Source organism: Lampetra fluviatilis, chromosome 18, assembly GCF_964198595.1.
Source record: "Lampetra fluviatilis chromosome 18, kcLamFluv1.1, whole genome shotgun sequence".
Lineage (NCBI taxonomy): Eukaryota > Metazoa > Chordata > Hyperoartia > Petromyzontiformes > Petromyzontidae > Lampetra > Lampetra fluviatilis.
The window spans coordinates 6760758-6904102 of NC_136292.1; the positions used below are offsets into that span (position 1 = coordinate 6760758).

General features: G+C 53.9%; 4 protein-coding genes across 9 annotated transcripts; 3 read left to right on the top strand and 1 right to left on the bottom strand.

Annotated features, from left to right (window-relative positions):
• The first annotated feature begins 956 nt into the window (after nucleotides 1-956).
• On the top strand, nucleotides 957-12456 carry WDR20 (WD repeat domain 20). 3 transcript variants are annotated; one of them, XM_078864452.1, is made up of 5 exons: nucleotides 957-1251; nucleotides 4301-4483; nucleotides 5416-6645; nucleotides 9063-9197; nucleotides 10229-12456. In XM_078864452.1, exons 1-5 carry the CDS (start codon nucleotides 1000-1002, stop codon nucleotides 10283-10285), a joined length of 1857 nt encoding a protein of 618 aa, XP_078720578.1. In that variant the 5' UTR covers nucleotides 957-999; the 3' UTR covers nucleotides 10286-12456. The 3 variants fall into 3 exon arrangements, with proteins under 3 accessions (XP_078720578.1, XP_078720579.1, XP_078720577.1); XM_078864453.1 differs by having other exon boundaries at nucleotides 10311-12456; XM_078864451.1 differs by lacking the exon at nucleotides 10229-12456 and having other exon boundaries at nucleotides 9063-10186.
• Nucleotides 12457-17703: 5247 nt separating this feature from the next.
• On the top strand, nucleotides 17704-90363 carry LOC144937151 (glucagon-like peptide 1 receptor). Of its 4 annotated transcripts, none has more exons than XM_078864454.1 (14): nucleotides 17704-17853; nucleotides 20650-20715; nucleotides 34901-35006; nucleotides 35902-36009; nucleotides 64092-64204; nucleotides 70233-70345; nucleotides 70947-71100; nucleotides 71654-71813; nucleotides 75237-75297; nucleotides 76197-76266; nucleotides 76673-76761; nucleotides 83612-83750; nucleotides 87544-87585; nucleotides 88081-90363. In XM_078864454.1, the coding sequence occupies exons 2-14, from the start codon at nucleotides 20710-20712 to the stop codon at nucleotides 88237-88239; spliced, it is 1320 nt and encodes a 439-aa protein (XP_078720580.1). In that variant the 5' UTR covers nucleotides 17704-17853; nucleotides 20650-20709; the 3' UTR covers nucleotides 88240-90363. The 4 variants fall into 4 exon arrangements, with proteins under 4 accessions (XP_078720580.1, XP_078720583.1, XP_078720581.1 ...); XM_078864457.1 differs by having other exon boundaries at nucleotides 71693-71813; XM_078864455.1 differs by having other exon boundaries at nucleotides 70239-70345.
• A 6943-nt stretch (nucleotides 90364-97306) lies between these two features.
• FRMD8 (FERM domain containing 8) lies at nucleotides 97307-117406 on the top strand. The gene is made up of 11 exons (XM_078864458.1): nucleotides 97307-97442; nucleotides 99938-100136; nucleotides 104321-104488; nucleotides 105534-105635; nucleotides 107162-107220; nucleotides 110284-110450; nucleotides 111011-111256; nucleotides 115323-115455; nucleotides 115859-116014; nucleotides 116131-116413; nucleotides 116688-117406. The coding sequence occupies exons 2-11, from the start codon at nucleotides 100064-100066 to the stop codon at nucleotides 116804-116806; spliced, it is 1506 nt and encodes a 501-aa protein (XP_078720584.1). The 5' UTR covers nucleotides 97307-97442; nucleotides 99938-100063; the 3' UTR covers nucleotides 116807-117406.
• Nucleotides 117407-119195: 1789 nt separating this feature from the next.
• MOK (MOK protein kinase) lies at nucleotides 119196-137628 on the bottom strand. Its single transcript, XM_078864264.1, is given in 13 exon segments — nucleotides 119196-119552; nucleotides 121860-122090; nucleotides 123274-123397; nucleotides 124996-125199; nucleotides 131123-131224; nucleotides 132112-132200; nucleotides 132202-132291; nucleotides 132779-132827; nucleotides 133240-133318; nucleotides 134025-134095; nucleotides 134644-134733; nucleotides 136013-136127; nucleotides 137508-137628. Coding segments are annotated over 13 exon segments (1335 nt in total). The 5' UTR covers nucleotides 137524-137628; the 3' UTR covers nucleotides 119196-119477.
• Nucleotides 137629-143345: the final 5717 nt, after the last annotated feature.

Here is a 143345-nt window from a genome sequence, read left to right on the forward strand (position 1 = left end):
CCCTGCAGCCATAGCTGGCTGCATGAGTCACTCCACCTTTAAGATCAGCACACTAAATCAAAACACAGGTCATACTTTGTAGCGATCATCCGGAGCGAAACATTTTATTTTAGGTCACTGAATAGCACTGGCAGCTAGGGGTGTACAACTCCTCTAGAGCAGTTTTGAGTGAAGATCTCATAGGTAGTGACTCAAGTTTCAATTTATTGGCAACAGCATTCCAGACCCTGGGGGCATCAATAGCAAAGGCCCTTCCTCCAGTATATGTACGGCAATAGGGAATATTAAGCTGGTAAATGAGTGTAGACCTTAGGCCAAATTTGTTCTTTGAAACAGAGATGAGATCCAGCAGGTAATCTGCAGATTCTTTTGCAAGTACATCATGAATAAATAAGATCTGGTGCACAAGCCGTCGAACATTCAGAGATGTTAAGTTTGACCCAATGTAGAGGTCACAGTGGTGAGTCCTATATGGGCAGTTCAATGCAAATCTTAAGGCCGAGTGATACATTGAGTCAAGCTTCTTCAGTACAGTACTTGGGGCTGATTTATAAACAAGTGAAAAGTTATTTTATTTGTGAATGCTGAATTTTATTTGTTGTTAGCCTTGTGAAATATACATTTTCTTTAACTTTGTTTTCCTTTTCAAAATATTCCTGGGGGCCTCACAGTACCTGGAGCCCAGGGGCCTACACAATCTTAACCGGGCCCTGGGTGACGTCACTGCGCCAAGCCGCAACGAGATGACGTCACCGTGTGAAGCCGTAACGAGGTGACGTCACTGCGCCAAGCAGTAACGAGGTGACGTCACCGCGCCAAGCCGTAACGAGGTGACATCACCGCGCCAAGCCGTAACGCGGCAACGTCACCGCGCCGAGCAGCAACGCGCTGACGTCCCCACGCCGATCCGTGACGCGGCGACGTCACCGCGCCGGGCCGTTTCGCGGTGACGTCACCGCGCCGGAAGGACGCGTGCGACGAACTTCCGGCGCGGACGACATGGCGACAGAGGGAGGAGGAGGGAAGGAGATGAGCGACATAAAGACTCAGTTCTCGACGCGCGAGGGCACCTACCGCCTGCTCTCCCTCTCCGAGTACAGCCGCCCCAACCGCGTGCCCTTCAGCGCGCAGGGCTCCAACCCCGTCAAGGTGTCGTTCGTCAACGTGAACGACCAGTCCGGCAGCGGCGACCGCATCTGCTTCAACGTGGGCCGCGAGCTCTACTTCTACATCTACAAGGGCGTGCGCAAGGTGCGGACTCGCTGCCGCCTCGTCCACTGCCCCCCCGCTCGCCCACAACCCGCGGCGGACGTGCCCTCCTCGCCCGCTCCGCCTCGCCACCACTGCCGGCCTTGCCCGCTTCACCACACACCTCCCTCCTTGCCCGTTCCGGCGTTTGGCCTTCCCTGTCAGCTATGCACCCCCCCCACACACACATCCATCTCGCTCCCGTCATGTGCTCTTATGTCTTCGTCAGCCATGCCCTTGCCCCTCAGCCTTGCCCTCCTGAGCCCTGCTCTGCCCTCTGCTTCGCCTTGCCCCCCCCCCCACCCACCGTGCCCTGCTTCCCGGCGCGTGCTGCTGCTGCTGTTCCGTGAGAACCCGGCAGGGGCAGCGGACGGGGTGGGGCCGCCCTCGTGGGAGTCGGGCCGTGCCCCCCCCCCGGGTACAGGGGCAGTGCCCTCAGAGCCCCGTTCACTGGATTGTCTCTTCATTACCAGGGCCATGCCACAATTATACAAGCGCCGTACCCTAATTGCCTGGAGCGTGACCCAATTTACGAGGGCCGTGCCTCCAGTGACAAGACCCTTGCCCTACCTCTCCTGGCAAAGGCTTCGCTAGGAGTGCCGTATCGAGGGCCTTTCACTAATTTACACGGGCGATTACATTACCGCCGGACGGTGGGGAAGCCCCCTGCTACGTGAAACTTGTAAAAGATGCTGCATTTCATCGCGTGGCGTAACCCGGAGTGAATTCCCACGCTTCCCCAAGCAGGGTCACGTGGACGGCAGGGGTGGTGGTGGTGGGGGGGGGAAATCATCTGGCAAAATCACGTGACAGCTGGCATGTGAATATCACGTGGTAGCTGGCGTTAAATTTCCCCATGGGCAAAGTAGCAAAAATACCTTGTGAAGCTCATCCGTTGATGTTACAGGTCTGCCAAGGTGGCATCGCGTCTCGCTTATGTCCAGGTTCTGCCTCCGATCGGCTCGTGCGCGTTAATTTGCACCCTTTTGTAATTTGCCTCCTTTCCCATTCGCCGGTGTGAAACGGATTGGCGTGCGGTGCCGACCTGTAAACCCTGACCTTGGCCTGCGCAGTGAGGTCCACGATGCTCTGCTTTGCTGCCCCCATTCCTTGCTGACATTGGCTGAGCCTCGGGTGCTTCCTCGGACCCAGCAGTGGCGTCGCATGATCAATTGAAACATTCTAAAGGGAGTTCTGGGGGAAATGTGGAGGAGACGTTTGGCAAAGTTACGGTCAGGGATAGGTACTGAGTGGAGGGGCTTGGTTTCTGCGAGTAGGGGCTCGTTCTTTGAAATCTCGAGTTTGCGAGAGTTCGTGCTAGGGTTAGGTTTTTCTTGTTAGGGTGAGGAATATAGTTATCTGTGTGTGGTTGAGTTGGCGGGCACAGTTGTCACATTCTTGCGGTCCAGCGCTTTTCCGACAAGGGTTAATGAATCGGGCATAATGGTGAAATGGCGAAACCAAACCATGTACAGGAAGTAAGTCCCTTTGTGTTACCTTTTCATTATTCTGCGATATGTGCGAGTTGTTTTTCTGAACACTCTGGTTTCCTACCACAAATCAAACATTCTTAGATCAAACATCTGAATGCAAACATTGTCGTCAAAGAGTCTTGAGACTTGGTGAGACTTCCTTGGGTAATTGTATAGTTCGTGGTACCGCCATAAGTACATGCCTACTCAAGCCTGCAGACTCACTCGCATGCTCATGCACTCGCATTCACTGACACAAGCGCATTAACGCTCGGATACATGCTACATGTACACTGACATGCAAATACCCACTGGCACGCACTATCATCCACTTGCACTCAAACGTGCACTCATGCACGAACTTTCCTACTCACAATCACATGCACATTTACGCTGTCACAGGCACACACGCACTCACAAAATACAAAGATCCCCTGTATAGCATTATCAGACTGTTGGGGCAAGTGCTGTTAGCGATCGCCTATGAAGGCCAGCACAGCATACGAGGGGGTGGGTGGCCAGTACCTTGGCCAGCCGCCTTTGTCTTGCTAGTGGCGATGTTTACACAGGGTACTAATTTGAGCCTGTGTCGGCCTATGTGAGGCCCCACACTGGTTCATATAATTGTCACTGGTGTTGGCCGTGGGCAGGAACCAAACTTGGGTCACCGTGTGCGTATCGCAGCACGCTATACTACTAACACACACACATACAATTAAACTGGCACCCACCAACACAGTCACAAACATACACTCTCGCTTTCAAATTCGTACACTATCACACAACACTTTGAGGCCGCGTGAAGTGTTGAAGGCTCTCTGGCAGGAGTACATGGGACACACCTCGGTGCTATAGGTGAATTGACTGGCAGCAACAATCCCGATCTCCTTGTAGTGTGTATTGTATGTATGCCTAATGGGGGAAAGGCTGATGTTTATCGGCTGAGTACCCTCATGGCGCACGGACATGTACCACAGTGGCAAAATGACGGGCACGGGACAGGTGCAATGGACTAGTATCCCTCCTCCATTGTAAATTTAACTACCAAAGAGCACGTAGGAAAAGCAAACAATAGCAACAGCAGTCATTCAAAACTAAGTAACGGTGACATCACCATAGGGCGTGTGCCAGACTAGGTGTACTTTGAGGCCACCTGAAAAACACAATCATAAGGAGCAACATTCAGAAAAAACGTGCACACACAAAGATCCTCCGTATAGACGTTTTACCTTTTTTCCAGCACTTGCTCTGTTGGAGAAAATGCTGTTGTGACCTATTCGGGCCAACAAGTCGAACTAGGGGGTGGTGTGGCCAGGACCACTCTTAGCTACCTTGGTCTCGGCAGTTCTCATATTTACACACCACTCCTGGTACTCGCTTAAGGCCGAGTCGACATAAGCGAAGCCCAGCACTCTTAAGATATTCACCTCTCGGGTACAAAACAGCAGCCCAACATTCGCCACGAAGTGACGGCGACGTCAGCACGGCGCTCGTGCAAGGCTGTGCGCGCCCACACGCACGTCGCCGCACTCGCTTGACCGCCCCGCCTGTGTCTCCCGCTATCGCTGCGACTGCTGCAGGCCGTGGACCTGAACAAGCCGATCGACAAGCGGATCTACAAGGGCACCCAGCCCACGTGCCACGACGTGAACACGCTGACCGCGCGGCCCGAGAGCGTGGCGCTGCTCGTGGGCTTCTCTGCCGGGCAGGTGCAGCTCATCGACCCCGTCAAGAAGGAGACGAGCAAGCTGTTCAACGAGGAGGTGTGTGCACGCGGGGGCACAGGAACATGTGCAGCAGTACGCGTGCGCGTGCGCACCTACACAGGAAATGCCAAGTCAAGTTTCGAGTGTTGTTTTGTTTAGAACACGGTGAGAACCCCAGAGACCAGAATGGTCTCATTTTGGGTTACCAAAATTATGAAGGTGGTCGTGGAAAAACAATTACAATGATGGCAATATAAATCGGAGCAAAAACAGACGAGTTTTAGAAGAATTTGAAAACCGTGTGCAAACAATCAGTATTCAATGAAATACATTTCCGGTGACAAAAGTTGATTTCAACAATTGATTTTTTAAAAACATTCAAAGTACAGGAATACACGAACAGAAATCAGAATTTTTATTTATCGAGCAAGCACGCTTACACACAGGAACGCACAATGGAATGCAGGAACACACAATGGAATGCATAAATACACACACACAGCAGCATATAGGACTACGCGACAGATTCGACAAGAACACGTACAAAACGTTCACACACAGGCACACGTAAATAAATTCGATCACGAAAATCGCACGCCCAGATAGGACCACACACAAATGAACACAAATACACAGGGTCACCCGAAGGGACACACACGAACACCCAGGGACAAATGCAGGTCACCAGTAAGTGAAAGCGTACAGCAACACACGAAGGTACTTGCACAGAATACTCAGAGTAACATGCATTATCAATTGGACACGCATGTGCATGTATAAACACACATTCACACAAACAAACCGGAGCCCACAGGTGTTACATAGATGTACTTACATACAGTAACGCCATCTCCCCGGTTTCGCGATGCCAGCGGTCTTGAGCATCGAGCACGATTCAATTCCACCCTGACAACACGGCCATGCAAGAGCTGCGCCTATGCGAGCGGCGAATGTCGTCCGCCTTGCCCTCTCTCCGCTCTGTCCCACAGAGGCTGATCGACAAGACGCGCGTGACGTGCCTCAAGTGGGTGCCCGGCAGCGAGAACCTGTTCGTGGTGTCGCACGCGAGCGGCAGCCTCTACCTGTACAACGAGGAACTGGGCTGCGGCACGAGCGCGCCCTCCTACTCCGCCATCAAGCAGGGCGACGGGTACTGCGTCTACGCCTGCAAGAGCAAGTCGAGCCGCAACCCGCTGCACCGCTGGGCCGTCGGCGATGGTGCCCTCAACGAGTTCGCCTTCTCGCCCGACGGCAAGCACCTGGCGTGCGTGGGGCAGGACGGCTTCCTGCGCGTCTTCTCCTTCGAGGCCATGGAGCTGCAGGGCGCCATGCGCTCCTACTTCGGCGGGTTGCTGTGTGTCTGCTGGAGCCCCGACGGCAAGTACCTGGTGACGGGCGGCGAGGACGACCTGGTGAGCGTGTGGTCCTTCCTGGACGGCCGCGTGATCGCGCGCGGCCACGGCCACAAGTCGTGGGTTAGCGTCGTGGCCTTCGACCCCTACACGACGAGCCTGGAGGACGGCGCCGACCCCACGGAGCTCAGCGGCAGCGACGAGGAGTTCCCCGAGCAGACGCCGCCCTTCGCCGCGTCGCAGGGCCGCTCGTGCGCCGCCGGGCGGGACCGCGCCAACAGCACGCTATCGCGGCTGTCCCAGAGGGCGGACGGGCGGCCCGTGTCGGTGACGTACCGCTTCGGCTCGGTGGGGCAGGACACGCAGCTGTGCCTGTGGGACCTCACGGAGGACGTCCTCTTCCCGCACCAACCGCTGTCGCGTGCGCGCACGCAGACCAACATCGTGACGGCGGCCAACTCGGGCGCCACGTCGCCCTCCGCCGCCGGTGCCACCGTGGTCGGCGGCGGCGGCTCGTGCCCCCTGCCGCGATCAAACTCCCTCCCGCACTCGGCCGTGGCCAACGCCAACAGCAAGGGCGGCGGCGGCGGCGGTGGCGGTGGTGGCGGCGGTGGGGGAGGGGGAGGAGGGGGCGCCGGGGGGTTGGTGGACGGCGCCATCGCGGCCGGGATCAGCAAGTTTGCGACACTAACGCTGCACGACCGCAGCGGCAATGACAAGCGCAGCCTGGACAAGGAGCACAAGCGCAACCACAGCATGGGGCACATCTCAAGCAAGAGCGCCGAGCGCCTGCACGTGCTCTCCAAGAGCCAGCGCCCGGACTCGTCGCGCCTCCTCGGCACCCCGCCCTGCCCACGCATGGACGAGGTGAGGGCCTCCCACTGGCGGCAGGGTGCACGGTGTGGTCGGCTCGGAGCTCGGAGACGCTGAGCCGGCATCCGCTAAGAATCCTGGGTTCGGAGTCTGGGTTTCGGCCGCCCGTGATGAAACCGGGTCGTTAGGTGTGAGGTGTAGTGAGTTGATGGTCTCATCCCGGTCACCAATGACTGCACAACAAACCTATCACGTTACATTTGGTTCTGCAAAATTGGGGGGATGGAAAAAATTGGATGATATTTTGGGAAAAAAGACAACCCCAGTGCTACACACGGCTACATTAAATGGTCAAACACTTGTTATAGTAGACACAGTACTTAGCGGTGTAGCGCCAGGTGTCATGCATTGTATCACGGTACAGCACACACAGTCCAACATGGTGCAGTGTATTACGCATCGTGTCATCATAATAATCAGCAGCTTTTTGTCATGCAACTGTTGGATTGAGGCCTCATGTCGTGCCAATCCACAGAGATTATTTAACCGTACCTCATCACGCACGCGGGAGAGAACATGTAAACTCGACACTGAAAGCCACTCAAGTCAGGAAGCGAACCCAGACTACCTTAAAGTAAAAAACAACAACAGGCAACGTTTCGGGCAATGACCCTCCTTCATAGCACATCAGGCCACCGCAATAGTACACAGGGTGTGTGGCGTGAGAGTGAACAAACCCAACGTTTGTTCACTCCGCTCTTGCCACATTTGCCGAGGCCTTATCTCCTTTATCATCGAAGAGTCCGCCCTCTCTCCCCACCCTCCCCACCTTTGCAAGCTTGTGGCCAAAGTCCCGTGGCATCCGTATCGATTTATTGGAGTGACGCTGCACTGGCACGCGCAGTGCCGCACTGTAAAACCACACACAACCCTCGGCACCGCCGCTCGCTGCTTCGGCCGAGGCGGGGATCTGTTGACCCTGAAAGGCAAACTAGGCGAGGCGCAGGCTCCGCCTTGCTGGTTGTTTAGGAACACCTTGGTTTTATTTGTTTCCTTACTGCCCAAGTAATGATGTGTGTGACACTCGAGCCAAAAGTTTTTTTTTTAAGTTCCCCGAATCCACCAGTGGTCCCAAATACCCTCTAGAAGGTCCCTCTAGGGCTCCCTCAAGCGGAGGCCCTTCCGTCAGAAGTGGTGTGAGCGAGTAGGTGCAAGTCTGCACCTCTACCTTTCACAGCAAACCCATTATGTACATATTGCGTGCGTGCGCCTGTGTGCGGAGCGTCGAGCCACTCGGGCATTTTAAATTTATGACTTCGCCGACAACCACAAACCGACGGTGACCGCCAACCGCTCTGTGACGGAGAGCGATCTCGGCATCAGCTGAGCGGCGCGATCGAGGTCATTTGAACATCGAGGTCATCGTCGCGTCCTGTGAGGTCACGGCACCAAAATAAGCCGGGGAAAGTGGCACGGTTGTTCCGACTTGCTGAATTTCATGCCAACCTCCTGAATCCGAGAAGTTGGCATAAAATTCTTGGCGCAGTGTCTGGTTGCTGCTCAATTAGGTGGTGAGAATCGTCCGTCTCTTCACCGTTCAGATGAAATAATAATAATTGCCGCGTCAAACGCTTGTACACGTTGCAGTTTAATTTGTTTGGCTGTGTCAGGTGGTGGTGTCTAACGACACAAACTTGCTTTAATCATTGCTTGGCCAAAGACAAAAATTATATTCGTTTACGTGACAACATCATGGTTGTTTTCACAGTTAAGGGTGGTGCAGCGGAAGGATGGCAGTAAAGTGGTAACACTTGTGCCCCATAGCAAGACGGGTCTGGGTTCGATTCCTGACTTAGGTGTGCCATCACGTGTGGACTTTGTATGTTCTCCCCCTGTCCTGCATGGGTTTCTTCTGGCTTCTCCAATTTCCCCCCGTTTACATGTAACTGGTATTGGCCAAAAAACATCCCAATGCTGAAAAAAATTACCAGCAAAATTACTCTTATTTGGGATTACACACAACAGTAATGTCGCCCGCTAGAGTAAAAACTTGGCAACACCCTCCTCAAAAATAGTCTTGAAACTCGGTGAGGCTTTCCTGGGTAAACAAGTGAAACAACAACAATAAATAACAACCACGGGCAATCTTCTTGGTTCTTTCGGTAAAGTCACGTAGAAGGGAAGTAATAAAATAATAAAAATAAAACATAATAAAATAATTCTCACGACGTTTCAGCCACAACGCAAGCAGCTTCTACGTGACTTTACCGAAAGAACCAATAAGATGAATCCCTGCAGTCACGAAAGCTTGAAATCGAAACCACGGGCAATGTCGCCCGGCTCTGGCAGCCACGCAACATTTGCCTGGCCTCTGCCAGGCTGCGGCCGGCTACACGACGGACTCCGTTGGCTTCCGCTCGGCTGATATGTCACGCCCCGGTGGCTTGTGCGGTGCGCTGCCGGGCGAGCAGGTGCCGCTGCTGGAGCCGCTGGTGTGCAAGAAGGTGGCGCACGAGAGGCTCACCGTGCTGGTCTTCCTGGAGGAGGCGGTGGTGAGCGCCTGCCAGGAGGGGTTCATCTGCACGTGGGCGCGCCCCGGAAAGACGGTACGGCTCTTGCCGGGGATCGCACGCGGCGCTGGCGCCGGCCCCTTCACGATACAGTACAACGTGGCCTTGTACGGTGTCTAAACGCGACCGCCCCGTCCCCCGAGACCCTGCGCACAAACGACGCGTGACGTGTTATCGGCGATTTGTACATTACGTGTATGATTCTAGAGGAGGATTGTTTAGTCGCAGGCAGAGCAGGTTTGGGGGGCAGGTCCTGACCGTGGGCTCAGTTGAACGGGGGGCAGGGAGCAGACAGCATGGATGGTTTGGGGAAGGGAGTTCCAGAATACGGCGAGAAGAATTTGTGGATGAGATTACTTAATGTTCATGAGATGTGATGACTTACAACCGAACAGAGGTTGGCTCAAGGATTTGACAGGAGACCTTGGCTGCTGGATCTGAGACTGGATGGAGAGGAGTAGAGTGAGATGAGAGGGGAGACGTAGGGAGTGTGCATGGATGAGAGTAAATTGCTATGAGAGCGGAGAGCCAGGAGAATGCATGGAGAGTAGAGTGAGATGAGAGGGGAGAGGAAGGAGAGTCCATGGAGGGGAGTAGAGTGAGTTTAGAGGGTCGATGTAGGACAGTGTGTTGCTGGGAGTAGAGTAACATTTTAATAAAGATTTTGGACAACATAAATGTTGACTCAATTATTGCTTTGAAACTCGGTCCGCTGTGAAAGTCATTTGCTTCCCGCTCCCACCAGTAGGGGTGGCGAATCTGAGTAGATGTGCAACTGTGTTGCAAATCAGAAGTGGCCCATTCATGGTGTTTAACGTGAGATTCTACACGACATCTGAAACGGGACAGCATCGTGCAGGAAAGGGCAACAAGATGTTGGCTAAGGGCAGCAACGTGGAGGCAAGTTGCCGTGCCGTGTAGCTTCAAGGCACGGCGGTGGGGAGAGCGAGGGTGGTTCGGTGGGGGGTTGACTGAGCTACGTGAACCACGCCGCTGCTGGCGGCAGGAGCCTCAGCCAGTGTGTGTGTGTGGGGCCGCTCCCTCCCCGTGCACTCTCTCCGTTATAGAACCGCGGCGGCGCGGAGCAGCTGCTGGGGAAACTGACGCCCAACGACGAGCGCTGACGATGGCTGCCGCCCGTGTTCACAGGGGCAGGCGGCGGCGCAGACGCAGGCCAACTCGCCCAGCGGGACGGTGGTATAGCGGCGGCGCCGCCGCTCGCTCGCTCCCCGGAGCCGCGTGGAGCGCCGCTTGGAGCCGTGCGGAGCGGCGACGCACGCCGCGGCTTCTCGGTGGAGCCACCGTGAGCACAGCGGCTCGCTCGCTCAATCGCTCGGTTGGCTGATCGATCGCCACCGCACAGGGGATCCCCCCCCCTCTCACCGGGTCGCCATCCCCACCCCCCCCACCCTGCTCCGGCACAGGCCCGGCTACCACCACCATCACCACCATACGCGAATGCTCCAGTTAGCGGCCGTGGCAAAGGGGGGGGGAGCCGCGGCACGGTGGTGGGGGGCTGCGGTACTGGGGAGGAGGGGGCCCCCTGGTGAAGGAAATGAAGTCCCCAGCTGCTGCTGGTGCTGCTGCCGCCATCGACTGAGACGTTTTTCCTGCGTTCAACCTTAACCCCCCCCGTCACCCCTTGAGCGACGTTTAAATCCTCGATCCCCTTGAACTGCGCGGGGACGCTGCTGGCGGCTGCTGGAGTCGGCCCTGGCGGCGAGGGCAGCACGGCCCCTGTGCAGCAGTCGCTGATCTTCGTGACTGCACGCTCAGCACGCCACTGCCGGCGTCTCCACCGCCGCTCCACAAGAACCTGTACCATACTGTACACTGTACCATACTGTACCTGTACCATACTGTACCCTGTACCATACTGTACATGTGTAGTGTTGTTATTTTTTGGCCTGGTCCCTCTGCCCCGCGCCGACGGCACACATATCACGGGGGGCGGCCTCCACGCGCCAGCTCGACCGGACGAGCGAGAGGAGAGAGTTTGTTCTTTTGTTTTGCGAGGTGGGAAGAAGGTATATAATATATATATTTTTATGTATTTTGTTCCGTGCGCGCGCTCGCACACGCGTCGAGGCTCTTGTTTCGACGACGAGAATGCGTTTGGGCCTGGAGGTCACGTTCGTAGCGATCTCTCTCTCTCGCGCGCGCTAGAGCGAGCACGAGCGCGACAGCGGTGGGCAAGCGGCGAGCGCGAGCGGTGGCCACTACCGCGAAAAAGGGGACTTTTCACCGTGGATCCTCGTTCCGGCGACGATCGGCGGAGTCGCGGGATCGCCGACACGTGGCGCACGGCCTCGCCGGAGGGGGGGGGGGGGAGGGACTTGATTTGCACAAACTGCTGCTGCCCCGGTGCCGATCGTGTTTTCGCGCGGGCGGCGCCCGGGGTTGGTGGCGCTCGGCCCCCGATGTTGCACACACCCCGCACAATGCGCTCGCGCCGCGGCGAATCGCGGCGGGAGGTGCCGGGGAAAAATCCGACCCCACCCTCCCAACATGGGCCTCACACACACACATTGCCTCACTCCCCCCAACCCTTCCCCTTCCCAGCACTGAACCCTGGGCCACCGAGTGCCCCCACCCACTCATCCAACCACCCACCCACTTCCCTGCTGCGCGCTCAGTTTCTGCAAAATAAAACTTTGTACTCGGCGTCAGCACGGGCCCTTGCTCCTTCTCGGACGATGCCTGCAACTCGCCCGCCCTCTCACCAGGTCGACCACTCCGCTCGTCTTCTGGTGTATCAGTCGGAGTCGTGGAGCCCCACACGGGGCGCTCCTGAGCAACGGTCGCCCCCTCCCTGAGAGCTCCCGTCTCCGCAGCGTGGCACAGACGCGTGCTTGGAGTCCTTTGATGGAGCTATCGATGTGGCCGGTGTCAGGACGGTGGTTGTGGCTTGCGCGGGAGAGAAGTGGGGAGGTTGCGGCACCAGCCAACATGATGGTGCGGTGATGTCTCAGTGAGGGGTGGGGGATCCCACTGTGCTCTCAATGAAGGAAGCTTCATCCGAGTGGATGTTGTGGATGCTGCCCGAGTGGTTTGTGGTTAATCGGTTGATATATCGAGTTATTGCCGAGTGGGTTGGGAAGTTGGTGCTAGGTAACTTTATTGAGTGGTTTGGTTTATTTTGACGTGGGTAAAACCTATTGGGCAATATATTTATATTTTTCGATGGGAAGGTAACTGGTTCCTCGATAGAAACGTGGTTAGAGCAAAATAACATGAACACAACGATCCAAAAGCGTTGCAGTCCATGTCAGGTGCCGAACGGCAAGGTCGTGAATCGACATCACGGTGCAACAAGTGTAGATAAAAAATATGTATATAAATAAAAAACCAAAAACTCAAAGCGTGAGTTTTTTGGTTTTTATTTCATTTTTATTCTTTATTATTTTCATGTTATTTTCTATCTACGTGACTTTACCGAAATAACCAAAGAATATGATTTCATGCAGTCACGAAAGTTTTCAGTCAAAATGTAAGCATAGAGAACACACCAAGGCTGGTAGAACGCAGTACAGACAAAGTATTTGGGTGCCAAACGGCACCGAGGTTAAATTGTCACAAACAACATGGAACTTAACATCTGCAGAGCAGCCAATTGCACGTGAAAGGAAATCTTGAGGGCCTAAAGTGAATTGATGTGGGACGAGGATAGTTAAGGATTTTATCCCAGAGATTTTCCCTCGGTTATTCCAGAGATTACGATTTAAATCCCTTCCGCTACACGGAAGGCCTTTAAACCGAGTTTGGGAGGGGGACTTATAAGGATTCAGGAACTACGTTTTTTTTTATTTTAGCAAGTAATGCGCACTGAGCTATACAGCTTGTTTGTAGAAGCGACCTGACTCCGCACAAATGATAGCTCAACGATGTGACTTATCATGTGGATATTTATAGCAGCGTAATACTCTAAACGCGTGTTTTTAAATGTGGAGGGCAAAGACGGAGAAAAATCCACGCGACCACGAGGAAAGAGACACGCAAACTCCAAATATACAGCAGCAGGCGTCTGGGTCAGGTCTCACCCACGACCTCCTGTATACCAGCGCGAGGTAGTTAACATATTCTAGCAACCGTTGCGCCATTTCCTGGGGAAATTAAATGATCCAGAAGCTCCTTGGCAGACTTATTTTGTCAGCGCTTTTGAGGGTGAAGATGGCCCAATGCCATTCCCTGCGCGGATCATTGGGGAGCTGATTCGAGTTGAAATAAAGTTTCGGGTGCTGTGGGTGGACATCAATGTCAAAGCGGAGTGGTGCAATTGAACCAGTTTTACCGCTTAGCAACACCAGGTCTGTACATAGCATTACGATGCAGTAGTCGTGTGACGGGGAGTTTAGTGCCTATAATATCAAATCGTAGTCGGGGTGAAATGCAAAGTTTGTACAGGAAGCCATTTTTTTTAAAACCTTTATTGTGATGGGTATGTGCAGCAAACGATGGCTTGTTGGTCGAGGATGACATCTTGGTGTTGTTTAAACCTGTCCACGTCGAGTTCAACTTGTTGACAGTCGAATGCCATCATTTTGGAAGTGGGGTGGGTGGCGGGAGTCAATTAACCGCTTTCCAGAGGGCATCATTTTCGTTTTGCTGGCATTCGCATCAAGTTCTAGATAGTCTCCGATGCATGTGGAGTGGTTAGGCGAGTTGGTTGGCCGAGTGAGCAGTTGTGGTTCGGTAAGTGGTTTATTTAGTTTGACTGACTGACCGCTTGCTTTGTTGTCCGAGCGTGGCTGCTGCATGTTTGTGAGCGGGTTTAAAAAAATATATATAAAATTTTTCTGCGTAGTTTATTTAGCCGTCAGTTTGTGAGAGCTCGTTTGAGTGAAATGCCTCTTCGCAGTCGACAAGGGCTCGGCACATCGGTCATCGACGTTCATGGGTCTTTGCCAACAAGTCACCATTGGTCGTGGGTCGTTCCGTGGATGGTAGGAAAACCTCGTCTCAGCCTTTGCTTCCAACCCCGTTGGTCTGTTGGCGACCTACGGCCTCCGTCATTCCTCCATCAAAGAGGAACAGCGAATGAGTCCGTCGCTCTTCAGGTCCGTTTCGTCGCCGCGTTAGAGTAGAAGAAAGCTAGAGGCACCATTCCACGGCCTAGTTATTTGACATCTTTGTTCACATTTTGTGAACAGGCCCAACTAATTTTATAACGACGGTTGGTGCCACTTATGTAGCTATTTGTGCGTGATATTGCGCCCTTCGCGGGCGCATGAAGAGCGCTTTATAACGAATCTCACCTCGACGCATTTAAAAGGGCACCCCCAGTAGCAACTGTCGATGTGGGTACAAGGTGGCTCGGCACCTGGCCTGCAAACAGATGTTAGTCTTCCGGTAGGGGGACGGTGATTGCTGCTCTGTGTGATTCCATGAGTAATTTAATGATGTCCACGGTTATACCATCTGATCCAGGTGAGATGTCCTCACTCACACTGCGAAGGGCACAGTTGACCTCCACAAGGGTGACATCAGGAGCTTCCACATCGTCATCTGAGAGACGGTCCGATTCTTGGGATTATTGTTTGCGCTAGAGATTAGTATACAATTACTCATTGTGTGGAATATCTCCCCCCCCCCCCAGACCATTTGCGAATCGAATTTACGATCATCGACCTTTGTTGCTGCGTTCCTGCTCCCATCGCTTGCTGTGTACCAACCTCAGTCGTCGTGTACGTCCACGTGATGACGCGATGACGTGTTTGACGTGAAAATACCAAAGCGCATCGGAGTCATCTGGTCCAACACCATGTGAGACTAGGCTCTAAGGAAAGCTGTCTCGGGTGTGGACCAATCAACTTCAAGGACAGTGCACATTATTAGAGTTATGTTTTTTGTTTGCATTATGACTGCAGGTATTGTGGTCTATGCAAACATGACTCCTTGTAAAAAAGGTGTCAGTTTTGTTGCCAGATGGAAGGGTAAAAAAACAATTATCGCATCGGAGATGTTTTCCGAAAACTGGATCGCAGAAAGTAAAGGGGCAGCCCTGCAATTTCTCGCTCACATCACTGCTGGTCGAAAGGCCTCCATTCGAGAGAGGCTCTGGAGAAAGAGATTGGAGGACCCACACTTTGCGGTTGCACGTGATTGGCCGACGGGCTCACCGTGGTTGTACCCTTGTTCGTCGAGAGGTGGACATGTGGGGGGCGATCGTTGGACACTCGCAGGCACCACACGCGTCATTGTTATTTATAAAGCCCCCGCCGCCCCTGCAAAGTTAGTCCGTGAATCGGTGGCTGGTTGGTTGGTTGGATGGTTGTGTAGTTGAGGTATGCGTGGATTTATGGTTGAGTGGTTTCTTCGGAGGTTGAGTTGTTTGGATGCGGTTGAGTAGTGTGTGGTTGGATGGATGCGTGGTTGGTTAGGTGAGTGGGTAGGTGAATGGTTGATTAGGTGGTTGATTTGGGGGGCTGGATGAATGGGTGGGTGAGTGGTTGATTAGGTGGGTGAGTGGTTGATTTGGGGGGCTAGATGAATTGGTGGGTGAGTGGTTGATTTGGGGGGCTAGATGAATTGGTGGGTGAGTGGTTGATTTGGGGGGCTGGATGAATTGGTGGGTGAGTGGTTGATTTGGGGGGCTGGATGAATAGGTGGGTGAGTGGTTGATTAGGTGGGTGAGTGGTTGATTTGGGGGGCTAGATGAATGGGTGGATGAAGTGGTTGAGTTGGAAGAATTGGTGAGTGGACCACTCCCTCGGATTGCCACGAGGCGGCGTTGTCTCCCCGAGCGCCACGTGGGGGGTACGCGGGGAGGGTAACCGCATTGAAAAAAAAACCGGTTACCGCATTGCCGCACGGACAGAAATGTCTGGCGATGAACGGATCTGGTTTTAATTTTTAACCGTGAAACGAAGGCAGTTGCCACAGGGGTGTGATGGTTCGCGCACCGGAGACTTACAAAACAGATGACGCCGGTTGGATTCTATCTCCCGGCGCGGCATTTGAAACGACCGTGCGAGTGAGAGCCACCCCCACCCCCGCCACGGGGCAGTGGCAATGCCTTCATCAACCACAGCCGCCACTGACGGCAGGTCGCGTGTGTTGGGGTAAAAGTGTGGGCTGGCCTCTTCCAAGACGTTGCTGTACTGGCCAGCGTGGAAGAGTAGACCAAGTACTCTCGAGAGCGCTAAATTAGTGGAGGCCCCTTCCCCTACCCCCCCCCCCCAGCAGTGGCGTGAGCGAGAAATTTCAGGGCTGCGCCTTAACCTCTTAACTGTACAGATGAACCACGCGGTCACTTAGACCGCCGTGCTGGCTGGCGCGTTCATTGCAACAATTCCGCTGGAAACGGTTACCGGTTCCTGAATTGGGGAACTGGAAAACGGTTACCGGTTTTAGCAACCCAAGTGCGGACGTGCCTGGGATAGGTGGGATAATATTATTACCGATAAGTGGTAGTCACTAGTTGTGGTTACGAATCGTGGTGATGGTGGTGATGGTGGTGATGGTGGTGATATCGTTGGTAGGTGGTGCACCTGGTGATGGCAGTGGTGGTTGATGTTGGTATTAGTGAAGATGATTATGGTGATGGTGGTCTTGTTGGCGATGTTGATAGTGATGGTTGTGATGGTGTTGGTAGTGATGGTAGTGATGGTGGTGATGTAAGACGTCAATGGATGTATGAACCCATGACAGCCTCCCCGAGTCTCCCGCCCTGCGAGGGAAACCGGGAGGCTACCCAGTGAGAACCCACGCTGACTCGGGAATAATTAAGACCCGAAAGCTTCACACACACAAACAGTGATTCACTAATATAATCCATTGCTGTTCTGCCGCATCCCCACCGCCTGCTGCCCAAGCTTGCTACCACCTGCAGGAGCTCCACTCAGCTCCTCCTCACTACCGCCTCCTTCCTTCTCCGCTCTCTCTCCCCTTCTCCCTCCTGCCTCCTCCCCGCTCTCGCCCCCTTCATCCCTTCGACCCGTTTTCACCTCCACCCACCCTCGTCACCTCTCCCCCCCCCTCTCCTCTGTCTCGTCACCGCCTCTCATCTCACCTCTCTCCCCTGTCGCCTCTCCTCACTGCTTCCTCTCCTCACCTCTGCTCTGTCTCCTCTCCTCTCTCACCTCTCCTCTCAATCGCTCCCCTCTCACATTACTCTTGCCACTCCCCAACCGCTCTCTGCTCCCTCCCTCTGCTCCCTCTCTCTCTCTCTCTGCCCCCCCTTCCTCTGCTCCCTCTCTCTCTCTCTGCTCCCTCCCTCTGCTCCCTCCCTCTGCTCCCTCTCTCTGCTCCCTCCCTCTGCTCCCTCTCTCTCTCTGCTCCCTCCCTCTGCTCCCTCTCTCTCTCTCTGCCCCCCCTTCCTCTGCTCCCTCCATCTGCTCCCTCCCTCTGGCTCCCTCTCTCTCTATCTGCCCCCCTCCCTCTGCTCCCTCCATCTGCTCCCTCTCTCTGCTCCCTCTCTCTGCTCCCTCCCTCTCTCTGCTCCCTCCCTCTGCTCTCTCCCTCCATCTCCTCCCTCCTTCAAGCTCCCCCCTCTCTCTGCTCCCTCCCTCCCTCTGCCCCCCCCCCGCTGATTCCGGGGTTCGCGATTGGAGGCCGCGCTGGGGCCCCGGGGTGGCGAGGGGGGCCCGGGGGACCCCGCGGTTGCCGCTACCCCTCGCATCTGATGGAGGAGCCGGGGGAGCTGCAGGATGAGTCTCCTGGCTGCGGGACTTAGCTTCAGCTCGGAACTCAGGTACTTGGTGTCCCCCTGTCCCAAAGGCATCACTTCCCTCAACCCTCGTTTCCCGTATTCCCCATATATCGGTGTCTACGTTGCCCCATGTTCCCAGAGTGTCTCCGTGTCCCCAAGTTCTCATTTCCCTCAGTCTTAGTGATCCCCGTGTCCCCGTGATCCGAAGTTCGCGTCCCCGTTTCCCACTATCCCCATGTCCCGTCTTTCCGTGTCCCCAAGTCCTCATTTCCCTCACTCTCAGAGGTACCGTGATCCTAAGTTCCCGCTACCCCAGAGTGTCTCCGTGTCCCAGTGATCCTAAATTCCCGTTCCCCGCTATCCCAGTGTCCCCGTGTCCCCAAGTCCTCATTTCCATCAGTCTCAGTGAACCTCGTGTCCCCACGTCCCCCGTGTCCCCAAGTCCTCATTTCCATCAGTCTCAGTGAACCTCGTGTCCCCACGTCCCCCGTGTCCCCGTCTCCCCCGTCTCCCCACGTCCCCCGTGTCCCCGTCTCCCCCGTCTCCCCACGTCCCCCCACGTCCCCCGTGTCCCCCACGTCCCCCGTGTCCCCCGTGTCCCCACGTCCCCCGTGTCCCCACGTCCCCCACGTCCCCCGTGTCCCCCACGTCCCCCGTGTCCCCACGTCCCCCGTGTCCCCCGTGTCCCCACGTCCCCCGTGTCCCCCGTGTCCTCACGTCCCCCGTGTCCCCCACGTCCCCCGTGTCCCCACGTCCCCCGTGTCCCCCACGTCCCCCGTGTCCCGTGTCCCCACGTCCCCCGTGTCCCCCGTGTCCCGTGTCCCGTGTCCCCACGTCCCCCGTGTCCCCCACGTCCCCCGTGTCCCCACGTCCCCCGTGTCCCCCACGTCCCCCGTGTCCCGTGTCCCGTGTCCCCACGTCCCCCGTGTCCCGTGTCCCGTGTCCCCACGTCCCCCGTGTCCCCCACGTCCCCCGTGTCCCCCACGTCCCCCGTGTCCCGTGTCCCCACGTCCCCCGTGTCCCCACGTCCCCCGTGTCCCCCGTGTCCCCACGTCCCCCGTGTCCCCCGTGTCCTCACGTCCCCCGTGTCCCCCACGTCCCCCGTGTCCCCCACGTCCCCCGTGTCCCCACGTCCCCCGTGTCCCCCACGTCCCCCGTGTCCCGTGTCCCCACGTCCCCCGTGTCCCCCGTGTCCCCCGTGTCCCGTGTCCCGTGTCCCCACGTCCCCCGTGTCCCCCACGTCCCCCGTGTCCCCACGTCCCCCGTGTCCCCCACGTCCCCCGTGTCCCGTGTCCCGTGTCCCCACGTCCCCCGTGTCCCGTGTCCCCACGTCCCCCGTGTCCCCCACGCCCCCCGTGTCCCCACGTCCCCCGTGTCCCCCGTGTCCCGTGTCCCGTGTCCCCACGTCCCCCGTGTCCCCCATTTCCCCCGTGTCCCGTGTCCCCACGTCCCCCGTGTCCCCCGTGTCCCCCACTTCCCCCGTGTCCCGTGTCCCCACGTCCCCCGTGTCCCCCGTGTCCCCCGTGTCCCGTGTCCCCCACGTCCCCCGTGTCCCCACGTCCCCCGTGTCCCCCGTGTCCCCCGTGTCCCGTGTCCCCACGTCCCCCGTGTCCCCCATTTCCCCCGTGTCCCGTGTCCCCACGTCCCCCGTGTCCCCCATTTCCCCCGTGTCCCGTGCCCCCACGTCCCCCGTGTCCCCCTTTCCCGTCCGGCTTCCTTCCACCCCGAGGCTTCGTGCCTGTGGCGGTGGCAATGGGCGACGTGGGGACATTTCTCGCCGCGGCTTTCGTCTCCCCGCCCGCGTCGCCGTTCTCTCGCTAATTGCGGCCACTCTGAAGCGGGGGAGGAGCCCGCGAGACAATGAGAGTCGCGGGGCGCGGCGGTTCGGCTCCCGTCTAGGTCAGCTCCGGCGAAACTCGCGCGCACTAAGTCCGCGCAGCTGCGCCTCTGCTACTCGTGTCTACCCGTGTGTGTGTGTCTACCCGTGTGTGTGTGTACTTGTGCCTGTGTGTGTCTCCCCGTGTGTGTGTACCTGTGTGTGTGTGTACTTGTGCCTGTGTGTGTGTACCTGTGTGTGTATACACGTGTGTGTGTGTCTGTCTACCCGTGTGTGTATGTGTGTCTCCCCGTGTGTGTGTGCCTGTGTGTCTACCCGTGTGTGTGTCTCCCCGTGTGTGTGTCTCCCCGTTTGTGTGTGTGTGTCTACCTGTGTGGGTGTGTCTCCCCGTGTGTGTGTGTCTACCCGTGTGTGTGTGTCTACCTGTGTGTGCGTCTACCTGTGTGTGTGTGTCCCCGTGTGTGTGTGTCTACCCGTGTGTGTGTGTCTACCCGTGTGTGTGTGTCTCCCCGTGTGTGTGTGTCTGCCCGTGTCTCTGCGTCTTCCTGTCTACCTGTGTGTCTCTGTTTTTACCTTTGTGTCTACCTGGTCGGGCGTGGTGCTGCCCCCCCCCCCCAGCCTTCGTGTGCCGTGCCGGCCTTCATAAGTGCTACTCGCTAACAGCACTTGCCCTACCAGTCAGGTAAGGCTATAGGGGGCATATTTGTCATTGTCTACCTGTGTCTACCTGTGTGCCTGCCTACTCGTGTCTCTGCATATGCGTGTGTCGACCCGTGTCCCATGTTGTTTATTATTGTATACCTGTGTTTTCGTCTATCTGTGTTTACCAGTGTCTTACCTGCGTCTGTCCTATCGCCTTATCCACCTTTGTCTCCCCGTGTCCCTCCCCCGTCTCTCCCGTGTCTCCCGTCTCTCTCCCTCTGTCTGTCTCCTGCCTCTCTGTGTGTTTCTCCCCTGTCTCTGTGTCTTTCTCCCACGTGTGCCTCTCCCTGCCCGTGAAGTCCTCGACTCCCGATTTTCGTATCCGCGCCGCGTGGGCTCAACGCGTGGATCTCAGCGTCATGGCGGTGAGTGGGTGAGTCGGTGGGTGAGTGAGTGGGTGAGTCGGTAAGTGAGTGAGTGGGTGAGTCAGTAAGTGAGTGGGTGAGTCGGTGGGTGGGTGAGTTGGTGAGTCGGTGGGTGAGTGAGTGGGTGAGTCGGTAAGTGAGTGGGTGAGTCGGTGGGTGAGTGAGTGGGTGACTGAGTGGGTGAGTCGGTGGGTGAGTGAGTGGGTGAGTGGGTGAGTCGGTGGGTGAGTCGGTGGGTGAGTGAGTGGGTGAGTCGGTGGGTGAGTGAGTGGGTGGATGCAGAGCGGGTGAGCGGGTGAGCTTTATACGAAGCTTCGGGTCGTCTCGGCCACTGTCACGCCCTCCCTTCCATGTCCGCGCAAAACGTGCGCCCCGTTACAATATGAAACTTTCCAGGCTGCGATGCCAACGATTCATCCTGGGTTTAACCAGGCTGGATTGAGTGAGGAGCTCACAGATAACCGAACGATCCACACACTGTCCGCATCAGTGAGCGCCTCTGGCAGACAGGGCTATGTTGGCTGGGTCCTGTAACCCGCATGCCCAAGTAGCTTCTGTTTGCCCGAATATAGCAGGGGGGGGGTACTAAACGGGCGCGGCACGGACTGGAGAAGAGATGGACTGATGCGGCACGGGAGGGCGTAGAGCTGAGTCGACTTGCCGAATACCGGTACCAGCGGTGTCAATATCGGCCTCTGTGGAGGAGGCTCGTGAAGGACGCTGCTGCTGAGCAGTTGGAGGCAGTCGCCCTCCAACAACAGCGGAGGGCAGAAGAGCGACGTTCACAACCCAATGAGCCGAGTGCTGGCTGGATAAAATTCAGCAAGTTGGCACAGTGGGGACCAGAGGTGGTGCATCTGCCAGTTAACCCAAGGCACCTGGGTCTGTACCGTGATCTCCTGCCAGTGATCCTCAAAGAGCGGGAATCGAACTCAGGTTAACTCACAGGCGATTGAAATCGACGAATATCTGAACCGGTGCTGAACCCTCCCCTAGTTCCACTCAGCCTTAAATGAGTGACTGGTGCGGTGTGTGTTAAACGTCAGCCATGGGGAGATGAAGGCAGCCGGACGTGGTGCTGGCCACCCACCCCCTCGTGTGCCGTGGCGGCTTTCATAGGTGCTCCTTGCGAACAGCACTTGCCTCAAAAAGTCTCCTCAAGGCTATACGGGGATCTTTGTCTGAGTCTTGTGCTGCTGTGCGCTATCTCTCTCTCTGTTGTCTCGCTCCTCTCGCCAAGTTGGCACGGGCACCGCTCATTTCGTAACCGAATGCGCGACCTCGCGTCTCACCGTGACAACGGCGTCTCAATTAACTCATTCCCGCACCCCCCCCCGTCTCCATTAACCCCCTTCCTACCCCTGTGTCCCAACGAACACATTACTTATGTAGGGACATTAACGGTGTCACTGTGGCGTTAGCGTCAGTTGCTGTCACGAGAGTGGAAACGCACGTCGGGGGGTCATCTCTGCCACCAGACCATGGGTTGACATTGAAGCTGGCCATGGGGGGGGGGGGGCATGGTTCTGGTGAGGGCCGGAGGAGAGCAAGTGAGGACGTGCTACTCCGCGTGAACCCGAGAGGGCACGTGACCCCGACAGGGTAGCAAGGGGGGGGGCGAAAGGGGGCTCGAGGGACACGTGACGTGGAGCCGAGAGCCTTCTGGCAAGATCCAGAAGGGGGCGTGGCCGAGGGCGGAGCGAGGCCGCGCTCCGGGGGTTCAAGGCGAAGCCCCGAGAGTGATCGGGGCTCGCCTGTGGAATCAACCTTTGGTGCTGCGTCCCTTCGGTCTTCGTGCTTCGCCCGGCATCGTGGGTCAGGCAGCGTGTAGGCTGACTGACCCGGTTGTGTAGTTAACCCGCTGCTCACATAGTTAACCGTGTAGCTATCACCTAGCAGTAGAACCAGAGTATACGTTTAGTGATTTACCCTGTTGGGGTGTTGGAATAAACGTGTTACCTCCACACTCCAGTGTGCGCCTCCGTACAACACACGACACCTACACTGGGTGCCAATTAGCACGTGAACACCCCCAAGTCCCTCCCCTCTACCCGCCCTTCGCTCTAGCCCCCCCTCCCCTCTAGCCTCCCCCCCTCTCATCTATCCCCCCTCTCCCCTCTAGCCCCCCTCCCCTCTAGCCCCCCCCCCCCATTCCCTCTAGCCCCCCTCCCTCCCTTCTAGCCCCCCTCCCCTCTAGCCCCCCTCCCCTCTAGCCCCCCCCCATTCCCTCTAGCCCCCCTCCCCTCTAGCCTCCCTCCCCTCTAGCCCCCCCCCATTCCCTCTAGCCCCCCTCCCTCCCCTCTAGCCCCCCTCCCCTCCATCCCCCCTCTCCTCTAGCCTCCCTCTCCTCTAGCCCCCCCCCCTCTCCTCTACCCCCCCCCCATTCCCTATAGCCCCCCCTCTCCTCTAGCCTCCCTCCCCTCCAGCCCCCCCTCCCCTCTAGTCCCCGCTCCCCTCTAGCCCCCCTCCCCTCTAGCCCCCCTCCCCTCTAGCCCCCCCTCCCCTCTAGCCCCCCCCATTCCCTCTAGCCCCTCCCCCCTCTCCTCGAGCCCCCCTCCCTTCTAGCCCCCCTCCCCTCTAGCCCCCCCCTCCCCTATAGCCCCCCGTACCCCCTCCCCTCTAGCCCCCCGTACCCCTCCCCTCTAGCCCCCCCTCCCCTCTAGCCCCCCGTACCCCCTCCACCCAACGCCCATTGCTGGCGCCTCACTGCTCTGGGCAGCACGTTTTGGCGAGAGTCCTGCCTCTGGATATTTGGCCAATTCCTTCAGAATGAGGCAGGGCTGAGCGCGTGGCGGTCTAGACACTAGAGGGTGTTTGTGTAGTGTGTGTAGTGTGTGTGTGTAGTGTGTGTAGGGTGTTTGTGTAGTGTGTGTGTGTAGTGTGTGTGTGTAGGGTGTGTAGGGTGTTTTATTGTGTGTGTGTAGTGTGTAGTGTGTGTGTGTAGTGTGTGTAGGGTGTTTTATTGTGTGTGTGTAGGGTGTTCTACGTGTGTCGTGTATGTGTCGTGTATTTTATGTATATTGTGTTCTCTAGTGTGTAGTTGTGTTTTATGTGTGTAGTGTATATGATGTGTTTGAGTGTAGTGTCTGTGTCTAGTGTGTGCAGTGTGTAGTGTAGTATGTGTATAGTTTGTGTAGTGTGTGTGTAGTGTAGTGTGGGTATAGTTTGTGTAGTGTGAGTGTGTAGTGTGAGTGTAGTTTGTGTGTGTATTGTGTGTGTAGTGTGAGTGTGTAGTGAGTGTGTGTCCGGCAAAAACAACCCCCTACCTCGTTAGACTGGCCATTCCCCTCATGGCGTCTGTAACCACCACAGCGGCCAAATGGGGGCTCTGGACGGGTGCGAGGGGCTGGTAACCCCTTCACCTTCAATTAATTACCACAAAACCACGTCTAAAATATCTAATTAAGCTTGTGCCAGAGGCCCCGGGGGGGGGGGGGGGGACAGGTGTCTATGACGTCTCCTGGCCAAACCCCTTTTGGCGGAGCCAGGAGACTGAATCCTTACCCTCGGGGCTCCTCCAGAAACAATAAAAAACCACTGCGGATGGCCACGTGGAATGTTCGAATGCTCACTGCGGAGGAGAGGTTGCCAATGCTCTGTCGTGAGCTGGACCGGTACCGCCTGGATCTCTGGTATTCAGGAGGTCCGGTGGACCGGCTCTGGCTCCTGCCACCATGAGGGGTGGACAGTCCTCTACTCGGGGAAGGAGACTGACAAACAACAGGGAGTGGCTCTTCTTCTGATCAAAATAATGAAGGGGGCGTGGGAGCGTGGCAGTGCAGTGTGGGAAGTTGTAAGCCCCAGGCTACTTTAAGCTCGCCTTCCCATCTACCTGAGGCGAGGAGTGGTGGTCGTGGTTACTTATGCCCCCACCAAAGACGAACATCCGTGGAGGGATGCAGGCAAGGCCGATGAGTCAGATTCCTTTCTATGACCTCCTGTCACAGGCGCTAGCTAAAGTGGCCCCTCGGGATAGAGTCATCTTGTTGGGCGACTTCAATGCCCGAGTTGGTCATGATGCTGGCACTTGTTCTGGAGTGATTGGAAGGCATTGGCCAGATCAGCTCAATAACAACGGTAGGAGGCTGCTATATTTTTGTGCAGCCCATGGGCTTGTAATTACCAACACGCTGTTCCGGCATCGGCTCATCCACACAACATCATGGATGAATGCCGGGTCCAAGCAAGAACATCTGCTGGACTACATAGTGACGGAACAGCGGATGCAGGCCCATGTCCTTGACACCAGGACCTACCATGGAGCTGATCTACCCACTGACCATCGACTTGTCATCTGTAAGATGCACCTGCCATTCTTCCACTCCGGTGGTAGGTGTACACCCAGGACCCCATTCAAACCCAAAGTGGCATGGTCTAAGCTAGCTGATGAAAGTTGCAAGCGAGAATTTAATCAACGCTTGCGGCTGGGGTTGGCATCATCCCCTACTCCTCCAGATGTCGAGGGGAAATGGGCGAGGTTTAGGACTGGCTCATGCAGCTGCAACGACTGCTTTGGGAACATGATCCAGACCTCCCCAGAGACCCTGGCTGACAGAGGAGGTGTTAAGGCTGGCTGAGAAAAAGCGACAGACCCACTCTCATCGTCTACAGCATCCCACGTCAGAGAATGAGGAGGCTTACCGTAGCCTTCGCTTGGAGGTTCGGACAGCCGTGAGGCGCTGCAAGGATGGGTGGTGGTCGCGGGTTGCTGAGGAGATGGAGTCTGCCTCAATGGCCCGCGATCACAAATCGCTATTTAACTCCTTCAAAAAAATAACCTGCAGCACCACACCTATTACCATCATTAGGGGAAAGAACGGTGATCCAATCTCCAACCCCCCGGAAGAGGTTTGCAGATTTGTTGAGCATTTATGTGAGGTCCTGGGGGAGGGGAAATCCCTCAGCCTCGAAAACATCATGGGACAAAGTGGGGATGACCCTGCTGAGGCTGCGGTGTCCCAAATATTGGAAGAAGAAGTCACCCCCTGTGAGTGGCTGGCTGAGGTGCCATCTGTTGAGGAAGTATTGAAGGTGCTCCAGAGTCTGAGACCAGGAGAAGGCACCGGGCAGAGATGATCTCCCAAGCGAAATGCTAAGGGAGAGTGGCGTTTGTGCACAGACTGCCCTACATGGCATAACAACAGTCTGGACCACTGGATGGGTTCCGCAGGATTGGAAGGATGCCCTGGTGGTCCCCCTCTTTAAGAAGGGGGACCGCACAGACTGTAACAACTACAGGGGCATCTCACTCCTCAGTGTGCCGGGAAAGATCCTGGCAAGGATTATTCAACATCGCCTTGCCAGGCACGCTGAGGAGAGGCTTGCGGAGCCCCAATGCGGTTTCAGAAAAGGGCGGTCCTGCACAGATGCCATATTTCCTGTCCGTCTGCTACAGCAGAGGTGTGGGGAATTCCAACAAAACCTACATCTCTGCTTTATTGAACTGGTCAAGGCCTATGCTACCATTAGTAGGCCTGGGCTCTGGATTATTCTTTGTGCTTTCAGAGTCCCTGACCCTCTGCTCACGACCATTATTATAGTGAGCGGGCCCAGGTAAAACTACGTGGCCGGGAGTCGGAGACATTCCTTGTTCACCTTGGGGTGCGACAGGGATGTCTTCTGGGTCCCACATTATTTAACATATTTTTCGACCACGTAGTTCGTGAAGCCTTCTGGTACAGATACAATGGGAGGTTGATTGATGCCCGAGTGCGGTCAAGGGATGGCTCCCTATTGGTCAACCACGTTATGTATGCCAATGATCTGGTAATTGCTGCTCATTCAGGGGAGGAGTTGGAGGCGCTGCTGCTGAACCTTGAGCTTGCCACTAAGAGGTGGGGCCTTACCATCAGCCCCACAAAAACCTGCCTGGGCATTTTGTACTATCGGACACTCCCCCCTCCACAACTCCCAATTGGTGATGGGGCAGATGTGGAGAGAGTGGAGAGTTTCCCATACCTGAGCAGTGTGCTCATGACTGGGTCCGGTCTGACAGCAGAGATCTCACTCCGAATCAGTCGAACGGCAATATCTTTTCATCGGTTGCGTAATGCTGTGTGGAAGCTACCTGGTCTGTCGCTTCGTACGAAGCTTCAGGTATTCTCGGCCACGATCATTCCCTCTTTTCTCTACGCTTGCGAAACGTGGACCCCCCTAATGGAACATCTTCGCAGGTTAGAAACATTTAGGCTGGCCTGTCTACAATCCATTCTGGGTTTAACCAGGCTGGATTGTGTGAGGAGCTCACAAATCATTGAAAGATCTGGACAAAGTCCCATCGGTGAGCTCCTCCGGCAGGCAAGGTTGCGTTGGCTGCGTCATGTGTAGGAGTCTCGTGAAGGACGCTACTGGGCAATTGGAGGTAGTTGCCCCCTCCAACAACAACGGAGGGCGGAGGAGCGACGCTCACAACAACGAGCGGAGTGCCGGGTGGCTATCACACAGCAAGTTGGCACAGTAGGGGGCACAGGTGATGCATCAGCCAGTCATCTCAGTCAGTCGACCCGTGGTTCCTGGGGCTGCCCCGTGACCTCCTGCCAGCGGGCATTCGATGCTTCACGTGGCATCAAAGTGCACATAGCCTGGCACAAGCGTCACCAGCACTTAGTGGCGAATGGCGGTTGTTGTGTGTGTCTAGTGAGTGTGTGTGTAGTTTGTGTGTCCCCACGACCCCTCTACCTCTCCAAGACCCCCCAACCCTTCCTCAGGACTCTCCCCTCACCTCTCTGGGCCCCCCCCCCCACTTGCCCCCCCCCCACTTGCCCCCCCCCACTTGCCCCCCCCCCCTTGCTGGCATCTTCCTGCCTCCCCAGGGTCCCAGTGCTCTCTGATGGAGATGATATATATTCCAGTGTGTGTCGTCAGTGTGCAGTGTGTGTATAGCGTGTGCAGTGTACTGAGTGTGTCGTGAGTGGAGTGAGTGTAGTAAATGTGTGTAGTGAGTGCATGTAGTGAGTGAAGTGTGAGTGTGTGTCGTGAGTAAAGTGTGTGTGGTGTATAGTGAGTGTAATGTGTGTAATGAGTGTGTAGTGTATAGTGTGTTTGTTGAGTGTGTGTAGTGTGTAATGAGTGTCGTGTGTGTAGTGAGTGTGTATAGTGAGTGTGTATGTTGTATAGTGTAATATACAAAGGAGCACACACTATAGTTGGAGGCAACACGTGTATTAACAACTTCTCAAACCACTTCCGGTTCTACAGTACAGCTAGGTGTGGCTATACTGTTCGCCACGTGCGTGCGCGTTAGCTATAACGAACGGGCCAGTCAGCACACACGCTGCCTGACCCACGATGCCGAGCTAAGACTCAACCCGAAGAACGAAGAGCAAAGAGACCGGGACACCAGGACGATCCCCACAAACGAGCCCCGATCCCCGTCGGGGCTCCTCCTTTTATTCCCTGGCCGCGGCCTCGCCCCGCCCTCGGCTACGCCCCGCCCTAGGCCACGCCCCGCCCTAGGCCACGCCCCCTCGTGGATCAAGTCAGGAGCTCCCGGCTCCCTGTCACGTGTCCCTCGAGCCCCCGAGGGAGGTTCTCGGCGCTCAGCAGCACTCCTATGATAGTGGCTGGCGCTAACACGGTAGTCACATCAATTACGTCACGACATATGTGTAGTGTCTAGTGTAGTGTGTGTAGTGAGTGTGTAGTGTATAATGAGTGTGTGTGTGTGTAGTGTATAGTGTGTGTTTAGTGTATAGTGAGTGTGTGTAGTGTATATTGAGTGTGTGTGTAGTGTATAGTGAGTGTGTGTGTAGTGAGTGTGTATAGTGTATAGTGAGTTTGTGTGTGTAGTGTATAGTGAATGTGTGTAATGAGTGTAGTGTGTGTAGGGAGTGTGTGTAGTAAGTGCGTGTAGTGTATAGTGAGTGTGTGTGTGTAGTGTATAGTGAGTGTGTGTAATAAGTGTGTGTAGTGTATAGTGAGTGTGTGTGTGTAGTGTATAGTGAGTGTGTGTGTAGTGAATAGTGAGTGTGTGTAGTAAGTGTGTGTAGTGTATAGTGTGTGTAGTGTATAGTGTGTGTAGTGTATAGTGTGTGTAGTGTATAGTGTGTGTGTGTAATGAGTGTAGTGTCTATAGTGTGTGTGTAGTGTCTAGTGAGTGTGTATGTGTTGTGTATAGTCAGTGTGTGTAGTGTATAGTGAGTGTGTGTAATGAGTGTAGTCACTGTAGTGTGTGCAGGGAGTTTGCCGGCCCTGATTAAATGTTTTCGTGAAGGGGTCACGGGGCGAGCCCTGCACGGAATAAACGTGACCCCCTCTCCAACACCGCGGTGCTCAACATGACCACCGCATTCGCCCGGGTCACGTGGTCATGCAGGGAGAGGGATGAGAGCCTTGATCCTGGGGGGGGGGAGGGGCCACGGGATCGGCGGGGTGCCCGGAGAAGGAGGAGGCGTTGATACCCAGAGCCCAACACGTGTGTGTACGTGTGTGCAATAATCAGCACTGGGGAGACAAAGGCGGCCGGGCGTGGTTCTGGCCACAACAAACGACGCTTGTGCGCCATCCCCGGCCTTCACAGGTGCTCGTGAACAGAATTGGCCCCAACAGTCAGCAAAGCCGGCTTTTCAAGTTCGCTTTCTGCTCACGGTCACAACATCGGTGGTGTTGGCCACACCACCAACAACTTCGTGCAAGCCTTTGCCGTAGTTTGCTACTCGCTGACAGCACTTGCCCCAACAGTCTGTCCAAGGCTATACGGGAGATTTTTTTAAATTGCCTTTGTGCACACGCGCACACGCGCGTGCGTGGTGTTTGATGCAGGCCGCGTGCGGGGATTAGTGCAGCGCGTAAAGGTCGCGGGTGTGAGTTGGGTCACGCTGCAAAGACAAAGATCCCCCGTATAGCCTCAACAGACTGTTGGCGAGCACCTATGAGGAGCACCGCCCCACTTACTCATTCAAGGCCGAGTCTCCCGCGGCACACACGCAGAGAGGCAAAGATCTCCCATGTAGCCCTAACCGAATTTTGGGGCAAGTGCTGCTGTTAGCGAGCACCTATGAAGGCACAGGCCGGGTGTGGGTGGCCAGCACCACGCCCAGGTACTCTTTTGAGGCTGAGTCAACTTAGGGGGAGGCCCAGGACTGCTTCAGAAAATAAAAGACAAATATCCCCCGTATAGCCTAAACAGACTGTAGGGGCAAGTGCTGTTAGCGAGCACCTATAAAGGCCGGCACGGCACACGAGGGGTGGGTGACCAGCACCACGCCCGACCACCTTTGTCTCCCGACACCGCACGAGGCTGAGTCGACCTAGGGGAGTTACAGGACCGGTTCGAATAATCGTCGCTGGTGCTGGCCGTGAGCGGGAATCGAACTCGGGTCGCCAGGTTCGTAGCGCAGCGTAGCGCTAACCGCTGCACCACCGCTCCCCCACTCGCCACTGATGTCACACAACACCGCACACGCGGCCGCCACGGGCGGCGACAAAGCAGAGGCGAGGTAGCCGTGTTTGCGGCTGTAGGGGTGATCGGGCGATGACATCGTTCCCCTCCCATCGCCCCCCCACCACCACCACCAGTGAAACCCGTGAAGGTGAGACGAGGTTAGAGGAGTGGGGGGGGGCTACACGTGGCAGGCGATAGACGACTGTGGAGACAACAGCGTGGGTGGGTGGGTGGGCGTCAAGAGGCGCCATAACCTCTGGCTCGCCAGGAGATGGCAGCAGAGCGAAGTGTGGACTGATCGCCATCTGTCTCCATATGTACGGGGATAGAGCGTTGTCCCCTCGCTCGCTCGCGTTGAGCTCCGGTTTTTCTCCCACGTGGATAATAATAATAATAATAAACACGACTCGTCATTGATTGGCTGAAAATTTATTCAATTAAAACCCCACAATTTAGCAGCAGCAGCACGACCCCTCCTGAAAAACAAACCCAGTGTAGCTCTCTCCTGGATAGATGCAAAGTAAAAGTGTCTACCCCCTCCAGCGTAAGCCCCCCATAGCCCCCTTCCCCCCACGTGTGCTGGGAAGTTAAAGGCGCAGCCCTGCAAACTGCTCGCTCACCCCACTGCTGGCGGAAGAGCCTCCGCTGGAGGGCGCTCTAAGGAGCCCCCTTAATAGGATATTTGGCCTACTCTTCCACACACTAGCTAGACGCGTTGCAAGAGGTGGGGGATACCCACACTCTACCCCACCTCACCACACGACGACTTGCCAATAGACTTAACTACGAAGTTACTGGTGGACAGAGGCGAGGCTGGGCTTCTGCTGGTGGCGGGTGGGGTGAGTTTAAGAAACTTTTGCAACGTTGTTGCAAATGCCGCACCGGGGAAATCGACACATCACAGGCACCATCGCCTTCACCTCCGGCAGCCCCCCCGCCTCCACCCCCCCCCCTCTACCCCCCCCACCTCGACCCCCCCCACCTCAACCCCCCACCTCCACCTCGACCCCCTACCTCCACCCCCTACCTCCACCCTCCCACCTCAACCCCCCCCCCCACCTAGACCCCCCCCCCACCTCCACCCCCCCAACTCAACCCCCAAACCCCCACCTCCACCCTCCCACCTCGGCCCCCCTACCTCGACCCCCCCCCCACCTCCACCCCCACCCCCTACCTCCACCCCCCACCTCAACCCCCCCCCACCTAGACCCCCCCACCTCCACCCCCCACCTCGGCCCCCCCACGCCCACCCCCTACCTCCACCCCCCGACCTCGACCCCTCCACCTCCCCCAACTACCGGGGAGGGGGGCGGGGCTGCAGGATTCGCCCCGCCCCTCGCGGTGGGGGGGGGGGCGCGCGCTGGCGGCTGATGCGCGGCACGCGCACAGAGACACGGAGACACGCGGGGAGACTCACTCCGATCCCGCAGAACCGGCGCTCATCACCGCTCCCACGTCCAGTGAGTGGCTCGTGTCTCTGTGCCCTGTGTGTCTCTGTGTCCCAGTGTGTCTTCGTCTGTGTGTCTCTGTGCCCCAGTGTGTCTCTGTGTCCCAGTGTGTCTTTGTCTCTATGTCCCGTGTCTCTGTGCTGCGTCCCCGTGTCTCTGTGTCCCAGTGTTCTTCGTCTGTATGTCCCGTGTCTCTGTGCCCTGTGTGTCTCTGTGTCCCAGCGTGTCTTCGTCTGTGTGTCTATGTGTCCCAGTGTGTCTTCGTCTCTATGTTCCGTGTCTCTGTGCTGCGATCTCCGTGTCTCTGTGTCCTAGTGTTCTTCGTTTGTATGTCCCGTGTCACTGTGTCCCAGTGTGTCTCCGTCTGTATGTCCCGTGTCTTTGTGTCCTGTGTCTCTGTGTCCCAGTGTGTCTTCGTCTGTCCGTCCCGTGTCTCTTTCGCAGTGTGTCTCCGTCTCTATGTCCCGTGTCTCTGTGTCCTGCGTCCCCGCGTCTCTGTGTCCCAGTGTGTCTTCGTCGCTATGCCCCGCGTCTCTGTGTCCCCATGTCATTGTTACCCCGTGTCTCTGTCAATCTTATTTTCCCGTGTCTCTGTATGCTGGTGTCTCTGTGTCCCCCGTTCTCTCCGTGTGTCCGTGTCCCCGTTTTCTCTGCTTGACTGTCCCATGTCAAGGGTCGTTCTGCCCCCGTGTCGCTGTGTCCCCGTGTATCAACGGCTCGTGTCTGCGCGTCTTGTATGCTCTGTCTATCGGTGTCCCGTGTCTCTGTGCCCTGAGTCCTCGTGTCTCTCGACTCCGTGTCCCGTCTTGCTTTGCCCTGTGTCTCGTGTCCAGCGAACACGGGACAAAGAGAGAGATACAACACACAACTCGCACATACACAGATAGACACTTGGACATACATACAAACACACGAAGAGACAGACATAGAATGTGCGTCTTTGTCTTTGTGTGGGCATGTTCGTGTGTGGGGAGCGGTGGTGCAGCGGTTAGGGTGCAGCACTACGAAACAGGTAGCTTCCCCTAGGCCGACTCAACCTCAAATCAGTTCTTGGTGCGGTCTGTAAACATCGCCACTGGGGCGTGATGTTGGCCACCCACCCTCTCGTGTGCCGTGCCGGCCTTCATAGGTGCTCGCTAACAGCACTCGCCCCAACAGTCTGTTGAGGCTATACGGGGGATCTTTGTCTTGTCTTTGTTAGCTTGTGTGTCGGTGTGTGTATGTAGAGGTGCTCGCTAAAAGCACTTGCCCCAAGAGTCCGGTAAAATAAAAAAGGCGAAACGGAGGATGTTTGTCTTTGTTAAGGGAGTGAGTTTAGCGAGTCGTGAAGAGCGCACTGCGATATGAATCCGGACAGCGGACGAGTTGGATTCCCGCTCTGGCGGTCCACATCAGTGGTCAAATACCAAAAACAATGTTAACACTCACATGGGACCATCGTTTTTAATGGGAAAAGAACGGATAATACTGCACAGTAAACATGATAACAAATGTGTACGTGAATAGCTTCAAAGAGTATCCACTAGTTCGCCATCATTGTGGCCTCCAGAGCCCGGATGCACATTTCTTGCGGTGTGTGTTGCATCAGGGGCCATCCATGTAGTATTGTAGTAGATACGCACAAATCTGTCAAAACTTGATACCTCCTCCCCTCCTCCCTGTACGCACGCGGACTTTTTACCCCCCCACCCCCACCTGCGTACGAACGCATGACGCACCCCCCCCCCCAAATCCAATAGATCGGCCGATATTTAATCCACGCAGGAACGATCAAGGATCAATAATATTAACGTGTTTACGCAAACAGATAGTCCACACCGCCGGACTATCTGACTCATTTGAAGGCCAATGTAGACAAATTATTATCGAGGCTTCACCACCTCTGCTACGCAAGCATACGCATTTGTGTTAACCCCCCTCCCCCCTCCATGCGTACGTACTCGATGGATGCCCCCCTATTCTCAGAAGTGTTAACATGTTTTGTGAAGCACCCTGGACTATGAAATCTGAAGCGTGTTCAGGGGCTTCTCACCTGAACGCGTCCCCCGCTGCGGTGCGTCAGCCCCATCGCTGCGGAGACGAAGGCGGCGACTGGGGCGTGGGTGCCGGCCACCCACTTCCTCGCGTGCCTTGCCGCCCTCGGTCGGTGCTCGCCAGCGGCGCTTGCCCCAACAGTCTGCCCAGAGGCTTGATCTGTTCGCCGCGTTGGTTAGTTCCTGCGTGTGACTTCGTGCGTGTGGGGAGCGGTGGTGCAGCGGTTAGCGCTACGCTGCGCTACGAACCCGACAACCCGGATTCGATTCCCGCTCACGGCCAACACCCGGTGAGGATTATCTGAACCCGTCCTGGGCCTCCCCTAGGTCGACTCGGCCTCAAATGAGTACCCGGTGCGACGTGTCAACATCGCCACGAGGGAGACAAAGGCGGCCGGGCGTGGTGCGTTGGCCACCCACCCCCTCGTGTGCCGTGCCCGCCTTTATAGGTGCTCGCTAACAGCACTTGCCCCTACAGTCTGTTAAGGCTACACGGGGGGGGGGTGGGGGGATCTTTGTCTTTGTGCCAGTGCAGCGCGTGCGTCATCGTGTCTCGGATAGTGACGAGGAGGAGGTGGTGGGCGGGGGGGTGAGCTGGTAGGGGGTGACGGGGGGAGGGAGGTCGTGAAAGCCGACGTGTGGCCACGTGAGCGTCGTGTTTGCGATCTTCCTCTCGCCCGCTCGGCCGCTGCCTCCCGTGCCGCTGGAGCTGCCGCGGGATGACGCGTGGAGGGAGCGGGGATTCGTTCGGAACGAGTCCCCGTGTCCCCGCGTCCTCACACCATACGCACGCGTTCTCACGTCTCCGTCTCCTTTGATTGTGTGTTGAACGTCTGTCTTGTCCCACGTGTCCCAGTGCCCACCTGCTTCTGTCCGCTAGTCCCCGCGAGGTCATGTTATGGTAATGAGTTGCTGTGATACGTGGAGAATGATTGGTATACTCACGTCCCCGTTTTCGTATGTCCCCCTCTTCCTGTGTCTCGTGTGTCCTAGCGTCCCCGCGGCCCCGTGTTCCCATATTCCTGTGTTGTATCTCTGTCTTCATACAGTGATAATAATTAGTTGTACTATATAATATGTTCCCGTATCCTGGCATCTCTGTGTCCCGTATCCCCGTGTCTCCATGTCTATGGGTCTCTGTGTCCCATTTCCCCGTGACTCTGCGCGTGTCTCCCGGATCTCTGCGTGTCCCCCGGATGTTCTCCGCGTCTCCCCCGGGTATCCCCCTCCCCCATGTCTCCCGGGTGTCCCCCGTGTCTCTGCGTGTCTCTGCGTGTCCCCCGTGTCTCTTGAGTCGCCGCGTGTCCGCGTGTCTCCCCCAGCAGTCCCCGCGCTCCATGCTGTCGCGCACGGTGGAGCGGTGGAAGGAGTACCGCACTCGCTGCCTCGACGAGATGGAGTCCACGCCGTACCCCTCACACGCAGGCGGTGCGCGGCACACGGCCCAGTCTCACAGACCTCCTCCTGATCCTCCACCTCATCCTCCACCTCATCTTCCTCCCTCCTCATTCTCTCTGATCGCCTGTGAATCATCGCTCTCGTTCCCCGTCTCCTCTTCCTCCTCCTCTGTCTCCTCTTCTCTGTCCATTATCACTTGTCATCCTCTGTCTCCACCTGTCCCCTCTCCCTCCTCCTCCGTCTCCTCCTCTGTCTCCACTTCCACCTGTCTCCTCACCCTCCTCACCCTCCTGCCTCTATCTTTTAGTCGAGCAGCAGTAGTAGCAACACCAGTTGCAGTGGAGCCTACACAGACTGCACGGGGGGACTGTTTGTCCACACACGCTGTTGGAGAAAGTGCCGTTAGCGATTGGCACATATGAAGGCCGGAACGACGCACGAGGGAGTGGTGTTGCCAGAACCACGCCCGGCCGTCTTTGTCTCCCCAGTGCTGATGTGTACACAATGCGCCCACGAACACACACATACACAAAGGTCGCCCCATGCTTCGGGTCGTTGTGCGTGACGAAGCAGCGCTCACTACGCAAGATTAAAATGAAAACACGTGCGGGTCCAGGGGGGCGGGGGGGAGCAGGGGGGGAGGCGATGGAAGTAGGGGTGCTGCAGTGTGTCCCTGCGTCTCAGCCGCTGTCCCCGTGTCTCCAGTTCTACGTTCTGTCCTCTTACCTTGACACTTGCCTCATCTACGTCCGTGTCCCCGTGTCTCCCCTCGTGTCCCTGTGTCTCACCCCGTGTCTCCCCCCATGTCTCATCCCGTGTCCCCGTGTCTCACCCTGCGTCTCACCTTGCGTCCCCGTGTTCACCCCGTGTCTCACCTCGTGTCTCATCTCGTGTCTCACCCCATGTCCCCGTGTGCGCCATGCAGGCCGCTACTGTAACCGCACGTTTGACAGCTACGTGTGCTGGCCGGACGGTCTCCCGGGGCAGAGCGTGAACGTGAGCTGCCCCCCCTACCTGCCCTGGTCCGACAGCGGTAGGGACCTGCCGTGACACCACCTGACCCCACTGACCCCATCCTAACCGCACTCGACCATTTTCTGACCCCTTCACGACCTCATCCTGACCCCACCCTGACCTCACTCGACCCCTTCCTGACCCCACACAGCCCCCACCTGACCTCTTCCCGACCGCCGTAGGGAGACCCCTTTCCTTATACCATGTTGACCCGACACGACCCCACCCGATCCCACCTTGACCTCGCGTGCGACGCGGCGTGACCTTTGCGCAGCATCTGGAGGCCACCGCGTCTCAAGATGCCGCGCGGCACCACGGTGTGTGACGTGCGTCACGTGGGATATCACGCGTACTTGGTGCGCAGTGCAGGCGCTCGTGGTTTACAAGAGGAAGGGGTTGGGATCGGCCTTGAAGAGCGGCGGGGAGTCGAGAGCACAGACGGCTGGGGGAAGGGGAGTTCCGTATTCACGGCAGCGGTGACGCGGAAACTCCAGCAGAAAATTGCACACTTCAGTTGACGGTCAACGTTCGTAGTGGACTGCTACCCTCAAAGGAACGGCGCCGCTCCCGTGATCCCTCACCACCCCCCCTCCCACCCCCGTGATTCATAGATCAAACAAATCGCTTGACACGCCGGTGTATAGCAGTAAGTTTGTGCGAATGCTGTCGCAAGAGGTCACACGTTTGGCGCGCCGGTCCTTCGCTCACTACGCGGTCGGTCACGGCTGACCTTTGGAGCGCTTGCGGAACCGAGTTCGATCTCTGGCCACCGTCGCCCACGCTCGAGTTGGCGACGGAGCATTGAGGCGACAGACCGGGCGGCTCGGAGGGCAGAGCGCCGAGCGGGTGCAGCCGAGAGCCTGGGCTCGAATCCAGGTCTTCGCCGCTGGGTTCTCAACTGTAAAACTGTAAACTGTTTTATTTGACCAGGTAAGGCCCACTGAGCTATGTAGCTCTTTTTCGAGAAGCGACCTGGCCACAAATAATAGCTCAATGAAGTGGCTTATCACGTGTAAATTTATAGCAGACAAATACTCTGAACGCACGTTGATTCTTAATGTGGTGGGGAAAACCGGAGGACCTGGAGGAAAATCCACACGACCGCATGGAGAACACGCAAACTCCCAATATACAGCAGGTGTCGGGGTCGGGATCGAACCCACGACCTGTATACCATGCGGGGTAGTTAATATCTCCTAGCCACCGTGATGATGATGAGAGATATGCAAACTCCAAATACACGGCAGGTGTCGGGGTCGGGATCGAACCCACGACGACCTCCTGTATACCAGGCGAGGTAGTTAACATCTCCTACCCACGTGGCGCCCATAGCGAGTGGAAGGTCTCAGGGTGGTCACCCATCGCTGCACACACACACACACAAAAACCTCCCGTGACATTCAATTTCGTTGGGCTAAATGCCAGCTCTTGAGAATTAACTATGGGTTGGCTGTAACATGCGGTGTGGATGTGAGGCCACCTTGAAGGGCTCACAGAGGTTGCTCTGTGATGTCCGCTTCCGCGGGCCGTTCCTCACCACCGAGTGTCGCACTGCTCTGCGAGAGACGAAATGGAATTCGTTGTCTCGGCACCCCGATGAGACGATCGCGATGGGGCGTGGTGGTGGTGGTGCAGCAGCGGCGTGAACCACCGATTGCACCTTCGCCTTTCACCTTTACACTCACTCAGAGTGGCGCCATCACCGCCCAGAATTCCCGGCTCCAGATCCCGCCCTGGTATCGGCGACATCTCCAGCTGCGACCAACCCAGTGTAGCCCCCGGGCATCTCCCGCCACGCCCCCACCCTAACTCCCCCCCCCCCATCCCCCCATTTACCCCACCCCCCCGGCCCGGCTTGTAAAGAACAGCTGATGACCCACGTCCAGGTCACAACGAGAACATTTTCTCTGACGCTACGGGGTGATTGGAGGGGGGCGGGGAGGGCGGGGGGGGGGGGTTAGGGTTATAGGCGCCCTCTGTTCGTCACGATCTCACCATCGGCATCACGATCTGCGTCATTGATATCAGCTCGCCATCATCATGATGATCGTGATCATCTTCACCTCACCATCATATTCATTACGGCAGCGTTGAGCCCGGTTCCTTCTTTGATGGGAGACGCCCTGGGAATGGGGCGCGTGCTGCAGGCGTGGGCTGCGAGGCGGGCCAGGAGATGGCAACGCAGCAATGTATTCGTGAATCCATCTGTGCGGGGCTTTCACTGATATCCGCTCGTACGGACGGCGGAGGGATTTCTCCGGGTTTTTTCGGTGTCGTCAATCGAATTGGCCAAAGCATCCCCGGTGTGGCAGAACCCTCCTGAAAAGGAGTTTTGAGACTCGTTTAAGCCTTTCCTGGGTAAATAAGCGCATCAGTAGCAACAACAACAACAATAAAAAAATAACCACACGCCGTATTTCAGGCCAAAGGTCCTCGCCATGCTCTGAGCAAATCCACGACTTCTTAGCGCAGTGGGTCAGCAACCCAAATGAGGAGAAGAGTCTCGAATTCGTTCGCAACAAAAAACACAACTCCGTAGTTCGAGAAGCCACGATGAACCCAATGACCGCGAGGAGGTTTTGGTCCTCAGTGGAGAACGTCACGAAGGGGCCCTTGGGGAGCCGCCGCAACCTGCGGGCTACGGAGCCGCAGGTTGCCGAGCCCTGGTCCAGCGAGCGTACGGAGCAGGTGCAGTCGTCAGCCTGGCACGCCGCTCACCGCCGGTCACCGCCGGTGCATTTGACGCCAGTGGCACCCGCGCCGAGGCCCGCATCTGCCCAGGGCTGAGTTTATTTAAAAAAAAGACGCTGAATCGGCAGGAGATGCTGCTGGTGGCGGCGGTCAACATGGGGAGCTCCGCGTCGCCGGCTCTGTCCGACCGAGCCAGAGGATGGTTTCCCCTCGTCTCCCCCACCTTCCTCCCTGGGACACCCCCTCTCCCTTCCTGCCATCCCTCTCCTTCCCTCTCTCCCTGAGATCCCCCCCTTCAATCCTTTCCCAGGCCCCCCCCCCTCTCTCTCTGGGGTACCTCTCCCCCCTCTCCCTCCCCAGAGTCTCCCATCCTCTTCCCTGGGCTCATCCCCCCTCTCTCTCCCTGAGCCCCCCACCTCTACCCCCTTCCTGGGGTCCCTCTCCCTCACTGCCCCCCTCCCCTCTCCGTCCCTGAGGTCCCCCTCCCTCCCTGGGGTCCCCCCACCCCACTCCTTTCCGGGGGCCCCCACCTCTACCCGACGCCGCTCCTGGCATCTCCCTCCCCAGGGTCCCAGCAGCGCTGTGCCTGATGGAGATGAATATATATTCCAGTGTGTGTAGTAGCGTGTATAGTCGTGTGATTAGTGTGTGTCTTGGGTGTGTTTGTGTGTGCGTGCGTGCGTCAGTATGTGTGAGAAGTGTGTGTGTTTGTGCATGCATGTTTGGAGATGTCAGTGTGTGTGTGTGCGCGAGTTGCTTTGATGTGTGTTGGTGAGGCTTTGCGTATGGTAAGGGTATTAGTTTGTGTTAGTGCCTTAAAGTGTATATGTTAGTGTGTATACGGATGAAATGTGGCTTACACATGCAAATGATATTTATATATTAGTATGTTTGTTTATACTGGTAGGAACCACCTGGTTCCACCAGCCCACAGGGGATTATTGTGTCCGTCTGTCATGCATCCAAAATGGGAGGGGCTGGGTGGGGAGGGGCTGGGTGGGGAGGGTGGGGAGTGGCTGGGTGGGGAGGGAGGGTGGGGCTGGGTGGGGGGTGGGAGGGGTGGGGCTGGGTGGGGAGGGGCTGGTCACCCTGTGGTGCCCTTATAAAACTCAAAGTTTAACCTGCTCACGCCGGCTTGTGCCCACCCTCACAGTCGGCCATATTTGCGGAATACACCACGCCACCGTTGACCCTGGCCATTGACCGAGCAACCCAACGTTCCTACCAGCTCCCTCCGCAGGAATGTGTTCTGTGTGGGGAGCGATAGTGTAGCGGTTAGCGCGCTGCGCTATGAACCCGACCACACGGGTTCGATTCCCGCTCACGGCCAACATGAGTGACGATTATCTGAACCGGTCCCGGGCCTCCCCTAGGTCGACTCAGCCTCAAATGATTACGTAGTGTGTAAACATAGCCACTGGGGAGACGAAGGCGGTCGGGCGTGGTGCTGGCCACCCAACCCCTCGTGTACCGTTCCGGCCTTCATAGGTGCTCGCTAACAGCACTTGCCCCTACAGTCTGTTAAGGCTACACGGGGGATCTTTGTGTATATATATTAAGATGTGCATGTTAGTCTGTGTGTCGGTAGTGTAGCGGTTAGCGCTCCAAGTTCGATTCCTGCTCACGACCAATAACAGTTGCGAATATTCGAACCGCCCTCTAGGTAGCCTGAACGAGTACCTTGTGTGATTTGTAAAACATCGGTAGTAGGGAGATAAAGGCGGCCGAGCGTGGTGTTGGCCACCCACCCACCCTCTCGTGTGCTGCGCCAGCCTGCATAGGTGCTCGTTAACAGCACTTGCTTCAACAGCCTGTTAAAGGCGACACGGTGGACCTTTGTCTTTAGCTGTGTGTGTGTTGTCGTGTCGCATAGAGATTAATGAGTGCCGCCTGGTTCCGTTCCACGCAACTCCGCTGACAACATTCCAGAGCCACACTCCTCCAACCACTCTCACTCCCCCAACCCCTCTCACTCCCCCAACCACTCTCCACCACCACCACCACCCTGGTAACTCCGCTGCTAACCTCAGCGTTAACTAAGCTGCTCACTCCAGTGTTAACTTTGCTGTTAACCTCAGTGTCAAGTTCACGTGTGTGAGTGTGTGGGGAGCGGTGGCGTCGCCGTTAGCGCACTGCACTACGAACCCGGCGACTATGGCTCAAGGTCGATACCAGTGACGATTATCTGAACCGGTCCCGGGCCTCCCGTAAGTCGACTCAGCCTAAAGTCAGTAGCTGTTGCAGTGTGTAAACATCGCCACGCCGGAGACAAAGGTGGCCGGACGTGGTGCTGGCCACCCACCCACTCGTGTGCCGTGCCAGCCTTCATAGCGGCACGCAAACAACAGTTGCCCCAACAGTCCGTTAAAGGCCATACGGGGGGGTCTTTGTCTTTGTTTGTGTTTCCCAGTGGCAACTATCTGACCCGGTCATGGCCGGGCGTGGCACTGGTCACCCCCCCCCCGCCCCCCCCGTGCGCCGTACCAGCGGCTTTTAGAGGTGTTCGCGAAAGACACTTGCTTCGACAGCCTGTGTCGAGGGGTGTGTATTTTGGTGTGTGTGAGTGTATAAGTGGGTGTGTGTGTGAGTGTATAAGTGTGTGTGTTTGTCTTAACGGGTGTGTGTGTGTGTTCTATGCCCCTGAGAATGAGTAAAGTGCCGGCCAAAGATGACCTTCCCATTGAACTCGTAGGGGAAAGGGGCGACGTTTGTGTGCAGGCTGCCTTGCACGCCATCATTATAACTGCCGAGACCTCTGGACGGGTTCCACATAATTGGACGAATGTCTTCCTTGTTGGTGAGCCTCCCCCCTCCCCCTTTTGTAGGAAAGTGGGACCGCACTGATTGTAATGCTCTCCCACTCGGCGTGCTGGGAAAGGTCCTGGCCCGGATGATTGAACGTCAAGGCTTGTGTGAATTATCATGCTAAGTTACATTGAGGGATTGTTCAACATCAAAGATAACCGAGGATTCATTAACGAGGTAGTCGAGGATTACTCGGTGCAGTCTTGGCAGGCCCGCGGAGGAGAAGTCCAGGGTGGCTGTGGCCGAGCGGTGGCACAGCGGTTAGCGCACTGTGTTATTATTAATGAACCCAAGCCACCTGAGTTCGATTCCCGACCGCAGTGCCGACTAAGTGATTTCTCGGAACCATTCCTACCCCTCCCCCTCTACCCCCCGACTCCACTCCTTCACCAACCGACCGGAATGGCGAAGTATGGACAAACAACCTCGGTGTCGTGTGTGGTGGGGGTGGGGAGAGGGCCTTCATCCAGCAGTGAACTGACAATGGGCTGAAAATTAAATGATGATTAAGGGTCATCTTAGCGAGCCAGAGTCAGGATAGAAGCCTAGGAAATCGTAGTGTGCGCCGCTCTGTGAGGTTGAAATGGCATTCATCCCATTTTGTGCCACCAATATCATTGGATATCGTGGGGATGTGAAGCGTTCTGTGCTGCTGTGTTTTGATTTTACGATGCCAGCAGAAGATGGACGGAGAGATTCAACAACTCCAAAATTGTCACAGTTAAAGCGATTTCGTGCTCGTGTCAGCATCGAAGCTTTGATTCCTCTTCTATTTACAGCCTTGCAGAGGCTGTGGTGGAAATTCCACAATCCTATGGTGGGGGGTGGAGGGTGATCCCATCCATAAGAAAAAACAGCTGTTGTTTTGGTCTCACACAGACAGAGTGGTACTCATTTTAACCACCGCAGAGGGATGATGGACTGAGAGGCTCAGTATTCCACAGACACATCCTCCGCAAAAGAATCCTGTTGAGCTCTGTTCACTTATCTGAAAAGAGTAGGGAGAACAGTCGTTCAATTTCAACCTATAAACTTGCTATGAAATATGTAGACTTTAGTTGATATTCGTGCATTACCTGTTTCCCTGTACAAGACCAATGAGTACGGAAAAAATTAACCCGTAAAAACAAAGTTTTTCACTATAAATACTTTATATGCGTGGCATCGGGGCGGCTAGAGTCCTCTTGTCTTCTGGCTTGAGATGGCTGCCACCTATGGGTCAGATGATTGTCTGCCACCATTAAGCAATTGGTAATTAAATATTTAAAAAAATTTCCCTAAACAGTGCAAAATTTTGGAAAAAAAAATTCACGAAAATTAATTGCCACGCACAACGAGTCTGTGTGCAAAATGTCAGCTCGATTGGATCACGGGAAGTGGGTTTAAAAACGACCGAAAGATTTGCACGGTCGTAAGCAAGCAATCAAGCAAGTGAACTTAATATAAAGGATTTAAAAATGTGTCCTCGCTGGTCAACATCGGGGCAATTCCCCAGCAGTGCTCTAAGCAAGCCTCACTCTGCATCATGAGAAAACGGAATGTTGAACGCGCTCCAGATGGAGTATGGCTCGTGTTGAGCCAGTGCAGCTGATGGAGACATACTCACAGAAGGCAGTGTGGTCGATGGGATATGCGAATTAAATACTTTTATAGATTTCTTTTAAAATCAGAATCGGAAGTTTATTTCCCACTGAATGAAGCCCATTGAGCTCAGGAGCTCTTTGTTCAAGGGCGACTCGGCGGGCAGACAATACATCAAAGCATTACTTGATTTTGTAGATAACCTACACAATGAGCCGTCCCCAGGGGTACGCGAAAAATCGGGGCGATCGCCCTGGGCCCCGCACTTTAGGGGGGGGGGCGCGCTTTGACGTCACGGTGTCAGATATGTAATGACGACTTGACACACTTCTCTTGAGATGGCATTTTATTGGAGACACGTTCACTTGACGTCAGGCGGAGACCCCCACTGCAACAGCCCCGTGTCTCCCGCGCATCTCCCCCTTATATACCGACACGAGGCCACGCCCCCCTTCTCGATTTTTCTCGCCGACTCCGGACGCTCGCTCCATCGGCAGACTCCACCGCCCTCTTCCGTCGCCTGACCACGCCCCCTTCTCGAACATTCCCGTAGCCACCGGTCCCGTCGCACTCACAACTGACTCCCCCTGTCATTACCTCCCGTGGCCACTCGTGCATTCGCACCGCATGCAGGCTCCATTGTCATTACAGAAGTAATACTTGAGGTTTACTCTGATGGCGTGGGGGGGGGGGCACGTGGTGTGATTTTCCCCCGGGCTCCACATCAGCCCTCTATAGACGGCCCTGCCTGCGCCGAAAGGAAACCGCCACGACTCCGCTGAACGATCTGTTAAACTCGTGATGTTAAACAAGAACAAAAAGAGAGACATTCTTTTTCGGTTGTGCCTTGAAAAGTTTCATGTAAACAGTCTTGCGAAATCTAGCCCTAAGAAGTTGCGCATCCTCGTCGTCGGTGCCAATCGCTTGCGCGACGTGTTTTCAGGGAATCGAGGACCTCAAAGTGATATTGAGTAAGAGTTAAAAAGTGGTCGGGATTCGTAATCAATCACATCTAATTGCAAACATAAAACAAACATTATTTTTCATCGCTGCCCATGTTGAACACACGATCGAGGATAAGAACATCCTGTACCTCCTTACAAGGTCGTAAATATTTACCAATGACCTGTGGCCATATATACGTACGTGGGAGATTTTTGTTTTTAAATGAAATAAAAAAAAAGTTTAATTTAGGTTTAAGGACGGTAGGAAAATGTTTCAATAATGACGAGGGTTGAATGGACGTGGCCGAGGCGATACCAATGCAGGTCTGGGTTCTCCAGCGATTACATTTGGCGGTCTGATCGCGTGGATGCGCAGGCGGTGCATGAGAAACTTCAAATATAAAATCTAATTTTATATTTCTGGAACTAAATTTTATCTTCATTTTTCAAAAGTGTTTTGAAGTTTCTCTAAACACAGGGGGGGTTCTAAACTTAGCGCGAGGTGTCCGCTGATGGTCCTCAACCACGAGGCCCCTTCTCCGGGACTAACAGCGCGATGTAACGGGTCGCGCAGATATCCGTGTGTGCATTGCAATGCGCATCCTTTGCGCGTTGTTAAAACGCCCAGACGAGTCTCTGTCTGTCTCCTACAGCGAATGTGTCGGGAATTTTAATAGGACCCTACACCCACTGCTCGAGCGATGCCATCAATAGGCCAGGGCTCTGGGTTATTCTTGGTGGTTCCGGGGTCCCGGACACTGCTCACAATCATCAAGGAGCTTGGCGATGTTGGGCAGGGCCGCGGGTAACGCTACGTGGCCGGGATTCTGAGCCATTCCCTGTTCACATTGTGGTGCGACAGGGATTGCCTCTGGCCCCTACGCTATTGAGCATCGTATTGAACCACGTATTTGTAGCTTTAGAATCCTTCCATGGATTTTACATCTGGTACAGATACAATGTAAGGCTGTTCGATCACGAAGTTGAGTCATGGTGAGCGTGAATGTGTGCATATATTCTGGTGTGTGTATGTGTTGGTGCACACATTTGTGGAGCGGTGGTGCAGCGGTTAGCGCGCTGCGCTACGATCCCGGCGACCCGAGTTCGATTCCCGCTCACTGCCAACACCGGTGACGATTATCTGCACCGGTGGTTGGGCCTCCCCTAGATCGAGTCAGCATCAAATGAGTACCTGGTGCGACGTATAATCATCGCCACTCGGGAGACAAAGGCGGCCGGGCGTGGTGGTGCCGACCGCCCACCCCCTCGTGTGCCGTGCCGGCCTCCATAGGTGCTCACCAACAGCACTCGCCCCAACAGTTTGTGAAAGGGCTATACGGAGGATCCTAGTCTTTATTTGTACGCATGGATATGCAGTTATCTATACGTGGTGAGCAGGAAACAGACACTGTTTGGGCACACGTGTAGGATGGACGGCAGCAAAAAAATGTAAAGTGTTGCTGTTGTTCGTAAAGATGGAAGGAATCGGGAAGAGAGGAAGACCTCACCGAGAATGGCTTCTTGGCAACGACATTCGAGATTGGTGCCAGAGAGATGTGGCACGAATTGAGCACATTGGCACAAGACAGAGGAAAGTAGATAACAAATAACGGCATGTGCAGTGGACACCTACGGGATCGTGGTGATGATGATCCGTGTACGGTCGTGTGTGTGCGTTGATGTGTGTTGGTGTGTGTGCCGGTGGACGTGTTGATGTAGGTGTGTGTGTTACTGAGCGTTTTTTGAGTGAATGTGTGAGTGTTAGAGAATGAGTTGTGCGAGTGATGGTGAGTGTGTTGGTGTGCGCTCGTGAGTGGGTTAGAGTGTGCGTGTGTGTGTGTGTTGATGCATGCTGGTGAGTGTAGGTGTGTGTTGGTGAATGTTAGTGTGTGTGTTGGTGAGTGTTGGTGAGTGAGTTGAGAGGGTGAGGGGGGCCACGTGGTGGTGATGATCTGGTGAGGTTGTTGGTGAGTGAGATTGTGTTTGGTGAGCTGGTGGTGAGGTTGGTGGTAAGCTCGTAGTGAGATGGTTGTGCACTGATGGTAGATTTTGGGGTATGGGTGAGATCGGTGGTGAGGTGGGAGTGAGTTTCCTGGTGAGCTGGTGAGGTGGTGGTGAGTGAGGCCGAGTCTCTGGTTCTTCTTTGGGCGGTGACACGGCCCAGCGAGTAGCGCGTTCTCACGTTGTTGCAGAGTCTTGCGGTTAGAATCCGGCAGTCCGCCCTGGTTATCACTGCGGGTATACTAACCATAGGCTACTGCAGTCCTAGGCATCTGGTGCAAGTCCCAAAGAGTTGTCCATTGTGTGCGGGCGTCACGGTCCAAATGTGCCAAGTGTACAACGCACTTACACGCACATTATTCCATAGATTGAAATGACAAAGACAAAGATGACCCGTATAGTCTTAACAGAGTGTTGGGGCAAGTGCTGTTAGCGAGCACTTATGAAGGCCGGAACGGTACACGAGGGGGTGGGTGACCAGCATCACTCCCGACCGCCTTTGTCTCCCCAGTGGCGATGTTTACGCACCATACCAGGTACTCATTTGAGGCTGAGTCGACCAAGGGGAGGACGCCCAGGACCGGTTCAGATAATCGCCACCAATGTTGGCCGCGAGCCGGAATCGAACTCGGTTCGCGAGGTTCGTACCGCAGCGCCGCGCTAACCGCTGCACCACCGCTCCCCTAACAATTTGCAATCGCGCACGCGCGCACGTAGCAGCGAGCATCGCTCCGTGCAAAGTGGCGTCGTGTTCACTCGGCGCTGTGAGGACGGAACGAGTACAAAATGTACCGGACTGTATTGCCATCATCTTCACCACCACCACCACCACCGCCGCTGCTGCTGTTACGATCTCCAGCGAAAGCCACGCTCCACGTGCTCACACAGCTGTCTGTGTGTGTGCACAGACGGGCGCGGGGAATCCCAGAGTCAACAACCTCGACACGGCAACTCAATAATGGCATCTCGCTGCGCTAGCTCCGAGTGGGAGCGAGGGGATGGAAGGGGGATGCGGGGGATTTGTGTGTGTGTCGAGGGGGAGGGGTGATGGAGGCTGAGTTCCTCCCGTTCAGCTTGGCGCAGTTCATTAATTAGACATATCGCATAGCAACGTGTGTGATGTATGCTCTCGTAAACTATTAAAAACGATATTAAACGATGTTTTGTTACTTTACGAGGTAAGGGACACTGAGCTATGCAGCTCCTTTTCAGAAGCGACCTCACCACAAATGATCGTCCAACCAAGTGGCTTATAATGTGGAAACTTGTAGCAGCCAAAACGCTCTCAACGCTTGTCGATTTTAAAATGTGGAGGGGAAACCCGGAGGACCCAGAGAGAAAAATTCCACGCGACCACAGGGAGAGAGAGACACCGCAAACTCCAAATATACAGCAAGCGTCAGGGTCGGCTTCGAGCCCACGACCTCCTGTATAGCAGGCGAGGTAGTTAACATCTCGCCACCACGGCTCCCGTGCAGATTTAGCTGCTGTATCTGCGGTTGCTGCGTTGGCAGTGGCGCACAAACACAAATAACAACAGCGAACAACACAGCCCAACGCATCCGTCGATAAGGTTTAAGGCGGCGCGCGCTTTCACGCGAGCGGCATTACGATTCGTCATTGATATTTGTTTGTCTGGGTCGGATCGCCGCGCGAGTAACAATGTTGTGTCGTGAAAGCCTCCTCCACCCGACAACGGCCAATTGGCAACGTTATTTCATGGGACCTCCCTTGCCAGTATCAAAAAATGAGAATAGGTGTTGCCCTTTCTGGCAATAAAACAGGTGTGTCAAGACGTTAAAACAGCAAACAGAAACCTTTTTGCCAGGAATCATGTCTGCATTAACCAGACATGATTAGTTCACGTGGTTATTGCAGACATGGTTCCTTGCAAAGGCTTTCAGTTTGGTGTTTTAACATCTTAACACAACTGTTTTATTTGCCAGAAAGGGTAACACCTATTCTTATAGTAAAGTTGTTGTCACGTGATGAACAAACGTGGCCAACGGGGCAGCAACTCAACCGACTCCTCCGCACGAGACACGGGGGGAGGGGGGGCGGTGGTGGTGGGGGGGAGGTGAGGGGGTGGTGGGTTGGGGGGAAGTGGGGGGGTGGTGGGTGGGGGGGAGGTGAGGGGGTGGTGAGATGGGGGGTGGTGGGCGGGCGGAGGTGGGAGGGGGGCGGTGGTGGGGGGGGGAGGTTGGGGGGGGGTGGTGGGTTGGGGGGAGGTGGTGGGTTGGGTGGGTGGTGGGTGGGCGGTGGTGGATGGGGTGCAGTGTCCACCCGCTTCACGAGTGGAAGATGAGGGATGTGGATCTCCCCCCCCCTCCCTGCGAGAGTCCTCCCAGAGCGTGGAACGCATGGAGCCCCCCCCCCGCCGCACCGCAGACTTCTTGCGGGCGGGCGGGCGCTGCCATCCACCCCCCTCCGCTCGGCGTCTCAGGGAGCCGCCGCTGAAGTGGATCGCCGCTCAGCTCGAGACGCGTCCCACTCACTGTCCGCTTCTCCCGGTCGCGAGAAATGAAGTCCGTTGAGGAGCAACGGCGTGCGGCGGTGTGAGAGAGCGGTGCACGCGCACGCGCTTTACAACACGTGCAACGTGCCGTAGCGGACGGACGTTCCGTGTGCTTTTGAAGAAGGGCAATTGCCCGTAACGTCACCCGTGAAATATATATAGTTTTGCTTTTAAGGCCACACATATAGTTGCGGTATTGACGAACGTGTTGAGTGTGCTTTATTTATTTTCAACCTCCATAGTTATGAGTGAATGAGTCAATTGGCCAACGAGTGGATGAGTTGCCGAGTTAAATTTCGATTTAAAGCTTTCGTGACTGCAGGGATTCATCTTCTTGGTTCTTTCGGTAAAGTCACGTAGAATGGAAATAATAAAATAATAAAATAAAGCATAATAAAATAATTCTCACGACGTTTCGGCCACAACGCAAGCAGCCGTCCTCAGGTGAAGACCAGGTCTGTCAGACGCTGTCTCCCCGACAGACCTGGTCTTCACCTGAGGACGGCTGCTTGCGTTGTGGCCGAAACGTCGTGAGAATTATTTTATTATGTTTTATTTTATTATTTTATTATTTCCATTTTACGTGACTTTACCGAAAGAACCAAGAAGAGTTGCCGAGTTATTAAGTGATCTGGTCAATGGGTAAATTAGTGAACGCGGTGACTGAGCACAGTAGGCCCAACGGCCAGAGATGTCATGCGGCCAGCAGCAAAAAGCACTCGTGCCAAAGTTGGACTCGATGGGAGGGTGTAGCGCATTTCTTAAATGGACTGAGGTTGTTGTTGTTGTTGTGAGAGCTTGGGGGGAAAGAGACGACGACTAGGACGACGACTACGACGACGATGATGGCGGTGATGGGAGGAGGGGATTCCAAAGTGGAGCAGTGCGAGGGGAGAAGCAGAAAGAGAAGTGAGGTGACCTGCGGTGTGGTGAGTGAGTGGGTTAGTGAGTGAGTGGGTGAGTGAGTGGGTGAGTGAGTGAGTGAGTGGGTGAGTGAGTGGGTGAGTGAGTGAGTGAGTGGGTGGGTGAGTGGGTGAGTGAGTGAGTGAGTGAGTGGGTGGGTGAGTGGGTGAGTGAGTGAGTGGGTGAGTGAGTGGGTGAGTGCGTGAGTGAGTGGGTGAGTGGGTGAGTGAGTGAGTGAGTGGGTGAGTGAGTGGGTGAGTGAGTGGGTGGGTGAGTGAGTGGGTGAGTGAGTGAGTGGGTGAGTGGGTGGGTGAGTGGGTGAGTGAGTGAGTGAGTGGGTGAGTGAGTGGGTGGGTGAGTGGGTGAGTGAGTGGGTGAGTGAGTGAGTGAGTGGGTGGGTGGGTGAGTGAGTGAGTGGGTGGGTGAGTGGGTGAGTGAGTGGGTGAGTGAGTGAGTGGGTGAGTGAGTGGGTGGGTGGGTGAGTGAGTGAGTGAGTGAGTGGGTGAGTGAGTGAGTGGGTGAGTGGGTGAGTGAGTGGGTGAGTGAGTGGGTGAGTGAGTGAGTGGGTGGGTGGGTGAGTGAGTGAGTGAGTGAGTGGGTGGGTGGGTGAGTGGGTGAGTGAGTGGGTGAGTGAGTGGGTGAGTGAGTGGGTGAGTGGGTGAGTGAGTGAGTGGGTGAGTGGGTGAGTGAGTGGGTGAGTGGGTGAGTGAGTGAGTGGGTGGGTGGGTGGGTGAGTGAGTGAGTGAGTGGGTGGGTGGGTGGGTGGGTGAGTGGGTGGGTGAGTGGGTGAGTGAGTGGGTGAGTGAGTGGGTGAGTGGGTGAGTGAGTGAGTGGGTGAGTGAGTGAGTGGGTGAGTGGGTGAGTGAGTGGGTGAGTGAGTGGGTGAGTGGGTGAGTGAGTGGGTGAGTGAGTGGGTGAGTGGGTGAGTGAGTGGGTGAGTGGGTGTACGTTGGTGAATCAGTTATCCTTCTCGAGGATCGTCGAACAACGCAATATTTCCGAGCATCCTCCTGCAGAGGAACAACAACAACAATAATAATAACAACAACAGCAGGGGGACGAGGTCACGACGACATCGGAGGAGACGTGGCTGGATCGCATCAGAACGTTAACTGGGGCATCCAGAAGCAGTGTGGCCGGGGCTAGTGTCGGGCTGCAAGTTGGCCACGAGTGGAGCTCCCTGCGGGCAGTGCCGTCACAGCAGTCGCTCCGGGCGTGGAGCCAAATAGTCAGATTCTGAGAAATTGGCGAATTTACCTCCAGATGACAATGGGTATGCATCGGCGAACGTGTGGCCGATGTATCGAGCGAATTGGTCGTCGATTGAATGAGTTAAATAATTCCGTGGTGAATGAGTTGGTTGTCGAGTCATTGGGTGAAGGAGTGAATTGCTTTGTTTAATGAAGGGGTTTGGCAATCGGTGAACGGGTTAGTGAGTGAATTCGCCGCCGAGTTAATGAGTGGAAGGGTTAGCGAGCAGCTGAGTGGCTGGCAGTGACTGGATGTTTGTGAGTGTGCGTGTTTCGCTTACAGCACTTGTCACTGCGGTCTATTTGGGCTATGCGGGCGAGCTTTGTCTTTGTGTATGTCAGTGGATAGTGTTGGCGTAGTGGTCAGCGCGCAGCGCAACGATTCTAGCGACCCAATTGCAATCCTCACAGCCAACGTCGGTGACGAACCGGTCCTTGACCTCCCCGCTAGGTCTACTCGGCCTGAAATGAGTACCTGCTGCTGTGTGTAAATTTTGATACGGGGGAGACAAAGGCGGCCGGGCGTGGTGCTGGCCACCCACCTACCCGTGTGCCGTGCCGGCCTACATATGTGATTGCTAACAGCACTTGCCCCAACAGTCTGTTGGAGGCTATATGAGGGATCTTTGTCTTTGTCGTCTAGAAAAAAAAACCACCGCCCGCCTCCTCGTGGTCTCAGACGGTAACACCGCATGCTGTGCGCGAGCACTGCCTCTGGGGGTCAAGGGTGACGTTAGTCGGCCGATTTCCCCCATTGTGCACTCACAGTCACCACAGCGGCCAATAGGGGCTCTGATCTGGTGATATAGAGCCTGGTAACCCCCTCTCCAGCCTCGTGCTTGATTACCAAAGAGGCCACAAGGTGGAATGAATGCAAGCAAGTGCCGGAGACCCCCGAGCGAACAGATGTCTATGACGTGCCTTGCCACGTAAACTTTACGGCAGAGTCGGGGAACTGCATCCCCATCATCGGGGATTCCTCCAGAAACAACAGGCAAATCACTGCGGTCGACCACGTGGAGATGTCCAATTGTTCGCTCGAAGGAGAGGCTTCCATTCCTCTGTCAGGAGCTAGACCGGTATCGGCACTGCCTGGACCTCTCTGGAATAAGGGAGGTGCAGTCTCTTGTTGAAGGGGGGACAGTCCTCTATTCAAGGCAGGATGACGTCCAACAACAGGGAGCAGCTGTTATTATGAATACAATTTATTCAGGTGTGCATGCGAGTCTGGTGGTTAGTTGTGGGAAGCGATGAGTCCTGGGCTATCGTGGGCTCGCCTCTCCATCACCAGGAGGAGAGAAATCGTGGTGGTAGTTGTCTACGTGCCCACCAATGATACTAATCATACTTGGCACTTTGAAACAGCTTTGGAAGAATTCTGGCAAGGCTGATTAGGCAGATGCTTTCTATAACCTGTTATAGCTGTTGGCTGAAGTGGCCCTTCGGATATGAAGTCATTTTTATTAGCTGACTTGAATACCTGAGTGGGTCATGACTCTTCTACTCGAGTGGGAATAATTGAACAGCGTAAACCAGATCAGCTCATTAATAATAGTAAGAGGGTGCTAGATTTATGTACAGCCCATGGGCTTGTGATCACCAACACGCTGTTCCGCCATTGATGCGGCATTGATGCGTCCACACAACATCTTAAATGCACGCCAGGTCCAAGAAAGAACATCTTATGGATAATAAATGGGCAAAACAAAGAATGCAAGCCCATATCATTGATCTTACAACTGAATATCGGCTTGCGCATCTGCACGATGCGCCTGCCAGTTTTCGACAGGGGCGCTGGACATCCACATAAGGACCCAATCCAAACCCACAATGGCAAGGTTGGAAGTTGAAATATGTTCCACGCTATCCACCCCCTTGTGAGTGCTGGATGGCGTGCTGTCCGTGCCAAGGGGGTGAAGAGGGCGATCTAAAAGCCCGAGGCCAGGTAAAGCGCAGAGGTTGCCTCCGTAACTTATGGCCCGAGGTTTGGCGGTTTGCGTTGCAATCCGCGTTTCGTGACATCCAGGCCCTTAGTCGTAACCTCGTTTAAAGGGGGTACACACACAAAAACTCACCGCACAGTCAAAGTTAAACAAAACTTTAAACAAATGGTGAAACACTAAGCAGAGCGAGCAACGGTGCGATCTGCGTGATTTTATTGCGGTCTCTGCTCGGCCTCTCGTCCGCTTGGATGTTACAGGAAAGGCTGACCCGATGGAAAACCGCCGCCGCCGTTCAATATTCCGCCACGATTTTTCGACTTGGTTAAAAATGTAGAAGGGGACTGGGTGGGTGGGCCTTGAGAAGGGGCGGGGGCCTCACCCCCTAACCTCCTCGCCCAGCCCGGCCTGATGCTACGGCGTTGATATCAATTCATCTACCTGAACGAGATGACGGAGTTGTGGGCAATTGGATAGGATTCCCTGGTGGTTTCCATTCATTGGGAATGGAGAGAGAACTTATTGTGAGCCTGGATTGTGTTCATGAGCTCACGGACTCCCGAGAGATCTGGACGCAATCCCATCGTCGGTGAGCTCCTCCGGCAGACGATGATGCTGCGTAGTCTGGGTCACGCAGCCCGCATGCTCAGCCACCGCATGGCCAAGCGGATTTTGTTTGGCCGGATAGAGGGGGATAAACGAGCGTGGCACGGGCTAAAGGAGAGATGGGCTCATGCGGTGCAGGAGGGTGTGGAGCTGAGTGGACTTGCTGATGGCCGGTACCAGCGGTGTCAAGATTGGCCTCTGTGGAGGAGGCTGGGTCAGTCCCCGTGACTTCCTGCCAGCAGAGAGCCTTCGACACTTCAACGTGACCCCAAAGGTGCACCTAGCCTGGCACGAGCGCCGCGGTGACGCCACCGGCACCGAGTGGCGAACGGCTCCTGTTGTCTGTGTATGTGTGCGTATGTACCTGTGTGTATGTGTGTGCGGGGTGTCGGAAACTCTAATATTTATTCGCTCCTGTGTTTGATGTCATTAGCGGGGCTAGCGGCGCTCAGGAGCGCGCTGCTCCGGCGCTCATTAGCGGTGATGGGAGGCGACACGGGGAGCGGGGAGAGTGGAGTGTGTGGGGAGAGAGCGGGGGAGGAGGGGGTAGAGAGGGGGGAGGGTGGAGAGTGTGGGCGGGGTTGGGGAGCGGTGGTGAGAGGACTTCGTAGTTTTAGGTCGACTCAGCCTTAATTGAATACCTGGTGCGGTGTGTCGCGACTAGGGAGACAAAGGCGGCCGGGCGTGGTGCTGGCCACCCACCCCCTCGTGTGCCGTGCCGTCCTTCATTGGTGCTCGCTAACAACACTTGCCCCAACAGTCTGTTAAGGCTATACGGGGGAGATCTTTGCATTTGCCTATGTCGTGGGGAGAGTGTGGAGAGAGGGGATAAAGTGAGGGAGCGTGGGGGAGAGGAGGAGGGAGGGAGGGAGGGGGGAGAAAGAGGGGAGCGTAGAGAGTGTCTGAGGAGCGAGAGGAGAGAGTGAGGTAGGGAAGGGTGTGGGGGGAGTGTGTAGAGAGGGGGGGGGGTGTGTAGAGAGGGGGGGGGGAGTGTGGGGAGAGGGGGGGCCCTTGTGTTTGTGGAGTCACGAGCGCTCGTGTTGATGGGGTGGGGTGTTGTAGAGGTGGGGCTCTGTTTGATTGAGAGTGGGCTGAAGGGGGGGGGGAGATGGGGGTAGATTGAGAGTGGGTGAAGGGGGGGATTGGAGAGGGAGGGGGGAGGGGTGATTGAGAGGTTTATGAGAATCCGCGTGGATGAACGTGGCGACAGCAGCTCCACTGGGACCAGCGCACACAAAGACAAAGGTCCCCCGTTTGGAATTTACAGACTGTTGGGGCAAGTGCTGTTAGCGAGTAACACCTACGAAGGCCGGCACGGTGCATGAGGGGGTAGGTGACCCAGCCGCACCGGGAACTCATTTAAAGCTGAGTCGACCTAGGAGAGGCCTCGATCGGTTCAAATATTCGTCACCGATGTTGAACTCTGGCCGCCGGGGTCGTAGTGCAGTTTCGCTAACCGCTGCGCCACCGCTCCCATTGTGCCTACCCCAATCTGGGATTCTGCGTCAAACTTTGTCGAAGTGGGTCCGCTGAGACTCGGGGTGGGTGGGGGGGGGGGTAGAGGGGGGAGGGGAGCAGGGGGACCAAACGGGGGGTAAAGGGACCTCAGGGGATAGTGGGGACTCTGTGTGTAGGGGTGTGGGGGTTCGGGGGTCACTGTAGGAGCATGGAGACTCCTTTTTATTTTATGAAATCCCCTGGAGGTCCTCAACAGCAGCAGCAGCAACATCATAATCAGCAGCGCGACCTTCATTATCACCAGAAGCATTATGAGCATTATCAATCATCCTCAGTTCATTTCATCTATTGATTGGTGCTTCAGTATTAACCACCATCTGAATGTCCTACCACCACACCTGCTCGTCTTGGCCTGTGATCAGTTTGCTGTGCTCTACAATCAACTTGTCATCATGTGATGAGACGAAGCTAAGCTAAGCTTCGTCTCATCACATGATAGGCACGGCAGGATTACCACCTGCACGTTCCGGCTCATGACCATCCCGCTTCGGCCTGCACCCAGCTTGCCCGAGTTGAAGCTCAGCCTATTTCATCGTCCAGTTGATGTGGCAGTACTACTATTATTACTGCTTGTCCAACCAGCCACTGCACCTGCCACCTCGGCCCGTGTCCTGCTCACTGTGGGTTGTGCACAGTCCATCCTGGTGAAGCTCAGTTTGTCTCATCATCTGGGCTTCCGGTGTTTGACCAACACTAGGGAGGCATGCGTCTGGTTTAGACCCAGCAACTCAAGCAAATAGCGGTCTACGCCCCTTCACCATGTATACTTCAGTGTCTGAAGTCTTGTCTCTCTCGTGACTTATGGGCTACTCAGTTCACGACCTTAGGCGCCTCCGTTCACTTTCCCCTGACGATTTTCGGGTGGACTGGTGGACGATGGAGGCGTGTAGGGAGGTTGAAATCTGGGAGCCAGTGAGGATTGATGGTTGCAATTCATCGTTTACTCACAAGATCTCGCTTGACTCACGTCCGCATTGGTCTCTCAGATCCAGATTCCCAGATGCCCTTCCCCATCCGCCTCGGGTTATAATAAATATACCTCGCCAACTTTCCACTGAGCTGCAAAATAGAGGCGTCAGTGTTAAGAAGGAGCCTGTACTGAAGTTTATGGTTATGAACGCCAGGTCGGTCGTGCAATGCGCCCCTTTAGTGGGTGACACGATTGCTATGGGCTGTGCCCACCTAGCTTTTACTAATGAAACCTGGAGTCGACCAACCTCTGGTTGATTTAGTCCCAGATGGGTCTTCAATTTCGCATATGTACAGGCCAGGTAAAAATAGAGGTGACAAGGTGGTGTTGATCCTTCAGACTGGTCTAATCTGTGCTGTACCCTGGTCGCAAAGTTGGGTCATTTAAATACAGGATCGTGTGTTGTGCCCTGAAGGAGAATCAGAGGCTGTATTTCACAACTTGTTTATAGACCACCTGTCTCAGCTGTCTGGAGGTGATCTCGCCCCTTGTTCTTGGAATTCCCTTGCGCAATTGTGCTGGGAGATTTCAACACATGGACGACCCATCTGATAGTTTGGCTACAGATCATTTAAATACCATGGATTCTATGGGAGTTGCTCAGTTCATTCAGGGCCCAACCCATGATCACGACCACTTGATCGACCATGTATTCGCCCAGGGGGTCTCAGTTGGGGCCTTTCAAAGTTTGTTCACACTGTGGAATGATGACAACGTGATTAATGCTGAGATCAAGTGTCTCCCCACTCTTCTCTGACGGTCTGGGGGACTTCAGGGAGGCTGGGTTCGGCCCAAAAGGCGAATTACCCCTTCTGGATTTCACGACGCCTTGTCGGCCAATATTTCCTCTTACTGTGACAGTGGCACCATGAATGGGAGGGTTGGTGAGTACAATTCAGTGCTCCGATCTGCTATCAATGACCTTGCTCCTCACCGCCGTGTTCATGCTCAAGTTACCACGAGCACCACACCCCCCCTGGCATTCCAGAGACCTCAGTGCCCTCAAGGTACAACTTAGGAAAATGGAACGACGCTGGCGCAGATCTCAGCTCGATGATGATCGAGCTGAGCCTGTCAACGGGCTCACACACGCGGGGGGCTATCTTCATGGCGAAGAAAAAGTCCGTCGCCACGAGGATTAACTCGGCAAGGGACCGCCCCGCTGAGCTGTTTCAGGATGGTCAACGGTTTGATGCACCCAGACTGAACGTGCATAAAGGTTGCTCCTTCTGAAGAGCGCTGCAAAGATTTCCATCAGTTCTAATAGGATCGATCGCATTACAGAGGGTATCTGCCCAGCAATTAGTGCTGATCCTAGCTTGGACCCAAGGGCTCCTCTCGTCTTTGAGGATATTTTTTTTACCGGTCCTGCCTGCAGACCTCATCCAGACTACTGCGCGGATGAAATGGACCACGTGTGATTGAGATGCCTGTCCATCTTGGCTTCTTAAGGAGGCCTTTAAGCCTGTGGTCTCAATGGTGACCCAATTGGTCAACTCTTCCATTTCAGAAGGAGTGTCCCTGTGACCGCTGAAAAGTGCTTTAGTGCGACCACTTCTCAATAAAACGGGACTGGATGTTGATATCCTCGCTAACTATCGCCCATCGTGGAACTGAGTCCGCCTTGGTTTGCGTGACAGACGATGTCCTCACGGCGATAGACCAGGGGCTGTATTTCAGCCCTTGCTATGTGGGACCTGTCAGCGGCCTTTGATACAATCGATTCGTGGGGTTTTATTTCAGCTCCTACGGGACCTGGCAGGAATCGGAGGCACCGCCTCGCAGCGGATTGGATCTTTTCTGCAGGGCTGGGACCCACCAAGTGGCCTTGGGTCCCCACGTGTCCCCTGCCGGAACCCTCCCCTTAGGGTATCCCTCAGGGGTCAGTCTTATCTCCCCTTTGTATTCAATGTCTATGTTAGGCCGCTGGGAGCTGTCATCCGGAGGCACGGGTTACAGTGCCACCAGCACGCCGATGAAACACCCAGATATGTGTCTCCTTCTCAGGTGACCCAGCTGCAGATCTCGCCTGCGCAACAGACTGCCTGGCAGAGGTGGCTGCACGGATGCATGAGAACCGGCAAGACGGAGCTGATGATTGTAGGGTCAGAGAATGAGGATGGGGCAGGGGGAGCTTGATCCCCCGTGAATTAATGGAGGACGCCCTCTCCCTGTGCTGTTCGATCGTAGCTGTTTATTTATCACCTAAGAGTGCTCCCAGGGCTGAGCCCCCTCTTATCCGATGGCGATCTCGAAACACCGCTTCACGCCTCTGTGTCAACGCTCCTGGATTGCGGAAATGCCTTTGTGTGCCAAGCTGCCTCGTGGACTGGTTCGGAAATTGCAGCCAGTGCAGAATGCGGCTGCCCGCAACGCTTTAGACGTCGCTAGCCGCTTCGAGCGCGTAAAAAAAAAACAATCTTCCATCATCTGCACTGGCTACCATTCAGCCATCGCGTACAATTAAAGTTCGCTGTAAGGACTTACAAAGCTCAGTACCCGCAGTCCCGTCTGTCCCCCCAGATGTCTGGTAGATACATACCTTGCGCCCCTCAGGGCAGGCTCTGCGAGCTCAACCTAGAAGTGTTAATTCTCGGCTGGGGCTGGAAGTGGTTGTCGGGGCCTTCTCGAGTGTGGTGCCCGAGATGTGGAACTCTTCCACCGGGTCCTCAGATTGGCTCCGAGCACCGAAACAGCTCAGGAAAACTCTGCAAGACTCTCATTTTGATATTTTTATTCGTGTGTTTTGATGATATGTAGGTCGGACTACATTCATTTAATTTATACCGTAAAGTATTGCGATGCCCTCTTCAGTGGGGGCGAGTTCTTCTTCAAAAAATACATTGAAATAAAACATCATTGGAGGCGATGTTCTAATCATCAGCAAGATCATCATAATCATCGGCAGCAGCAGGAGTATCATTAGCATCAGTAGCAGCAACAGCATCATCAGCAGCAGGATTTCCTTGATAATGATCAGCGGCATCATCAGCAACATAATCTGCAGCAGCGCAGCGTGTTTCCTCAGGGGTTCTTGAAGGCTCCGATCGATAGCAGCTGCTGTTAAACCGGGAAAGCGCCCTGCAGTACCCACACAGCGCGCCCTGCATTGCCCACAAACCATGCTGCATCGCCCACACAGCGCACCCTGCATTGCCCACAAACCATGCTGCATCGCCCACACAGCACACCCTGCATTGCCCACAAACCACGCAGCATCGCCCACACAGCGCACCCTGCATTGCCCACAAACCACGCTGCATCACCCACACAGCGCGCCCTGCATTGTCCACAAACCACGCAGCATCGCCCACACAGCGCACCCTGCATTGCCCACAAACCACGCAGCATCGCCCACACAGCGCACCCTGCATTGCCCACAAACCACGCTGCATCACCCACACAGCGCACCCTGCATTGCCCACAAACCGTGCTGCATCGCCCACACAGCGCACCCTGCATTGCCCACAAACCACGCAGCATCGCCCACACAGCGCACCCTGCATTGCCCACAAACCACGCAGCATCGCCCACACAGCGCACCCTGCATTGCCCACAAACCATGCTGCATCGCCCACACAGCGCACCCTGCATTGCCCACAAACCACGCTGCATCACCCACACAGCGCACCCTGCATTGCCCACAAACCACGCAGCATCGCCTACACAGCGCGCCCTGCATTGCCCACAAACCACGCAGCATCGCCCACACAGCGCACCCTGCATTGCCCACAAACCATGCTGCATCGCCCACACAGCGCACCCTGCATTGCCCACAAACCACGCAGCATCGCCCACACAGCGCACCCTGCATTGCCCACAAACCACGCTGCATCACCCACACAGCGCGCCCTGCATTGTCCACAAACCACGCAGCATCGCCCACACAGCGCACCCTGCATTGCCCACAAACCATGCAGCATCGCCCACACAGCGCACCCTGCATTGCCCACAAACCACGCTGCATCACCCACACAGCGCACCCTGCATTGCCCACAAACCATGCTGCATCGCCCACACAGCGCACCCTGCATTGCCCACAAACCACGCAGCATCGCCCACACAGCGCACCCTGCATTGCCCACAAACCACGCAGCATCGCCCACACAGCGCACCCTGCATTGCCCACAAACCATGCTGCATCGCCCACACAGCGCACCCTGCATTGCCCACAAACCACGCTGCATCACCCACACAGCGCACCCTGCATTGCCCACAAACCACGCAGCATCGCCTACACAGCGCGCCCTGCATTGCCCACAAACCACGCAGCATCGCCCACACAGCGCACCCTGCATTGCCCACAAACCACGCTGCATCACCCACACAGCGCGCCCTGCATTGCCCACAAACCACGCTGCATCGCCCACACAGCGCGCCCTGCATTGTCCACAAACCACGCTGCATCGCCTACACAGCGCACCCTGCATTGCCCACAAACCACGCTGCATCGCCCACACAGCGCGCCCTGCATTGTCCACAAACCACGCTGCATCGCCTACACAGCGCGCCCTGCATTGCCCACAAACCACGCTGCATCGCCCACACAGCGCACCCTGCATTGCCCACAAACCACGCTGCATCGCCCACACAGCGCGCCTTGCATTGCCCACAAACCACGCTGCATCGCCTACACAGCGCGCCCTGCATTGCCCACAAACCACGCAGCATCGCCCACACAGCGCGCCCTGCATTGCCCACAAACCACGCTGCATCGCCCACACAGCGCGCCCTGCATTGCCCACAAACCACGCAGCATCGTCCACACAGTGCGCCCTGCATTGCCCACAAACCACGCTGCATCGCCCACACAGCGCGCCCTGCATTGCCCACAAACCACGCAGCATCGCCCACACAGCGCGCCCTGCATTGCCCACACCACGCAGCATCGCCCACACAGCGCGCCCTGCATTGCCCACAAACCTCGCTGCATCGCCCACACAGCGCGCCCTGCATTGCCCACAAACCTCGCTGCATCGCCCACACAGCGCGCCCTGCATTGCCCACAAACCTCGCTGCATCGCCCACACAGCGCGCCCTGCATTGCCCACAAACCTCGCTGCATCGCCCACACAGCACACCCTGCATTGCCCACAAACCTCGCTGCATCGCCCACACAGCGCGCCCTGCATTGCCCACAAACCTCGCTGCATCGCCCACACAGCGCACCCTGCACGCGTCATGAGACGAAGATTCTTTTCGGAAAATCTCGCAGGACCCGTGGAATCGGGTATCAAAGAACTACCACCGATGAGCAAAGTGAAAGGGGCAGCACACTCCCACCCGCCCCGCAAGAGAGGGCGGTGCCCGTGGCGTGATGGCCAAACCCGCGCGCTTCTTTCTCGGAGCTCGAATTTAGCCAAATTCAAGGCTGAAGCAAATGTTACGTGATGATATTCAGGGTGGTTCATAACAAATGTGAACATTTATATGGGACTGTGGTTTTTAATGGGAAAAGAACGGCTAATACACTGTAAACATGATAACAAATGTATGTTAATAGCTTCAAAAAGTCAAAGAGTCTCTCCCACTCGTTCGCCATCGCTGTCAACGCGTGCCTGGAATCTTCTCCAGGTCGTCTCCACAGCCCAGAGGCAGCACATTGCTTGTGATTTTGTTGCAAATTCTCAGAACTGTTAACATTTAGCTTGAAGCACCCTGTATTATGCAGGAAGAAGAAGTTACGTATTACCTTAAAATAAAATATTTATATATAAAATATGTTATTTCTACCTACGTGACTTTACCGAAAGAACCAAAGAGTATGGATTCCTGCAGTAATGAAAGCTTCAAATCAAGATTGTGTGTGTTCCCGTTCATATTCTACTTTGGCGGCCGGGCCGAGACCCTTAACTCACGATGCTCGAGAAGCCGGTTTCGTGCGGTGTTTGTGTAGTTGTGGTGGTTGTGTAGTTGTGGTGGTTGTGTAGTTGTGGTGGTTGTGTAGTTGTGGTGGTTGTGTAGTTGTGGTGGTTGTGTAGTTGTGGTGGATGTGTAGTTGTGGTGGTTGTGTAGTTGTGGTGGTTGTGTAGTTGTGGTGGTTGTGTAGTTGTGGTGGTTGTGTAGTTGTGGTGGTTGTGTAGTTGTGGTGGTTGTGTAGTTGTGGTGGTTGTGTAGTTGTGGTGGTTGTGTAGTTGTGGTGGTTGTGTAGTTGTGGTGGTTGTGTAGTTGTGGTGGTTATGTAGTTGTGGTGGTTGTGTAGTTGTGGTTGTAGTGTTTGTAGTAGTTGTGTAGTTGTGGTTGTAGTGGTTGTAGTGGTTGTGTAGTTGTGGTTGTAGTGGTTGTAGTGGTTGTGTAGTTGTGGTGGTTGTGTAGTTGTGGCGGTTGTATAGTTGTGGTTGTAGCGGCGGTGTGGTGTAGTTGTAGCTGTGATGGTATTGTAGTGGTGTGGTGTTTGAAGTGCCGTGTTCTGTGGGGGTTGTGTAGTTGTGGTGGTATTGTAGTGGTGTGGTGTTTGAAGTGCTGTGTTCTGTGGGGGTTGTAGTTGTGGTGGTATTGTAGTGGTGTGGTGTTTGAAGTGCTGTGTTCTGTGGTGGTTGTAGCTGTGGTGGTATTGTAGTGGTGTGGTGTTTGAAGTGCCGTGTTCTGTGGTGGTTGTAGCTGTGGTGGTATTGTAGTGGTGTGGTGTTTGAAGTGCTGTGTTCTGTGGTGGTTGTAGCTGTGGTGGTATTGTAGTGGTGTGGTGTTTGAAGTGCTATGTTCTGTGGTGGTTGTAGCTGTGGTGGTATTGTAGTGGTGTGGTGTTTGAAGTGCTGTGTTCTGTGGTGGTTGTAGCTGTGGTGGTATTGTAGTGGTGTGGTGTTTGAAGTGCTGTGTTCTGTGGGGGTTGTGTAGTTGTGGTGGTATTGTAGTGGTGTGGTGTTTGAAGTGCTGTGTTCTGTGGGGGTTGTGTAGTTGTGGTGGTATTGTAGTGGTGTGGTGTTTGAAGTGCCGTGTTCTGTGGTGGTTGTGTAGTTGTGGTGGTATTGTAGTGGTGTGGTGTTTGAAGTGCTGTGTTCTGTGGGGGTTGTAGCTGTGGTGGTATTGTAGTGGTGTGGTGTTTGAAGTGCCGTGTTCTGTGGTGGTTGTGTAGTTGTGGTGGTATTGTAGTGGTGTGGTGTTTGAAGTGCCGTGTTCTGTGGTGGTTGTGTAGTTGTGGTGGTATTGTAGTGGTGTGGTGTTTGAAGTGCTGTGTTCTGTGGGGGTTGTAGCTGTGGTGGTATTGTAGTGGTGTGGTGTTTGAAGTGCCGTGTTCTGTGGTGGTTGTGTAGTTGTGGTGGTATTGTAGTGGTGTGGTGTTTGAAGTGCCGTGTTCTGTGGTGGTTGTGTAGTTGTGGTGGTATTGTAGTGGTGTGGTGTTTGAAGTGCTGTGTTCTGTGGGGGTTGTAGCTGTGGTGGCCGCAGGTGCTGGTCGTGGATCCCGCGCTGGTTGCTGCGGTCGCCGTGGTGACGAGCGATGCCCACGCGGAGTGATCGATCTTTAGTCGGCAAACTCTCTGGGCAGTCAGTGGGGGCTGGGTGGGGGGGGGCTACCCGCCCCGCTCCTCGGCTCAGGGGCCTGTGTGGTGGTGACTTCGTGCGGTGTCTGTGTGTCTCGCGGTGCGGTGTCTGTGTATCTCACGGTGCGGTGTCTGTGTGTCTCAGTGCGGTGTCTGTGTGTCTCAGTGCGGTGTCTGTGTGTCTCAGTGCGGTGTCTGTGTGTCTCAGTGCGGTGTCTGTGTGTCTCAGTGCGGTGTCTGTGTGTCTCAGTGCGGTGTCTGTGTGTCTCAGTGCGGTGTCTGTGTGTCTCAGTGTGGTGTCTGTGTGTCTCAGTGCGGTGTCTGTGTGTCTCAGTGCGGTGTCTGTGTGTCTCAGTGTGGTGTCTGTGTGTCTCAGTGCGGTGTCTGTGTGTCTCAGTGCGGTGTCTGTGTGTCTCAGTGCGGTGTCTGTGTGTCTCAGTGCGGTGTCTGTGTGTCTCAGTGCGGTGTCTGTGTGTCTCAGTGTGGTGTCTGTGTGTCTCAGTGCGGTGTCTGTGTGTCTCAGTGCGGTGTCTGTGTGTCTCAGTGTGGTGTCTGTGTGTCTCAGTGTGGTGTCTGTGTGTCTCAGTGCGGTGTCTGTGTGTCTCAGTATGGTGTCTGTGTGTCTCAGTGTGGTGTCTGTGTGTCTCAGTGCGGTGTCTGTGTGTCTCACGGTGTCTGTGTGTCTCACGGTGTCTGTGCGTCTCAGTGTGGTGTCTGTGTGTCTCAGTGCGGGGTCTGTGTGTCACGGTGCGGTGTCTGTGTGTCTCACGGTGCGGTGTCTGTGTGTCTCATGGTGCGGTGTCTCTCGGTGCGGTGTCTGTGTGTCTCACAGTGCGGTGTCTGTGTGTCTCGGTGCGGTGTCTGTGTGTCTCACAGTGCGGTGTCTGTGTGTCCCACAGTGTGGTTCGGCCGGGCGTACCGCTTCTGCTCAGCCGATGGGACGTGGCTCCGCATGGACGGATCCAACGAGACGTGGAGGAACGTGAGCGAGTGTGAGGACCGCACCAACCAGGTACTCACCACTAGCACCGCCACCGCGGCAGAGCGTGCGCCACGTGCGGGGTGTGTGCGGTGCGCATGTGTTGTGTCAGGAGGCGCGGAACGGTGGCGGCGGCGGCGGTGGCTCCCATACCACCGCCGTCGAAGTTGAACATCAGTGGAGGGTAACGGGCGAGGCGGGTGCCTTCTGCCCCAGGTGCTGGCTAAAGTGGCCCGTCGGGATCGAGTCATCTCACCGGGTGACTTGAATGCCCCCGAGTGGGTCATGAGGCAAGCATTGAAGTTCAAGTTCAAGTTCATTTATTAGGTATAGCCCTGTGAGCCATTCGGCTCTTGAATCGGGTGCAACCGCAACAACCAAAAAACAAAAACATGAACAAAAAACATCTTTAAATTGAAGAGGGGCAGGAGGCTGCAAGACTTCCGTGCAGCCCGTGGGCTTGTAATGGCATGTGCTAAGGCACATGCCATTACAGCATCTGCTGGACTATGTAGTGACAGAACATAGGATTGCGGGCCCATGTCCTTGTTGACCTTTCCCGCACCTCCGATTAGCACGGTTGGCTACGTACGGCGCGAAAGAAGTTCAGCATACATACGTACATACGTCAGGACCTACTTGTGGGCTTGATCTGTAAAGTTGACCGTCGACTTGTCATTTATATAATGCGACTGCCATTCTTCCACCGCAGTGGTAGGCGTACACCTTAGGATCCCCCATTCACACCCACAATAGTCTGGTATCGGATAGCTGATAAAAGTTGCAAGCGAGAATTTGATTATTGCTTACAGCTGGGGTCGGCATCATACCCCCCCCCTCTCCTTTCTGATGCCAAAAGGAAATGGTCGAGGTTTAAGACTGTGGCTCATGCAGCTGCTGTGGCTGCATTGGGTACGCGGTCCAGACCACTCCAGAGAACCTGACTGATGGAGGAAATGCTCCAATTATATCACGATGTAACACGATTTTTGTTCCTGGGTAGTAAGTGTTATTTTCTAATTGCGTATGCCTCAAAAGTATAAAAAATGGCTATTATTCCCCACAAACTTTGCTTTTGTGACCAGGACTTTACGTGAAGGGATGACACAAATGCACACCGCGTTTTCTCATTGAAAATAGGTACATTTCAAAATTCTAGATTTGAAGCTTTCGTGACTGCAATGATTCATATTCTCAGGTTTTTTCGGTAAAGTCACGTAGGTAAAACATTAAAAGTAATGAAAGTAAAATAAAACAAAACAAAAATAAAAATAAAATTCACGACGTTTCGGAGGCAACACAAGTCTCCGTCGGTCCCACCTGATGACGGAGACTTGTGTTGCCTCCGAAACGTCGTGAATTTTATTTTTATTTTTGTTTTGTTTTATTTTACTTTCATTACTTTTAATGTTTTACCTACGTGACTTTACCGAAAAAACCTGAGAATATGAATACATTTCAAAATATCACTGTCAAAAAAGCAAAGTTTGTGGGGAATAATAGTCATGTTCTGTACTTCTAAGGCATAAGCAATTAGGAAATAACACTTACTACCTAGGAATTTAAAAACAAAATGTTTTTGTTACAAAGTGAAAGCGACAAGCCCCTTCCCACTGTCTTCCATATCCCACTCCGCAGCTTTGGTGCTGGTCACATCCCCTCCTCGTGTGCAGTGCCGGCCTTCAAAGGTGGTCGCTAACACAACACTTGCCCCAACAGGCCGTGGAGGCTATGGGGGGATTTTGTCTTTGTGGTATGTGTGGGGCGTGTGTGTGTGTGTGCGGGGCACGCGGAGTGTGCAGAGTGGTGTGTGCTGTGTGTGTGCTGTGTGTGCGCTGTGTGTGTGCTGTGTGTGCGCTGTGTGTGTGCTGTGTGTGCGCTGTGTGTGTGCTGTGTGTGTGCTGTGTGTGTGCTGTGTGTGCTGTGTGTGTGCTGTGTGTGTGCTGTGTGTGTGCTGTGTGTGTGTGCTGTGTTTGTGCTCTGTGTGCTGTGTGTGTGCTGTGTGTGTGCTGTGTGTGTGTGCTGTGTGTGCTGTGTGTGCTGTGTGTGTGCTGTGTGTGTGCTGTGTGTGTGTGCTGTGTGTGTGTGCTGTGTGTGTGCTGTGTGTGCTGTGTGCTGTGTGTGTGTGCTGTGTGTGTGCTGTGTGTGCTGTGTGCTGTGTGTGTGTGCTGTGTGTGTGCTGTGTGTGTGCTGGGTGTGTGCTGTGTGTGCGGTACAAGGGGGTCAATGTGGATCCTTGACTTGACCCGGCGGTGGCGCGTTCGCAGCTCGATGCGGAGGTTCGTGGTTAATACCGCGGTAGTGTGAAACCGTCAAAGTACCGCGTGCCGTCCGCTTCACAGTGGACGCGAAAGATCCCGTGACATCATGCGCAAGAGTAGTGCCATTGTGTTGCGGCGTCACGGTCCATGCACATTTGCAAAAATGACCCAGAAATTACTCCACTGGGGTGCTCCATAATCGAACATCGCTGCCTTCGGTGAAAACTTGGCAGGACCCTGCTGAAAGTGAGTCATGATGCTCGGTGAGGCTTTCCTAGGTAAACAAGTGCAACGATCTTTCGTGACTGCAGGAATTCATATTCTATGTGTCGCGTGATGTTAGCCTCGTGTATGTGGTGGTGTGTTGCTACATGATGCATGTGTGTGTCTGTGCGGAGAGCGGTGGTGTAGCGGTTAGTGCGCTGCGCTGCGAACCCGGCGACCCGGGTTCGATTCCCGCTCACGGCGAACACCAGTGACGATTATCTGAATCGTTCTTGCACCTTCCCTAGGTTGACTCAGCCTCAAATGAATACCTAGTGTGGTGTGTAACTTCGCCACTAGGGAGACAAATACCACCCACCCCCTCGTGTGTCATGCCGACCTTCATAGGTGCTCATGGACAGCACTTGACCCACCAGCTTGTTGTGGCCACACGAGGGATCTTTGTCTTTGTTTTTGTTTTGGGCATTCGTCAGTCACGTCAGTCAGTTAACCCGTAACACCACCCGGGCCTGCCCCGCCCGCGAGCCCTCCACACTTTACTTGGCCTCAAAGTGCACATAGCCTGGCACAAGTGCCGCGGTGACGCCGGCTGCCGTCGCTGTGCGCTACATGGACGTGTGCCGTGCGCTCTGGGCACATTGTGCGTGTACGTGGTACGTGTACGTGGTACGTGGTGCGTGTACGTGGTGCGTGTACGTGGTGCGTGTACGTGGTGCGTGTACGTGGTGCCTGTACGTGGTGCGTGTACGTGGTGCGTGTACGTGGTACGTGGTACGTGTACGTGGTGCGTGTACGTGGTGCGTGGTACGCGCTGTTTGTGTGCGTGCGTGCATGCGCGAGTGTAAATTTCACTGACACACGTAGGCTCTGTATAATCAAGATGCTGTAAATTCGACGCGGCGCTGGGCACTGGTCCCGTGTCTCTCTGGCTTATGCTCGTTTTTACTCTTTTTTTTTCTACCAAACACCGCAGGAACTCATGAATCTTAAAGAACAGTGACCGCTCCTTTTGGCTCTCCCGCTCTCTCTAACTTTCCCACCCACGTCTCCTCCTTGTCTCCCTCCCCTCGTCCTTCCCCCCACCCCCACCCTCCCCACGTGTTCCCATCACCCGATGTGTCCGACGCTCTTATTCCAGTCACCTTCCACCTTCCTCGCTCCATGTTCTCGTCACGTTCCCCATATTCTCCTCGACTCTCGCCCTCGCCTCTCCCGTCAACCCCACAGGTGTCCCCATTACTCTCTTTCACGACCATATTCCTGTCACCTGCCTCCCTCACTCCCACGAACTACACCCCCCCCCTCCACCCCCTCTCAGCTCTCCCCTCCCACCCTTGCATTCCACTCAGCTGCCTCTTCCCTACTAACACATTTTATTTCCATAAAAAATGTTAAACTCATCAGACAGAGAAGTGCCCGCAGCAGACTGGAATACAATAAGGGCTGGAGAGTCGTCTCTGGAGTAGCGGTACACAACAGAAGGTGATTTCTAGACGGGCAGAGGTGACGGTGTGATTGGTCAGTCCTGCCCTGCACGCTGGGCGTGTAACGCACACAGCCTTGCCTAAACCACCAACTAACAAATTAGTCAGATTTGTGGCTGTATTGTTTTAGACAGCAGCAGCACAAAGATGTGTAGGTTACAGATGTACGATCTTGACGTGCTCGCGGTGCCGTCTGGACACCGCTGCAAACCCGAGATGTCCCTCCATCTCAATGGTTTACCTCTACGAATATCTATCGCAATCTGTTAAATGTAAAAAAAACTCAACTCTCTCCACTCCTCCATCCACCCGCTCTCCATTAGCCGTGTCCCCCTGTCCTCCCACTCGCTCCCCGATTTCATCATCTCCCCCCCACCCCCATCTCTCTCTCTCCCTTGCTTCGCGATCCGTGGACAGTTTCGTGTTCACGTTGTTGAGGAATTCTGTGGCATTCCGGCGTTTCCAGAATTACGGCCGATTGACGGGCGCAGCTTTTCTCCGCGCTCCCGATTTTTGCCCGAGCCCCGTTCTACAAAAAAAAAAACATTCCACAGCTAACCGGTCACGTGTGCCGACGTCACCACGCTGGCCCTCCAGAGGGACCGGAACCGACCAATCAGACTCCGTCTGTAACATAGACAAAAGATCCCCCGTAAAGCCTTAGCAGACCGCAGGGGCAAGTGCTGGTAGCGAGTAGCACCTGTAAAGGCCGGCACGCGCGCAGACGCTGAGTGTGTACTGAGGAGATGGAAGCTGCAATCTCAGATCGCTCTTTAATTCCGTTAAAACGGTAACCCGCAGCACCGCACACATTACCACCCGTAAGGGAAAGAATGGTGATCCTATCTCCGACCGCCAAGAACAGGTTCGCAAGTATGCCGAGCGTTTCTGCGAGGTCTTGGGTGGGAAGGGGGGTCGGAGGGGGAAACCCCTCAGCTCAAACGACATCACAGGGCAAGGTGAGGTTGACCCCGCTCGTGCTTGCTGTGCCTCAAATATTGGAGGAAATAGCCGCTGCTTGTGAGCGGTTGGCCGATGTTGCCATCTGTTGGGGAAGTGCGAAGGGGCGATCCGGAGCTGCAAACGGAGGGCGACGTTTGCGCGCATTCCGCCCACCTTTGTGAGACCATCACAACCGTCCGGTCCACGGGACGGCTTCCGCAGGAATGGAAAGGACGCCGTGGCCTGGGGCACCGCACTCATTTTCCTCAGCGTGCTGGGAAAGGTCCTGGCAAGAAATGATGTAACGTCGCCTGGCCAGGCATGCTGAGGAGAAGCTTGCGGAGGGCCAGAGTGGTTTTCAGACCGGGGGTGGTCCTGCACGGACGCCATGTTCGCTGTCCGTCAACTGCAGCAGAGGTGTAGGGAATGCCAATGGTACCGCCGTCTCTGCTTCATCAATAGGCCAGCGCGTTGGGTTAATCATCGTGATTATCGGGTACATACTATGTGCTGTATACTATATGTGTGTGCTATGTGCTGTATACTATATGTGTGTGCTATGTGGTGTATGCTATGGGTGTACGCAATAGGTGTATGCTATGCGTGTACACTATAAGTGTACGCTATGGGTGTGCGCTATGGGTGTATGCTATGGGTGTACGCTATAGGTATACACTATAGGTGTATGCTATGGGTGTGCGCTATGGGTGTATGCTATGGGTGTGCGCTATGGGTGTGCACTATGGGTGTACACTATAAGTGTACGCTATGTGTGTACACTATGGGTGTACGCTATGTGTGTACGCTATGGGTGTACGCTATGTGTGTACGCTATAGGTGTATGCTATGGGTGTGCGCTATGTGGGTACGCTATAGGTGTATGCTATGGGTGTACGCTATGTGTGTACGCTATAGGTGTACACTATGGGTGTGCACTATGGGTGTATGCTATTGGTGTACGCTATGTGTGTACGCTATAGGTGTATGCTATGGGTGTGCGTTATGGGTGTACGCTATGGGTGTACGCTATGGGTGTGCGCTATGGGTGTATGCTATGGGTGTACGCTATGGGTGTGCACTATGGGTGTATGCTATGTGTGTACGCTATGGGTGTACGCTATAGGTGTACGCTATGCACTGTTTGCTGAGCTGCAGGAGGAGCCCCGGGAGCTGCTGTCCCTGATCCACGCTGTCTACACGGTCGGCCACTCGCTCTCCCTCGCCGCTCTGCTGCTCGCCTCTGCCATCCTCCTGCTCTTCCGGTAGCTCCCCGCATCTCCCGCGTCTCCCTACTTCTCCCCGCGTCGCCCCGCATCTCCCTGCGCTTCCCCGCGTCTCCCCGCATCTCCCAACATGTCCCGTCTCCCTAAACCTCCCGTGCATTTCGCCGCATCTCCCGGCATCTCGCCGGTCTCTGCGCACCTCCCCACTTCTCCCTACGCCTCCGTTGCATCTCCCCAAAATCTCCCCGCGCCACCCCACATCTCCCTGTTGGGGTCTTCCCACATCTCCGCGTGCCTCGCCGCGTGTCCTCACATTGAAACTGGGGTCCCCCTCTGCCACGGAGGGAGCGGCCTCCTTTGGAGACGCGGGAGCAGACGAGCCAATTTGGGACGATCCTCAGGATATGCCGCGTCGCGAGGCAGGGTCGAGATAAGAGGGGAAGGTGGACAGCAACAGCAGCAGCGTTGAGCGCGAAGGGATGGAAGAAGACTGGGCATCCCCTAGGTCGACTCAGCCTAAAATACATCAGGCGCCTCTGACTTGTGCTAGTAACCCAACAGCGCTTGGCCCGGCGTTCTGTGAAGGCTGCAAAGGGGGGGAACGTTTATCGTTGTCTTTGTGTGTTGTGTGCGATCATAGGAGGCTGCACTGCACGAGGAATTACATCCACCTGAATCTGTTCCTCTCCTTCATCCTCCGCGCCATCTCCATCCTGGTGAAGGACGCTGTCCTGCGCAGCATCTACGCCTCCGACAGCGACACGGGCGCCTGGGATGAAGTGCTCGCTCACCAGGTGCGGACTTGCTGTGCACACGATCATCCCTCACCCCACACGTTCACCCCTTACTCCACAGCACACCCAACCCTGCCACTAGCCTCTGACATAGCTGACGCGATCCGGTGCATTCCGGGTGGTTTGGTCATTCGTGAACCCTCCCCGTGACCCCCTCGTCATGATCCTGTCACCTCTCACCGTGACTTCTAATTGCGACCCCTCTCTGTAACCCCATGACCTTGACATCTTTGTTACCTTGTCACCTCTCGCTATGATCTAAAAACTGTTACCTGTCACCTCCTGCTGTGATCTATCTCCGTTACCCCTCTCTACGACCCAGTGACCTCTCCCCCATTACCCAGGGATCCCTCTGCTACTCTGTCACCCCTCTCTGCGACCCCCTGACCTCTCTCTGCGACCCCGTGACCTCTCTGCGACCCCGTGACCCCTCTCTCCCATGCCACCGCGACCCCTCACCGGGACCCATTCTCCGCGATCCCGTGACCTCTCCCCCCGTGACCCCCGTGACCTATCCCCCGTGACCTCTCTTCCCCGTGACCCCGTGGCCCAGGAGTCTGCGGCCTGCAAGGCGGTGTTTGTGCTCATGCAGTACTGCGTGGCCGCAAACTACTACTGGCTTCTGGTGGAGGGCGTCTACCTCCACACGCTGCTCGCGCTCGCCGTCTTCTCCGAGCGCCGCTCCTTCAAGGCCTACGTCGCCATCGGCTGGGGTGAGAGGCCACAGCTCCGGGCGGAAGGGGGGGGGGGGGGGGGGAGCTCCCGGTGGCTCCACGAAGCTTCCGGTGGGTCTAGATATCCGAGGAAGCTCCAGGCGATCCAGGAGGATCCGGATATTCTACTGACTTGCATGTGTTCCAGGCATGTCCATGCAACTCCATGAAGTTCCAGGGAGATCAGGATATTCTAGGAAGCTCCAGGTGCTCCAGGAAGATCCGGATATTCTAGGAAGTTCCATGTACTCTAGGAAGATTCAAATATTTTAGGAAACTCCAGGTGCTCCAGGAAGAACCAAGGGCTACATAAGTGCGTAAAATGCAGAGGGATCCGTGTATACTCTTTGGTTCTTACGGTAAAGTCACGTAGAAAGAAAATAAACTAAATAATAGAATACGACGTTTCGATTGCAACACAAGCAACCGTCATCAGGTAGAAATACATTTGAGAGACAAAACACAGACACGAAGACACACAGACAGACACACAAGCAGAGACAGACAACACAGAGACACACAGAGAGAGACACACAACATAGACACTCAAACTGCCTATTTCTCTCTCTAAAATGTACCAGTAGTAGGTCCATTCGCTCTTTCTCTTCCCTCTCTAAAATGTACCAGTCTTGTTGGGTCTTCCATTGACATGCTAATTTCTCTGCTCCAGCAGACCCACCTCTCTCTCTGCCCCCCTCTCTATTTAAGGCCTCGACACAGAGGCATTGGGTCTCTGTGGGTCTATGTTGTGTGTCTCTCTCTGTGTCTGTGTGTTGTCTTTCTCTGCTTGTGTGTCTGTCTGCGTGTCTCCGTGTCTGTAGTTTGTCTCTCAAATTTAGTTCTGCCTGATGACGGTTGCTTGTGTTGCAATCGAAACGTCGTATTCTATAATTTAATTTATTTTCTTTCTACGTGACTTTACCAAAAGAACCAAAGAGTAATTCCTACGGTCACGAAAGCTTCAAATGAAGTTTGAGCCGTGTATAGATACCCCGCTGATGTCTTCTCAGTGCAGTCCTTTTGTAATCGCTGTGCGTATTTTCAGGAGGGTCCTGCCAAGTTTTTCGTGGGAGGGGACGATGTTGCTACTGTGGGCCATCCCAATTGAGTGATTTGCGGATAATTTGTCAGCGTTGTGATGTTTTGCCAATGCTGGTTACACGGTGTGTGTGTGTGTGTTTAGATAATGCCTCACTTAGCTTATTCACAGCAAGCTGATAGGACATCGTTAAAGGGGGCGGCTCCGTGTCTTTATGAGAGATGTAATTAGTGTCATTTGGATTGGTTGGATGCGTGTAGAGGCAAGGAATAGCGTCATCATACTTTAAATCACTCACTCTCCAGCTCCTCTAGAACATTGATAATACACACCACTCACTCTCTACCCCCTCTAGAACATTGATAATCCACGTCACTCACTCTCCAGCTCCTCTAGAACATTGATAATACACACCACTCACTCTCTACCCCCTCTAGAACATTGATAATCCACGTCACTCACTCTCCAGCTCCTCTAGAACATTGATAATACACACCACTCACACTCTATCCATTCTAGAACATCCCTGGAATCCCCGCCAGGTTGGTGGGAGAGGTGTCAAGGCTTCTAAATAAAGTTGTTTCCCCCGTAAATTTCTCCGCATTTTTTGAGTTGGGAATTCTGTCAACAGATCACTCTGTGCATTCGAATTACAAAATTACAGGACTATTGTCATTTAATTCCCAATTACTGCGGTGTTGTGTAATGTAGATTACAATAACGTGCGTGAAACAATGACACATATCTTAATTACGTGCATGGCACGGGGGCTCCTAGGAGAGATAGGGGAGGGGCTGGAGCCCAGATGAGGGGAGGGGCTGGAGCCCAGATGAGGGGAGGGAGCCCAGATGAGGGGAGGGGCTGGAGCCCAGATGAGGGGCTGGAGCCCAGATGAGGGGCTGGAGCCCAGATGAGGGGCTGGAGCCCAGATGAGGGGCTGGAGCCCAGATGAGGGGCTGGAGCCCAGATGAGGGGCTGGAGCCCAGATGAGGGGCTGGAGCCCAGATGAGGGGCTGGAGCCCAGATGAGGGGCTGGAGCCCAGAGGAGGGGAGGGGCTGGAGCCCAGATGAGGGGAGGGGCTGGAGCCCAGAGGAGGGGAGGGGCTGGAGCCCAGAGGAGGGGAGGGGCTGGAGCCCAGAGGAGGGGAGGGGCTGGAGCCCAGAGGAGGGGAGGGGCTGGAGCCCAGAGGAGGGGAGGGGCTGGAGCCCAGAGGAGGGGAGGGGCTGGAGCCCAGAGGAGGGGAGGGGCTGGAGCCCAGAGGAGGGGAGGGGCTGGAGCCCAGAGGAGGGGAGGGGCTGGAGCCCAGATGAGGGGAGGGGCTGGAGCCCAGATGAGGGGAGGGGCTGGAGCCCAGATGAGGGGAGGGGCTGGAGCCCAGATGAGAGGAGGGGCTGGAGCCCAGATGAGGGGAGGGGCTGGAGCCCAGAGGAGGGGAGGGGCTGGAGCCCAGAGGAGGGGAGGGGCTGGAGCCCAGAGGAGGGGAGGGGCTGGAGCCCAGAGGAGGGGAGGGGCTGGAGCCCAGAGGAGGGGAGGGGCTGGAGCCCAGAGGAGGGGAGGGGCTGGAGCCCAGAGGAGGGGAGGGGCTGGAGCCCAGAGGAGGGGAGGGGCTGGAGCCCAGAGGAGGGGAGGGGCTGGAGCCCAGAGGAGGGGAGGGGCTGGAGCCCAGAGGAGGGGAGGGGCTGGAGCCCAGAGGAGGGGAGGGGCTGGAGCCCAGAGGAGGCGCGGGGCTGGGTTATTGTGAGTTGACTGGAAGGCTTACCCGCGCATTATCTCATTAGTGCCACATGATCCGAGGATTATGTCTTTTACTCTGTCGTATCTGCGACTTAATCCGATTTCTTTCTCTCTCTTTCTCTGCGCGCCGCGGCTGATCGATGTGGGGATAGACATCGGCAGAAGCTCGCACCCGACAGGGTCCCCGCTTCATCAAACATTAAACGCAACATTGTCACTCACCGTTACAAATAATGACGCCGTCAGAAACATTACCAATACTAAGATCGTCATCATCATCATCATCGCCATCGCCACCATCATCAAGTGGTACAGCAGCGCAGTCGCTGCTTTTTTTCGCAGAGGTGCGCGGGGGGCAGCTGCCACTGGGGGTGCCCTTTGAATTGTTTGAGATTGTACGAGACGCGAGGCGCTTGCAGTTGCTGAGGAGTTGAAACAAGCGCAGTGTAAGCGCAAACATGCTGCTGATGTGATACTGATGTTTGTGATGCTCGCTACTGCTCGTGACATGGCAGCATCATGGCCAGTGACCTCGACTTGACCTTTCCGTGTCACCGATTGACCACCTGTGACACCGCTCACCCCTCCCCCACTCGCCCCTCCCCTCTTCCCCCGCCCCCCCCCCCCCTCCCTTCCACCCGTCCCCCAGGAGCCCCCGTGCTGTTCGTGGTGCCATGGGTGGTGGTGAAGCAACTGAACGAGAACGTGGGGTACGGGTGCTGCCCCCTACTACTCTCACCCTCCACTGCATCCTCACCCCCTGCTGCCCTCACCCTCCCCCCCCCCCGTTCCTCTCTGCCTCCAGCTGCCCCCTCTGCTGCCCCCTTCCCCTACTGCCCTCACCCCGTGATTGGCCCCGCCCCCTGGCGAATGCGAGTGTCTGGCACACAATTAAACAATTAACCTGCACACGCAATTACATCTCCATGCCTGGGGTGGGAGAGGAGGGAGGCAGGTGACAGGGTATGGGGGTGGGGGAGACGTTGTCTCGTCTCGACCCTTCCCCTGCTAATGCCGCGATTAGCGCGCACCGACGGCAATTAATTAAGATTTCGGGTCGCCATGGCAACCCTTGGTACCTTCATCACAGGTCCATCATTACCCAGCATCCGTGGCTTTTTCGCAGCCACGAGCGTGCCACTGCATTCCTTCACCTGGGATTACTGATTAGCCCGCGTTCACCTGGGGTTACTGATTAGCCCGCGTTCACCTGGGGTTACTGATTAGCCCACGTTCACCTGGGATTGCTGATCACCCTGTGTTTATCGGCGATTATTGATCACCCCGTGTTTATCGGGGATTATTGATCACGCTGTGTTTATCCGGGATTATTGATCACCCTGTGTTTATCGGGGATTATTGATCACGCTGTGTTTATCCGGGATTGCTGATCACCCTGTGTTCACCTGGGATTGCTGATCACCCTGCGTTTATCGGGGATTAGTGATCACCCTGTGTTTATCGGGGATTAGTGATCACCCTGTGTTTATCGGGGATTGCTGATCACCCTGTGTTTATCGGGGATTGTTGACCACCCTGTGTTTATCGGGGATTATTGATCACCCTGTGTTTATCGGGGATTGCTGATCACCCTGTGTTCACCTTCCAGGTGCTGGACCCGCAATTACAACATGAACTACTGGCTCATCATCCGCCTGCCCATCATCGCTGCCATCGCGGTGAGGGGAGGGGCTCAGCCCCAGGGGAGGGGAGGGGCTCAGCCCCAGGGGAGGGGAGGGGCTCAACCCCAGGGGAGGGGCTCAGCCCCAGGGGAGGGGAGGGGCTCAACCTAAGGGGAGGGGCTCAGCCCCAGGGGGTGGGAGGGGCTCAGCCCCAGGGGAGGGGCTCAGCCCCAGGGGAGGGGAGGGGCTCAGCCTCAGGGGAGGGGAGGGGCTCAGCCCCAGGGGAGGGGAGGGGCTCATCCCCAGGGGAGGGGCTCAGCCCCAGGGGAGGGGAGGGGCTCAACTCCAGGGGAGGGACTCAACCTAAGGGGACGGGCTCAACCCCAGGGGAGGGTACTCCCACCTGTGCCCCAGAGCGGGACCAGGTGACTGACGTTGTTGACCTCTGCCCGTGACCCCCCAGGTAAACTTCTTCATCTTCGTGAAGATCATCTGCCTCGTGGTCTCCAAGCTACGCGCAAACCTCATGTGTCGTTCCGACATCAAGTGCCGGTAACACGCCACTCCGCCGCACAAGATGTCACCTCACCGGGGCGAACGGGATAATGGATTTCTACATTGTAGACATTCGCGTCCCCGTCATGAGCGTCGCTTAATTGATTTGGGTCAGAGGCGCAGAGCGCGTCGACAATAACCCGAGGCACTCGCCCACACACGAGCACCCATTAGTGCTCGCGCTCGCACACGCAAATCCACTGAGGTGTCTTCACGCACGCCTCTTCCCTACACACGCGCGCACGGGCACGCCGATACGCCATTGTTTATGTTCTCGCATGCTCGCACAGAGGAAGACAAAGTCCCCTTGGTAATGTGCTAAAGTATGGTGTGAAAAAAATCCTGTGGACAATGCGGATTGGGGGGTGGGAGGAATTCACCCAGCAGTCGACTGCTAAAGGGATATAAATTATTTAATATTATTATTGTTCTTGTATGCATATATTCAACTATCATACTGCTACTGTTGAACGATAATCGATGCCATATAGGCTCCTCACGACCACAACAACAACTGTGTTGTTAGTGGCTGCTGCGGGCAGTTGCCACCGAAGCTAGCTGGGTAACTGGCTACACGGGATTTTGCGTGTAACATATTGAACGTTGAGTTGAATTGGAACGGCAAAATCAGTTCTGGAGACATTTAAAACTGATGACAATAATAACAATAATAGGTAGCGACACCGTAGAGGTTCGGCGTAACGAATACCGAAGACTGACCTCTCGGTTAATTCAAAATGTCCCGAACTTTTCAAGTTGTGCTCCGATTAATGCAATTCTTTTGCCAGAATATTCTTCAAATCCTTGAGAATATATAAAAAAAATAATCGCTCGGTAATCCGGAAGAGCCTCAGAGTCGAGCCGCTGCTGCTCTTCCGGATCGAGAGGAGCCAGTTGAGGTGGTTTGGGCACCCGGTAAGGATGCCCCCACGTAGACTTTCCCTGGAACTCTACCGGGCAGCAGTAGACTTCCCTGGAACTCTACCGAGCAGCAGCAGAAACGTCCGGCTGGGCGAAGACCCCGGGCCGGCCCAGGACACACTGCTGGTGGCAGTGGGACAATGTCCCTCGACTGGCCTGGGAACGCATGGGAATTCCTTAGGAAGAGCTAGAGTCTATGTATAGCAGTGTTTCGTGTCTAGTAGTGTAGTGTATAGTGCAGTGTATAGCAGTGTAGTGTATAGTAGTGTAGTATATAGTAGTGTATGGTATAGTCGTGTATAGTGTAGTGTATAGTCGTGTGTAGTAGAGTATAGTGTAGTAGCGTATAGTAGTATGTAGTGTATTGTAATTTAGTGCTATAGTCTGTCGCCAGGGAAAGGGAGGTGTGGACCGACCCTACTCAACACGCTGCCGCCGCGACCCTCATCAGGACAAGCGGACTGAGAAACGAAACGAGCGAACTTAGAGTCCTCAGAGTACGGGATCGTGAGAAGAGTATGCAAATGACAGGCTGACAGCTGTCTCTTATTTTTAATTGCAGGGCAAGGGGTTATTTTGCTCGTTCTCTTAAACACCGATGTGCACACATGCTCACGCGCATACACAACGACAAAGATCCCCCGCATAGCCTGCGCAGATTTTTGGGGCAAGTGGTGTTAGTGAGCATGCAAGTATGGACAGTACGTTGAACTTCTTTTGCACCGTACGTAGCAAACCGTGGCTAACTGGAAGTGCGGGGAAAGGACAACAAACTAAGCACAAATAGCAGTTTTAAAGAAATTAGTTTTCAATCTCGATTGCGAAGCGCAAAGTTCCAGTGGCGGTCTAACATCGGACGGTAGAGTGTTCCAGACGGCCGCAAGAAGCTCATCTGAAAGCGCCGCGCGATGCGGCGACCGCCTTTGTTCGATGGTTAGCCAAAAGCCGCTGCGAGGATGAGCACCTGTTAAGGCCGACACGGCGCACGAGCGGGTTATGTCACAAGCACCACGCCCCCCAGTGCAAAAGGTACTCATTTAAAGCCGTGCCGACCTTAGGGAAGCCCAGGTCCAGTTTAGACGTTGACCGCCACTAGCGTTGGCCGTGAGTGGGAATCCATGGCGGGTCATTGCCTCGTTCGTAGCGTGCCAGGCTAACTACTGCACCACCGCTCCCCACACCACACACACACACATCACATATTCATAAAAACGCATTGTCAATCATATACTCACACCCACCCCATACACACACACCTCCTCCACACACACTCATACATTCATATATATTAATGCTATTAAATCCCCAACACGCATTCACATGACTGATGTAAATTTTAATTACATTTTAACAATGTTCTGGAAGGGAAATTTAGCATGAATATAGCGGCCGAGATGCCCTTAACCAGAACAATCATAAAATTGATCCGCTCCTCCACGTGCCACGCAGCCCTATTCACTCACTCACACAGCCCTATTCACTCACTCACCCACACCGCCCTATTCAACAACAACCGCCATTCGGTGGTGGTGACGTCACCGCGACGCTTGTGCCAAGCTAGGTGCACCTTGAGGCCACGTGAAGTGTCGAACGCCCGCTGGCAGGAGGTCACGGGGCAGACCCAGGTGCCACGGGTCGACAGCCCTATTTACTCATCCACCCACACAGCCCTATTCACTCAGCCACTCACACAGCCCTATTCACTCACTCACCCACACAGCCCTATTCACTCACTCACCCACACAGCCCTATTCACTCATCCACCCACACAGCCCTATTCACTCAGCCACTCACACAGCCCTATTCACTCAGCCACTCACACAGCCCTATTCACTCACTCACCCACACAGCCCTATTCACTCACTCACCTACCCACACAGCCCTATTTACTCACTCACACACACAGCCCTATTCACTCAGCCACTCACACAGCCCTATTCACTCAGCCACTCACACAGCCCTATTCACTCAGCCACTCACACAGCCCTATTCACTCACTCACCCACACAGCCCTATTCACTCACTCACCTACCCACACAGCCCTATTCACTCACTCACCCACACAGCCCTATTCACTCACCCACCCACACGCACCAACTCACTTAACCACTATATTCTTAGGTTTTTTCGGTAAAGTCACGTAGGTAAAAAATTTAAATTTCAATTAATAAAAGTAAAATAAAATTAAAATTAAAATCACGAGGTTTCGGAGGCAACCCAAGCTTCCGTCTTCAGGTGGAACCGTCACGGCACGATAGCTTATTTTTTATTTTATTTTACTTTTATTAATTTTAATTAAATTTTTTACCTACGTGACTTTACCGAAAAAACCTAACAATATGAATCCTTGCAGTCACGAAAACTTCAAATCTAGAATCACTTAACCACTCACGCACAAATTGCTCTCGGTAGAAGCGGAACGGCAGTGGCCGTCTGTCGTGCAGCCCCCTTTGTCAATCCACTGCTGGCTAGCGACCTCCCTCCTCCCCACGCTCTCGTCGCTCCTGGGGAGTTGTTCGTTCGGACTTCGGTCCTGGGGTGGCAGGAGGCGGGACCGGGTCGGGGTTCACTCGCCGCTGATGTTCGCCGTGGCCAGGGATCGAAACCGAGTCGCCGGGTTCACACGACTGGAGCGCAGTGCGCTAACTCGTGCGCCACCGTTCCCTCCCCCCAGTGCCTCAGGAGCGGCGCTGAAACTCGCCCACGTGTTTCCCCCCCCACCGACCCCCCCATCCCCTCTCCTTCCTTCCCCCACCCTCTCCCCTTCACCCCCCTCTCCCCTTCACCCCCCCTCCCCCCTTCACCCCCCTCCCCCTTCACCCCCCTTCACCCCCCCCTTCATCCCCCTCTCCCCTCCCTTTATCCCCCTCCCCCTTCAACCCCTTCATCCCCCCTCCCCCCTTCGCCCCCCTCCCCCCTTCCCTTCACCCCCCCCCTTCCCTTCACCCCCCTCCCCTCTTCACCCCCTTCCAACCCCTCCCCCCTTCCCCCCGGGACGCGAGCCCCCAGTAATTGCTGCATCCGTCGGCCTTCGCTCGGAAGCGACATCGCCACTGAGCCACTGAGCCACTGAGTCACTGAGCCACTGGGTCACTGAGTCACTGAGCCACTGAGCCACTGAGTCACTGAGCCACTGAGCCACTGAGCCACTGAGTCACTGAGCCACTGAGCCACTGAGTCACTGAGCCACTGAACCACTGAGTGACTGAGGCACTGAGCCACTGAGCCACTGAGCCACTGAGTCACTGAGCCACTGAGCCACTTAACCACTGAGCCACTGAGTCACTGAGCCACTGAGCCACTGAGCCACTGAGTCACTGAACCACTGAGCCACTGAGTCACTGAGCCACTGAGCCACTGAGTCACTGAGTCACTGAGCCACTGAGCCACTGAGCCACAGCGAGCAGAGCACCAGGAGCTTCAGAGCCCCCCCCCCCCCCCGCAGTATTTCATCGATAGCGCGGACAGCAGGAGCACTGTTCGCATCTACAGCAGCCACTTGTCCATTCATTCAGTCGTAGCACGGATAACATTTATCCCATTCACAGCACGTCCAGCATTCATAGCACCTGTAGCTCATTCATAGCACGTACATCATTCATAGCAGCCGTAACTCATTCATAGAACCTGTAACTCATTCATTCTCAGCACGTACATCATTCATAGTACCTGTAGCTCATTCATTCACAGCACGTACATCATTCATAGCAATGTAGCTCATTCATTCACAGCACGTACATCATTCATAGCACCCGTAGCTCATTCATTCACAGCACGTACATCATTCATAGCACCTGTAGCTCATTCATTCACAGCACGTACATCATTCATAGCACCTGTAGCTCATTCATTCACAGCACGTACATCATTCATAGCACCTGTAGCTCATTCACAGCACGTACATCATTCATAGCACCTGTAGCTCATTCATTCACAGCACGTACATCATTCATAGCACCTGTAGCTCATTCATTCACAGCACGCACATCATTCATAGCACCTGTAGCTCATTCATTCACAGCACGTACATCATTCATAGCACCTGTAGCTCATTCATTCACAGCACGTACATCATTCATAGTACCTGTAGCTCATTCATTCACAGCACGTACATCATTCATAGCACCTGTAGCTCATTCATTCACATCACGTACATCATTCATAGCACCTGTAGCTCATTCATTCACAGCACGTACATCATTCATAGCACCTGTAGCTCATTCATTCACAGCACGTACATCATTCATAGCACCTGTAGCTCCTTCATTCACAGCACGTACATCATTCATAGCACCTGTAGCTCATTCATTCACATCACGTACATCATTCATAGCACCTGTAGCTCATTCATTCACAGCACGTACATCATTCATATCACCTGTAGCTCATTCAATCACAGCACGTACATCATTCATAGCACCTGTAGCTCATTCATTCACAGCACGTACATAATTCATAGCACCTGTAGCTCATTCATTCACAGCACGTACATCATTCATAGCACCCGTAGCTCATTCATTCACAGCACATACATCATTCATAGCACCCGTAGCTCATTCACAGCACGTACATCATTTATAGCACCTGTAGCTCATTCATTCACAGCACGTACATCATTCATAGCACCCGTAGCTCATTCATTCACAGCACATACATCATTCATAGCACCCGTAGCTCATTCACAGCACGTACATCATTCATAGCACCTGTAGCTCATTCATTCACAGGACGTACATCATTCATAGCACCTGTAGCTCATTTACAGCACGTACATCATTCATAGCACCTGTAGCTCATTCATTCACAGCACGTACATCATTCATAGCACCTGTAGCTCATTCATTCACAGCACGTACATCATTCATAGGACCTGTAGCTCATTCATTCACAGCACGTACATCATTCATAGTACCTGTAGCTCATTCATTCACAGCACGTACATCATTCATAGCACCTGTAGCTCCTTCATTCACATCACGTACATCATTCATAGCACCTGTAGCTCATTCATGCACAGCACGTACATCATTCATAGCACCTGTAACTCATTCATTCACAGCACGTACATCCTTCATAGTACCTGTAGCTCATTCATTCACAGCACGTACATCATTCATAGCACCTGTAGCTCATTCATTCACAGCACGTACATCATTCATAGCACCTGTAGCTCATTCATTCACAGCACGTACATCATTCATAGCACCTGTAGCTCAGTGACTCATCCACAGCTCCTAGTCATTCAGTAATAGCGCTGTGAGAGTGATCGTGGATGAGAGAGATGAATTACGTAGAGGGATAGACAGCTGGGAGAGTGGAGAGGGGGAACGAAGTGAGCTGAGCTGGACGCGATGACGAATGAGAGGTGATGAGAGGTGAGCGCTCCCCGCTCCCATTATTCGCACGCCTCATTAGGAACCTACAGAGAGCCCCCCTCAACCATCCCCCCCTCACCCCCCCCCCCTCAACCAACCCCCCCTGCAACCCGCATTTCAGACGATCTCCCACGCAGTCTCCCAGGCAGAGGCGCGTTACCCAATCACCAATCACTCCATCACCCCATCACCTCCCTTCCATCACCCCCATCACCTCCCTTCCATCACCCCGTCACCTCTCCCCCATCACCCTCCTCCCATCACCCCTCCCTTCACACCCATCACCTCCCTCCCATCCCTGTCACCCCTAGAACATCCCAACACTTTCACTGCCACCCCTCCATGGCTCCATCCCCCACCCCTTACCCTCCCTCACTTCCGCCCACCACATTGTGTCAATGTCACACTGTGAGTGTCACTTTGTGTTAGTGTCACACTGTGAGTGTCACACTGTGATAGTGTTACACTGTGTTAGTGTCACACAGTGTCACACAGTGTCACACTGTGAGTGTCACACTGTGAGTGTCGCACGCTGTGCCACTGCGCCCCAGGCTAGCCAAGTCGACGCTGACGCTGATCCCGCTGCTGGGCGCGCACGAGGTGATCTTCGCCTTCGTCACGGACGAGAACGCGCAGGGCACTCTGCGCCACGTGAAGCTCTTCTTCGAGCTCTCCGTCACATCCTTCCAGGTGCCCGCTCGGCAGTAGTGTTACAGTCCGCGTGTGTGTCAGTGTCACAGTGTGTCAGTGTCGCTGTGTCAGTGTCACAGTGTCACAGTGGGGGAGCACAATGTAAACCACGGCAGTAGCACACACACCCTACCCTCTCGCCCCTCTCACCGATTTACTCCCCCCTCTACCCCCACCCCTCTACCCCCACCCCTCTACCCCCACCCCTCTACCCCCACCCCTCTACCCCCACCCCTCTACCCCCACCCCTCTACCCCCACCCCTCTACCCCCACCCCTCTACCCCCTCCCCTCTACCCCCACCCCTCTACCCCCACCCCTCTACCCCCTCCCCTCTACCCCCACCCCTCTACCCCCTCCCCTCTACCCCCACCCCTCTACCCCCTCCCCTCTACCCCCACCCCTCTACCCCCACTCCTCTACCCCCTCCCCTCTACCCCCACCCCTCTACCCCCACCCCTCTACCCCCTCCTCTCTACCCCCTCCTCTCTACCCCCTCCCCTCTACCCCCTCCCATCTACCCCCACCCCTCTACCCCCACCCCTCTACCCCCTCCCCTCTACCCCCACCCCTCTACCCCCTCCCCTCTACCCCCACCCCTCTACCCCCACCCCTCTACCCCCTCCCCTCTACCCCCTCTCCTCTACTCCCTCTCCTCTACCCTCTCCCTCCCCCACTCCCTTTGATCCTCCCCCACTCTAATGACCCCTCAGACACCTGCACTGTGGCGGCACCTGAGACTCACTCTAAATATGCACATCGCATTACGGCGCCCTTTGTCGCGAACTTCCACCGGCATCACTGATTAGCACGGTTGGCTACGTACGGTGCCAAAGAGGTTCTACACTGAAATATATACAAAGACAAAGATACCCCATATAGCCTCATCAGACTGTTGGGACAAGTGCTGTTAGTGAGCACCCATGAAGACCGGCACGGTACACGAGGGGGTGGGTGACCAACACCACGCCCGACCGCCTTTGTCTCCCCAGTGGCGATGTTTACACACAGCACCAGGTACTCGATTGAGGCTGAATCGACCTAGGGGAGGTCCAGGGCTAGTTCAGATAATCGTAACTGGTATTGACCGTGAGCGGGAATCGAACCTAGTATGCTAACCGCTACACTACAGCTCCCCACATATCTATATGCACTCTTACATACAACAACAACAACCGCCATTCGCCACTAAGTGGCGATGACGTCACCACGACGCTTGTGCCAGGCCATGTGCACCTTGAGGCCACGTGAAGTGTCGAACGCCCGCTGGCAGGAGGTCACGGGGCAGACCCAGGTGACACGGGTCAACTGACCGAGATGACCGAGATATCTGGCTGATGCACCACCTGTGCCCCCTACTGTGCCAACTAGCTGTGCTTTAGCCACCTGGCGCTCTGCTCGTTGTTGTGAGCGTCGCTCCTCCGCCCTCCATTGTTGTTGGAGGGCAACTGCCTCCAACTGCCCAGTAGCGTCCTTCACGAGCCTCCTCCACAGAGGCCGATCTTGACACCGCTGGTACCAGTCATCGGCAAGTCCACTCAGCTCCACGTCCTCCTGTACCACATCACTCCATCTCTTCTCTAGCCCGTGCCGCGCCCGTTTAGCCCCCTCGATCCGGCCGAACAAAAGCTGTTTAGGCATGCGGTGGCTGGGCATGCGGGCTACATGACCCAGCCAACGCAGCCTTGCCTGCCGGAGGAGCTCACCGATGGGACTTTGTCCAGATCTTTCAAGGATTTGTGAGCTCCTCACACAATCCAGCCTGGTTAAACCCAGGAAGGATCGTAGGCAGGCCAGCCTAAATGTTTCTAACCGGCGAAGATGCTCCATTAGGGGGGTCCACGTTTCGCAAGCATAGAGAAGGGAGGGAATGAATGACTGTGGCCGAGAAGACCTGAAGCTTCGTGCGGCGCGACAGACCAGGCAGCTTCCACACAGCATTACGCAACCGATGAAAAGATATTGCCGCTCGACTGATTTGGATTGAGACCTCCGCTGCCAAACCGGAGCCGGTCATGAGCACACTGCCCAGGTATGGGAAACTCTCTACTCTCTCCACAACTGCCCCATCACCGATTGGGAGTTGTGGGGGTGGAGTGTCCGATGGTACAAAATACCCAGGCAGGTGCTTAGTTTTGGTGGGGCTGATGGTAAAGCCCCACCTCTTAATGGCACACTCCAGTTTCAGCAGAAGCTTATCTAACTCCTCTTCTGAATGAGCAACAATTGCCAAATCATCGGCATACATAACGCGGTTGACCAATAGGGAGCCATCCCTTGACCGCACCCGGGCATCGATCAACCTCCCATTATATCTGTACCAAATGGAAATTTTCCCGGTACAGCTATTGAAGGCTTCACAAACTACGTGGTCAAAATAGATGATAAATAATGTGGGAGCCAGAGGACATCCCTGTCGCAACCCAAGGTGTACAGGGAATGGCTCTGACTCCCGGCCACGTAGTTTTACCCGGGCCCACTCACCATCATGAAGGTCCTTAATGATCATGAGCAGAGGGTCAGGGACTCCGAAAGCACGAAGAACAACCCAGAGCCCAGGATGGTATCATAGGCCTTGACCAGGTCAATAAAGCAGAGATGTAGGTCTTACATCCACTCATGTACACACACACACATACATGCCATATACAAAGACAAAGTTCCCTCGATAACCTAACACCCAACTCAGGGATACATCACCCTGCATACCACATCCGGAATACCTCTCGTTACGACTGTGACAGCTACTCCTACGGCCCTCAGTCACGCCACGCGTGCCCACTGCAGTCTCGACCGCGAACTATTAAATCCCCTGTGGCCATTTGCATTTAAACACATTCGGTCAAAACAAAACAGCAACAAAAATCTCCCCTCGCTTAAATGAATACCATGTTTGAGGCAGGGAAAATGCTGAGCTTGTGTTGTTTGTATGAAACTGACCCCGTGACCCATGGTGTCAACTTTCCATGCGACACGCAGCACTTGGCATTCCTCCACAAACCAAAGTCTTGCACGGCCTTGATTACTTTTTCAAAAATATATTCCTCACCCCCCCACCTCCCTTTCACTGCGGTTGCAGGCAGCGGCTGTGAGTCTTTCTCCCTTTGACATTTCTGTGGCCGCGCTAGAATCTGTCGCTCTCTGGTGGAGCACTGTCGCCCACGCTCTGCCATTCCCTGGTGCGGCCCCGCCACCTTTCGCGTGACCAGTGTAGGCAGCAGTGGATCGATCCTTGCACGTGATGATGATGAGGATGACGTGGCCCTGCCTATACAAAGGTCGTTATGCGTGGCATTGTCGCTGGACTAGAGGACTCGCCGTGGGTACACGCATTAGCGTGGTTGGCTACATACGGTACAAAATAATTTTTCGATTTAAAGCTTTCGTGACTGCATGGATTCATATTCTTGGTTCTTTCGGTAAAGTCACGTAGAAGGGAAATAATACAAATAAAACATATTATTTTATTATTTCCCTTCTACGTGACTTTACCGAAAGAACCAAGAATAGGTACAAAAGAAGTTCAACATACATACAGACATTCCCTTCACTTTGGGCTTCGTGGTTAGTTGTGCTACGAATGCGGACACCTGAGATGGTTCCTTGCCATGGCCAATATTATTAGCGAGTGATCTATGAATCGGTCCTGGGCACGCTAGGTCGACTCAGCCGTAAAACGAGTACCCGTGGTGTACATATTTTTGTGCGTTGTGCGTTATTTCCTGCGGTGTGTCTGATATGGTGCGGTGTGTGTGATCGGTGCGATGTGTGTGTGATTGGTGCGGTGTGTACAGGGCCTCCTGGTGGCCATCCTCTACTGCTTCATCAACAGTGAGGTGCGTACAGTCTAATTAGCACTCACTATTGCAAAGCCCAAGCAAGCTGGCACCTCTCCTGATTGGTTGGTGAACATGCATCAATTTCAGTCGGGTCTCATCTGGGTTGGCGACCCAGATAATATGTATGCACCGGGCACACCACATCCAGTAAACTTGTCTCCCCCGCCATGGCTGTGGCTACTGTGGGGGACGAGCCACCTGCTCCCAGTGCGTCAGTGGCCTGGAAAATATTCGGTGAGAAATGAAGCCGGTGGGTGGCGATCGTGGCGATCGTGGCGATCGTCGCCAATCGGTGCCTCATCAGCAGGGTCAGGCTCGCTTGACCCATCGGTTCAACACAAGCACGCTCTGCATCCGTCTCATCAGCATGCAGAGTCGTCGGGCTTGCTCTAACAATTGATTCGTCGCAAGCCAACGCTGGACAGGTTTCGCCATTCGGTGTTCTCATCAGCTCACGATGAGGATGTTCTCACCACCCCCCTTCCCCCGCAGGTGCAGGCGGAGTTGCGCAAGACGTGGGAGCGGTGGCGCTTGGAGCGGGGGGCCGGGGGGGCCCGGGACGGCCCTGCGGCCCTCAAGCCGATGCACTCCACGCTGCTGTCGGCCGCCAGCACCGACCGCCGCCTGGGCTCCGACAGTGCCGAGCTCTGATGCGCACCTTGCCTGGCACGCGCAGCAGGGGTACCGGGCGAGGATGACACCTAGCCTGGCACGCGGAGACCCCACCACCCCCCCCCCCTCCCCGCCGGGCAAAAAAGGGAGCTAGTCTGGCATGAAAACAGTGCGTGGCTAAAACAATTCGCCCGAGCTGGTGTAGGAAATTGTGGGCGGGTATGGAGGAGGGGAGTCACCTAGCCTGGTACGGAGCTCCCCTACCCGGCGCGGATACCCCGCTGGGCACCCAGTTGGGCACAGGGTCACCGCGGGGTTCGCTTAGCCTGGCACGGAGACCCAAGGTGACACAGGGACCCCGCGAGGGTGACTGCACGGCCCCCTGCGTCACCCCCCCCCCCCCCTCTGTGACTGGTTGGCCTGAGGGTCGCTGCGTCCCCTGGGACCCTCTTGCCTCCCCCACCCACCCCACTCACCCGTCTCCCATGGGGGGCCCCCCGACCCCCAGGACTTATCGTGGGCCCTCCAACCCCCCTTCCCCTCCCCCACCAAGGCCCCAGTGTCTGTCACCCCCAGGGCCCCTGTACGGAGACCCGGGGACGGTCAAGACAAGTCAAGGGTCGTTGTGGGTCATGGGGTCAGGGACCAACTCTTGTTGTTGTGATTGTGGTTGCGTGTGAAAATGTGTGCAGGAAGTGCACTCAAAGTGCACCCAGTCTTGCACAAGTGCTTTGGTGACGTCGCCGCCACTCAGTGGCATGTTGCGAATGGGTGGGTGGGGGGGCTGCTGTGTGTATGCGCGTGTGTGTGGAGCGATAATACAGCGGCACTTACCCCAACAGTCTTCAGAGGCTATACGGGGGATATTTGTCTTTGTACAGCGATTAACGCACTGCACTCCGGCGACCCGAGTTCTATTCTCACTCACGGCCAACACCAGTGACAATGATCTGAAGCGGTCCTGGTCATCTCCTATGTCTGCTCAGCCTTAAATGATTACCAGGTAGGATGTGTAAACATCGTCACTGGGGAGACAAAGGCGGCCGGGTGTGGTGCTGGCCACCCCATTGTATGCCGTGCCGGCTTCCTTAATAGGTTCTCGCTAACAGCACTTGCCCCAACAGTCTATAAAGGCTATACGGGTGATCTTCGTCTCTATATATGTGCGTGTGTGGTAGAGGGAGGGAGGGAGGGAGCGGTGGCGCGGTAGTTAGCGCATTGCGCTACAAACCAGGCAACCCAGCTGAGTTCGATTCCCGGCCACGGTGAATATCGGTGGAGAGTAAATATCCGAAAACCGGTTCTCCAACAGTTCTGGGCCTCCTCGATTCAGCCTTAAAGGGTATGACGCTGACCGGGGAGACAAATGCGGCCGCGAGTGGCCCAAGCCACGGTACTCCCTCTTGCTCGTTCCAACCTTAATAGACGCTCCCTAACTGTCTGCGCAATATATAGAAGCTCTGCGATGGATCTTTGTGTCTAGGTACATATGTGAACATATGTGCGTGTGTGTGTGCGTGCTTGCTAACACACGTACAAAACCGTGAACATACGGCTGTGCGTGCACGTGTAGGTGTGCAGGATTAGCTATCCTCTGTGGAGGAGGCTCGCGAAAGGACGCAGATGGAGAGTTGAAGGCAAGTCGCCTCCCCCCCGCAACAGCGGAGGGCAGAGGAGCGACGCTCACAACAAACGAGCGGAGCGCAGGGCGCCTTAAACGCAGCGAGTTTGCACATTTGGTGCATCTGCCAGTCAACTCAGTCGGTCGACCCGTGGCACCTGGGTCTGTCCCGTGACCTCCTGCCGACAGGCCTTCGACACTTCACGTGGCCTCAAAGTGCACCTAGCCTGGCACAAGCGCCGTGGCGACGTCACCGCCACTGAGTGAACGGCGGTTGTCGAAGCTATACACGTGTATACGTTTGCGTGTGCGCGAGCGTGCGCTCACGTGTTTGCGCGCGCGCGTGTGGCTATTTCAATATTCGAATGCGTGAGCATGTGTGTGTGTGGTTCATCGAGAGACTCGATGAGCCACACCTTGCGAGTCGCACCAATCGGTCTCCGCGCCGTGGAATATTTTTTAAGGGCCAGATTTCTGTAAATCCGGCCAGACACCTCAGCAGCAGTGCGAGTGGCTCGCAGTGGGAAGGTTGGGAGTTCAAATCCTAGTTGGGGGGGGGGGGGGGCGGTTGGGGGTGATTGACTCTGCCCATTATCCCTCTGGAGGGGGGGTCAATATAATGAGTACTGTACTACCACTGTGTGGGGAAGCCAATAGCGGTTGTCCTATGGATGGACTCGCCCCTGTCATATGAATGTGGAATTTCCACCACCGGCTCACTCGAGCAGAAGATCACTTTTGAATTTGGAACGTTTGTTTTCTCGGATGTTCTCGTCGTGAGTACGACGTCCGCTTGATTTGAGCCACATGTCATCTCTGTGTAGCCCACCTAGAACACAATTAGAATGTACATCAGTCGGACCGCGTGTATTTCAGGGTGTGTGTACACGTGTACAATTATTGTACGTGACTGCATATGTGTACGCAAACAGCACTTGCTCCAACAGTCTATTTAAGGCTATAGGGGGATCTTTGTCTTGTATACAGTGTGTGTACTGTGTTTATATCCGTGTGCCTGTGAGTGTACGTGTGCGTGTTGATATTGAGCCGTTCCGGCCTTAATAGATGCTCACTAAAGCACTTGCCCCAACAGCCGGTAAAGGCTATTCGGGGGATCTTTGCCTTTGTGCGTATTATAGGTATGGGTGGAGCGGTGGTTTAGTATTTAGCGCACTGCGCTACGAACCCAGTGCCATAAGTTTGATTGCCGCTCACGGCTAAAATCAATGGCAAATATCTGAACCGGTGGTGGGCCTTCCCTCGATCGACTCGGCCTTAAATGAGTACTTGGTACCGTGTGTGTATGTGTGTGTGCCGTGTGTGTGTGTACTAAACAGCACCGGGGATAACAAGCAGCCCCTCGTGTGCCGTTTCGGCCTTCATAGGCGCTCACTAGCAGCACTTGCCCCAACAGTCTGTTAAGGCCATGCGGGGGATCTTTGCTGTATGTATCTGTGTTTACATGTGTGGATGTGTGAATGTATTTTTGCTCCCACCCCCATGGGGTCTGATTGAGTAATGACGCGGCCGAAAGCCACGAAACGATTAATGGAACTCACACCCCCGCATCCTCACCCCCAACCCCTCGCTCACAATCACACCCACGGGGCTCCTCCTGCTGGGAGGGGCTTCCGCGGATTTTGGCTTCTGCGGATTTATACTCCAAGCCGAGAGGACCAGGCCCCTAAACTATTTAACTTTAGCAAATGAGACTGTGCTAGCCTCCCGAGTTCTCTCACCCGGTTAAGCAAATAAACTTAGAACTTAACAGATTTCCTTTTGTCGATCACGTCGTTCGAGAAACATTGCAGGTGGAATGTTACATCTTGTACAAATGCAATTCTCAATACAATTGTATTCATATAGCATCGCTTTGCACAACATCAGTGCCTCGTCATATATATTATATAATGAGAGGCTGATCGATGCCGGGTTGCAGTCAAAGAATGGATTCCTCCTGTTCAACCATGTTATGTATTCCAAGAGCGGTCCCGAGGACACGTTTAATCTGGGTTACTGCCCCGGGCCCCGCGCTTTGGGGGGTTGGGCACACGCTTCGACGTCATGGTGTCAGATGTAATACTTCAGGTTTAGCTTGAAAGCGTCGGGGGCCTCCCACGGTGTCATTTGCCCTGGGGCCCGCATCCCGCTATGGATGGACCCTGTGTATGCTGATAACAATCTGGTAATTGCTGCTTACTTTTGGAAGGAGTTGGAGAGACTGCTGCTGAACTTGAGAGCGTGCCACGAAGTGGTAGGGCCATCCCATCGTCCCCACTAAAACAGAGCACCTGCCTGGGTATTTTATATCATCAAACACCCCGTCCCATCAACTCTACATGACTAATCGGGTGGTTGTGGGGAGAGTGTAGGAGTTACTATAACTTTGCAGTGTGCTCATGACCAGATTCGGTTTGGCGGCAGATGCCTGGTATTATCTTTTCATCGGCTGCCTAACGCTGTGGAAGCTACCTGGCCTGTCGCTCAATAGAACGCTCTGGGTTTTCTCGGCTACAATCACGCCCTCTCTTCTTTATGCTTGGGAAATGTGAACGCCTTTTACAGGAACATCTGCGCTAGCTTCCGTGGCGATGGTGTTATGTAGTACGATAAGATTTGGAGTTGATTCGACTTGCCGATGACTGGTAACAATCCATGTCAAGATCGGCCTCTGCAGAGGAGGCTCGTGAAGGACGCTACTGGGCAGTTGGAAGCAGTCGCCCTCCAACAACAACGGAGGGCAGAGGAGCGACGCTCACAACAACGAGCCGAGCGCCGGGCAGCAAAAAATGCGCAAGTTGGCACAGTCGGTGGCACAGGTGGTGCATCTGCCAGTCATCTCGGTCAACTCGTAACAACTGGGTCTGTCCCGTGATCTGTCAGCGAGCCTTCCACACTGCACGTGGCCTCAAGGTGCACCCAGTCTGCCACAAGAGCCGATTTGATGTCAGCGGCAGGTAGCGTTGAATGGCGACAGTTGATGCACTTGAGTGTGCACGCACGTGTGTGTACGTGCCCGTGTGTGTGCGTGTCCGTGTGTGTGCGTGCGCGTGTGTGTGTTCAAGAGCGTTGCGCTCCGAGCCATGAGAACTGACGAGTTCGATTCCCAGCCACGGCCCAATATCTGTGGCGATCTTTTTGAACCTGTTCTGGCCGTCACCTTGGTCGACTCGGCCTCGAAAGTGAGCATACCGGGATGGCAAATGTGACCGGGCGTGGATCTGGCCACACCACACAGTCGTGCACCGTGCGCCAACCTCCATAGGTGCTCATCGACAGCAGTCTGTGTTTGCGAGCTATTGGGGGTGTGTGGTGGGGGGGGGTCTTTGTGGCGGCTGGGCTGCAGTCGCGTTCCCACGTGCAAGTACCGAATCCTCTTAAGTTATTTCCGGACGCCTTGCCCCCCCCCCCCCCCCGACTGAATACCCCACCCCGCGCCGATACGTGTACATTCCACATTCCGTGAATAAAAGCCCCGTGTACAGACAGCAGTGGTTTGCCTGTGTCATCATCTCTCAGCGGCTCTCGACTTTATTTATAGCCACCTTAAGAGGCGCAATTGACGAGGCCCCATAGCCACCTTGGGGCCTCTCTTGTACGATCTCCGTGTTAACGCCATCTGCTCGCTTCAACAGTGAGTGGGGTGGGGGGGGGGCGTTAATGATCCCGTGGCGTCATTCGCAAAGAGGAGAGGCCATTGTGTGCCGGCGTCGTGGCCCCCTCCACGTTTGAAAAAAGATTACTCGCAAATTATTCTAATTAAACGATTCTTAGCAAGTATAACCCCTCTACTGCAGAACATCAATCACAAAAACTTAGCGGCTTCCTCCCGAAAATAAGTGGATGGTTTGGGGCTTTTCCGTGGTAAACAAACGTAATAGCAATACAATGATACGAAACGATATAACCACAACAAAATGCCCTCTGACGCAAGGGAGACCTGAGTCACGGAGACAGGTACGAGAACACACGAAAACAATTGCACAATACGTAAATGAATGCATCAATCGTCTTTCACGCCAAAGGAAATAAACCGTTCACCTGCAAGCAACGTGACACGAACGGAAATTGAGTTCAAGCAGGGTTCGAGCCCTCGGGACACGGTCTCGCCTGCACCCTGCACCACCATACCGTTCTTGTGGCACCATCCAAGTTCACATTTCATTAGCGGGCTGTCGCTGTCAGGGTGTCTCACCCCCCCCCCCGACACACAACATCTCGCCGTGAGATGTTAACTCCCTCGCCTGGTATGCAGGTGGTCGTGGGATTCGATCCCGACCCTGACAATATTTGAAGTTTGCATTATCTCCCCGTGGATTTCTTGTTTCACCTCCGCATTTAGAAGCAACGTGTTTGGCTGCGATACATTTCCACACGAACTGCCACTTCGTCGGACTATAATTTGTGGCCAATTCACTTCTGAAAAAGCGCTACATAGCTCAGTGGGCTTTACCTGGAAAAAACTATTTAGTTTTCGTTTTAAATAGCTTTACCCGCCCCCACCACCCCAGCTCAACTGGAGCCTAGCCTGATGACGCAAATCCGACCCGGTTCAGAATCAGAATCTTTACTTAGACTGGTAAAATCTGATAAGCTATGAAGATCTTTTTCACAGATATCCAGTAGAAAGTTACAGCAACAAACAATACAACAACCAATATAGGAGTGCAAAGTGTTCGGAAAGCTAAGCAAGTCACGATTTAAAGCTTTCGTGACTGCAGGGATTCATCTTCTTGTTTTTTTCGGTAAAGTCACGTAGAAGGGAGATAATAAAATAATAAAAATAAAACATAATAAAATAATTCTCACGACGTTTCGGCCACAACGCATTTCAGACGCTGTCTCCCCAACAGATATGGTCTTCACCTGAGGACGGCTGCTTGCGTTGTGGCCGAAACGTCGTGAGAATTATTTTATTATGTTTTATTTTTATTATTTTATTATTTCCCTTCTACGTGACTTTACCGAAAGAACCAAGAAGACTAAGCAAGTCACTAAACATGTTATATATAATGACTGCATCAATCGTTTATATATATATTATATATATAATGTGGTTGTAACGCACACGCCACCTGCATCATCAGTTTGTGGAACTTTGGGACCAGGTCCGGAAGGTCTTGGGATGGTGGGACCTGGATTCCGGCTCACGGCTCTCGGGGTTGCCCAGGACAATTGGGAGCTGCCGCGCCCACGACTCACGACCCACGACCCACGACCCACGACCCGCGACCCACGACTCACGACCCACGACCCACGACTCACGACCCACGACCCACGACCCACGACTCACGACCCACGACCCACGACTCACGACTCACGACTCACGACTCACGACCCACGACCCACGACTCACGACTCACGACCCACGACTCACGACCCACGACCCACGACCCACGACTCACGACCCACGACTCACGACCCACGACTCACGACTCACGACCCACGACTCACGACTCACGACTCACGACCCACGACCCACACGACCCACGACTCACGACCCACGACTCACGACTCACGACCCACGACTCACGACTCACGACCCACGACTCACGACCCACGACCCACACGACCCACGACTCACGACTCACGACCCACGACCCACGACCCACGACTCACACGACCCACGACTCACGACCCACGACTCACGACTCACGACCCACGACTCACGACTCACGACCCACGACTCACGACCCACGACCCACACGACCCACGACTCACGACCCACGACCCACGACCCACGACCCACGACTCACGACCCACACGACCCACAACTCACGACCCACGACTCACGACTCACGACCCACGACTCACGACTCACGACCCACGACTCACGACTCACGACCCACGACTCACGACCCACGACCCACACGACCCACGACTCACGACTCACGACCCACGACCCACGACTCACACGACTCACGACTCACGACCCACGACCCACGACCCACACGACCCACAACTCACGACCCACGACTCACGACTCACGACCCACGACTCACGACTCACGACCCACGACTCACGACTCACGACCCACGACTCACGACCCACGACCCACACGACCCACGACTCACGACTCACGACCCACGACCCACGACTCACACGACTCACGACTCACGACCCACGACTCACGACTCACGACCCACGACTCACGACCCACGACCCACACGACCCACGACTCACGACCCACGACCCACGACCCACGACCCACGACTCACGACTCACGACCCACGACTCACGATTCGTCACCCATCGTGAACGAGTGCGGAGATTGCAACGGCATTCCTCCCAAACAACTCCCTTTACCCCCTCCAAACAACTCCCTCTACACCCTCGGCGCCAAGAGAACACTATAATCCCCATGGTCTCCGTGTCTCCCCATGTCCTTCCATGGTCTCCGTGTCTCCCCATGTCTTTCCATGGTCTCCGTGTCTCCCCATATCTCTCCATGGTCTCCGTGTCTCCCCATGTCTCTCCACGGGCCACGTGTCTCCCCATGTCTCTTCATGGCATCTTTGTCTCCCCATGTCCTTCCATGGTCTCTGTCTCCCCATGTCCTTCCATGGTTTCTGTGTCTCCCCATGTCTCTCCATCGTCTCTGTGTTTCCCCGTGTCTATCCATGGTCTCCGTGTCTCCGCGTGTCTCTACATGGTGTCCGTGTCTCCCCGTGTATTTCCTTGGTCTCCGTGTTTCTCCATGGTCTCCGTGTCTCCCCGTGTCTCTGGCACTGTCTCCGTTCCTACCCACGGTCCGCTGGTGGTGATGGCAGGTGGCAACTCTAATTTACACTCACGGGAGATCTCTTGCAGTGCGGTACGGGGACACGGGTGGAGTGTGAGGTCAGAGTCAAGGGTAGTGTTAGAACACATGTCAATCCAAACGGGTTACTTCGTATTCTTGTACAGGGAAATTGAGTTTTCAGGTCCATACGGCGTACAGCCGTTTCAATACGGGCAAAAAATGGGTTTTTGTCTATTTGTTTGTGTTTCTCCCTCGTGATGGGACTTTGTAGGATGAACGTTGAGATTGATAAGGGCACGGGGTGATCAATAAGGTCTGAATTGGTCTGTAATAAGGTAGGGCACTGACAATTTTGACAGGTATGGATTAGTCGGATAGGGTCCGGTGGGTGGTGTGGCAGGCGTGGTGGTCGGGCCGGGCGGGCGGGGAGGAGGTGGTGGGGGCGGGCGGGCGGGCGGGCGGGGTGGGGGTGGTGGGGGCGGCTGGGCGGGGTGGTGGGGGCGGCTGGGCGGGGTGGTGGTGGCGGGCGGGGTGGTGGGGGCGGGCGGGCGGGGTGGTGGGGGCGGGCGGGCGGGGTGGTGGGGGCGGGCGGGCGGGGTGGTGGGGGCGGGCGGGCGGGGTCGCCGGTTCCGCCCACGTGCCTCCCACGCTCTCAAATTTTCCCGCCAAAAGACCGCGTGACGTCAGGGAGGGTGACGCGCAGGGGGGAGGGGTGACGGGGTGGTGACGTCACTGCACAGGAAGTGAAGCGCGCCCCGCGGAGTCGCAAGGCCGGAGGCGACAACGACTCAGCACTGCAGCGACTACTCAACTTCTACTAACATCATATAACTACTAACATCGTACAGCTACTATCTCATCACCACTGCTACTACTGAGGTAACAGCAACACACACTGCTGCTGCTGCTCATATACTCGCACTCCGGCAACTTGACCACAACTTCATGTGACGGCGACAACTTTCACAACAACAACAACGATACTCCAGTACAACAACGATACTACAACAACTTTACTATAACTACCAGACTACTACTACTGATGTAACAACACAAACTACTGCTGCTGCTATACTCACACTCCGGTACTGTAACTTCATGTGACGGCGACAACTTCCACAACTACTGCAGTACAACTACACAACTACTATACTACAACTACTATACTACAACTACTATACTACAACTACTGTACTATTACTACTGTACTACTACTACTGTGCTACAACTACTATACTACAACTACTATACTACAACTACTATACTACAACTACTATACTACAACTACTATACTACTACAACTACTGGACTACAACTACTATACTACTACTATACTACAACTACTGTACTATTGCTATACTACTACTATACAACTACTGTACTATTACTATACTACTACAACTACTATACTATTACTACTGTACTATTACTGAGGTAACACAAACTACTGCTGTACTCATATGCAGGTACTTTACGCTGCAACTTCATGTGACATTGATAACTCACAACTACTACAATACAACAACTATACAACAAATATACTACAACAACTATACTACAACAACTATACTACAACCACTACACTACAACCACTATACTACAACTACTGTACTATTACTACTATACTACAACTATTATACTATTACTGAGGTAACAACACAACCTACTGCTGCTGCTATACTCACACTATGTTTCTCCAACTATACTGCAACTTAATGTGAGGGCGACAACTTAGAGAACTGCTACTACCACTGTAGTGCAACAACTATACAACTACTAGACTACTATTACTGAGCTAACAACACAAACTACTTCTCTACTCTCTCAATGAGACTACGACAACGTCCACAACAATGATACTACAACTACAAAACAACAACTATACTACAACTACTACATAGTGCAGTGCTGCTGAGGTAACAACAACTAATACTGTTATGCAACTAAATTAAAACTACTATAATTATACTGCAGCTATAACCGAGGTAACAACAGAACTAAACCACAATTACAGCGACGACAATAACACAACTGTACAATAGTTATCACTTCAACTAACTACCACCAAACTTCAGCACAACTTGCTGAGGTTACCTAGAACCACTACAACACCTACCACAATAAAACCACACTGGACAATAACCACAACTAAACAAACAACCATAACATCATCACGGCAGCAATTATCGCAACAAATACAACCACACCGACCAACAAACCGCCCCTACAACAGAATCATGATATTTATTTAATCTGCAGGACGAATCCGATGAGCTAGAAAGCTCTTTTTCACAGACGATAGGAGTGCAGAGTACAAGAAAGGTAAACAAATCGCCCAAACACATTCAAATAAAACAAATAAACTGCTCTACTACACTGCAGCAACAAAACTACAACAAACTACAGTACTGTATTATTAAAACCACATCACACAACCAAACTGCAACTATAATCACAACACTACAACTAAACAATAACGACATTAGCCACAATACAACAACGCAATTACACAGCTGCATTAGAGAAACTACTACCACTCTACATCTCATCACCACAGTACGCCTTAACAACACCACAACAACGAATAATACATATGAATTAGATTATTAAACACGCACGTCTGCAATCGCGGCAACTTCACAACTGCAACGACACCTCTGGATGGAGAAGAACCCCTCCTCGGGGTCTCAGGGGGTTCCTCATAGTCCCCCCCCCCCTGGTATCCAATTATCCGTAGGTCAATTGGGGGGACCTGTTTACCCGCTCAAATCTCAGCCCAACATCATCGTCGTCGGTGCCACCAACGCTTACTGAGTCGATAAAACAAGTACACGACCACCACACTGACAAGTTAACAGGCAATTTGCTGTACGGAGAGCCTGGCCTCCGCCATGGCAATGTGGAATTTCCGTCACTGCCTCTCGGTCACCAGTAGGCTTGATTTGTATGTATGTTGAACGTCTTTCGCACCGGACGTAACCGATCGTGCTAATTGGAGGTGAATTGTGGCATAGTGGTAACACTTGTTGCTCACAGCAAGAAGGGTCCTGTGTTCTGCATAGGTTTCCTCCGGGTTCTCTGCTTTTCTTCCATAGCTGAAAACATAGAATTTAATTGGGGCTGACCAAACGTTCCAATGCAGACCCCCTCCTGAAAAAAAATATGTCTTACTCAGTATGGCTTTCCTGGGTCAATAAGTGATCGTCAACTGCGCTCACCATGTATGAACGGTTTGATGGGACCCTGTTGATGCTATCCTGTGTTGACAGGACTATCACGGGGCCTGACACCTCCACAATCGTTCGTTAAAACGTGTAAAACTGATCCACGTGTGAGAATTAAAATTCTGGGTCTGCCCCCAAACCTCTCGGCAGGTACGCTGGAGTGAGCAAGGCTGAGAACCCCCCCGCTGCTGCTGCCGTTTTCAAGGCCCCATGAGCCTCGGCTGCTGCCTCCACTGAGCCACGACTTCACGTGTGGAGGAGGAGGCGGAGGAGGAGATGGCAACTGTCGGAGAGGGAGGGAGGGAGCCAGGGCTGACGAGGCAGGAGAGCGTCAACTCTGCAGCCCGGCGTGCGTGGGACACACACAGACACAAAGACAAAGATCCACCATATAGCCTGTAACGGACTGTTGTTGCTGTTAGTGAGCACCTAATGAAGGCCGGCACAGCACACGACACACATACAGACACACAGATATATATATACACATGCATGCATACTTACACAAATACATGTAGACATACACAAAAAAATATATACACAAGTCAGATGCACATGCATACATGTACAAATACATGGTAGACATAGACACACACAGGTCCATAATACATACACAGACAGAAATATACATGCACAGACACATGCATATGCACAATCAGGGCTTAATTTATCACTAAATATTTTCCGGCTCACTGGGCAACTTGGAGGTAGCACGTGATTAACTGCCACAGCTATAACGAAGAGGCATACTGGATGTGGTGCACCGGCTGAGGACATATATTCTGGCTCGGTGTGTGTCAAAGGCTCTCACCGGCCCAGGACACACATACATGTACACACAGGAAAATAATAAGATTTGCCTTCAGTCTTTGATGGGCAGTTGAAGCAAGTGCTGTTCGCAAGCACCTACTTAGGCTGACACGGCACACAAGAGCCTTTTGTGGAAAGAGCCGCGACTCACCCCTGCTCTTGTTCACAGTGCACCGTGTACTTGGTTATGGCTGGGTCGGACTAGGGGAGGCCCACTGATTTTAGCTGTGGCCAAAAATGAGGCCGCCGGTTATGTAGTGCTGTGCTTTACGCCACATTTACACCACCGTCCCCTAAATATACAGGCAGAACCCATAAATGCACACGCATACGCACACAAAGACATTTGCACATATACCCTCTCCACAAGCACACTCGTACACCCATGCACTCACACACCCGCAACTCAAACACCTCCAGCACACAGAAGAAGACAAAGATACCCCATATAGCCTTTAACAGACTGTTGTCACAAGTGCCGTCAGCGGGCACCTATGAAAGCCAACACGGCACACAAGGGGGTGGGTGGCCAGCACCACGCCTAGCTGCCTTTGTCTCTTTATTGGCGATGTGGACACCCACCAGGTACTTATTATAGGCGGAGTCAACCTAGGGGACGCCCAGAACTGTTTGAGTTAATCGTCATTGGTGTTGGCCGTGAGCGGGAATCAAACTGGGTTGCCAAGTTCTTATGGCAGCATGTTTACCACTGTGCCACCTCTCCAGTACACACACATGGAAAATGGCATACACCTCTGCACACATACAACCTGCACCCCATCCCGTAAGAGCACAGTGCTCTGTCAGTTTCTGTGTGTGGGGAGCGGTGGCATGGTGGTTTCCGCACTGAACTATTGTACTCATAATTTGCTTTGATTGCGGCAAGCGCAATGGGAACTATGTGGAATTCTCTTGCGTCTCTGCTGTGACATCTCCCAAGTCCGCTGCACCTTGGCATGTTGTTTGAAACTTTGCTTTGCTGCCGAACGCAAATCACTTTGGCTCTGCGCATAAATTGAGTAGATACGCGTTTCTGCGCATAAACATGAATAGCACATAAATTAGTTGAATTTATATGCGGTAAGTTAATTCACCAGCGGTTTTGCGCAAGTAAGAGAATCACATACACACCACCATCTCACATTAACTCCCTCGCGCAGAAACACAAGACAAAAGATTCGCCATCCAGCCCACACAGACTTTAAGGCAAGTGCTGATTGTGAGCACCTTTTAACGATGCACGAAAGGGTGATGTGGCCAACACCACACCTGGTCACCCTTAGGTCTCAAATGCTGATGTTTAAACACCACATCAGGTACTCATTTAAGGCGGTGTCGATCTAAGGGATGCCCATGACCAATTTAGATATTAATCGCTGATGTTGGTCGTAAGCCGGAATTGGGTCGCCGGATTCGTAGCGTAGTGCACAGACCACTTCACTTTTCGCACACTCTCTGGCACTCTCTAACAAAGACGAAGATCCCCTGTATAGCCTGTAACAGACTGTTGGGGCCAGTGCGGTTAGCGAGCACCTATAAAGGCTGGCACAGCACATGAGGGGGTGGGTAGCCAGCACCACGCCCGACAGCCTTTGTCTTCCGAGTGGCGATATTTGCACACCACACCAGGTACTCATTTGAGGCTGAGTCAACCTAGGGGAGGCCCAGGACCAGTTCAGACACTCATCACTGGTATTCGCCGTGAGCGGGAATCGAACTCGGGTCGCCGGGTTCGTAGTGCAGTGCACAGACCACCTCACTATACGCACACTCTCTGGCACTCTCCGATACCCGTCCCATCGCACGCGCCCTCTAACTCTGCCGTGCGTGTTGAGAGATGCGAGCCCATCTGGCCCAAGCCCCTATGTTGTGCTCTCGCAAAACTTGTTGAAATGAGTGTGTGGTGTCTGAGGCCACTTTGCATTGTGTTATTTCTGACTTTTTATAAATTGATCAATTTGTTTCGGAATGTGTAATCGTCAAATTGTGCCTCCGGTAACCACAGTAATTGTGTAATTTGTTCATAGGCGGGCGGTCGGTGTGTTTGCAGCACTCTCTAAATCGGTGCGCGTGTGTATGTCGGTGTGTGCGTGTGCCTGCATAGATCCGCTTTAAATTACATGAGCAGCGACGTGACGATGAAGAACAAAGTCCAAGTCGTGTTAGATCACCATTGTCCTTAGGGGGTGTGTGAGGGAGAGACCGTGTGCGAGAAGAGGCGGCCAGGCACGAGGTGGCCACAACCACCCACTCGTGTGCAATACCAGCCTTCATATAGTGCTTATCGTTACCGACAGCAGCTATAGGGAGATTATTGTTTTTGAGAGTGTAACCGAGTGCGAGTGAAGGGATGGGGGTATGTGTGTGTTAGCGTGTATGAGTGTGTAGCAAGGTGTGTAAATGAAGGTACGAGTCAATAAATGGAGGGTATGTGAATGAGATTGACAGTATTATTGAACGGTTGTACAAGCAGGAGTGAAGGGGTTTTCTTGTGAGTGTTTGTGGGCGAAGGGGTGAGTGAAATTTAGCAAAACCTTCAACTCAGTGATTATACCGAAATGAATTGCCCCAATAAATTAAGGATGTCTCGATTATTGTTCAAACAGGGTGCTAACACTGGCTTGAAGAATTACAGGTGCATTTGTCTTGTCCCAGGTGTTCACGAAGTATGTATGTATGAATAGTGTCCTCGACAAAGTGTAGGTGGCTATGCTGTCTTGCTGTGAATATAATCTCTTTCCAAAAATATAAAGGAATTGAAAATCGCACTCACGAGCCTCACAAATTAAACAGCCCACAAAGTAATGCTGAATTGTTAGCTGCGTCTTCATGCCGCGCGCCCTCAAAGCCAGTCTAATAATGAACTGGAGAATAATGACTGCAGCATTGGATTATGCGTTCCCGAATTCGCTAGAGCGGTGACACGGCCTAGCAGTAGCACGTTCATTGCTTTCTGCAGAGGTTCACAATTCGATTCCAGCGGCTACCCTGGTTATTACTGCAGGTGTATTAACCCGAAAAAAACATGCGCCAACTGCTTCACAGTGGACATTAACGATTCGCAAGAGTAGACTTTTGTGTGCTGGCATCATGGTCCAAATTTGCAAACTTTTTAAACATTACCCACAATTGAACTAGAGTCATGAGACAACTTTTGGCTGGAAAAAAAATCATGAGACTCAATTGACTCCTGGGTAAACAAGATAAATATTATCCTGGTTTTTGGTGGTATCTGGTCTTTCCATTTTATTTATCTTGCTTTCCATATTTGCATGTTTCACTGTTCGCCTTTTGGCATTCTCTGGTTTGACACTGGTGAGACTTGGCACAAAAGAAGGCTGTCTCGTATATAGACCAATCCGTTTCAAAGACAATGCATATATTACAGAGCAAGTATTTTATTTTTTTGCATTTTCACCACAAGTGCTTGTGGCTAATGCAGACAGGATTCATTGCAAACGGTTTATATTTGGTGTGTGAACATCGTAGCACCTGTTTTATTGCCAGAAAGGGTAAAACCTATTTTTTTCATAGAAAATGGTCTTCTTGGAGATAAGAGTGTTCTTCATAAAACATATATTTCAGGGCACCCCACCTATGAATTAACCAGATATTTAAAGTACACACTGTCCCGTCCTTCATAGATGCTCGCTAACAGCACCTACCCCAACAGTCTGTGAAGGCTAAACGGGTCTTTGTCTTTTTATCTTTGTGTGTGAGTAGCGCTGGAGCTGTGTGTCTACTTGGCGGATGACATGCCGGTGCCACTAGTTGTTGAGAATGGTGCAGGTGTCACGGCTGGGGAGCTGTGCCACTACCTGCAAGAGGCACACGGTCTCCCAACCCTCGCCAACGACGTCTTTGCTCTGTGGCTCATATCGTCACGGCTCGGTGATTCTGCCCACTCCCCCACGTCTGGCCACACCAACTTACTTTCATTAGGGACACGCCACTCGCCTCTCTAGTTTCCACAACATTGTCCATGGCCATTTTGCTCTTCGCCCCCCAGAACATTACATCACGTCAAATACATTGAGGGCATGTCAAGCACAAACCGACACGAAATACTCAGAAACCAATTTGTATGCAATTCGTCTTTTCCTCCTGGCAACAAAGGATTGAAACAGGCTACATGAAAAAGCAAGAGCCATTTCCCCCACTGTCCCTACGTAAAAAAATGTATTCACGAAAGATTTACCAGAAGTGGACAAAGGTGCGCACGTCCTCTCCCGCATTCTCCACACAGCGGGGGGCGGGGGGGGGGTGATGACGCCAGCCGTTATGCCCCGTTAAGGCCCTGCCGGCATTCAGTCATGATCAAGACCCTTGCTCATCTACATTGCCCTCGCTCAGTGAAGCCACTTTAATTCAGCCACTCCACCATCATTCTGCCACACTGCCTTGCAAGGCGGCCACTCCACCCACAATTGGCCATGCGACACGACCACCATACACCACCTCGTGCTCACCCGGTGCTGTTGCTGATGTGGCTAAGGCATAATATCACTCACTCGCACAAAAACATTGATCTTGACCCTGCCTGGCTCGGTCTGCTTGCATCTAAAAACAAACACAAACTCCGCCGGCCCCTCCTGAGGTTGTGGCGTGACTCAATGCGTCACGCTGTGGGTGTGATGTCACATTAGTACCTGATGCGGTGTGTAAGCATCGCTAGTAGGGAGACAAAGGCGGTCGGGCATGGTGCTGGCCACCCACCTCCTCATGTGCCATCCCGGCTTTCATAGCTACTCGCTGATAGCACTTGCCCCAACAGTCCGTTAAGGCTATATGGGGGATTTTTCCTCTTTGATATCACTTACCTACATGTGGTGTGGAGTGATTCAGTGTGGAGGGCCATACTTTACCAGAGTATGACTGGCTGTGGAGTGCCGTGGGGATGGTTTAACCTTGGTGTGCCGTGTTGTGGGATGTGCAGAGCTGCAGCTGAAGCCGCGCCACCAGCCGTACCGCCTGTGCCGCCAGTGGCCGGACCTCCTCTACCGCTTCACCGACTGCCCCCTGAGTCACATCCATGATGGTGCGGGCCCCACGCCATGAATACACGCCACAACCTCGGCCCTGGCACTGCCATCAACCGTCCTGCTACTCGTAGCTCTGTCCCAAGCCCATATCCTAGCTCTAATCCCAGTCCTGACACTACCTTCAGCCCAAATCTCGTCTCTAAATCTACACCTTCTGGTAACTTGAGCTTTATCCAGAAAATGTATTTCTGATTCTTCCAACAAGGGAAGTGACGTCACGAATGTGATGTCACTCCTGCTGTTTTCCCACGGAAAAAACGGTGACACTTAGCGTCCAGTGATGTCACGTTTGTGAGTCCGACGATATATACAGATACAACATGATGTTATTTGTCCAAGCTCCCAAAAAATATCCAAAATTGTCCTTAAAAGTCCCAAACTCTGAAATGTTTAAATACGAAACTCACCCCTAGTTTTATATTCACTCAAAAAAACACCAACTGTAACTGGTATTGGCCAAACATCTGAATGCCGAAAAAAATGTCTGCATATTGCTCAATTGGGATTACACAGCAACAACATCATCCTCTACTCTGAAAACCTGGCAGGACCCTCCTGAAAACGCGTCTTGATGCTCACTGAGGCTTTTTTTGGTAAACAAGAATAATAATAATATTACCAATATTGCCCTCTGGGTGACGAAGGGCTGAGATGCGGGCTATTCCTCAGCCTCTATTCCCTTAGCTCCAGCCTCGCCCTGCGGGCTCTCTAGTTGCACGCATCGTGAGTGTGAGGGGCAGCACGCTCTTGTTACATCAAGGCTCAATCTTATTACAAAAGCTGAGCCCTCAGCGTGAAAACTTGCCATTTATCATAATAATAATGCAATTGATAACGCGCGCAAATTTGCGGACGTAACGGCCGCAACTCAGAGGCGCATTGATTCAATCTGTTCTTACGCACTAGATGCACTCGTTCATCCACTCGTGTGTAAATGCGTGTGAGTGCGAATGTGCACACGCGCATGTACACGAGTGTGAGTGCTTGTGTGTGTCTGTGTGGGGAGTGGTATTGTAGCGGTTAGCGCGCTGCACTACGAACTCGGCGGTCCGAGTTCGATTCCCGCTCACGGCCAACACCAGTGACTGATCAAAACCGGTCCTGGGCCTTTCCTAGGTCGATTCAGCCGCAAATGAGTACCTAGTATGATGTTTAAACATTGCCACTGGGGAGACAGAGACAGCCTGGCGTGGTGCTGACCATCCACCGTCTAGTATGCCATGTTGGCCTTCATAGGTGTTCGCTAAAGCACTTGCCAAAAGAGTATTTAGGCGATAGGGGGGATCTTTGTGTCTTAATGTATCTGTGACAACAATATGTGTAATGTCTTTCTCCCCCTATGCAACTTTATCCCTCTGAGTCAGGGTGTTCTGTTGTGTCTATCGCTCGCTGTGTGTGTCTGTCTCCCGCTGTGTTTGTATTATCCACTGTGTGTCCGTGTCTCCTGCTGTGTGTGTCCGTGTCTCCCCCTAGTGTATATATGTTTACATCTTCCGCTGTGTGTGAGTCTGTCCCCCTGCAGATGTGCCGGCTCTCATCTACCGCAGGAACGTGTTTTTTCCCAAGAGCCGAGAAGCCGAGGTAAAGGCCACTGAGCCCATGGTGTGTTTTGTGGTTTGTAGGTGAGGGTTGTAGCTTGTTGTTATTTGTCTGCTTGGTCACCCAGTAACGTATCGAGACTCTTTTTCAGGAAGGTCCTGTCAAGTTTTTGCAGTCGGGGGACTATGTTGCCTTGTTTTTTCCCACTTGAGTTATTTGCTAGTAACTTCTTAGTATTGGTGTGTTTTGGCCAATATCAGTTACATTGTTTATTTAGCTATGGGAGGTAACTGGAGAACCTGGAAGAAACCCGTGCAGAATAGGCAGAGAATGTACAAACTCCGCACAGAAAGTTGCCTGAATTGGGAATCGAACCCAGGATCTTCTTGCTGTGAGGCACAAGTATTACCATCGTGCTGCCACCTTGTTGCCTGTAGTGTTTTCAGACAGCCTTAGCAGAAGCTGGGCAACCTATCCAATGAATTTTTCAATTTAAAAACGCTGTCTGATTCCTAGAGAAAATTAGCATCTGACACTTTCATAATGAAAGTTAACTGCCTCTTGGAAAATATATATTGCCTTCTTCAGTTATATTGATTTCCCTCCTTCCGTCCTCACCCTGCTGATACCAATTGTCCCAATTTAGACATGGTTGCAATATGGGGAGGCCTTCATCCAGCACTGGATTGATCATGGCTGATAATAATGAGCCACGTGATGGTGTTAGAGAAATTGCTCTTTGCGTTGGACATTTCTGAACAATTCCAGTCAAAAACGTGGTGAATAATTACCATTATGGCACTTGCATAACGGGCTCCAGTTATATCCTTGGATGCGATTATGTAATTTTAGTGGGTTGTGCCATTGTTGACTGACTTCCAGCACGGGGTGTGTGGGGGTATTTCGGGGTGGGGGGGGGCATAGTTGGAGGCAAGGGAGGGTGGGGGGCCACGGCTCAGCGCCCGCGCTCGTGTTGTGTCGGGTGGAGGGAGCTGGCACAGTTGACCACGTCCGTTCGTGTGTCTGTAATCGCGCAGGGTGAAGCGGTAGTCCAGTGGTTAGCATACTGTGCTACGAACCATCGGGCATCCGAGTTTGATTCCCGCTTAATGGCCAACATCAGAGACGAGTATATGAACCGGTCCTGAGCCTCCCCCAAGGTCATCCTTAAATGAGGACCTGGTGCAGTGTGTAAGCATCAGCACTGGGGACACAGAGGTGGCTGGGCGTAGTTTCAGCCACGTCTCCCTCATACGCCGGGCCAGCCTGAACAGGTGCTTACTAATAGCACTTGCCTCAACAGCCAGTATGGTTACACAGGGGATCTTTGTATTTCTATGCTGCATATGCGTATGTATAAAATTAAACATTGCATTTTGCTGACTGTTGGCAGTGGTCCACAAATACAAATCAATCTCTCAGTATGCCTCAATAACCTTGCCTCCTAACAGAAATTTGTTTTGTGGTGAGGCACTTTTATGATGAATATGGTAAGTTTTTCAATTGTGTATGTGCACGTGTGTTTTGCGTATATATACGTTTGGTGTGTGTATTGTTACACGCAGTGCAGTGGCGTTGGCACACTGCGCTATAAAACCTGTCACATGAGTTTTATTCCTGGCCACAGCTAAACATCAGTTGCAAGAATCACAACATGTTTTGGTCCTTAAGCGAGTGTGGTGCAGTCTGTAGACAATTAGCACTGGATAGACAAAGTTGGCCAGATTCTGGTGTGTCCTCACCACCCTTTAATGCGCTGTGATGGGCGTAATAGGTAATCTTGAAGAGTGCTTGCCCCAACAATCCATACTACTGTATTGAGATGTGTGTATATATACAGTAAATTAGTGTATACTGTATATGTGTGGGGAGAGAGAGCAGTGGTTTGCACGCTGATCTATGAATCCGGCGACCCGAGTTAAATTCCCGCTCACGACCAACACCGGTGAAGATCAGCTGATCCGGTTCTGGGCTTCCCCTAGGTCTACTCAGCCTTAAATGAGTACATTCTATGGTGTGTAAACATCGCCACTGGGGAGACAAAGACGGTTGGGCGTGGTGCTGACCCTACTCACCCCCTCATTTGCCGTGCCAGCTTTCAAAGGTGCTCGCTAACAGCACTTGCCCCAAAATCCTGTAAAGGCTATAGGGGAGGATCTTTGTCTTTGTAATAATATAAACGCGTGTCAGTGTTTGTGCAGAGGCACATCCAAGTAGTAGTTCCCCACCCCCGAAATGTTTAGACAGCCGTTGCATGTGATAGCCGAAATGTGAAGTTTTCATAAATGTTAAATGATAATTACATTATGAATTCTTGATCTGTGCTTCATTTTAAGTGCATTAAATATCATACATAATGAGAAACTTAATTATATGCACTCAATTTTCTTCTCTGAAACGAGTGACTTGCTTTTACAGTGGAAATTATTCATCCCCTTCAGTCTCTTTCGTTGGGTGTCTGGGTGATCCACCGTATTAATATGATAGTGATGTAGATGCTTACCCCGAGCCCTCATTACTTTGAATAGTGCATTGTCTTTGAGCTGTACGCCTTTTGGCGTCCTCTGGTCTGGCACAGTTTGAGACGAGGCTCAAAAGAAAGCGGTCTCTGGTGTGGACTAATTAGTTTCAAGGACAATGCCTATATTATCAGAGTGTTTTTGTTTGCATTCTGACCACAAGTATTGTGGTTAATGCAGACATGATTCCTTGTAAAATGGTGTCAGTTTTGTTGCCAGAAAAAAGGGGAAAACCTATTCTTATATGTGTGAGTATTGTATGTCCGTTTGTGTGGAAGTGAATAGCTTGGCTCACTGCTACAAACTCGCTGCCAACATCAGTGACGAATACATGAACCGATTCTGGGCCTGCCCTACGTCGACTCGGCCTGAAACGAGTGTTATGTGTAATCATCAGCACTGGGGACACAAAGGCAGCCAGGTGATGTGCTGGCCACACCATCCCCTCATGTACCTTGTTGGACAAGCATAGGTGCTTACTAACAGCACTTACCCCAACAGTGTGTTCAACCCATAGGGGGGGGATCTTTGTGTGGTTGACTTTGTGTGTGTGTGTATATATATATAGTTTTGTGCGTGTCTGTAGGTGACAAACACTGAGATGCTGGGGTTGCTGTACCGCGAGGCGAAGGGCAACGTGTTGGCCGAGCGCTACCCATGTGACCCGGCTGTGCTTACGCAGCTGGGCGTTCTCACCTGCGCCATCGAGATGGGCCCTCACGACCCCGCTCAGCACACCGCCGCCCGCATCAAGTGAGCGCCAGCCTCGGCCTCCCTTCCCCCCTTCCGCTGAATTCCGCCACCAACATTACCGCTTCAACTATCCACCATCTCAGCGCTTTCCCCGTCACTAAGTTACGCGTCCCTGTAAGTGCTGCTGTTTATGTAATTAATTGGACCTTCTGAGTAAATTCCTACTTGTTCAGGATCACTGGATTTGTCGACCCAAGCACTTAAATCTCTGATTGCTTCTCGCCGCACTCCTCCGGTTAATAAACGGGATGATCGCGCGAGTCGCGCCACTCCCCGCGTGGCAGTAAAAGCCATTACCGCAGTCGTGGTATCAGTGGGGGGCGGCAGATGCAAATTCTGGAAAAACTTCAATAATTTTCACTTTTTCAGCCACTGCGTTTCAGACCAGCATGGCCAGTGGTCAGAAAACTTTGGGGGGTTGTGGCAGGCTGCCTTGGTGGCTAGGCCGTCGGCGTACAGAACAGACTGCCACGAGACCTGCGCGTCGGTGTTGGCCTTGGTGTTGGTGACTGATGGGAGCCACGTTCACACGTGTTGAACTTTTCCTCCCTTTGCCCCAGAACATCGTTAAGCGAGTACCTGCCCCCCCACATGTGCAAGTCCGGCGGAGGGAGCGGAGGGGGGCTGCTCTCAGGGCTGCTGTCTCGGGGGACAGCGGGAGGGGGCAGCCGCCCCCCAGCACGGGAGATAGTGCTGCTGCAGGGCTACGAGAATCTGTGCAGGGAGCAGGGCGCAGAAGCCTGCACCCAGCGCACACCCCTGTTCACGCAGTACCTGCACATCTGCCAGCAGCTGCCCTACTACGGGTGAGACGCCCTACCATGTCACCACCCTACTACTGGTGTGACACCCTGCTATTGGTGAGACGTCCAGCCACACAACCACCATACTATGTGTGAGGTGTGAGATACTGCCCAGCCATGCCTGGCCACACCACCCTACTCAGGGTGAGGAATCATGCTCAGCCACAACCCCACCACAGGTAAAACACAGCCTACCCTGCCTGGCCAAAGCACCCCCAGGCCAGCCAGGTGTGTGGTGTGAAGATGATTTACATTGTGGTTGGCCCCTGTGCAGTTGCACAGCCTGCACACTCGATAGCTATGCAATCGACTCAACGGTGCACGAGAAAATGGGTTCGTGCCGGTGACTGGGTTTTCTTTAGGCAGTATGAGGAATAACTCACGTTGCTGCATTCAGAGATGCCATTTGATACCTCTAAGTTGAGGATTATCTCAGAAATGTTTCACCTTAACTGTCCACTGGCAATGCACGCTGAGATTTATGTCATGTCCACAGTGGCCTCCTGGCTGGAGCGGCTTATGATTTGATGGAATTTGTCATGCGAGGCTCATTTCTCCCTTCATTCTCATTCATTGCGTCCCCAATGATACGTTTATAATGAATGCGCTTAAATCGTCCTCTAATACGTTCAATAAAATACAAAGGACAAGTACATTTTTATTGTGGTCACGAGTAGGGTGCATTGTATTTGGAAGGGCATATGCATTTTTAGCCATCCTATTAATTTTCCAAATGAATTAAAATGAATAAACAGCGCTTGCAAAAACAAAATATCTGATTAGAAACTGAGTGGGTACGTGCGAGCGTGTGGCTTAGTGTCTTGAGACTATATATAAACTGAACGTGCTCGTCAATAACACATACAAAACATTAATATGTGCTTTGAAGGAGGGTCGTTGCCCGAAACATCAATTATTATTGTGATTAATTTTAAGGTAGTGCTATTTATGGTGTTTTGAGATCCATTGTTTAGGGGCTCCTTACGCCAAATAATTTGAGACTGAGTTTGTGAGTGCTTAGCAGAGGTGGGACAAAGTCATTGTTATGCAAGTCCAAGTCGAGTCGCAAGTCATCAAATTCATGACTCGAGTCTGACTCGAGTCCAAGTCACATGACTCGAGTCCACACCTCTGGTGCTTAGTGTGCGAGTGTGTGTGTACATTCCTTACATGTATCCAGTGTAGGCCGCTCATTGATATAAGTAGCAGTGGATAGACCATGGCACGTATCACACAGTGTGACTGTGTGTTTAGTTTGTGTGTCTTTCCCCGCACCTCCGATTAGCACGATTGGCTACGTACGTTGCGAAGGAAGTTCAACATACAGTGAGGGAAAAAAGTATTTGTTCCCCTGCTGATTTTGTACGTTTGCCCACTGACAAAGAAATGATCAGTTTATAATTTTAATGGTAGGTTTTTGAACAGTGAGAGACAGAATAACAACAACAAAATCCAGAAAACCGCATGTCAAAAATGTTATAAAATGATTTGCATTTTAATGAGGGAAATAAGTATTTGACCCCCTCTCAATCAGAAAGATTTCTGGCTCCCAGGTGTCTTTTATACAGGTAACGAGCTGAGATTAGGAGCACACTCTGTTCAAATACACCTACCATTAAAATTATAGACTGATCATTTCTTTGTCAGTGGGCAAACGTACAAAATCAGCAGGGGATAAAATACTTTTTTCCCTCACTGTACATATAAGCGGCGAGCGGTAGTGTCGTGGTTAGCAGGCTGCTCTAAACCAGGAAAACCCATGCATAACAGAGGGAGAGAGCATACAAACTCCACACAGAAAGGCGCCGGAGTCGGTAATCGAACCCGAACCCAGGAGCTTCTTGCAGTGAGGCACCAGTGTTACCACTGACACCTTGCTGCCACACCTTAGCAGCATGCCTTATGGACATTCCCTTTTGGATGACCTCCAAAATCCTTCAGCTCAGTGTTATTGAGACAGAGTTACTTTTTCTTGGCACAAAGCAGCAACTAGCCAACTTTTAGACACTTCTCTGGGCTTAATTTGGCTCCCTGGAAAATAATACCTTAATCTCTCTTCTGTGAGGAGCTTTGGAGGGTCACCCTAGACAATGTTCTCAGATTGTAGAAGCACATCTCTCCTATTCTTAGGTTTTTTCGGTAAAGTCACGTAGGTAAAACATCAAAATTAATGAAAATAAAATAAAACAAAAATTTGTTTTATTTTATTTGATTTTCATTAATTTTGATGTTTTACCTACGTGACTTTACCGAAAAAACCTAAGAATATGATTCCTTGCAGTCACGAAAGCTTCAAATCTAGGACACATCTCTCCTGTGGGATGGACTGCTTGTTTATCATCTTATACATATTTCCCGTATACATCCATTTTTAATCTTAAGGGGATGCAGAGGATCCTGTGTCACACGTTTTATAACCTCTACGCTTGACTCTCATCATGCGCCCCTTTTGCTTAGCAACCTTCTTAAGCTCAGTGCAGGATGTAGCTGCTAGCTAGAGTTTTTATGAGCATATATCTCTAGTGCTATGATTTGTGGCCTTGTCACTTGTAAAAAGTAAGTTAATACCTCGGTGGGCTTTGCCTGGAAGGATGGGGATAGTTTAGTTTTATTAGTATGTTTTTGGGTGATTTGTTTGCTTTTACTGTACTTTGCACTCCCATCGTGTTTTTTGTACTGTTTGTTGTAACGTTCTCACCTACCCCTACTGGACATCTGTGAAATAGAGCTTTATAGCTCATCGGATTCCACCAGTATAAATATCTATTCTGATTCTGTTCATGGTTCATGCTTGCGGTTACACAGGGCGGTGGTGCAGCAGGCCGCCCTGGTTATTATTACGAGTTTATTCATCGTCTGCTTCACAGTGGACATGAAAAAGATTCCCTGAGGTCATTTGAATTGTGCAGGCCATTGCGTGCCGGGGTCATGATCTCAATGTTGCCAAGTTTGAAAGATAACACCGCAAATTACTTAATTGAGATGACTCATGTAGAAACATTGCTCCCTACTGGCAGACTATATCCTCCTGTCAAACAAAGTGCCTTCATTAAAGCCCCTGCGCAAAAGGAATGGGGCATATACCAAAAGTACGCAAAATACCAAAAGTACTTATTCTTGATATTGTTCATAAAAAATATTTATGTTAACGTACAGGGATTTACACGGCACCAGCTCGACTGACCTCTCTGACTTCAAGAATGACGTGCCTGCCACGTGCCTGAGATGTAGTTCGCAGAGCTGCCTTGTAGCTCCTCGATTCTGATGCATCTCTTGTCTGGCTCCGTTATGTAACATTCTCCCCATGAACCTCAAGAGGAGCAGATAGTTTTAGATAAATGTAAGTTTATTAAAAAAAACTATCTCTTGAGTTCATCTTCAATATTGTAATTTTGCACAAGGCAAGATAGATGTTTTCGCTTGATATTAATAATAATTTTTCATTATAATGTAATCTTTTATTAGTTTTACTTTATATTGCCTCGGGTACATTTCCTTGTCATTTTATACTAAATTAATTGTATGTTATGTAAGTGTTGGACATTCATGTAATTGTTATTTTATGTAGAGGTCTCCCAGACACCTTTATTGATGGGAGGTGAGCTGGATACATAATTAATGATTTATTGATTGATATTTAAGAGTGCGTGCATATGTGTGTATGTATATGCGTGTGTAGGTAAATAGGGTATGATCCTGTCTATATTTATGTGTATGAGGGTATGGTTCTGTTTGTGTATATGGGGGTGCAGTAGTGCAGCTGTTATCGTGCTGTACGTGATGGATGTGGCGTGCAGGGTGCTCAAATATCTTTATGGTCACTGAAATTGATCCGTGAATTGGGTATTAGGCTTTAGGGGCGGTTCTTTAATTCTGTCTGTGTGTGTGTATATGAGCATATGATTCTGTCTGTGTGTGTGTATATATGAGCATATGATTCTGTCTGTGTGTGTGTATATATGAGCATATGATTCTGTCTGTGTGTGTGTATATATGAGCATATGATTCTGTCTGAGCGTTTGTGAGCGTATGTGTGAGTGTATATGAACGTATGATTCTGTGTGTGTAGGTGTGCGTTCTTCTCTGGCGAGGTTGAGCGGCCCGCAGGAGGTGGGATGCTCCGCCTGGTGGGAGCCGGCCGTAAGCCTGTGCTGGTCGCTATTTCCCTCGAAGGCATCTACATCATTGACGTCAAGGAGAAGGTGGGGGCCTCCCAACTACTATTGGGTCGATTTAAGTCAATTCAAGATCAAGATGTCATTGTGTCCAAAGCCATTCGTGCAACCACCACCGCGCCAAACGCTTTCTACTCTCCGGCAGATCCCACAGTTGCTGCACAGGAGACAGTCTTCCTGCCATCTTTTTCTTCGACTCTCATAAGAGACCTATAGGCTTATACATATACCCACAGACTCATGCAGAGACCCATAGATCTCTTGGAACCACGTCCCACCATATGCTCTTAGATTGGGTTTATGGAATGCCTGTCTTGGTAATCGGCCCTCCCCCATCCTGCCCACATATCTCACGTGGCGCTACTGGTTCTTTGCCCAATCACATCTACACCACTTCGCTGCCGTGTCTCCCCTTGGCGTGCTCTCTCAGCATGTGCTGCTGGGCCTGCGCCACACGGAGCTGTCGTGGGACGTGACGGGCCCCGACGAGGAGCACCCGGACGACGCCCACGCGCTCTGGCTCGAGTTCGACGGCACCGAAGACGGCGCTGCCGTCAACCGCCTCCTCAAGGTCTACTCCAAACAGGTGCTGTCCCTCACCTGCACCTGTCTATTAACCTGTAAACTTGCCTATCCGCTCACCTGTGCCCTCAACTGTACACATACCTACACGCTCACCCGTGGACTCTCCTGCGCTCTTAGGCCGAGTTGATGAACGGGATGATCGAGCACTGCATGGAGCTGAGCCACGCGACGACCCCTGCCACACCCTTGAATTCGGTGGCCCCCGTGACCCCCGTGACCTCTAGCGATCCCGAGGAGCCCGCTGTCATTACGGGCCCCTCCTCGGAAGGAGGGGCTCCCAACACCGCCAGTACCGAGGCAGGGGCCAGGGGGCGCGGGCGTAGGGGGAAACTGCAGCGGCAAGAGAGCGTGCTGGACAGTCGGGTGGAGCAGCTGTCCACCATCTCATATGTGGACGACGGTGGGTCATGGGTCCACTGCTGGGTGGACACCAACACACGGATGTGGAGGGTACACGCGTGCTCCCACCACACTCGGTGTACACACGTAGTATACACCCATGTACCCATTCGTGTTGCGAGTGTGTACTTGTGTGTGTGCCGTGCGCTCACACCACCCCGTGTGCTTGTGCATGTACACACGCGTACACACACACACTCGCGTGCCGTCGTGTCCACACACTCGCTTACACGTGTACGTGCGTTCACGCTGCCCCCGTGTGTGTGCCTGTGCAGGGAAGGAGCTGCGGCGTGTGAAGCCACGTCGCGCCGCCTCTTTCTTCTCGCGCCAGCCCAGCGTCTCTGGCAAGGCCTATGCCACCGTGGCGGCCACGGATGGCGACGGGGCTCCCTAGCTCCTCCCTCCCACGCCCGGCGTGGCCCCCCCTCTCCCCCTCCCCCCCCCCAACTTCGCACACCGGTGGATGTCGAGGGACAACGGTCACGAATGGGCACAGCTTGCCTTGAATAGACGGGAGCCGTCGGCTCCACCTGCAACACCGGCTGATAATGGCAACGACAATCGCACGCGGCGAGGCGCGCGTTTCCACACCCGTGCCGGCGCCATCGCCACTACCGCCACGGCTAGCTCGACCGCCTCCAACGCCGCCACTGTGCTGGGATCATCTCGGGGTGAGAGCCGCGGTGATTGATGGGCCATGGTGGCAGCGTTTTACGATGTGCGGCGCAATGCTTAACGTGGCAGCAGCAACACGAGACCAATTATATGAATGTTTACACAGCGACTGTCTGTCTGGGCGATGACACTCCCTCCGACCACGACGGCCGGGCCCCAGCACGGCGTCCCTCCTGCGCCCCTCCCTCCCCCCACCCCCCACCCTCCCCCCACCCCCCACCCTCCCCCCACCCTCCCCCCACCCCCCCAGCGCGTCCACGCGTGAACAATCGGCCGCCCGCCCCCCAGTGTTAGCACTCGTTTTCTACGCGTTTTGAGTAAAACTTTTGAGCAGTTGTCAGCGCTTTTGGTGTGAGTTCTGCGCTGGCTCCGTTAGCAACAACGGTGTGCGAGCGGTGGGGGGGAATTCTCACGGTTATCACCGCCCATGATTGTGCCAAATCACCGCGACAGGTTCATGTCTGGAATGGGGCTCGCTGGCTTCGTGTCGGGTGACGAAGGGGCTTAATTTCTCACTGAATATTTTCCCGGTCGCTGGCAGACTGGTGTGTAAGGTGGCATGTGACTGGTAACCACAGCCATAGCGAGAGGTAAACTGGACAGACAAAGCTGAGACCAAGTGTCTTTGTGGAAAAGTGTGTGTGCATGGTGTCTGGCTTTCGAGATGGAGAAGCTATCCGGAGGGTGGGGGTCTCCTGAATTTAAGTAATGGAGGTTGTGTGCTTCCTGTTTTTTCTGAATTAGGAATTTAGGTATGGAAGGGACCCCCCAGGCGTATGTTGAACTTCTTTCGCACCGTACGTAGCCAACCGTACTAACCGGATATGCGGGGGAAGGACAACAAACTAAACACAAAGCGGTTAAGAAATTAGTTTTCAATATAGTCCCTCTGAGGTAGGTATATATGGATCCAGGGGGTGGTGTGTGGTTTTTCTGAAGTGGGAGTTGGTGTGGTCCTCCCTGAGCTAGCGGAAGGGGTCGTGTTGCACCTCTGCTTTATGGAGTGCAGATGGTGTGGTTCATGGGGCCCCCCGAGTTTGGGTAATGGGGGGTTGTGTGTGTCTGGATGCGTGCTTCCTCAATCTCAATCCTGGAATCCCCTGAGCTCGGGACCACAGCAAGGCGGTGGCCCCAGGTCCCCCTCCCCCTGCTGGCTTGCGTCTCTGCGCCACTCGGTTGAGATTAACTCCTCTCTCGCGCCTCATCGCATTTTATTTCTGCAGCAAGAGAATTTACAACCAAGAATAAAACACGGCACAGCTCTGTACAAGCCCTAACCCCACCCGCCACGCCCTACCGAATCCATTATGGGCCCCGCGCCCAACCTCATTCACCCCCTTCCACTGCCCAGGTGCCCCCCGAAAGACTCGGAATCGGCATCGATGATCGCAGCTCCCAGCGGTGTCGTTCACGCCGCGGCCGTGACCGGCTTGGGATGAAATCTTCACAATCTCCGCGGGGCCCCTTCACTCGGAGGAATTTATCTGAGGATGAGTTTCATCCGTGAAGAGTTTTTAGCTGGGATTATTATTTGATTAAAATTGTAATAGACTACTGTTTTTAGTTGTCGATTTTAAAAAGTGACGGGGCCACCCTCGTGTACTTTCTGCCCGACGAAGGCAGGAACCCCCCGATAAGCCACGTCCAGCGTGACACGGCTAATGGTGTCAATTACTTAACAAAAACCCCGCTCGTCACCATCTGTCCAGTGGCACACATGAGGACAGAGGTGAGGCTTTTTTCTCCTATTTTCATGTACATGTAATCCGATTAGCTGAGTAATCGAGCCAATAAACTTGATAAAGTAATCTATTAAATAATCAGATTACAGCTCAGCTCTGTGGTGTAGCTGTGAGGAGTTGTGCTGCCCCAGCGCCTCCCGTGGTCTGCAGCACCCTGTGGACCAGGTCTCCCTTGCAATGGAGTCCCAATTGCTGCGGTGCTGGAGAAAGTTTCGTAAGGTTTGGGAGAAAACTCACCAATGTCGCCTCCCCCAAACCACAACGGAAAACCACCCAAGTGATGAGAGCGGTTCAGTGACTGATGATCAGGTGAGTAAGACCACTTGGGTGGCTCCACCTGACCCTACCACCGCTGGCGCACCCTGCTGAACCGTGGGGGTGGGGGGCTACAGCAGCTGGCTCACCCTCCAACCGGCAGAGTCCACAGCCCCTCACTGGGCGCAGCCGCTCGTCCATCGCTCGCGCTCCTTCGGTTCCCACTCCTGAGTTGGCAAACCGCCTGGGAGCTTCGTCGCTCGGCCGCGCTGATGGCGCCCTCTCATGGCGACGTGAGGCTCAGCGGCTGTGGTCGTGAGACGTGGGATCCTGGGGGGCACCCGGGTTCCCTCATCACCCCCGGGAGGGGGATCCGAGGGTTAGCAGAAGCGATCAGTGGTACTTCCCCCCGCGACGTGCCATGGAGGGCAGAGGGTAGTGGATTCCCAGGCGCTCTGCGTGCTCGGCCTGGGGAAACAGGGACCAGGGTGAGACAGGGATCATAGACACGGGGACCATGGAGACACGGGCATCATGGGGAGATACGGGGACCATTTTAAGACACGAAGACCATGCTAAGTCACGGGAATCATTGGGAGACACGGGGCTCATGGGCAAATACGGAGATCATAGACGCGAGGGCCTCCCAGCTCGGGTTACCACCTGTCCAGGTTTGACTCGGACAGTCCGGGAATTGGCATCTGATTCGTGTTCAGCTGCCAGGAACTGATTTGTACCGAGACCTGGTTCGATTTGTAGTTGGTGCTCACTCGCTCACCCAATCACCCCCCTACTAGACTGTCAAGCACTGCCGCCTATGACAACCAGGTATGCATGGCGAGTCACCCTTCTGAACACGAATTGCAGGCTCAACCCCCGTCTGTCTTCCGAGGTTGGGCGCATTGCGGATGATTTTCAAGTACCGTACGAGATTGCATCAAGGGTAATTGGGCAGCTTGTCACGTGCTGTCCCATACATTCATTGGTGGTGGGCATAGAACGTCGATTGCAATCGTAGCCATCTCGCTCGCGTGTGATAACCGCGCCCCCTGGTGGTCGAGCACCATCACGCCTCTCGCTGTACGCGACTCAAAAGAATTAACCCGTAAAAACAAAGTTTTTCACTATAAATCCTTTATATGCGTGTTCAATGGGCCACAACCCAGCCCACATTGGTCTTTGAAACGGGCGGCTAGAGTCCTCTCGTCCTCTGGCTTGAGATGGCTGCCACCTATGGGTCAGATGATTGCCTGCCACCTTTAAGCAATTGGTAATTAAATATAAAAAAATTCCTAAAAAGTGTACAATTTAGGAATTTTTTTTTACGAAAATAAATTGTCACGCACAACGAGTCTGTGTGCAAAATGTCAGCTCGATTGGATCACGGGAAGTGGGTTAAAAAACGACCGAAAGATTTGCACGGTCGTAAGCGCGCAAGCAAGCGAACTTAATATAAAGGATTTAAAAATCAGGAAATTCGCCCGCCCTTCTCAACTCCCTTCCGTTCCTCTCTTAAATCCTCAACCTCCTATCTATTGGCCATTCTCTTCCTTCACCCTCCACTCATTCCCGTCCCTCCCCGATAGCCCTTTCGTGATCCCTAAGTACTCCCTCTATTGCTGCTGTCACTTATTCCTCAACCCCTGCAGTACGCCCCCGTCGACTACAGCATCGTGTCTCCGTTCTGTAAGCGATGTCACGAAGCGCCTTAAGTGAAGGTGCTCTTTCCATGAAATGTAATTATACACGTGTCAGTTCGGATATAATAATACATCTAAATAATGGTGTTGTACCCATCCCCCCGCTGTTGTGTCGTCAACAACTGGCATCTAATTCCCCGAAACACGTCAAGAATGGAGATAAAAGTTAGAGAACGATAGAAGAACGTCTATAAGAACGCTACAAAGTGAGGCTCAAGATGAATCCAGTTCGAGCCAAACAAAAGTCACCCACAAGAAGTTTTCGAGACACATGGAGATATTGTCTAGAGGGGCACCAACTGGACAATGAAGCAGAATGTTAGTACTTAGGACGGTTATCGTGAGCTGACCGCGATCAAGATGAAGAATTACTCATTGCACACAGCAGCAATCGGCGCTCACATGGCCAGAAGGGATGATAGCCCAAACTAACAACAGTGGCGGCCAAAGCAAGAAACGTGCCCTGGAGGACGTCAAATGCGGAGATGGAGCGACAAACGTCAGCTCCCGTGCGAGCCCCAATCGGTTCGATGCATTGGCGGTGGCTTGGAGAGGCCTTCATCCAGCAGTGGATAGTTCATGGCTGCTGCTGCTGATGCTGATGATAAACTATTTATTTTACCAGCTAAGTCCCACTGAGTTATAGAACTCGTTTTAAGAAGTGACCTGGCCGACAAATGATACTTCAACAAAGTGAACATTTCGAGCAGCCACCACATTCGTTAAAGGCAAGTTGGGTCTAAATGTGGAGTGAGGACCCGGAGAAAAATCCACGGGGACCGAGAACACGCGAACTCTCTCTCTCTCGCAGAGCGCCTGCATCCCTCTCGCGGTGGAGTCAATGTCTCGCCACCGGTCTCCCCGGGGTCTCGCTGCGCGCTCGCTCACCTTGCGCGCTCGCTCACCTTGCGCGCTCGCTCACCTTGCGCGCTCGCTCACCTTGCGCGCTCGCTCACCTTGCGCGCTCGCTCACCTTGCGCGCTCGCTCACCTTGCGCGCTCGCTCACCTTGCGCGCTCGCTCACCTTGCGCGCTCGCTCACCTTGCGCGCTCGCTCACCTTGCGCGCTCGCTCACCTTGCGCGCCTGCGCCTGCAGCGTGGAGAGGTGGATCCCTGACCCCGAGGCGTGCAGCGGGGGCAGCGGGGGCAGCCGCAGCGGGGGGGCGACCCCCCCGACGCGCAGGCGCGACAGGGGCAGCCCGTGGAAGGCGGAGGCCGACGAGAAGCTGCTTTCGGGGGGGCCGCCCCCCCCGCGGGGGTGCGACACCGGCACGGCCAGCCCCCCCTGCGCCTGGAATCGCTTCTGCTGGAGAATTTTGGGGGGGTGGGGGGGGGTTGTGGGTGAGACGGAGAGATGCAGAATGGTGGTGGCGGCGGTGGTGGTGTTTGTGCGAAACGAACGCGCAGGTTTTCTAAGCCGCTATTTTGATTCAAAATAGATTTTTGGGTCAGGCAACGGAATGATCCGAATAAATCTGTGTCGTGAGACCCTCCACCACGCGACATAGCCAAACAAATTAAATCGTCACGTCTACAAGCGTTTGAAAACGCTCCTATTAATTATTACTGTTTCGGCTCACCCCGGTGAGTTCAAGAACAAGTCTTACAATCGGTAATTGTACGTTTGCTATTCGAGCACTCGGGCTTTCGCGAAGGTGCCGTGTTTACAGCTCACTCGAGCCGACTGCAGAGCTGGCTCCGAGTTGGTGACAAATCCCAAACGGACCGGCAGTGACTTCCACATAGATGGGCGACACACACCGCAAAGGAGTGTGACTGAGTAGGTGGGTGGATGGGTTATTGGACGAGTGAAGAGGTGAGTGGGTGAATAAGTGGGCGAGTGAGTGACAAAAGTGGTTAGGTGGGCGAGTGGATGGGTGAGTGAGTGGATGGGATCGTGCGTAAGTGAGTGAGATGGAAAGTAAGTGGATGACGAAGTGGGTAGGGCATGTGGTTAGCCAGTGCACTCTCCCCTTCCTCTCCTCGTGTTGCTTGTCGCCACCTCAGACGAGGAGGTGGCAGTACAGCAAGCGGGGTTCGTGGACACCGTCTGTGCGGACCTGTGAGTGCTGCTGACCCCTCGTTTGCACGGTGGGAGTTTTCTCCGGGCCCGCCAGTTTTTTTTCCCCACGTGTAAAACCACTCATTGCAAACATCCAGACGTAGCAGCATGTACGTGTGTATGTGCCGAGCTTCTTTCGCGCCGTACGTAGCCAACCGTGCTCATGGTAGGCGCGGGGGAGGGCAGGGCCCTCCTGAACAGGAGTCTCTCCCAGACAAATACGCAGCGTTCCGATTTAAATAAGACGTTGGCAAGATACTTGAACGATTACAAATGGCCAAAGCAATTCAATTTAGCCCCTATCTCGTGATTGAGATGCATTTACCAATTACGTTGGATTGTGTAAGATCAATATAAATTAGAAACGTTATGCAACTAGACGTTTAAATAACCCGTGATTTAGATGCTGTCCCGTGCGCACACGCACCCGGCGGGGTATGGGTTTGGCGGCGCTGATCCAGGGGAGCGACGCAGCCTTCGTCGGGGGGTCCTCCTTGAGCCCCAGTGGGGACAGGGGGCCGTAGACCCCCATGGGATGGCGCTCCGGATCCCTGTAAGAGGGGACAAGGGGAGGAGGGCTCCTTGGTTACGTGGATCGCTGTCATGGAGGAGGAGGGGGGAGGTCAGGGCAGTTGTGGTGGGGGGCTAGGGTTCGGGAGCTGGGGTGGATGGAGGAGTTGGGTAGACGAGGGGGGGGGGGGCTGTCGTCCTCAGCGTTGCCAGGAGGACGCTGCAGCTCCACTGCCCAAGAGCTCTCAGCGTGGGCGGCTCCCACAAGGAGAGGCACGGGGAGGGAGATGGGGGAGGTAGGGAGGGTGCCCTGCCTCCAGCAGGTAGCTGATGTGTGTGTAAGTGTGTGAGCATGTACGTGTGTGACTGTGAATAAGTGTGTATTATTGCTCACTAATAGCACTTTCCCCAACAGTTTTCATGGCAATAGGTGGATTTTGTTGTTGTTGGTATGAGTATGCATGCGTTTGTGTATGTATATACATTACGTGTGTGTACCTCTGTGAAAGGAGCCGTAGTGCAACGGTTAGTGCACTTCACTACGAACTCAGCGACCCGAGTTCGATTTCTGCTCATGGCCAGCACCAGTGAAGATTATCTGAACCGGTCATGGGCCTCCCCTAAGTCGACTCAGCTTCAAATGAGTACCTGGTATGGTGTGTAAAATCATTGTCACTAGGAAAACAATAGCGGTCGGGCGTTTTGCTGGCCACCCATCCCCTCGTGCGCAGTGCCAGCCTTCAGAGGTGCTTGCTAACAGCACATGCCCCGACAGTCTGTAAAGGCTATATGGGGGATCTTTTTCTTTGTCTTTTGTGCAAGAGAACACTGTGTGCAAGCTGCCTGACCTGTCAGTACACACAAAGCTACGGGTCCCCTGATCAGGAACAGCTGCGTTGGCTGGAAACATTCTGGCTGGTCTGCCTTTGTTCCATTTTGGGTTGAACCAGACTGGATTGTGTGAGAACGTTACGGGTCCTTGACAGATCTGGACACCGTCCAATCAGTGAGCTCCTCTGGCAGGCGATGCTGCATTCGCTGGATCATATAACCCGTGTGCCACGTGTGAGTGAGTGGTGATGGTGTCTATGTATGGGTGATGTTGGTATGATGTTATGTAATGGTATGATGATTCTCAATTTGAAGTTTTCGTGACTGCAAGGATCCATACTCTTTGTTTTTTTCGGTAAAGTCACGTAGGTAGAAAATTATAAAATAAATGAAAAATGAAAGCAAATATATATTTTTTACCTACGTGACTTTACCGAAAAAACCAAAGAGTATGGTATGATGATGTTATGGGATCTTAGTGATGTTTTCTGATGATGTTAAGCCGTGCCCTAGCTGCGGCTCGCTCACCGCTGTGTGTGTGAATGATGTTTGTTGTTAGTATAATGTTGGCGATGGTGCTGGCGGTTGTGTGAACTGTGCCCTATCTGCGCCGACTACTCGCTTGATCACAGCTGTGTGTGTGTGCGAGTGATGTATGTTGCCAGTATGATGTTAGCGATGTTGGCGATGGTGCTGGCGATGGATGCGAGCCGTGCCCTATCTGCGCCGGCTTGCTCGCTCGCCGCTATGTGTGTGTGTGGGTGATGTGCGCTGTTAGTTTGATGTTAGCGATGGATGCGAGCCGTGCCCTATCTGCGCCGGCTGGCTGGCCGAGCGCACGCCCGTGAAGAACGCGTGCCGGAGCGCCGCCTTGGCCGAGAGCCGCTCCTCGGGGTCGTAGGTCAGCATGGCGGCCATGAGCTGCGTGGCCTCGGCCGAGGCGTGCGGCACGAGCCGGCTCAGCCCCAGCCCCTTCTGGGAGGGGAACTCCAGGCCCAGGCCACGGCTCTTACTGCAAGAGGGTTGAGGGGAGGGGGCGTCACGGACCAGAATGACACAGGGGGGTAATAATGATGATATGTTTTTGAGCTAACAAAACATTTTTTGAGTGTATGTTGAACTTCTTTCGCACCATATGTAGCCAACCGTGCTAGGGAAAGACAACAAATTAAAAACATGGATTGTGTCTCCTTCACTTATCTGTCTCTCCAGGTAAATACATATATAAAGTGTTCTTCTTACGCAACCCAATCGGTTACGCACGGTCTCTGGCAGTTCGCTAGCATTGATTCAAGCGAGGCCGATTCTGCTGATGAGACACTGTGGGTTGAAACCGCTCCGGAGTTTTGCCTCTCCTGAACCAATGCTGCTGAGGGCCGGCATGGCACGCAAGGAGTGGTGTGGCCTGAACAACCCCCGACTCGCATTTGTCTCCCAAGTGTTGTTATTTTACACACTGCACCTGATACTCACTAAGACTAAGCCGACCTAAGGGAGGCCCAGGAACAGTGGTCATGAGCAGGAATCGAACTCGTGTCACCGGGTTCTTAGTGCAGTTGGCTAACCATTGCCCGACACAATGCTGCTCCTGGTCAACGTCTAGGCAGCTGAGCAAACCCATGGGCTGACATGCGGCCGAGCCCGAAGCCTGCATGGGATCGGTGTTTCGCGTCTCTGTGGGATGTTGAAATGGCCCAAATGTTGTACATTCGGCCACTTGTTGCAGAGGTTCGCGGTTCAAATCTGGCAGGCCACCCAGGTTATCACTGCAGGTGTAATTTACTCGATACTTTTACGCAATTTGCTTCGCAGTGGATGTTAACGATCCAGTGACTTCATTTAGACTTGAAACATTATCAGCCAATGACTCAATTAGGATTACACACTGCGAAATCCCCCCCTCCCACCTCTACTCTGACGCTACAACACGCTGCGTCTGTCAAACGCAGCAGCGCCTTGCTGCTGATCGCCCTGCGCGCTCCAAGAACCACAGCGCCAGACGTTACAACAACAACAACATCATTATTATCGCTCTAGCATTACCGGGGTTGTTTTTTTTATCTTGGCCGCGCTCAATTTCTCTGCCGGGGCGATCGGAACTTTACGAGCAGAACGTAAATCCCGACGTGCACGGCGACGAGGAAAGATAACGAGATGCACAACAACGAGAATGTGAACCAAGTCGTCGACACGGAGTTAATGATGACGTCACCCTGCTGCTGCTCTATATAAGAACGGGAGACACAGCAGAGCCTCACCATTCTGGCGAATTGCCCGATGATGCTGGATGCAATTACCAGCGAAACGTCGTACTCAAAAATTGTAAATGTTGTGGTTTCGCGCTTCAACACACCGGTGGGCTAAAGCAGTGAACTAATTTGTCTTTTGTCAACGTGACAATTTTTTACTGATTGGCCGTGTCGGGTGGTGGAGGGTTACGACACATTTATAAATAACGCGATCTAACCCAAAAACGTTGATTATGAGGAGTTGAAGAGCTGGGCGGCAGCGCAGCGGGAACACTCGTGCCTCTCAGCTGGAGGAGCCTGGGTTCGGTGCCTAACTAGGACGCCTGCCTGTGTGGAGTTTGTATGTTCTGCCCCCCCCCCCGCATTCCCCTTGTTCTGCATGGGCTTCCTCCGGGTTCTCCAGTTTCCTACCATAGGTGAGAAGACAAACCGTAGCGCTGATATTGGCCGAAACATCCCAATGCTAGAAACGTCACCTGGACATTATTGGGATCACGCGCAGCTTAAAACATCGCCCCCCCCCACCCCATCCCCCCACCCCATCCCCCCCCACCCCATCCACTCCCCCACCCCCTCCACCCCCCACTCCATCCACCCCCTCCTCCCCCTCCACCCCCTCCATCCCCCCACCCCATCCACCCCCCCACCCCCCACCCCATCCACCCCCTCCTCCCCCTCCACCCCCCCCCCACCCCCCACACCCTCCACCCCCTCCACCTGCCAACACTTTTCAGAACCCTCTTGAAATAGAGGTGAGACCCCAGTAAGGCTTTCTTGGGTAAACAAGCGGAATGTTAATAAAATAATAAAATAAAATTGTGTACAAATACAGAACAGCTTTTGTTATCCAATATCCACAGATAGACATACAACTATTTTCATAGAGTACACACACAACGACTATGATAGACAAGGCAGACAAAGATTCCCCCATATAACCTTCACATACTTTTGGGGCAAGTGCCGTTAGCAACCACCTATGAAGGCCGACACACACACACATGCTGCACTATTGTTACGGAGTGCACACAGACACAGCTATTGTTATGGACTACAACGACGATTGCCGTTCGCCACTCAGCGGCGGTTGATGTTACCACGGCGATTGCGCCAGGCTAGGTGCACTTTGAGGCCACGTAAAGTGTCGAAGGCTCGCTGGCAAGAAATGATGGGACAGACCAGAGACAAAGACCCCCCGTGTAGCCTTAACAGACTGTTGGGGCAAGTGCTGTTAGCGAGCACCTATGAAGGCCGGCAAAGCACACCAGGGGGTGGGTAGCCAGCACCACGCCCGACCGCCTTTGTCTCCCTAGTGGCGATGTTTACGCATCGCACCAGGTACTCATTTGAGGCTGAGTCGACCTAGGGGAGGCCCAGGACCGGTTCAGATAATCGCCACCGGTGTTGGCCGTGAGCAGGAATTGAACTCTGGTGGCCGGGTTCGTAGCGCTCACCGCTACGCCCCCGTCTCCACGCGACAGACCCCACGTAGAGGCACGCACAGGTAACACGATTGAGAAATGCGTCGAAAACGAATGCGTTTCAGGAAACACAGCAGAGAGTAAAGTGGGAAAAGCAAAACAAGTCGATAAAACACAACAACACCAGGACGCAGCGCCGCGTCTCAGGAGCGGTCCACGTGACAGGGATCGTGTCGCCCTGTGGCTTCTGCTTTTGAGCCGTCTGTCATCAAGCTCTCGTCTTGTGGGCCACGCGGATCTCTCTCTCTCTCTCGCCCGGGACTGAGCTCCTGTCTCCTCGCATCCCCAGGTCAAGTTTCAACATTCACGTTTATTTAGTTTCACCCGGTTGAGAACTCAAGAGACCCGCGGAGTCGACGCGTGGGCAGACCGAACCGGGTCACCAAAATGACAAAATAAAAATCGTAAACTCTTTGGTTCTTTCGGTAAAGTGACGTAGAAAGAAAAATAGATTAAACAATAGCATGCGACGTTTCGATTGCAACACAAGCGATCATCATCAGGTACAAATGAAAGAGAAAACAAACATAGTAAACTTAGCAATATAATGCAATACAACACAACATACAAGTCGTACAACAAAGCAGCACACAAAAAACAACCAACTACAAATCGTAGATAATTCTATGAATCCATATTTGTGTTTTTTTGGGTGAGGCCACGTGGTAGTTTTTATGCCGAAATCCTTGGCATCAGCCCGCCACGACCCGACAGGATTGTCAGATAAACGTGACATAAATCACCTTACTCGACCTCTAACCCTGCAGCAACACATTCAGTTCAGAGATAACTGATCGCCGTTTACTCTGTAAACAAGACACGGCGCTAATTGAGCCAGCTGACAGAGTTATAAATCTAGCGTACCGTTCTCAGCCCGCTAAACTAATACAAGATAACGCGAGCACTTAAGGCGATGGAGCCTCCTCCTTGTTAACCCCGTGGGCCTGGGAACGTCTCTCCTGCGACCTCGCTAAGATTCCCCGACTCAGCATGGCCGATATGGGCCCTGGTGTCAGGAATTAAATAGCGCTGCTATTGGCCGAAACATCCCAATGCTAGAGACGTCACCTGAACATTATTGGGATCACACGCAGCTTCAAACATCGCCCCCCACCCCCTCCACCCCCCACCCCCTCAACCCCCCTCCACCCCCTCACCCCCTCCACCTGCCAACACTTTTCCGAACCCTCCTGAAATAGAGGTAAGACCCCAGTAAGGCTTTCTTGGATAAACAAGTGGAATGTTAATAAAATAATAAAATAAAATTGTGTACATATACAGTACAGCTTTTGTTATCCAATATACACAGATAGACATGCAACTATTTTCATAGAGGACACACACAACGACTATGATAGACAAGGCAGACAAAGATTCCCCCATATAACCTTCACATACTTTTGGGGCAAGTGCCCCCCCCCATCTCCTCCCCCCACCCCCATCCTATGCCACCCCACCACCACCCTCTTCCAAGCCCAGCGACCGTGGGGGTCCCAGTGTAGTTTATTGGTTAGCATAGGTGAGGAGTGCAAAGTCCAAATGCTCACAAAGCCAAGTAGCCAGCAGCAAACAGCACTATTATCAAAGTTGTAATAGATACGGGTGTGGAACACGTTTCTTGATTTGAGCCAGGATCTTCTTGGTTCTTTCGGTAAAGTCACGTAGAAGGGAAATAATAAAATAATAAAAATAAAACATAATAAAATAATTCTCACGACGTTTCGGCCACAACGCAAGCAGCAAATTCATTCAGACGCTGTCTTCCCGACAAACCTGGTCTTCACCTGAGGACGGCTGCTTGCGTTGTGGCCGAAACGTCGTGAGAATTATTGTATTATGTTTTATTTTTATTATTCTATTATTTCCCTTCTACGTGACTTTACCGAAAGAACCAAGAAGATGAATCCCTGCAGTCACGAAAGCTTTAAATCGAAGTTTGAGCCAGGATATTGTTGTAAGAGCTTGGGGAGAACAGACGACGATGACGATGATGGCAGGAGGGGATTTACAAAGTGGAACGGTGCGAGGGAGGAGGTAGAGCGAGAAGTGCCGTGACTTGCAGTGTGGTGAGTGGGGTTGTAAGTGAGTGAACGGGTGAGTGGGTGGATGAGTGATCTGCAGCGTTGTGGTTGAACACAGTGCGGATGGAACAGTCACTTTGGTTGCACCGCCTGCACCCTGCATAGCCGCGCCGCTGCTCAAAGTCCGCGTTTCCATTACAACCTGTTCGGTGAGGCCCCGAATAACATTACACTTGGCAGCAATGAGCTGCGATTTATTTAGCCGCTGCTAATCTCTCAATTGTTCTGTGTTATCGTGACTCCGGATTATGACTGGGTCGTTTAGTGCTTTGTTAGGTCGTGCCACCGCTGAAAGCCACTATCAGAAATAATGCTGCAGTCACGAAAGCTTTAAATCGAAATTTAATGTTGTTGTTGTTGCTGAGGGGTTGGGCCTTGAGGCCGGGTCCACATCTCTGCGATCTGCTGCGTAACCAAAACTCGCCCTCAAATCATCGCGTTAACTTGACGCTGTCTGCAACTGCTTTGTCCACATCTCGGCGAGTAGTTGCGTGACGAGGGGCGTGGTGTCGGGGCGTGGCTACGCAGTCTAGCCACGCCCCTTTACCGCATAGCCTCTACCCCCCCCACGTCTCGGATCGTAACAACCAATCACAGTTTCGATTTAAAGCTTTCGTGACTGCAGGGATTCATCTTGGTTCTTTCGGTGAAGTCACGTAGAATGGAAATAATAAAATAATAATAATAAAACATCATAAAATAATTCTCACGACGTTTCGGCCACAACGCAAGCAGCCGTCCTCAGGTGAAGACCAGGTCTGTCGGGGAGACAGCGTCTGAATGAAAAATGACGCTGTCTTCCCGACAGACCTGGTCTTCACCTGACGGCTGCTTGCGTTGTGGCCGAAACGTCGTGAGAATTATTTTATTATGTTTTATTTTTATTATTTTATTATTTCCAACCAATCACAGGTCGCACACGTGCACTTCGTGATGGAACGCGTCACGGACGTGCGCAGGTGGCACACGCTCGAGATATCGTCAACACGTAAGCAATTCTGTTGTGTGCAACCAAGTTGCATGCAACCCGATTGCTCAGTTGCCCCCCCCCCCCAACCTCTTTGAGAGGTGGGGGGGGGGCGAGGCTCGGGTGGGGGGGGGGGGCTTGTGCATAAGGCTCTCACCTCCTCATCTTGTTGAGCAGGGCAGCGGTAGGGGTTCCCAGGACCTCGTGGATCTTTGAGATCTGATCCACCTCGTTCGCTCCCGGGAAGAGCGGCTGCAGACTGAGGAGGAGTACATGGCAGAGTGAAGGGGTGTGCGTGCACAGTGTGTGTGTGAGTGGGGAGCGGTGGTGTGACGGTTAGCACGCTGCTCTACGAACCTGGCAACCCGAGTTCGATTCTCGCTCATGGCCACCACCAGTGACGATTATCTGAACTGGTCCTGGGCCTCCCCTAGTTCGACTCAGCCTCAAATGAGTACCTGGTGCGGTGTGCAGTAAACATCGCTACTGGGGAGACAAAGACGGCCGGGCGTAGTGCTGGCCACCCACCCCTTCGTGTGCTGTATCAGCCTTTATAGGTGCTCGCTAACAGCACTTGCCCCAACAGTCTGTTAAGGCTATACGGGGTGTCTTTGTATGTGAGTACAGGTGTGTGTGAATGCAAGTGTGTGCATGTAGATCTCACCCTCAAAAAACCTTTATTATGGATAATATTCGTCGCGAAAGCCTACGTGTTTAAATGTAGAGGTGTACTTGGATACAAGTGTGTGTACAGGTGTGTTTGCATACAGGTACACGTGTTAACAGGTGTGGCACAGTCCAGGTGTGTGAGTACAAGTGTGTGCGTTCCTGGTGAGCAGTAGTGCAACCATTAGCGCGCTGCACTACGAACCTGAGTTAAATTTCCTCACACGACCAACATCAGTGATGATTATCTGGACTGGTCCTGGGCGTCCCCTAGGTCGACTCAGCCTCAAATGAGTACCTGATGTGTAAACATTGCCACTGGGGAGACAAAGGCGGCCAGCCGTGGTGCTGACCACCCACCAACTCGTGTGCCGTACCAGCCTTCACAGGTGCACGCTAACCGCACTCGCCCCAACAGTCTGTTGACGTCTACAGGCGGGAGATCTTTGTCTCTCTACAGGTGTGTGCCACGCGGCTCACCTGGTGATCTCGTAGAAGACGCAGCCGGCGCTCCACACGTCCATGGCGAGGCCGTAGTGTCCGTCGGTGAGGAGGCACTCGGGCGCGCGGGTACCAGCGCGTCGAGATGTACTCCGTGAAGGGCGGCCGCGCGAACGCGCTCTTGCACGAACCGAAGTCCGCCAGCTTCAGCACCTCGTTCTGCTGCCCGACACGACCCCGGCGTGACCCCGATGACGTGGCGACCCCAGCATGAACCCGGCGCGACCTCGACTCGACCCCGGCGCGACCCCGACGCTCAACAAAAAAAATATCAACAAAATCCCAACATTGAACATGACCCCAAGCATGACCCCAAGCATGACCCCAAGCATGACCCTGACACGACCCCGACAACACAAAAGTCAACATAACCCCAACGTCGGACACGACCCCAGCGTGACCCCAACGAGGAAGCGAGCCGGGGGAGGCCGTACCCGAGCCGTCCCAGCGCGCGTACGCCCCCCCCCACCCCCTGTCTCGCCCCCCCCCCCACCCCCTGTCTCGCCCCCCCCCACCCCCTGTCTCGCCCCCCCCCACCCCCTGTCTCGCCCCCCTAAGGGAGCTCGCTCAGCTTGGCCCGGACCGCCGTCGTCAACAGCCGCCGTGAGGCCACGGCGTTAAATGTGCGCGAGTGTCCGTGCCTCACCTTGATGAGGATGTTCTCTGGCTTCACGTCGCGGTGGAAGATGCCGTTCCTTCAAGGGGCATGGGGGGGTGGAGCAGGGGGCGGGGGGCAGAAGAGAGGGAATGATGTGAGTGCCTGGTCGAGTAGGGGGATCAGCTGTGCTCACCTGTATGTGCTCACCTATAGTCACCTGTGCTCACCTGGAGCATTTTCACTTCAGTTCATTCAACTGTCCTCGCTCACCTGCGAATCATTACCTATGCCGCTCACCTGTGCATGATCACCTATGCCGCTCACCTGTGCATGATCACCTATGTTCATCTGTGCAATTTTGTGTTATCCTTTGTGCACTCACAAACGCTCACCTGTGCCCGTACTTGTGTGTACTCACTTGTGCTCACCTAAGCTCACTCACCTGTGCTCACCTGTATACTGGCGACCTGTGCTCACTTGCTCACCTGTGAGTGGCTCCCTGTGCTCACCTGTGCATGTAGTCAAGAGAACGGCACAGCTGCTGCATGTAGCTGCGAATCCTCCCTTCTGGCAAGAAGTTTCTCCGATCTGAAGGTGAGGGGTGCAAGTGGGGACGGGGGAGGGGGTGGGGGGGAAGAGGGTTAGGAGCAGGGATAAACACATTCCTGCGGAGGGAGCTGGTAGCAACGTTGGGTTGCTCGGTCAATGGCCAGGGTCAACGGCGGCGTGGTGTATTCCGCAAATATGCCCGACTGTGAGGGCGGGCACAAGCCGGCCTGAGTAGGTTAAACGTTGAGTTTTATAAGGGCACCACGGGGTGACCAGCCCTTCCCCACCCAGCCCCAGCCCCAGCCCCAGCCCCACCCCTCCCACCCCCCCACCCAGCCCCACCCAGCCCCTCCCCACCCTTCCCTCCCCACCCAACCCCTCCCCACCCTCCCCTCTCCACCCAGCCCCACCCCTCCCATTTTTGGATGCACGACGGACGGACACAATAATCCCCTGTGGGCTGGTGTAACCAGGAGGTTCCTACCAGTAAAAAATGTATAATTGAATATTTTCCGTACCACTGGTTGGTTGATTGTAGTAGAAGACACGTGACTGCCAGCCACAGCTATAGCGAGAGGCATACTGGATGTGGTGTGCAGGGTAAAAACATTTTCCTCCAGGTCGCCTGACCCAGACAGACCCCCCCCCCGACTGATATTGAACCCGAGTGAGCGGTCATGGTGTGTTAGTGGTGAGTGAGTGGATGAGTGTTACGTAGTGAGTGAGGGGTGAGTGAGTGGCTCACCTCGGATCAGCTCGTACATGTTCATGTCCATGAGTTCGCAGATCAGCGCCAGAGTCCCCGACTTCTTATCGCTGCCAGAGAACACGTGACACGCGGAGACGCACGGGTGACACGCAGGTAACCGGAGTCGCACAGTCGACAGGCAGGTGACACACAGTCATCATACCAGTGACACAGGTAACAAGAGTAACACAGGTGACAGGTGACACACAGGCGATGCGTGCAGGCACTCAGGTGACACACACGGGTACCACGTGCACGCTTAAATACATACTTGTCACAGAGGTGTCGCGTACGCAAGCATCTGTACAAGTCACTCGATGTGTTTAGAGATGCAGTGAAGGGAGGATGTGAGGATGGCTGGTGAAGGATCATGATAAGGTGATGATGATGTGATGATGATGGATGATGGGAGGATGTGAGGATGGCTGGTGAAGGATCATAAGGTGATGATGATGGATGATGGGAGGATGTGAGGATGGCTGGTGAAGGATCATGATAAGGTGATGATGATGTGATGATGATGATGGATGATGGATGATGATGGATGATGATGGATGATGATGAAGGATGCTGACATAATGATGTGGTGATGATGATGAGATGATGGCTCACTCACTAGAGAACCTCGTGCAGCTGCACGATGTTGGGGTGGGAGCCGAGGCGTCGCATGGCCTGCACCTCGCGCAGGCCGTTCACACTCTCCTGGCTGCACACAAACAGCCGGGAGCGGGGTGTCGAACAGGAGAGCGCACGCGTGAGTGAGTCGGTGAGTAGGTGATTGAGTGAGCGACTGGGTGGGTGAGGTAGTGAGTGGGTAATTGGGTGAATGAGTGGGTGAGTCAGCAGGTGACAAATTTGCCGATTAGGCGAGTGAGTGGGTGAATAGGTGAATGAGTGAGTAGGTGCATTAGTGAGTGAATTAGTGCATGGGTGAGTGCGTAGCTGCTTGAGTGGGTAAGTGAGTGGGTAAGTGAGTGGGTGAGTGAATGGACGAGGGAGTGTCTGATTGAGTGGGTGAGTGAGTGGGTAAATTAGTGAGGGAGTGGCTGATTGAGTGAGTAGCTGAGTGGGTGGGTGAGTGAGTGGGAAAGTGGGGGAGTGAGTGAGTATGTGAGTGCGTGGCTGATTGAGTGGGTGAATGAGTGGGTGAATGAGTGAGGGAGTGGCTGATTGAGTGAGCAAGTGGGTGGGTGGGTGAGTGAGTGGGCAAGTTGGGGAGTGAGTGAGTGAGGGAGTGGCTGATTGAGTGAGTGGGTGAGTGAGTGGGTAAGTGAGTGAGTGAGGGAGTGGCTGATTGAGTGAGTGAGTGGGTGAGTGGGTGAGTGAGTGGGTGAGTGAGTGGGTAAGTTAGTGAATGGTTGATTGAGTGAGCGAGTGAGTTAGTAATTGGCTGACTGAGTGAGTGGGAAAGTGAGTGAATGGCTGATTGAGTGAGTGGATAAGTGGGTGAATGAGTGAGGGAGTGGGTGAGTGAGTAAGTGGCTGAGTGGGCGAGTGAGTGGGTGAGTTAGTAAGTGGATGACTGAGTGGAAAAGTGAGTGAATGGCTGATTGAGTGAGTGGATAAGTGGGTGAATGAGTGAGGGAGTGGCTGAGTGGGTGAGTGAGTGGCTGAGTGAGTGAGTGGGTGAGTGAGTGGTTGAGTGGCTGAGTGGGTGAGTGGCTGAGTGGGTGAGTGAGTGGCTGAGTGAGTGAGTGGGTGAGTGAGTGGCTGAGTGGGTGAGTGAGTGAGTGAGTGGCTGAGTGGGTGAGTGAGGGAGTGAGAGAGTGAGTGGGTGAGTGAATGGCTGAGTGGGTGAGTGGCTGAGTGGGTGAATGAGTGGGTGAGTGGCTGAGTGGGTGAGTGAGTGGCTGAGTGGGTGAGTGGCTGAGTCGGTGAGTGAGTGGCTGAGTGGGTGAGTGAGTGAGTGAGTGGGTGAGTGAGTGAGTGAGTGGGTGAGTGAGTGAGTGGCTAAGTGGGTGCGTGAGGAGGTGAGAGAGCCTCGCCTGTCGTATCGCTGCTTGAGTCGCTTGCAGGCGTAGTAGGCGCCGTCGCGCAGACTCTGGCACTTGAGGACCTCCGAGAAGGTTCCCTCGCCCTTGCGTCCCAGCAGCCGGTAATCTGTGATGTCACCATCATCATCAGCAACATCAATATCAGCAACATCATCATCAGTAAGATCATCATCAGCAACATCATCATTAGTATCATCAGCATCATAATCAGCAGCATCATCATCAGCAGCATCAGCAACATCATCATCAGCAACATCATCAGTATCCTCATCATCAGCATCATCATCAGCATCATCATAATCAGCATCATCAGCAACACCATTAGCAGCAGCAGCATCAGCAGCAGCATCAGCAACATCATCATCAGAAACATCATCAGTATCCTCATCATCAGCATCATCATCAGCATCATCAGCATCATCATAATCAGCATCATCAGCATCATCATCAGCAACATCATCATCATCAGGAACATCATCAGCAACATCATCAACAATAATAGCAATGTGTCGTTAAACCCACCACCACCCGACACAGCCAATTAATAAGGTTTGTCACGTAAACAGAATATAGCCACTTTGTTACTCGTACAGCACACCGGTGTGTTGGAGAGCAAAGCCACAACATTAACAATCTGAGTACGACGTTTCGCCAGTAATTATACCGAGCTTCATCAGGCGACAGCAACATCATCAGCAACATCATCAGCAACATAATCATCATCAGCAGCAGCAGAATAAACATCATCTGCATCATGGGGATCATCAGCAGCAATATCAACATCATTATCAGAAGCAGCAATATCAGCTGCTGCATTAGCAGCAGCAGCTTCAACAACAACATCATCATCATGCCTGTGAGGCAAACACAGGTGACGAGTATGTGTCTGTTTCACTCACTCACACATCATCATCATCATCAGCAGCAGCAGCAGAAACATTACCTACATCAGCACTACCATCATCATCAGCAGCAGAAATTCCATCAGCAACGCTGTCGTCATCATCATCATTAATAATTATCACGAGTTGCAGAAGCAGCGTTATGCAAACAGCTGTGGCCGTAGGTGTGACCGCCTAACCAGGTGAACCCCTTTACCAGGTGAAGCTCCTCACCAGGTAAAGCCCTCACCAGGTGAGCTCCTCACCAGGTGAACCTCCTCACCAAGTGAACCCCTCACCAAGTGAGCACCCTCACCAGGTAAAGCCCTCACCAGGTGAGCTCCTCACCAGGTGAGCACCCTCAACGGGTGAACCCCTCACCAGGTGAGCTCCTCACCAGGTGAACCCCTCACCAGGTGAGCTCCTCACCAGGTGAACCCCTCACCGGGTGAACCCCTCACCAGGTGAGCTCCTCACCAGGTGAGCTCCTCCCCAGGTGAGCTCCTCACCAGGTGAGCCCCTCACCAGGTGAGCCCCTCACCAGGTGAGCTCCTCCCCAGGTGAGCCCCTCACCAGGTGAGCCCCTCCCCAGGTGAGCCCCTCACCTTGCAGCACGTTCATGACCCCGTCCGCTCAGGGCCGTCAGGGGGACTCGGGTCACCCAGGCCCCGGCATTGCGTCCCACGAGCGGTGAGCTCCCGGGGTCTCCTAGGGGGTCTCCTAGGGGGTCTCGTTTAGTTTTTTCTTTCGGGGGGGGGGGAGCGAGGGGGCTGTCGGCTTCTTTAGGGCCTCTGTGGGTTTCTGGGGGTATGCACAATAATCTGGGGGTACTCTGTAATTCCCTAGGTCTCTTTGGGTCGGGGGGGGGGGTCTTACAACAGTGTCAAGGGGTCTCCCGTGTACTACGAGGGGCTATTCATGGTCTCTGGAGGCTAGAGGGATCACTTGGGGGTCTGTAGGGATATCCCGCCGTCTCCCGGTTCTCTGGAAATCATCAGGGCCGCCTTGGAACGTTGGGGGTCTCCGGGAGTCTCTGAGGATCTCTAGGGATCTACAGGGATAGCCCAGGAGCTGGAGGGGCTCTCTAGGGGTCTCTGTGATGTCTGTGGACCTTACAGGGGTGTCTGGGATGTTTAAGGGGCTATGGGGTCTCTAGGGGGACTCTGGGAATCTCACGGAGACTTGAGGGGTTCTTGGAGTCTTGAGCCCGGGGGGATCTTTGCTGTTTTTCCGTTGGCCCTGGCAACCAGACGCCGCGCGTCACGTGACTCCTCCTGCCCACGCGCCCAACCCCCCACCTCCCTACCCCCCACCTGTGTCTCACTCACTCACACAGGTACTCATCACCTGTGTCTCACACACACACACAAGTGCCCCTCACCTCACTCACTCACTCAGGTGCCCCTCACCTCACTCACTCACTCACACAGGTGCCCCTCACCTCACTCACTCACTCACTCACTCACACAGGTGCCCCTCTCCTCACTCACTCACACAGGTGCCCCTCACCTCACTCACTCACTCAGGTGCCCCTCACCTCACTCACTCACTCACACAGGTGCCCCTCACCTCACTCACTCACTCACTCACTCACACAGGTGCCCCTCACTCACTCACTCACACAGGTGCCCCTCACCTCACTCACTCACACAGGTGCCCCTCTCCTCACTCACTCACTCACACAGGTGCCCCTCACTCACTCACTCACACAGGTGCCCCTCACTCACTCACTCACACAGGTGCCCCTCTCCTCACTCACTCACTCACACAGGTGCCCCTCACCTCACTCACTCACTCACACAGGTGCCCCTCACTCACTCACTCACTCACACAGGTGCCCCTCACCTCACTCACTCACTCACTCACTCACACAGGTGCCCCTCACCTCACTCACTCACTCACTCACTCACACAGGTGCCCCTCTCCTCACTCACTCACACAGGTGCCCCTCACCTCACTCACTCACTCACTCACTCACACAGGTGCCCCTCACCTCACTCACTCACACAGGTGCCCCTCACTCACTCACTCACACAGGTGCCCCTCACTCACTCACTCACACAGGTGCCCCTCTCCTCACTCACTCACACAGGTGCCCCTCACCTCACTCACTCACTCACTCACTCACTCACACAGGTGCCCCTCTCCTCACTCACTCACACAGGTGCCCCTCACTCACTCACTCACACAGGTGCCCCTCACTCACTCACTCACACAGGTGCCCCTCTCCTCACTCACTCACACAGGTGCCCCTCACTCACTCACTCACTCACACAGGTGCCCCTCACTCACTCACTCACTCACACAGGTGCCCCTCTCCTCACTCACTCACACAGGTGCCCCGCACCTCACTCACTCACTCACACAGGTGCCCCTCACCTCACTCACACACTCACTCACACAGGTGCCCCTCACCTCACTCACTCACTCACTCACACAGGTGCCCCTCACCTCACTCACTCACTCACTCACTCACTCACACAGGTGCCCCTCTCCTCACTCACTCACACAGGTGCCCCGCACCTCACTCACTCACTCACACAGGTGCCCCTCACTCACTCATTCACTCACTCACACAGGTGCCCCTCTCCTCACTCACTCACTCACACAGGTGCCCCTCACCTCACTCACTCACACAGGTGCCCCTCACCTCACTCACTCACTCACACAGGTGCCCCGCACCTCACTCACTCACTCACACAGGTGCCCCTCTCCTCACTCACTCACTCACACAGGTGCCCCTCACCTCACTCACTCACTCACACAGGTGCCCCGCACCTCACTCACTCACTCACACAGGTGCCCCTCACCTCACTCACTCACACAGGTGCCCCTCTCCTCACTCACTCACTCACACAGGTGCCCCGCACCTCACTCACTCACTCACACAGGTGCCCCTCACCTCACTCACTCACACAGGTGCCCCTCACCTCACTCACTCACACAGGTGCCCCTCACCTCACTCACTCACTCAGGTGCCCCTCTCCTCACTCACTCACACAGGTGCCCCTCACCTCACTCACTCACACAGGTGCCCCTCTCCTCACTCACTCACTCACACAGGTGCCCCTCACCTCACTCACTCACTCACACAGGTGCCCCTCACCTCACTCACTCACTCACACAGGTGCCCCTCACCTCACTCACTCACTCACACAGGTGCCCCTCACCTCACTCACTCACTCACACAGGTGCCCCTCTCCTCACTCACTCACTCACACAGGTGCCCCTCACCTCACTCACTCACTCACACAGGTGCCCCTCACCTCACTCACTCACTCACACAGGTGCCCCTCTCCTCACTCACTCACTCACACAGGTGCCCCTCACCTCACTCACTCACTCACACAGGTGCCCCGCACCTCACTCACTCACTCACACAGGTGCCCCTCACCTCACTCACTCACACAGGTGCCCCTCTCCTCACTCACTCACTCACACAGGTGCCCCGCACCTCACTCACTCACTCACACAGGTGCCCCTCACCTCACTCACTCACACAGGTGCCCCTCACCTCACTCACTCACACAGGTGCCCCTCTCCTCACTCACTCACTCAGGTGCCCCTCTCCTCACTCACTCACTCACACAGGTGCCCCTCACCTCACTCACTCACTCACACAGGTGCCCCTCACCTCACTCACTCACTCACACAGGTGCCCCTCACCTCACTCACTCACTCACACAGGTGCCCCTCACCTCACTCACTCACTCACACAGGTGCCCCTCTCCTCACTCACTCACTCACACAGGTGCCCCTCACCTCACTCACTCACTCACACAGGTGCCCCTCACCTCACTCACTCACTCACACAGGTGCCCCTCTCCTCACTCACTCACTCACACAGGTGCCCCTCACCTCACTCACTCACACAGGTGCCCCTCACCTCACTCACTCACTCACACAGGTGCCCCTCACTCACTCACTCACTCACACAGGTGCCCCTCACCTCACTCACTCACTCACACAGGTGCCCCTCTCCTCACTCACTCACTCACACAGGTGCCCCTCACCTCACTCACTCACACAGGTGCCCCTCACCTCACTCACTCACTCACACAGGTGCCCCTCTCCTCACTCACTCACTCACACAGGTGCCCCTCACCTCACTCACTCACACAGGTGCCCCTCACCTCACTCACTCACTCACACAGGTGCCCCTCACCTCACTCACTCACTCACACAGGTGCCCCTCACCTCACTCACTCACTCACACAGGTGCCCCTCTCCTCACTCACTCACTCACACAGGTGCCCCTCACCTCACTCACTCACTCACTCACTCACACAGGTGCCCCTCTCCTCACTCACTCACTCACACAGGTGCCCCTCTCCTCACTCACTCACTCACTCACTCACACAGGTGCCCCTCACCTCACTCACTCACACAGGTGCCCCTCACCTCACTCACTCACTCACACAGGTGCCCCTCACCTCACTCACTCACTCACACAGGTGCCCCTCACCTCACTCACTCACTCACACAGGTGCCCCTCTCCTCACTCACTCACTCACACAGGTGCCCCTCACCTCACTCACTCACTCACACAGGTGCCCCTCACCTCACTCACTCACACAGGTGCCCCTCACCTCACTCACTCACACAGGTGCCCCTCACTCACTCACTCACACAGGTGCCCCTCACCTCACTCACTCACTCACACAGGTGCCCCTCACCTCACTCACTCACTCACACAGGTGCCCCTCACCTCACTCACTCACACAGGTGCCCCTCACCTCACTCACTCACACAGGTGCCCCTCACCTCACTCACTCACACAGGTGCCCCTCACCTCACTCACTCACTCACACAGGTGCCCCTCACTCACTCACTCACACAGGTGCCCCTCTCCTCACTCACTCACTCACACAGGTGCCCCTCACCTCACTCACTCACTCACACAGGTGCCCCTCACCTCACTCACTCACTCACTCACTCACACAGGTGCCCCTCACCTCACTCACTCACTCACACAGGTGCCCCTCTCCTCACTCACTCACTCACTCACACAGGTGCCCCTCACCTCACTCACTCACTCACACAGGTGCCCCTCTCCTCACTCACTCACTCACACAGGTGCCCCTCACCTCACTCACTCACTCACTCACACAGGTGCCCCTCAACTCACTCACTCACTCACACAGGTGCCCCTCACCTCACTCACTCACTCACTCACACAGGTGCCCCTCACCTCACTCACTCACTCACACAGGTGCCCCTCACCTCACTCACTCACTCACTCACACAGGTGCCCCTCACCTCACTCACTCACATACACAGGTGCCCCTCACTCACTCACTCAGGTGCCCCTCACCTCACTCACTCACACAGGTGCCCCTCACCTCACACACACACACAGGTGCCCCTCACTCACTCACTCAGGTGCCCCTCACCTCACTCACTCACACAGGTGCCCCTCACCTCACTCACTCACTCAGGTGCCCCTCACTCACTCACCTCACTCACACAGGTGCCCCTCACCTCACTCACTCACTCAGGTGCCCCTCACTCACTCACCTCACTCACACAGGTGCCCCTCTCCTCACTCACTCACTCACACAGGTGCCCCTCACCTCACTCACTCACATACACAGGTGCCCCTCACTCACTCACTCAGGTGCCCCTCACCTCACTCACTCACACAGGTGCCCCTCACCTCACACACACACTCACTCACACAGGTGCCCCTCACCTCACTCACTCACTCACACAGGTGCCCCTCACCTCACTCACTCACTCACTCAGGTGCCCCTCACCTCACTCACTCACACAGGTGCCCCTCACCTCACTCACTCACTCACTCACACAGGTGCCCCTCACCTCACTCACTCACTCACACAGGTGCCCCTCACTCACTCACTCACTCACTCACACAGGTGCCCCTCACCTCACTCACTCACACAGGTGCCCCTCACTCACTCACTCACTCACACAGGTGCCCCTCACCTCACACACACACACAGGTGCCCCTCACTCACTCACTCACTCACACAGGTGCCCCTCACTCACTCACTCACTCACACAGGTGCCCCTCACTCACTCACTCACACAGGTGCCCCTCACTCACTCACTCACACAGGTGCCCCTCACTCACTCACTCACACAGGTGCCCCTCACCTCACTCACTCACTCACACAGGTGCCCCTCACTCACTCACTCACACAGGTGCCCCTCACCTCACTCACTCACTCACACAGGTGCCCCTCACTCACTCACTCACACAGGTGCCCCTCACCTCACTCACTCACTCACACAGGTGCCCCTCACCTCACTCACTCACTCACACAGGTGCCCCTCACCTCACTCACTCACTCACACAGGTGCCCCTCACCTCACTCACTCACTCACACAGGTGCCCCTCACCTCACTCACTCACTCACACAGGTGCCCCTCACCTCACTCACTCACTCACACAGGTGCCCCTCACCTCACTCACTCACTCA

Bases quoted from the DNA above. Each gene is read 5' to 3' on its own strand.
- WDR20 (XM_078864451.1), top strand. From the start codon at position 1,000: ATGGCGACAGAGGGAGGAGGAGGGAAGGAGATGAGCGACATAAAGACT. The intron at 4,484-5,415 runs GTGTGTGCACGC...TCTGTCCCACAG, and splicing joins GCAAGCTGTTCAACGAGGAG to AGGCTGATCGACAAGACGCG. The intron at 6,646-9,062 runs GTGAGGGCCTCC...CCGGGCGAGCAG, and splicing joins CCTGCCCACGCATGGACGAG to GTGCCGCTGCTGGAGCCGCT.
- LOC144937151 (XM_078864454.1), top strand. The intron at 64,205-70,232 runs GTACTCACCACT...CTGTTTGCTGAG, and splicing joins GTGAGGACCGCACCAACCAG to CTGCAGGAGGAGCCCCGGGA. The intron at 71,814-75,236 runs GTGAGAGGCCAC...CCCGTCCCCCAG, and splicing joins CTACGTCGCCATCGGCTGGG to GAGCCCCCGTGCTGTTCGTG.
- FRMD8 (XM_078864458.1), top strand. From the start codon at position 100,064: ATGGCAACTGTCGGAGAGGGAGGGAGGGAGCCAGGGCTGACGAGGCAG. The intron at 107,221-110,283 runs GTAAAGGCCACT...GCGTGTCTGTAG, and splicing joins CCAAGAGCCGAGAAGCCGAG to GTGACAAACACTGAGATGCT. The intron at 110,451-111,010 runs GTGAGCGCCAGC...CCTTTGCCCCAG, and splicing joins CACACCGCCGCCCGCATCAA to AACATCGTTAAGCGAGTACC.